The sequence below is a fragment of the Natrix helvetica genome (genome assembly GCF_964273705.1).
Source record: "Natrix helvetica genome assembly, chromosome: 1".
Taxonomy (NCBI): Eukaryota; Metazoa; Chordata; class Lepidosauria; order Squamata; family Natricidae; genus Natrix; species Natrix helvetica.
In genome coordinates this window covers 343,514,281-343,658,459 of record NC_138548.1, presented here as the reverse complement: position 1 = coordinate 343,658,459, position 144,179 = coordinate 343,514,281, and the positions used below count along the sequence as shown (strand labels likewise).

The 144,179-nt window shown below is 44.3% G+C and overlaps 4 protein-coding genes across 9 annotated transcripts; all 4 read left to right on the top strand.

Annotated features, from left to right (window-relative positions):
- Positions 1–66,066: 66,066 nt before the first annotated feature.
- Positions 66,067–75,595, top strand: LOC309383285 (uncharacterized protein). The gene is made up of 5 exons (XM_081935655.1): positions 66,067–67,380; positions 68,597–68,723; positions 69,315–69,440; positions 70,210–70,335; positions 72,107–75,595. Exons 1-5 carry the CDS (start codon positions 66,784–66,786, stop codon positions 73,159–73,161), a joined length of 2,031 nt encoding a protein of 676 aa, XP_081791781.1. The 5' UTR covers positions 66,067–66,783; the 3' UTR covers positions 73,162–75,595.
- A 5,658-nt stretch (positions 75,596–81,253) lies between these two features.
- LOC309383291 (uncharacterized protein) lies at positions 81,254–93,079 on the top strand. 3 transcript variants are annotated; one of them, XM_081935668.1, is made up of 6 exons: positions 81,254–81,388; positions 82,689–83,178; positions 84,096–84,222; positions 86,257–86,394; positions 87,600–87,725; positions 89,966–93,079. In XM_081935668.1, the coding sequence occupies exons 2-6, from the start codon at positions 82,708–82,710 to the stop codon at positions 91,030–91,032; spliced, it is 1,929 nt and encodes a 642-aa protein (XP_081791794.1). In that variant the 5' UTR covers positions 81,254–81,388; positions 82,689–82,707; the 3' UTR covers positions 91,033–93,079. The 3 variants fall into 3 exon arrangements, with proteins under 3 accessions (XP_081791794.1, XP_081791793.1, XP_081791795.1); XM_081935667.1 differs by lacking the exon at positions 81,254–81,388 and adding an exon at positions 81,414–81,635; XM_081935669.1 differs by lacking the exon at positions 81,254–81,388 and adding an exon at positions 81,857–82,127.
- A 2,936-nt stretch (positions 93,080–96,015) lies between these two features.
- Positions 96,016–107,556, top strand: LOC309388520 (uncharacterized protein). Of its 2 annotated transcripts, none has more exons than XM_081945925.1 (5): positions 96,016–96,121; positions 97,103–97,538; positions 98,209–98,335; positions 99,814–99,951; positions 101,384–107,556. In XM_081945925.1, exons 2-5 carry the CDS (start codon positions 97,122–97,124, stop codon positions 103,156–103,158), a joined length of 2,457 nt encoding a protein of 818 aa, XP_081802051.1. In that variant the 5' UTR covers positions 96,016–96,121; positions 97,103–97,121; the 3' UTR covers positions 103,159–107,556. The 2 variants fall into 2 exon arrangements, with proteins under 2 accessions (XP_081802051.1, XP_081802050.1); XM_081945924.1 differs by lacking the exon at positions 96,016–96,121 and adding an exon at positions 96,417–96,633.
- A 16,034-nt stretch (positions 107,557–123,590) lies between these two features.
- Positions 123,591–142,142, top strand: LOC309383310 (cholinesterase-like). 3 transcript variants are annotated; one of them, XM_081935734.1, is made up of 5 exons: positions 123,591–123,681; positions 132,352–133,876; positions 135,130–135,284; positions 135,964–136,012; positions 141,606–142,142. In XM_081935734.1, the coding sequence occupies exons 1-4, from the start codon at positions 123,669–123,671 to the stop codon at positions 135,996–135,998; spliced, it is 1,728 nt and encodes a 575-aa protein (XP_081791860.1). In that variant the 5' UTR covers positions 123,591–123,668; the 3' UTR covers positions 135,999–136,012; positions 141,606–142,142. The 3 variants fall into 3 exon arrangements, with proteins under 3 accessions (XP_081791860.1, XP_081791861.1, XP_081791862.1); XM_081935735.1 differs by lacking the exon at positions 141,606–142,142 and adding an exon at positions 138,158–139,584; XM_081935736.1 differs by lacking the exon at positions 123,591–123,681 and adding an exon at positions 127,594–127,680.
- Positions 142,143–144,179: the final 2,037 nt, after the last annotated feature.

Sequence of the window (144,179 nt, the reverse complement as noted above, 5' to 3'; positions counted from 1 at the left end):
GTGCCCGCCAGGTTACCGTGCATTTCATCAGCCACGGGCCCTGGGCAGGGGTGGTGGGGTAGCGGTTATCGTAAGGGAAGGCCTTGAGCCGAGAGAGTCCACTGTGCCACAGATAACCGGTTGTGAGTCCCTATACGTGAAGTGGGGCCCAGGGAGACAGTTGGGCTTGCTGATTGTATACTTGGCTCCTCGCTATCCTATTGCATCGTCTGGAGGGGCTGGGGGTGAGGGGCACCGTTTTGCGGTGGTTCTCCTCCTACCTCTCTGGCCGAGCGCAATGTGTGTTGACAGGGGGGCAGAGGTCGACCCCAAGGCCACTCACCTGCGGGGTGCCGCAGGGGTCGGTCCTCTCGCCTCTCCTGTTCAACACATACATGAAGCCGCTGGGCGAGATCATTCGTGGGTTCGGGGTAGATTACCATCTGTACGCTGATGACACCCAGCTGTACATCTCTACCCTGAACCACCCCAATGATGCCGTCGAAGTGATGTCTCGGTGTCTGGAAGCCGTACGGATCTGGATGGGAAGTAACAGACTCAAGCTCAACCCGTAATGCTCTCTACATGGGGCTCCCCTTGAGATGCACCCGAAGGCTGCAGTTGGTTCAGAATGCGGCCGCGCAGACAATTCCGGGAGTCACTAGGTACTCCCACATAACACCTCTCCTGCGCAGGCTGCACTGGCTACCTGTGGCTTTTCGGGTGCGTTTCAAGGTGTTGGTTATCATCTTTAAAGCGCTCCATGGCACAGGACCTAGGTATTTGCGGGATCGTATCCTGCCCCATACATCCCTTCGGCCGATCCGCTCTCACAGAGAGGGACTCCTCCGGGTGCCGTCCACTAGGCAGTGCCAGCGGGCGATGCCCAGGAGTAGGGCCTTCTCTGTGATGGGCCCGACCCTCTGGAATGACCTCCCCCCTGATATCAGAACCACCACCAATCTCCGCTCCTTCCGTAAGAAGCTTAAAACCCACCTGTTCAATTTAGCCGGCCTGGCCTAATCCCAGTTTAGTCCCTCAAGTCTGCATTTTTAAATTTTTAGGGGTTGGTTTTAGGTTGATTTTTAACTTTTATCATCTTGTACAGCTGTTAGGTTTAATTCGATTTTAAGGGTATTTAAGGGTATTTATTTTTGTATCTGGTTTTTAATGAGGTGCCTGTACACCGCCCCGAGTCCCTCCGGGGAGAGGGGGCAGTCTATAAATCTTGAAATAAATAAATAAATAAATAAATAAATCTTTCAAGAATTAAACAAAATAACCGCTAGGTTTATTTGGCAGGGACGAAAAGCAAGGATTAAACTAAAGTCAATGCAAGACAGCAAGGAGAGGGGAGGTTTAGCATTACCAAATTGGGATCTATACGCATCAGCAGTAACAATAACAATAACATGGATGAAGGATTGGATAGAGCTAAAGAATAAAAGAATTTTGACCTTAGAAGGCCATGATTTGCAAGCAGGCTAGCATACATTCCTATGGGATGATAAAAATAAAACACACAAATACTCTCAAAATCATTTAATTAGAAGAGCGTTATTGCAAAAAAAAAAAAAAAATCCACTATGTGAAATTGGCTATCACCGACAGAAAGGACGACCCATCCAAATTTTATAGATTTGAACAAAATGCTAAGATATAGAGACTTAATTGATAGACAGGGAAATTTAAAAACAATTGAAGAATTGGCAGAACAGAACATGAAAGTTGACTGGCTAACTTACCTTCAAATCAAAACTAAATACAATTAAGATACTAAATTATATGACATCGAAACAGAACCACACGAATTGGATAAAATTATTCAAAGCTCAGATAGAAAGATGATAGGAGAATATATAAATTTCTCCTGAAGTATAAAATGGAAGAGGAAATTGTGAAAGAACAAATGATAAAATGGGCGCAGAACTTTGGCTATAATATTGAATTAGACAAATGGGAAAAAGTTTGGGGAACAAACTTTAAAATGACATTATCAGTTGCATACAAGGAAAATGTTTTATAGATGGCACCTGGCACCAACAAGGTTAGCTAAAATCTCAATAAATACCTCCCCAAAATGTTGGAAATGCGAATCAATACACGGAACATATAACCATTTATGATGGACCTGTGAGGAGGCTAAATTTTTTTGGAAAAAGATCAAAAATTGGCTGGAGGCAATAACGGGGGTTAAAATAGAATGGAAACCTGAAATTTTTTTATTAGGAATAATGTCTGCGAAATACAAAAAAGAAATCCAGTATTTAATACTACATATAATTACAGCGGCAAGGATTGCCTTTGCCCAGAAATGGAAAAACAAACTAACTCCAAGCGAAGATGAAATAATAAGAAAGTTATGGATTGTGCTGAAATGAACATACTAACTAAAAAAATTCAGGGAAAAGAAGAATCAGAATTCTACGAGATATGGTAGAGGTATAGGTGGATGGAGAAAAGAAACAAGAATCAATGAAGGAATATAACAAAACTCAAAAATAATAGTTATGAGTAAAATAATAGAGTTAAGAATGGTGAAATCCAAATGAAATCCAATAGAAGGGGAAATAATATAAGGTGAGCGGTATCAATTAATAATTGCTATTAGAAAGAACAGGAAGCGCCTTGTTTGTATTGCAATGTGTAAATGTGTTGTACGTCTAAGTTTTGTGTGTGTGTATTTTACATGTTTGTTAATAACATTGAAAAATTGAAAAAAATAAAAATAAATAAAGGTTGGGGGGGAAATGACATTGCCATAGGTCTATACTACAGGCCACCCAACCAAGCAGAAGAAGTAGATGAACTTTTTGCTAGTCATCTAACTAAGGTATGTAGGAAGCACACCACAATAGTAGTGGGAAACTGGAGTGGATGGGACTGTAACGCATAAAGCTAGATTGGTTGCTCAGGGATTTGATCAGTCAGCTAATGACTACGACGAAGTTTTGCTCCTAGTTTGAAAGCAACCACATTGCGCGCAGCATTAGTATGGACAGCGATGCAGAAGTAAGTAGTGTACCATTTGGATGTGGAAACTGCATATCTGCATGCATTGCTGCAGCATACCATATACATGAAAAGGCCATTGGGATTGAAAGCTGAAGAAACCCCTGATTGCTGGAGATTGAAAAAAGTTTTTATGGCTTGAAGCAATCAGGATTTGAGTGGAATCAGTGTATAGTTAAAGCATTGACAAAAATAGGGTTTAAGGCTGGTATGGCTGATCCTTATTTGTTTAAAAATGATAACAATGGCATAGTTTCATTATTACTCTTATTTACTGATGATATAGCCGTAATAACAAAAACTGAGCAAGAGGCTATTAGAATAATTTTACTTTTACAGAAGCAATTTACCATTAAAAATCTTGGAGAGATTCGGCAGTATCTCAGATTGAGAATAGTAAAAACAAGGGGAGAATTTAAAATATTGCAAACAGAGAAGATTAATCAGTTACTTTAGAATTTTAGGATGCAAGTATGTAAACCATCAAAAACCCCGATGAGTCAGGATTTTGGCAATGTTGATGTAAAGAGTCCTATTTTTGATAAAGGATTGATTTGGAAGTTTGTCCTATCTCAGCAACTGGTCAAGACCTGATATATCATATAGTGTGAACCAGCTAGCCAGGTTCAACGCTGAACCAACTGAAAAACACTGGCAAGCTGTGAAAAGAATATTAAGATATTTGAAACATACAATGCATTATGCATTGTATCTAGAACCTACCGACGATTTTAGGTTGTCAGCCTATGCAAGTTTCGCCACAGATGTTAATACACGGAAGTCAACTTCTGTTATCGCTGTGTTTTTAGGTAAAGCACTAATTGGATGGAGGCCTGTTAGGCAAAAGCACCTTAGCCTGTCAACAATGGAGGCTGAATTTTCCTGTTTATCATTATTATGTACAGACATAATTTGTTATAAACAATTGTTAATAGATATGGGGATCACTGAAATAGAGCCGATCATTGTTTATGAGGACAACCAGGCAGCTATACAGCTGGCTGCAAATCTTGCAGTAAAAACCAGAACTAAACATACAGACTTGCGATATCTGAATGTGCGACAGAGTATTCAGAGTAAAATGATTGTATTGGAATATTGTATGTCTGAATTTTATTTTTTTTTATTTTTTATTACATAAAAAACCCCTGAGTCTCCGCTTTAAAAAAAAATTATGTAAATGTTTTTAACTGTTTTAGGGGGATCCAGGGTGGGGGGAAGGGTTAACCAAGCCAGGAATGGGGGCAGGGCCAGACGAACAGGTGGGGTTGGGAAGGAAGTGAGCGGAGTGGGGGAGGGGAAGGAGAACGACGTTCCTTTAGAGGGTTCCTTTATTCCAACGGTCATAGGAAGGGGTGGATGCGAGGACAGATGGAGATCCTGCAGTCGGTTGGGAGACCGTGGTCGCTGGACACGCCCGGTCATCTGTACCAACCCCCGCATTCTAGGTGGCCAGGACCTACAGAGCCAGGGCCTGAGGCTGATGCTATGCAACGCAAGGTCCGTTGTCAATAAGGCCCCCCTCATCTACGATTTGATCTCTGAGGGGGAGCCGGACCTTGCAGGGATTACGGAGACCTGGTTGGGCCACGAGGGGGGCTTACCCCTCGTGGAAATGTGCCCACCAGGATACCGTGCATTCCATCAACCTCGTGCCCGGGGTAGGGGTGGTGGGGTAGCGGTAATTATACGGGAAGGTCTGGAACCGAGAGAATTCACTGTACCACAGATATCCGGGTATGAGTCTCTTGGTGTGAGATGGGGCCCAGGGAGTCAGTTGGGCCTGCTAATTGTATACTTGGCTCCTCGCTATGCATCAGCGGCCCTGCCAGAGCTCCTCGAGATGATTGCAATGATGGCGGTTGAAACCACCAAGCTATTAGTTATGGGGGACTTCAACCTGCCATTGACGGGCGAGTCATCTGAGGCGGCTCGGGAGTTCATGGCTTCCATGACAGCCATGGACCTGACCCAAATAATTCAAGGCCCCACACACAAGGGAGGCCACACGCTGGACCTTGTTTTTATCTCTGGACAGTGGAAGAGTGATCTGGGATTAGGGGATTCAGTTATTGCACCCCTGTCATGGTCAGATCACTCGCTTCTCTGGCTCGACTTCCCTGGTGCTACCCCCCATCGCGGGGAGGCGGAACCAGAAGGTCCCAGATGGTTCCGCCCCAGGCGACTGATGGAACCCGATAGGTTCCAGACAGAGCTTGGGCCACTTCCTGTAGCCCTGACCCGCTCCCGGATGGAGGACCTGGTGGCCGCATGGAACAATGCGGCGGCCGGGGCCTTGGACCGGGTTGCGCCTTTGCGGCCTCTCTGGTGGCAGCGAACCACCCTGGCCCCTTGGTTTACCGAGGAGCTAAGGGTGATGAAACGCCACAAGAGACGCCTAGAGAGCAGATGGAGATCCTCTCGCTCCGAATCTGACCGAACACAGGTAAGAGCCTACTTACGGACCTACCTTGTGGCATTAAGGGTGGCCAAGCATCGATACTGCGCCACTCTTATTGCATCCGCAGAAAACCGCCCTGCCGCCCTGTTTCGGGTGACCCGCTCCCTCCTTTCACAGAGGCCGTGGGAAGCCCCCCTGCAGGATAGAGCAGAGAAATTTGGGGAATATCTGCAGGACAAAATCGCTCAGATCCGGAGTGAATGGGTCTCCCTTAGCGATCCAGGGGAGACATCGGAGGCGAGTCTTGAGGGACCATCCTGGGAGGAGTTTGACTCTGTTGCCGCCGAGGATTTGGACAGGTTACGTGGGCGGCTGCGAGCCACTACATGTTTATTGGACCCGTGCCCCTCCTGGCTGGTACTGGCATCCTGGGAGGTGACACGAGACTGGCTCCTGGGTCTAGTGAATGCTTCATTGGGCGAGGGGTCCTTACCGGCCGCCCTGAAAGAGGCGGTGGTGAGGCCCTTACTCAAGAAGCCTTCCCTGGACCCGACGGAACTAGCTAATTATCGTCCTGTCTCCAACCTTCCCTTTTTAGCGAAAGTTGTAGAGAATGTGGTGGCACAGCAATTCCCACGGCACCTGGAGGAAACCGATTATCTAGACCCACGCCAGTCCAGTTTCCGACCCGGTCACAGCACGGAGACGGCCTTGGTCGCGTTGGTTGATGATCTCTGGAGGGCCAGAGATAGGGGTTGTTCCTCTATCCTGGTCCTATTAGATCTATCAGCGGCTTTTGATACCATCGACCATGGTATCCTATTGCGCCGGCTGGAGGGGATGGGAGTAAGGGGCACCATTTTACGGTGGTTCGGCTCCTACCTCTCCGACCGGATGCAATGTGTGTTGGCAGGGGAGCAGAGGTCGACCTTGAGGCCACTCACGTGTGGGGTGCTGCAGGGGTCGGTCCTCTCACCTCTCCTGTTCAACACATACATGAAACCGCTGGGCGAGATCATTCGAGGGTTCGGGGTTGAGTATCATCTGTATGCCGATGATACTCAGTTATACATCTCTACCCCGAACCACCCCAACGAAGCTGTCGAGGTGATGTCCGGTGTCTGGAGGCCGTCCGGGTCTGGATGGGAGACAAGAGACTCAAGCTAAACCCTTCCAAGATGGAGTGGCTGTGGTTACCGGCGCCCCGCTTCAGCCAGTGGGTTCCATCTTTGGCCATTGGGGGCGAACAACTGCCCTCCGTGGACAGGGCACGCAACTTGGGCGTCCTCCTAGATACCAGGCTGTCGCTGGATGACCATGTGACGGCCGTGGCTAGGGGGGCGTTCCACCAGGTTCGCCTGGTGCGCCAATTGCGCCCCCTACTGGATCGGGACGCCCTTCACACAGTCACTCATGCCCTGGTAACGTCCCGCCTGGATTACTGCAATGCTCTCTACATGGGGCTCCCCTTGAGATGCACCAGAAGGCTGCAGTTAGTCCAGAATGCAGCCGCACGGGCAATTATGGGGAGTACTAGGTACTCCCATGTAACACCGCTCCTGCGCGAGTTGCACTGGCTACCTGTGGCTTTTCGGGTGCGTTTCAAGGTGTTGATTATCACCTTTAAAGCGCTCCATGGCTCAGGACCTAGTTATTTGCGGGATCGCATCCTACCCCATACATCCCTACGACCAATTCGCTCTCACAGGGAGGGACTCCTCCGGGTACCATCCGCTAAGCAATGCCGGCGGGCGGTGCCCAGGAGTAGGGCCTTCTCTGTGATGGGCCCAACCCTCTGGAACGACCTCCCCCCTGATATTAGAATTACTGCTGATCACCGCTCCTTCCGTAAGAAACTCAAGACCCACCTGTTCCAATTAGCTGGCCTGGCCCAACCATAATCATAACCATAATCTAATCCCGACCTTCCTGGCTGGTATTTTAAATTTTAAATTCTGAGGTATTTTAATTGGTTTTAATTATTAGTTAATTTATGATTACTGTACAGACTCTTTGTTGAATTTATTTGTTTGGGATTTTGTATTTCTGTTGTTTATTGTGTATTTTATTTCTGTTTGTACACCGCCCCGAGTCCCCTTGGGGAGAGGGGGCGGTTTATAAATTTAATAAACTGAAACTGAAACTGAACACAATATCGCTGACCATTTGACTAAGGCACAAGGTGCTATAAAACACAAAAACTGTTGTGATGACTATGGACTAAGAATGTGAGGTATGTGTATACATTGGCAACCCAATGTATCATAGACTGAGTATATAATTCAAGACTACTTATTGCTTGTTTTGGAGAATGTTAATCCTACTTTATTTTTGTTAACGCAAGTAAAGTTATCCTTGTTTTGACTTCGGCGGATGTGATTGATAGCGTGACTATTCAGCGGCACATTCCTTGCTACCTTCTGCTACTCAACTCTAGTCTCCAAAAGGAGATATACTTAACAGTGGCTACTGACCTGTGGATACAGGTTAGGGAGATGGTGAAGCCCATGCAATGTGAGCAAGTGGATGGATCCTTGTTGAGGGGGGGGTGTTCCAGCCACCCATGTCATGGAGTCAGTGAGGTTGGACATGGGCCAATATTGGGAGATGATACAGTTCATAGTAGTGCCTGCCATGACCGAATCTATAACCCTGGGGTTAGCCTTGGAGTGGAGTCCCACTTTATGGTGGGAAGGTGGGTACTGAAGGTTAAGAATAAAAATAGGAATAGGACACAGGACTCCGCCACACAAACAAGCCCGGGGAGGAGGAGAGGTGGTGATGGACATTGGTGGGGGGGAACCAACCCACACCCGCCCAGGCTCTGCCGTGCTCCTCTTTCCCTCAGGTCTACAATGATTTGGTGGAGGTGTTTGGCGAGAAAGAGTGCAATGTGCTGCCCCCACATTGCCCAACCGATTGTACCATCAAAATCCTCCCTGGGGCAAAACTACCCAAGCCTAAAATGTATTTAATGACACCAAAGTAGATGGAAGAACTGCAAAAGTACATAGACAAGAACCTAGCCCAGGGATTCATCCAGCCTACTTGCTCACGGATTACAGCCCCTGCATTATTTAAATAGAAGGATGGGACAATGCAATTGTGCATGGACTTTAGGTGCATCAATGGGGTATGCATAGAGAACATGTACACTCTGCCCCTTATGAAGGATATTTAGCCCATTTGGCGAAAGGGGAGGATATTCACCAAGTTGGACTTACAGGAGGCATACTACCAGGTGAGAATTAAGGAGGGGGATGAGTGGAAGACCGCCTTTAACTGCCCCTTGGGGAGTTTTAAATTCCGAATGATGCCCTTTGGTCTGCAGGGGGCTCTTGCTGTCTTTATGTAGCTAATAAATGAGGTGTAGCATGAGCACCTGTATCAAGGGGTGCTTGTCTACCTTGACGATATTCTCATTTACACCAAAAAAATGGCTCAGCACACTTAGCTGGTCTGGCAGGTCTTGTGAAAACTGTTGGCTGCCAACCTCTACGTGAAATTGTCAAAGTGCAAATTCTACTGGACCTGGTTAGATTACCTGAGATATCACGTTTCTGGTACTGGAGTAGAAATGGATCCTACAAAGGTCCAGACAGTCCTGGGTTGCCAGGCAGCAACAACATGCAGGCAGTTGCAGTGTTTCCTAGGCTTTGCAAATTTCTACCAACAATTTATACCTTTGTTTGCCAAGGTGGCCTTGCCATTGACGGACCTCCCCAAAACCAAGCACACAGCAGCTAAACCCAGGCTAGGTCAGCCGCTTCACCAGATAGTGGCTTGCCAGCGAGCATTTGAAACCCTAAAAGTCTTGTTCGCTGAGGAGCCCTGAACAGGCCTTTGTAGTCCAGGCTGATGCCAGTGAGATGGTGGTGGCCACTGTCCTTCTACAGGCAAACAAACAGGGCAGATTGCAGCCCTGTGCCTACACCTCCCGTTTTCAATGCAGGAAAGGAGGGCATTTTAAGAGGAAATGTAGGGAATCTTCTCCCTGAGACCCATAATCACCATGGCCCATCAAAACCCCATTCCCTAGAGGTTCCTGTCAGCCTCATTGTCCATGCCTTCATGACTATGCTGGATTCCTAGTATCGTCTGGCTAATCTTTGTTGCCCCTGCTGGAGCCCCTGGACCTCTGGAGCCTCATCTACCTCTTCGCTCGGGTCAGCATTGGAGCTCAGCCAAGTAGCTGAGGCAATGGCAGCTATTATAAGCAAGCCAGGAAGCATGACTCAGTGTAATCAAGGCTTACAGAGGCTGCGATTATCACTGATGTTCCCTGGGGGCGTGTTAACCTGCAGAAATTAAATTTATCTTTAATGGATGGAGGAACAGACCAGCAGAGGAGGGGGTTGCTTGGGAAGTCTTTGACTTTATGCATTCCAATAGGGCACTGGGGATAGGCTCAGAGGGAGGAACAGTGGAAATGTGGGAGGGATTGGCCATTGGATGCTGGGTGGGGCTCAAGGGATTGCTTATAAGGTGGAGGGGAGCACAGAGCAGCAGCTCTAACAATTATTCCATTTTTGGAAGAATTTGGTGGTCAGTTAGTACCAGTGTGATAAAGAAGCATTTAAACCAGGATTGTTGTTTTGTTTTGTTTTTATTGTTTCAACTGAACCTTGACAGTTCCTCCACCCTACCAATTGCCACAGAAAGCCCCTGGATGAGCCTGCTACATCCAATTTGAAGAGAATTTTGAACCCCAGTGATTAGGCTCAGTATCTAGCAACTCCAGCACAGCTTTTACCAGACTCACAATCCTTTTAAGGAACAGCCCTGAGTGCATGCCCCTTCTGATCCTCACAATAGAAATGCCTGGGGACAACTTCCTCCCTGATTACATGTCCTCCATTCAGAAGATCAATGGTACCAGGAAAAAGGGACATTATTGGGGTGGGAGGCAAGATCATATCAGTAGAAGTCACCAACAAAATGAGGGTGGACATAGGGCCACTCCTTTACCATTTGCCCTCAATCTCCACTATCTCTAATGGATAAGGATCTCCTGTGTAAACCTGGGGCCACTATAAAGTATTCCCCTGACAGACTCTGACTAGCCCTGCCCCCATCTATTCTCTGTCTCCTGAGTCCCAGTTGATTGAGAAGGAATGGGGATTTTGCAGCATCCTTCCTCCAAGCCATGCCCACCAAGTCATGCCACACCAAGACCACAGAACCAGTAGTATACTTTTTGAATCCCACTACTGCCACTCACCCTGAAAGTTCCTCATGACTTCTTTGCTATCCTCTTGAAAGCCCAAACACAAGCTTTCACACAGCAAAGGATAGCCCAGCATGAAGTGAGCTCTTCACGTCAGATCACATCACCTTTGAATGCTCCGCTACACTGAATCCTGCCACTTTGCTATCAATAGCACACTTAGATGAAGAGCTGTATGACTGCTTCCACTTGTGAATGATGCAGAAGAACCATGACCGAACCTATCAAACACCCTGACCTAGAACCCTGACCTGGAATTTCTTACCTCCATGAGGAAACACGTTTCTCGTGTGCCACTGTCATCTCCCTTCAGGAAATCGTTTGGGCTGCACCTCTGTCCTCTTCGCATGATCCTTAGGCAGCTGAACTCATAGCACTAACACAAGCATGCAAAGCCACAGAAACTCAGCCAACTAACATTTGCACTGACTCCAGATATGCTTTCGGCATATCACCACCAGAGCCCTATGGAAACACGGTTCCAAACTTCAGTGGGGCACCCCATTGCTCCTGCTACTCGGGTCTCCAAAGTTTAAAAGAAAACCCCTTATCAAAAAATTCCTGAAGAATGAGGAGAAATCCTCCATAAGAAAAAAAAAATTTCCCATCTTTTCTGAATCACTTATTGCCAACTGCCTGAACTGCTCATTGCCAGTTAAGCTAAGTTTCTTAGCCTACAAAACCTTCATTGTCTTCATTCACAAGATAGTGTTTCCATTTATAATGGAATACAGTCGGGTTCCCTCCATTGTTGCCATTGTCTCTGCTGCTATGACTCTCCTCAACAGTTGACACTCATGGCTCTTTCTTTCCCTCCTGGTTCTTCTTCCTCCTCCTCCTCCTCTATCAATGGACGCACCCACAGAAACTCTGTGAGGCCAGTGTGCTCACGGCACCATGAAAGTCATCATTGGCATCAGCGGGATCACTAATGGTGGGAAGAACTAACACAATCACTGCCCAACTGTAGTGTGGCCCATCAAGATGATTTCTTTAATCCCCAAGGTGAGATACAGGTTGAAGATGGGTTTCAACAATACAATGTTATTAGTGCTTTGAATGTGGATGCAATGATGATTACCATCAGTAGGAAAAACCCAATCACATTTCAGCAATCCCACGGCATTAATACACTCGCTATCAGAACCAGAGGAAAATTATGACACCACTCATATTCTTATTGTGGAAGGATTTTTACTTTATACTTACAGATCCCCGATTGATATTTTTGATGCCCAGTATTTTCCTTATGATGAGTGCAAGAGGAGAAGAAGTTCAAGGAATTACACCATCCCAGATCCATGAGGATTGTTTGATAGTCATATCTGGCCCATGTACATCAAACATGAGGTGATGGGGAGTCGCAACCAGGACCTTCACCAGGCAAAGCAGCAGCTGCACCTCCTGGTCAGGCATTGCCAAGAAGACGTTGGAGAGATCCGGGCACAGAATGCAGCCGGTGCAGCTGGCGAGTGTTTGCAGTAGTGCCTCCCGGTTTTATTTTATTTTATCAATTTTTAGTACTCCCATTGGAACCTTTTTTATTTAATTAACATTTTTTGGTGGAGATAACAACGTAGAACATAATACAAACAAAAACTTTTGTTGCTGCTGAGAATTAAAAAAGCATGGGAAAAAGAAAGAAATGCCATGGCACCAGCCCAGGATTTCTCTCTCTCCAGTGAAGACAGCAAAACAACCAAGAATTGAGGAGCTCTTTGTTGGTAAGAGATCTGTAAGTAAAACTAACTCCCCCCCCCCCCATCCCCAACAATCTGGAGAGATTAGAACGGTACCGGCAAAAAGATGTGGCAAAACAGCATTTATTAGACTTTCCTGATCTGGCAGGGGGGGAACAAACTGAAAGCCAGCTCCTCTCACAAACAACTAGCCCGATAACTTCCTATATGGAGGCTGAGCTAAAGGCAAAAAAGGCGACTAACAACCAGATAATTCAGAGTGTGGAGAGTTTACCTTGGGAAAATTCAACTGAGTTTTCAACCCCTCCCCCTGGAAACAGGCAATTGATCACAAGCTGGGCTCTTAGGGGCTCTCACCGTTATTCTTAATGTCCCTAGGTGCCATCTTATGGCTGCTTGAAGTAACAGCAACCAATCCCATTTACAGCAGTACTTAAGGAAACAGTACATCTCTCATGGCTTATATATTGCTGACCCAACTGTTAGCTTACATTCCTAACAGTCAGGGCCTAAAATCTGTCCTTGATTGAAACACATTTATAATGAAAACGGAGATGCAATATAATAGAAGCCAGAGCCAGCAGTATAAAGAACTAAAGTCAGCAGTGCCTCACACCCATGGGGACAACTACAAAAAACATATGCACTACACTAGAAAAAACTTACTGATGTAAGAAATAACAATTAGGACATTTCCTCGATCATAAACGCACCCATCAAACACATGCACACATTTCCTTCTCAAACCCAAGATAAAGGGCTCAAAATCCTATAAAAATCTCACTGATGTATCCATGCAGTTGCTGGCTGCCCACCAAGAACAGGCCCTCTGTTAAGGTATTGCGATTCAACAGCTGACCAACTGCAACTGTAAAGCTGATGAAATGTAAGGCTGATGTAATAAAGATGAATAAGCATTGGTATAGCCAGTTGAAGATTATGAAGGGGTGCACAAAAGTCTTTACCACTTTAGGAGGTGTTTATATAAGGCAGCCAGGAGAGGGCATATTTCTCTCTCCTTGTGCCTGGTATCCATTGTTAAGTTCTTTGTGTAGAGTTAAGAAGAAGATTGATTACCTGTCAGGTATTTGCTATCACTTATATCTTTGTATATGTTGTATATAAACCTCTTGTTGTTGGGAAATAAATGGACCAGAGGTGGGTTGCTACCTGATCGGGCAAACCAGTAGTGATATTTTGGCCTTGGTCACAGAACCAGCAGTGACCCAGGCTGGCCACACCTCCAAACTGGTTCTCTGGTCGCTGCTGCCATTGCCGACATGTTTTTTTTAGTAATTATTTCATGTTCTGCACATGTGCTGAACAATTTATAGTCAACAGCGCATGCAAAGCACATGCAAAGCAAAGCAGCAGCAACGCCAGCAGCAATCCACCCCTGAAATGAATCTTTCCTAAAGCACCTTGCTTCATGCCTTATTTGTCTGCATCTTTCCCAGCTGGGAAGAAAGGGGCCCATAGAGATTCTCTCTTCAAACTTTCTTCTAACAATTTAAAATTCTTGTCTCTAGGGACCAGAGATACTTAACAGTTGCAATTACCTTGAGGGCACACAAAGACTTTGACACACACACACACACACATACAAACAAGGGGAAAACAGAACTCTCAGGTTTATACACCCTGGCCATTCCCACTCAAACAAATAAATAATGTTACTCTTTTATAAAAGTGTTAAATGTATCAATGAGCTATAAAGTTCTTCCTGTTGCAAATTAAAAGCCAAATGTGCTCAATAAAACAGTACGTGACGACTTGCTAAAACTAACTTCCTTTGAAAACAGAAATATACGCCCGAGACAAGGCCACCATTTGGTGAGATAGGAACATTCGCCGCCTAGGGCGAAACAAGGAGACACAGATAAGATAACTGGGTTCCTGCAGGAAGGATCATGATAACCTTTGTAGTGTAAAATTAAAGGAATGACTTAATAGATGGAGGGGGCTTGTAAGGCATAGTGTGCAATGCTTAGGGACTCTAAATTGTATAGCTTGAAAACTGCTTTTTGCTCTCCTTGTACTCTGTCCATGTGGGAAGAGGCTAGGAGGTCAGCCTTGCAACCGCTTTTTCATTTTTCTTCAATAAACCTTTGAATTGTTAACTAGACTTGTTTCTGTATTGTGAGGATTAAACTAGTTGGGTCTAACATCTCACACCACCATAAGCCTCAGTCAACTCAAATTAGGGAAAGCACAAATCTTAAACAAATCACGTGGTTGCATGGAAGACAGAGAGGAAGAAAAAAAACAACCAAACAAAACCGCAACATTCCTATTTATATATCCCCCCTTTTCTTTTTAAGTACCTTTATTTAGCCAAATTGGCTTCCCAGCTTCGTCTCTGAGCAAAGCCCACTCTTTACACAACTTCCTTGCTTGTCTCTCATCCCAGGCATCAAGCAAAGTCTCCTAGAGGAGAGCCTACCATGACCCTCGAGCTAGAGCAACCCATGTTTTCCTATTCCCAATGTAGGGATTCAATGTAAAGACAAACCAAGAGACTGACCTGGATAATTTTTTTCTACTGGATTTACAAAAAAAAAAGGCTTGTTAAAAGTCTTGAAGATCTCTGTGTGATCAGATAAAGAAGAAGTGGAGTGAAATCAAATCCTATTACTATCAGGCCTGCAGCTGATTCCTTTTAGGATCTTTGGCCTGCCACATTCTCTATTATTTTACTGTGCCTTTTCATTAGTGGGGAATTGGGAGGGGGAATAGTAAGGAGTAGAATGTGTTGTCAAATAAAAAATTCCTTCCTAGAACCCAAGGTCATCCTTTGTCTATACACCTCTGAGCCTGACTGGATTGTGTTTTTATGGATTCTATAAATGATAGGATATGGAATGAAAAGATAAATGTTTGCAACCTTAGTGGGAGTGAATAGCTGCTAAATCTGTTTATATTTATTGAAGATTAAGACTAAAAGTCAATTGTCAGGCATGCCTCCTTCAATATCCAAGAAAGAAAAACCTCAACTCCATTTTAATAGAGATAAAGTACTTTTACTACGTGAAAGCAGCAAGAAGGAAAGCAAGATCTGAGCCAGAAAGGTGGGAAAATGTACATATCAAATGTTTACCCAGCACCCTCCTCCCAATTCCCCAATCCAGTGTCCAATCTGCAACTCCCTAAGGTGTCATGTGGGGTGTATCTTCAAACAGCTTCATCAAGTTGGTATGCAAGACAGTTGGCCTTGACCAAGTTCAAACATCAGCCACCAGCATGTGCAGAAGATGGTGAGAACAAGACTCCTCCAGTACAATATAATTCCCTTCCCCAATACCATGCCCCCCCTCCCCATTCCTATGGCAGCCAATAGTAATCAAGCGTAGCAGAGGCTGACATCCGGCCCTCCTCCAGAAAGGACATCAGCCCTTGAGAAAACAACAACAAAAGAAAACAACAATAATAACTAATAACATATATCAACTTTAGGGCTTATCAGGATACTTGGCATAGAATTTCTGTAGAAGTTTGGGAGCTCTAACATCTGATTTGTTCACCCACTCAGCCTGGGAAGGGGAAAAATGTTTCCAGGACACCAAATATTGAATGCGACCTCTATGTTTCCTGGAATCCAAGATTTCTTTAACTTCAAAATGTTGCTCTCCTTCAATCAGGAGGGGAACAGGGGGTGAGGGTTGGGGTGGATGCATGGCAGAAGTGTGTTCCGGTTTCAGTAAGTTTACATGAAACACAGGATAAATCCTTCTAAGGGCTTTTTGCAGTTCCAATTTCACTGATACAGGATTTATTATTTTGACAATGGGAAATGGACCCACATATTTTGGACCCAATTTCTTTAATTTCTGGGTGGTTTGCAGAAACTTAGTGGACAAAAATATCCTATTCCCAACCTGGTACTCTTTTGGCTTGGCCCTTTATTTTGTCAGCTTGTTTTTGTGTGCTTGGTGAGCCGCATCTAAGGCCCTTTGGGTCATCGGCCAGAACCGTTGAGGTTGATCACTCCACTCGGACAAGGACAAAATTTGCGGCTTCTCTTGAGGCAATTCAGGAATGGGCACAAAATATTGGCCAAACACAATTTTAAAAGGGTCATTCTGGTACTGCTATGTACTGAATTATTGTACGCCACCTCTGCATGTGGCAAAAGGTCAGCCCAATTATCCTGTTGATAATTGACATAACACCTAAGGTATTGCTCCAGAACTGAGTTAGTCTTCTCACAAGCCCCATTTGTCTGCAGATGATGGGCGGAGCTTAGTCCCCGGGGGACTAAGTTCCCCAGTACCTGGATGAAGCTGTCTACCTGGATCTGTTTCAGTCAGGTTTCAGGCCCGGGAGGGACTTCTCCTGGTGCCGTCCACTAGGCAATGCCAACGGGCGACGCCAAGGAGTAGGGCCTTCTCTGTGATGGGCCCAACCCTCTGGAATGACCTCCCCCCCAACATTAGAACCACCACCGACTTCCGCTCCTTCCGACAAAAATTGAAGACTCACCTGTTCCGATTAGCTGGCCTGGCACATTCATAACTGCTACCTCCTGGCAGATATATTTTTTAACTGGTATTTTAGGGGAACTGTTTTTAAATTTAATTTATGGGATATTTTTAGGGGGTTTTAAAATTATATTTAGATACTTTACTTAGTTGTACAGTTCTTTTTAACCTTCTTTTTAACCTCCTCCATATCTATTTATCTATTTAACAATTTTAACTGTTTAATTATTTAATTATTCATGTGATGTATTTCTTGTATGGACTGTACACCACCCCGAGTCCCTTTTGGGAGAGGGGGCGGTCTATAAGCGCAAATAAAAGTAAAGTAAAGTAAAGTAAAGGGAGGGAAGCCAGTGCCAGACGAACAGGTTAGTCCAGGAGGGAAGTGAGTGGGGTGGGGGGGGAGGGAACAAGCTATTCCAACAGAGGGTTGTTTTATTACAACGGTCGCGGGGAAGGGGGGATGTGAGGACAAGAGAAGAACACAAGGTTGGTTGGGAGACCGTGGCTGTTGGTTACGCCCAGTCGTTTGTACCAACCCCCGCAGTCTAGGTGGCCAGGAACTACAGAGCCAGGGCCTACGGCTGATGCTTTGCAATGCAAGGTCCGTGACCAACAAGGCCCCCCTCATTAGTGAGTTGATCTCTGAGGGGGAGCTGGACCTTGCAGGGATAACGGAGACCTGGTTGGGCCACGAGGGTGGTTTACCCCTCGTGGAAATGTGCCCACCGGGTTTCCGTGCATTCCATCAGCCTCGGGCCCTGGGTAAGGGTGGTGGGGTGGCGGTAGTTATACGGGAATGTTTAGAGCCGAGGCACTGTTCCTCAGATACCCGGGTGTGAGTCCCTTGGTGTGAAATGGGGCCCAGGGAGGCAGTGGGGTCTGCTGATTGTATACTTGGCTCCTCGCTATACATCAGCGGCCCTGCCCGAGCTCCTCGAGCTGATCTCAGAGACGGCAGTTGAGATCCCCAAACTTTTAGTTATGGGGGATTTCAACCTGCCGTCGACGGGAGTAGCATCTGAGGTGGCTCGGTAGTTCATGGCTTCCATGACAGCCATGGACCTGACCCAATTAATTCAGGGCCCCACACACGAAGGTGGCCACACACTGGACCTTGTTTTTGTATCTGAGCAGTGGACGAGTGATCTGGGAATAGGGGATTTAGTTATTACTCCCCTGTCATGGTCAGATCACTCATCTCTCCGGCTGGACTTCCCTGGCGCTACCCCCCACCACGAGGAGGCGGAACCAGACTGTCCAAGCTGGTACCGCCCCAGGCACCTGATGGAACCGGATAGGTTCCAGACGGAGCTTGGGCCACTACCTGTAGCCCTGACCCGCTCTCGGTCGGAGGACCTAGTGGCCGCCTGGAATAGGGCGGCGGCTGGGGCCTTGGACCGGGTTGCGCCTTTGCAGCCTCTCCTACGGCAGCGACCCACCCGGGCCCCTTGGTATACCGAGGAGCTGAGGGTGATGAAGCGCCGTAGGAGACGTCTAGAGAGCAGGTGGAGGTCCTCACGCTCCGAATCTCATCGAACACAGGTAAGAGTAGGTACTTACGGACCTACCTTGTGGCATTAAGGGTGGCCAAACGTAGATATTGTGCCGCTCTTATTGCGTCTGTTGATAACCGCCCTGCTGCCCTGTTCCGGGTAACCCGCTCCCTCTTATCGCAGAGGATGCGGGAACCCCCCTTGCAGGGCAGAGCAGAGGAGTTTGGGGAATATCTGCAGGACAAAGTCGCTCAGATCCGGAGCGGATGGGCCCCCTTCAGTGGACCAGAGGAGCCGTCAACAGTAAGTCTTGTGAGACCATTCTGGGAGGAGTTTGACTCTGTTGCCCATGAGGATTTGGACAGGTTACGTGGACGGCTGCGACCCACCACATGTTCAATGGACCTGTGTCCCTCCTGGCTGGTACTGGCATCCTGGGAGGTGACACGAGGCTGGCTACTGGGCCTGGTGAATGCCTCGTTGGGCGAGGGGTCCTTGCCAACTGCCTTGAAAGAGGCGGTGGTGAGGCCCTTACTCAAGAGGCCTTCACTTGACCCGATGGAGCTAGCTAATTGCCGTCCAGTCTCCAACCTTCCCTTTCTAGCGAAGGTTGTAGATAATGTGGTGGCACAGCAATTTCCGCGACACCTCGACGAATCCGAATATCTAGACCCACGCCAGTCCGGCTTCCGACCCGGGCACAGCACGGAGACGGCCTTGGTCGCGTTGGTTGATGATCTCTGGAGGGCCAGAGATAGAGGTTGTTCCTCTATCCTGGTCCTATTAGACCTCTCAGCGGCTTTTGATACCATCGACCATAGTATCTTATTGCGCCGGCTGGAGGGGATGGGAGTCGGAGGCACCGTTTTGCGGTGGTTCGGCTCCTACCTCTCCGACTGGACGCAATGTGTGTTGACAGGAGGGCAGAGGTCGACCCTGAGGCCACTCACTTGTGGGGTGCCACAGGGGTCGGTCCTCTCGCCCCTTCTGTTCAACGCATATGTGAAGCCACTGGGGGAGATCATCCGTGGTTTTGGGGTTGAGTATCATCTGTACGCTGATGATACCCAGATGTACATTTCAACCCCAAACCACCCCAACGAGGCTGTCGAAGTGATGTCCCGGTGTTTGGAAGCCGTCGGGGTCTGGATGGGGGACAACAGACTCAAGCTCAACCCCTCCAAGACTGAGTGGCTGTGGTTACCAGCACCTTGGTTCAGCCAGTTGATTCCATCACTGGCCATAGGGGGCGAACAATTGCCCCCTGTGGAACGGGCGCGCAATTTGGGCGTCCTCCTAGATGCCCGGCTGTCAATGGAGGACCATGTGGCAGCCGTGGCAAGGGGGGCGTTCCACCAGGTTCGCCTGGTGTGCCAATTCCACCCCCTACTGGACCGGGATGCCCTACGCACGGTCACTCACGCGCTAGTGACGTCTCGCCTTGACTACTGCAACGCTCTCTACATGGGGCTTCCCTTGGGACGCGCCCAAGACTACAGCTAGTCCAGAACGCAGCCGCGCGGGCTGTCATGGGGAGTACTAGGTACTCCCACGTAACACCTCTCCTGCGCGAGCTGCACTGGCTGCCTGTGGTTTTTCGGGTGCGTTTCAAGGTTTTGATTACCATCTTCAAAGCGCTCCATGGCACAGGACCTAGCTACCTGCGGGATCGCATCCTGCCACATACATCCCTGCGACCAATCCGCTCTCACAGGGAGGGGCTTCTCCTGGTGCCGTCCACCAGGCAATGCCAACGGGCGACGCCTAGGAGTAGGGCCTTCTCTGTGATGGGCCCAACCCTCTGGAATGACCTCCCCCCGACATTAGAACCACCACCGACTTCCGCTCCTTCCGACAAAAACTGAAGACTCACCTGTTCCGATTAGCTGGCCTGGCACATTCATGACTTTTATCTCATGGCACTGGTATTTTAGGGGAACCATTTTTAAATTTAACTTATGGGGTATTTTTTAGGGGTTTTTAAAAACTATATTTTAGATACTTTACTTAGATGTACAGTTTTTCTTTTAACCTCCTCCACAACTATTTAACTATTTAATTATCTAATTATTTATGTTCTGTATTTTCTATGTATTGACTGTACACCGCCCCGAGTCCCTTCTGGGAGAGGGGGCGGTCTATAAGTGCAAATAAAGTAAAGTAAAGTAAAGTAAGGTTCGCCTGGTATGTCAGTTGCGCCCCTTCCTGGATCGGGATGCTCTGTGCACAGTCACTCATGCCCTCGTCCTTTCTCGCCTGGACTACTGCAACGCACTCTACATGGGGCTGCCCTCAAAGAGCACCCGGAGGCTTCAGCTGGTCCAGAATTTGGCTGCACGGGTTGTGATGGGGGTACCTAGGTGCTCCCATGTTACACCTCTTTTAGGCAGCCTGCACTGGTTGCCAATTGTTTTCCGGGTGCGATTCAAGGTATTAATTATGACCTTTAAAGCGCTCCATGGCTTAGGCCCAGGGTACCTGCGAGACCACCTACTGCCACCAGTATCCTCCCACCATCCAGTACGATCCCATAGAGTTGGCCTCCTCAGGGTGCCGTCGGGCAGACAGTGTCGGCTGGTGACCCCCAGGGGGAGACCGTTCTCTGTGGGAGTGCCTTCCCTCTGGAATGAGCTGTCCCCGGAGCTTCGCATAATCCCTGACCTCCAGTCCTTCCGACATGCCCTAAAAAGTTGGCTTTTCCAGCAAGCCAGCCTGGCCTGCTAATTTTATCTCATTTTTAAATGTATTGTCTTATAAATTCGGTTTGTTTTTTTTGATTATGTATTTAATTTCTTTTTAACTTTTGGGATGTATGTTTTTTAATGTTATATGCCGCCCTGAGTCCTTTGGGAGAAGGGCGGCATATAAATCCACTAAAAACAAACAATAAAAACAAAAACAAACAAACAAACAAACACCTCTGTTCATTGAACAAAGATATGGACGAAATCTATGCGCTGTGGATGTCTTATGGAGACCGCCTCAACAACATCCAGCTACAACTAAATGAAGATGAAGAACTGCAGAAGGAAATGCTGCACATTCAGATGTTAAACAAAGAACGTAAAAAGCAGTTTCGATGCAGCAAAGACCTTATGCAAACCAGTCTGAAGAGGGAGACCGCCCCGGACAAGAAGCCTGAATCTGAAGCATCTCAGCAGTCATATGTAGCTCCCTCTCATGCTTCCAAGAAAATATCCTCATCTAGTCCCAAAGTTACACGGGAAGAGAAGGCCGCATCTGTGGTGTCTCATCATTCACACACGGCATCTCAACAGTCACACACAGCTTCCTCCCACGTCTCCAGAAAGGCCTCATCTTTCCGACCAAAAGCAACTCGATCTCGAGCAGGTAGCAGCGTCTCGCAGCAATCTTCCCATTACAGCCAAAGGTCACGGATATCTACAACTGCAGAAGCACGAATAGAAGCTGAGGTGGATCTAGAGACCAGAAGAGAAGAGCAGATTCTGAAAGAAAAGATGGCAACCATGGAAGTAAAGAAGGCAGCTGCAGAAGCCAAAACTCAGGCAGAGATGGTAGCTGTGGAAGCAGAGAGTGCCAAAGTTCAGGCTCAGCTGGAATACCTTCAACACAAGCAGGAAGCGAAAGAAAGACTAATACAGGCCAAAGTTCTACAGGCCGAAGCTGGTGGTGCCTTCCTCAACCTCGACCCTAGGAAGTTAGAAGCAGAGAACCCAGATGCACGAGTCAAAGCCTACATAAACGACAACAAGTAATACAATAGGAACAATCACCAAACCCACCAGCTAAGGAGACAACTAATATCATACAGTCTGCATCACTTGACCCCTCCCTTAGGATTGGAGAGCTCGCCCTGACAAACCCAGACACACAGGGCAATCACAACAAAGTCCCAGTGATGGAAAACAATCCTCAGCCAGCAGGGACACAAATAGCCGCAAGTAGCAACCTCAGCGTCGAGGCAAAAGAGTTCCAGTCAATACTTCAAGGCAACTTGAACAGGAACGAACAGAATTATAAACACAATCAACCTGCAGAGCAACAACGAAACAACATTTGGCTACATCGTGGCAAGATGAAGTTGCACAGAACTTTTCGGAAGAGAAACACCAGCTGTTCTAAGCCACCATGCCCACTCCTATGGACCGCACCTGTTCGAACAACGGGAGGCCACTAGTCCTGATCCACCCAAAGCTGTGGGGCACACCTTACCGACTCCCCTTTCATACAACCCTGGGGCAGATTGGCAACCTTGCCAGAGGAAAGTGAATTTGGCATCTAGAGGGATAGAGAAGTTCTCGGACAAGCCAGGCTGAGAATATTGGGTATGGAGGGAGATCTCTACATGGGGCTTCCCTTGAGATGCACTCGAAAACTACAGTTGGTCCAGAATGCAGCCGCGCGGGTGATTATGGGGAGTACTAGATACTCCCATATAACACCTCTCCTGCGCAAGCTGCATTGGCTTCCTGTGGTCTATCGGGTGCGTTTCAAGGTTTTGATTACCTTCTTCAAAGCACTCCCTGGCACAGGACCTAGCTACCTGCGGGATCGCATCCTGCCCCATACATCCCTACGACCAATCCGCTCTCACAGAGATTGGGAGGAGGAGCTTCCTGGAGAAATGGCGGTCTGCCATAGAGCTCCTTAGATCCACGGGGCTCTTTTAAGGGAGCAGGGGTGCTGCCGGCCCCCCTTTTACACCATGGGGGCCATGTGTCCAATAAATAGCCACCCTGGATCTTTATGACCCAAGAGGGTCTTCCAGGGTGGTTTGAAGACCTGAAAAAGCTCGGAGAATGGACCGGAGATCTGCCGATGAGAAACGCCGCCCTGAGACGCCGTTTTGAGACCGGAGGAGCTTGAGTTCGCCGTTCTGGGATCGGAGGAGATTAGAGGAGATCGGAGGAGATTAGAGGAGATCGGAGGAACGGCGAAAGGCGAGGAAATGGCGTCCGGAGCGTGCGGGGGCATGCTGCTGTCGATATTGGAGGCTTGTGGCTTGGAGCTGAGCTCTGGGGCGGCGGCGAATGGAATGGCGGCCCTGGGGCGGCGGTAATCCAAGCGGCGGCGGCGATGGCTGGAAAGGCCGAACGCCGAATTCCCCAGCCTGCATCAGACTGTTGGAGATGCTGGAGGTCAAACAGGAAGGATTGGAGGCCAGTAGGACTGGAGCAGGAAGGACTGGAGGCCGGTAGGAGCAGCGTTGGGGCTTGGAATGGTGGCTTTGGGTGCCAAGAACATGGACGCAGGCCAGGGCAGGACTTAAATGCAGAAGGCCTGGTAGGAGAAGGGCTGTGTTTCAGGAGGCTGCTTAGAGGCCGGGGGGGGGAGGTTTGCTGGGAACTGGCAGGAGGCTTTAACATCAGGTTTGGCAGGGGAGTTTTTACCTCCTGCCACCTGCCTCCATGACTGCACCATCTACCCCCCCCCTGCTGACTTTTGGATTAACAACTTGCCCCTGTGCGCGCCCTGGAGGATTACCTCCCTATCTTCGTCTGATTGACCATCTGCCCCTTGCCCATTACCAAGCAATAATCCAACTATCCCTCGCCATCCACCATTGACCACCCATCAGCCCCCACTTATTGACTGGCACCTGACCAGCTTACTACCATCACTACCCCCCCTCATCTAGGACTGGACAATTTTCTTCGCACCGGAACCCAGCTTTTTCTATTTTATTGGACTATGGCTTATTGGCCAGAACATCCTCAGCACATAGCCTAGGCCCTGATGAATTTTTAATAACATATGTATTCAAGGTTAGACCTAATCCTACTGCGGGAGTCCCCCCTCTCGCAGGTGTGGCCCTCCGCCCTTTCAAGGGCCCACCTTAATGATGGATTTATTAATCTCGAGAGGTGGAGGAAGCGGAGACTTAGGGGGTTTTTAGTTAAATGTTTTTTAAATACTTTTAGGGGTTTAGGGGTTGGGGGCGAGTGGGTCAGATCAGGAGCGATGCCAGAGCCAGGTCACCAGGTGGGGTCATGAGCAGAAGGAGCGGAGAGGAGGAGGGGGGGAGGATATCATTCCCATACGGGGCTCCTTGATTCCAACAGTCGTAGGGAGGGGCAGATACGAGGACAGATTAACAACTCGCAGTCGGTTGGGAGACCGTGAGTGCTGGTTACACCCGGTCGCTTGTACCAACCCCCGCGTTCTAGGTGGTCAGGATCTGCAGGCCCAGGGCCTGAGGCTGCTGTTATGCAATGCGAGGTCCGTTGTCAATAAGGCCCCCCTCATTCATGATCTAATTTTGGAGGGGGAGCCGGACCTCGCGGGAATAACGGAGACCTGGTTGGGCCACGAGGGAGGTTTACCCCTCGTGGAAATGTGCCCACCAGGTTACCAAGCATTTCACCAGCCCCGGGCCCGGGGAAGGGGCGGTGGGGTAGCTGTGATTATCCGGGAGGACTTAGAGCCGAGGGAGTCCACTGTGCCACAGACGTCCGGGTGTGAATCCCTTGTTGTGAAATGGGGCCTGGGAAGGCAGTTGGGCCTGCTGATAGTATACCTGGCTCCCCGCCATACATCAGCGACCCTGCCTGAGCTCCTCGAGCTGATCGCATCGGTGGCGGTTGAGACCCCCAAACTTTTAGTGATGGGGGATTTTAACCTGCCATCGGTGGGAGAAGCATCAGAGGGGGTTCGGGAGTTCATGGCTTCCATGATAGCCATGGACCTGACTCAATTGATTCAGGGCCCGACACACGAGGGAGGTCACACCTTGGACCTTGTTTTTGTCTCTGGCCAGTGGTTGAGTGATCTGGGAGGAGTGAACTTAACCATCACTCCTCTGTCATGGTCAGATCACTCACTCCTCCGACTTGACTTCCCTGGTGCTACCCCCCGCTGCGGGGAGGCGGAACCGGAAAGCACGAGATGGTTCCGCCCCAGGCGCCTGATGGAACCAGATAGGTTCCAAACGGAGCTTGGGCCACCTCCTGTAGTCCTGACCCGCCCTCGGGTAGAGGACCTGGTGGCCGCGTGGAACAATGCGACTATCGGGGCCTTGAACCGGGTGGCGCCTTTGCGGCCTCTCCGGCGGCAACGATCCACCCTGGCTCCTTGGTTCACCGAGGAGCTAAGGGTGATGAAGCGCCGCAAGAGATGCCTAGAGAGTCGTTGGAGATCCTCCCGATCCGAATTTGACCGAACACAGGTACGAGCCCATTTAAGGACGTACCTAGTGGCATTGAGAACGGCCAAACGCCAATATTGCGCCGCTCTCATTGCATCCGCAGAGAACCGCCCTGCCGCCCTGTTTCGGGTGTCCCGCTCCCTCCTGTTTCAGAGGCCGCGGGAGGCCCCTTTACAGGGTAGGGCAGAGGAATTTGGGAAATATCTGCAGGATAAAGTCACTCAAATCCGGAAGGAGTGGGTCCCCTTCAGCAGCCCAGTGGAGACGTCCGTGGCGAGTCTTGAGAAACCTTTCTGGGAGGAGTTTGACTTGGTTGTCATCGAGGATTTGGACAGATTGCGTGGACGACTGCGACCTACCACATGTTTACTGGACCCGTGTCCCTCCTGGCTTGTACTGGCATCCTGGGAGGTTACACGCGACTGACTCCTGGGCCTAGTGAACGCTTCGTTGGGTGAGGGGTCTCTTCCGGCCGCCTTGAAAGAGGCGGTGGTGAGACCCTTGCTCAAGAAGCCTTCCCTGGACCCTACGGAGCTGGCCAATTATCGTCCTGTCTCCAACCTTCCCTTTCTGGCGAAGGTTGTAGAGAGTGTAGTGGCTTCTCAGTTCCCACGACATGGAGGAGAATGATTATCTAGACCCGCGCCAGTCCGGCTTTTGCCCCGGGCACAGCACAGAGACGGCCTTGGTCGCGTTGGTTGATGATCTCTGGAGGGCCAGAGATAGGGGTTGTTCCTCCATCCTGGTCCTATTAGACCTCTCGGCGGCTTTTGATACCATCGACCATGGTATCCTGTTGCACCGACTGGAGGGGTTGGGGGTCCGGGGCACCGTTTTGCGGTGGTTCGGCTCCTACCTTTCTGGCCGGACGCAACGTGTGTTGGCAGGGGAGCAGAGGTCGACCCTAAGCCCCCTTACTTGTGGGGTGCCACAGGGGTCGGTCCTCTCGCCACTCCTGTTCAACACATACATGAAGCTGCTGGGCGAGATCATCCGTGGTTTCGGGGTGGGATATCATCTGTACGCTGATGGTACTCAGCTGTACATTTCCACCCCGAACCACCCCAACGAGGCCGTCGAAGTGATGTCCCGGTGTGTGGAAGCCGTACGGGTCTGGATGGATGACAACCGACTCAAGCTCAACCCTTTCAAGACGGAGTGGCTGTGGGTTCTGGCCCCCCGGTTCAACCAGTTAATCCCATCTCTGGCCATTGGGGGCTTTCAACTCGCCCCCGTGGAGCGGGCGTGCAATTTGGGCGTCCTCCTGGATGCCAGGCTGTCCATGGATGACCATGTGGCCAGGGGGGCGTTCCACCAGGTTCGCCTGGTGCGCCAATTGCGCCCCCTATTGGACCGGGACGCCTTACGCACAGTCACTCATGCGCTGGTGACGTCTCGCCTGGACTACTGCAACGCTCTCTACATGGGGCTTCCCTTGAAATGCACTCGGAGACTGCAGTTGGTCCAGAATGCGGCCGCGCGGGTGATTATGGGGAGTACTAGGTACTCCCATGTGACATCTCTCCTGCGCGAGCTGCACTGGCTTCCTGTGGTCTATCGGGTGCGTTTCAAGGTCTTGATTACGATCTTTAAAGCGCTCCATGGCTCAGGACCTAGTTACCTGCGGGATCGTATTCTGCCCCATACATCCCTACGACCCATCCGCTCGCACAGAGAGGGACTTCTCCAGGTGCCGTCCACCAGACAGTGCCGAGGGGTGGCGCCTAGGAGCAGAGCCTTCTCTGTGGCGGGCCCAGCCCTGTGGAATGACCTCCCTCCGGATATTAGGACCACCACTGACCTCCGCTCCTTCCGTGTAAAGCTGGCCTGGCACTTTCTTAGTTTTTTACCTCCCGGGGATTCATTTTATTTTAATTGGGTTTAGGGTTTTAATTGGGATGTTTTTAGGGTTAGAATATATTTATTTCTTATACAGTCTATCTCCCCCTCTAAATGTATTTTAAATGTATTTTATTGTTATGACTGTATTTTATTTGCATTGACTGTACACCGCCTCGAGTCCCTTTTTGGGAGAGGGGGCGGTCTAAAAATCTAAGAAATAAATAAATAAATAAAAATAAATAAATAAAAGCTCAAGACCCACCTATTCCAAATAGCTGGCCTGGCTCAACCATAACTTCATAACGCTCCTGACGGGTTTTTTAATTCGGTAATTTTATTCAATGGGATTTTAAATTGTGTTTTTTAATTGTTTTCACTCATTAGTCTACCTCCTCCATGCACATGTATATGTCCTTGTTTTATGTATGTATGTTTGTCATTATCTGTATTTTATTTGTTTTGATTGTACGCCGCCCCGAGTCCTTCGGGAGAGGGTTGCGGCTAACAAATAAAATTATTATTATTATTAGAGGGACTTCTCCGGTTGCCATCCACTAAACAATGCCAGAGGGCGACACCCAGGAGTAGGGCCTTCTCTGTGATGGGCCCAGCCCTTTGGAATGACCTCCCCCTCGACATTAGGATTACCTCCGATCTCCGCTCCTTCCGTTCAAAACTCAAGACCCACCTTTTTCAACTATCTGGCCTGGCTCAAGCATAGTTCCATCTTATTCCTCCTGACAGTCTTTTTAAATCAGTAATTTTAAACTGGGGTATTTTAATTTCTAATTTCATTATTATTATTTTATGTATTGTAATGGTTGTTACCTCCTCCGTGTAATGTAATATATATATGTGTGTTTTTATTTATTGTACGCCGCCCCGAGTCCCTTGTGGAGAGGGAGTGGCTAACAAATCAAATAAATTGAAATTGAATTGAAATCTTTCAACGTGCTATCTGTGCTGAGAAGATAGAGCCTGAGGACGAGATTGTACATATAAAAGCTTGGCTAGGCCCAAAGTCTAAGCAAATAGTTACAGGAATCTACCACACTTATCTGAAGGATCCAGTCAAAGCCTGTGAACAAGCATGGAAGGTACTCGATCAACAGTTTGGCTCGTCCACACCCATGGAGTCCTCACTCTTGAAACAGGTTGTTGGGTACCCCAATATTAGTCCAAATGATCCCAAGGAGTTATGGGAGTTTTCTACCCTTCTCTTGGAACTACGGGCTGCTCAAGAAGACCCCAAAACCAAGGGATTGACATGCCTTGATGAGTACAGCACACAGAACATTATCATCAGAAATCTATCAAGACGGTTCAACGATTGATGGACTGATCTGCGTGACACTTACAGGAAGAACAATCAATACAATGATCTTACCTTTACTACAAGAATTCATTGCTGATCAGGTACAGCAATGCACCAACCCTCAAAACCTAGGTCATTGGGATGACTACTCCACAATCACCAAAAGGGGTGCCCATAATGCTGCTGCAACAAGAGCCCAATGCAGACCACAAGGGAAAAAACCTTTGTGTCTGTACACAAAACACAAATCTCCAACTCCGCCAGGAACGATTCAGATGTACAACCATCAAGGACAATTCTAATTAAACCCCCAACAACAAAAAAGGACCCATTCTGTCCATTCCACAAGTCTTCCCACCCTTTGAACAAGTGTAGAGAATTTGGAAAGAAGCCTGTGGAGGAAAGGAAAGCTCTAATTAGGGAGTACAAACTCTGCTATAAATGTTGCGATTCTGCAGAACACATAGCCAAAGCATGTACAGCCAAGGTGCAATGTCATCTTTGCAAGAGTAGCAGGCACCCTGGTGCCCTACATCCAAACTCTGAGATAATGCATTGTCCAACGGCAGTCCCTTCTCCACACAAGGAGACTCCACACGATGCCGAAGCACACCCAGAAACTACCACAGATGTAAGCGTCAGATGCACCTCAGTATGTGGTGGCTGTCTGTCACCTCACACATGCCACCAAATCTGCCTAGCCAAGGTCTATCCTGCTACACACCCAGAAGAAGCTGTGAAGGTGTATGTAATCCTAGACACGCAAAGCAATAAATCACTAGCAAGGCCAGCATTCTTCGATCTCTTTGATGTCCAAAGTGAACAGACGAAATTCACTATATCAATGTACACTGGGTCCCAGCTCATGGTGGGAAGGAAAGTCGATGGACTCTGCATAGAAGCGTTAGATGGGAGTGTGCAGTTCCCACTACCATCAATCATAGAGTGGGATGATCTACCAGATGATCGCAGTCAGATTGCGACACCAGAGTTAGCAAACATCATACCCCACCTCAGACATATGGCTAATCACTTTACTGCCCTGGATCCCGAAGCCGAAATCATGCTCTTGCTGGGAGCAGACCCCTCTGCAGCTTTCGTTTCGCAGGCAGTGGTCGAGGGCCCAATGGATGCCCCATTCGCCCCGAAGACAACTCTTGGTTGGGTCATCTTCGGAACAGTGTGTGTCAATTGGCTGCAGGTCTCAACTCAGGTGAATGTCTTCACAACTTCCAATCTCAGTAATGGGAGAACATCCCACTTGAAACCATGCCAAGAACATTTCACGACCTCATCAATCAAGCCAGTTTTAGGAGCAACAGTGTTCCAGACCATCAAAGAAGACAATGACTTGGCCTTGTCGATAGAGGACAAAGAATGTCTGAGGCTCATGGACAAGGAGTTTCAACAGGACGCTACCAAGAGTTGGGTGGCTCCACTACCCTTTTTCATACCAAGGCAATGGCTTCCAAACAACCATGAGCAAGCTCTCTCTTGCCTTTTCAATTTGAGATGACTCATGAATAAGAAACCTGCAATGAAAGCTCATTTAGTAGAGTTCATAAACAAGATGGTCCAGAATGGACTCGCAGAACTTGCTCCACCTCTGAGAAATGGTGAAGAATGCTGGTACCTGCCATCCTTTGGAGTATACCACCCACGAAAGCCAGGTCAGATCCGAGTAGTCTTCGATGCCAGCGCGCAACTCCAAGGCCTCTCTCTGAACAAAGTGTTGTTCATAGGGCCTGACCTCACCAACAGTCTGCTTGGCGTGATCATCCACTTCAGGAAAGAAGCCATAGCCATCATGGCCAAGATCCAGCAGATGTTCTACTTAGTCCTTATCAGAGAAGAACATCGAAACTACTTATATTTCATGTGGTCCAGTGACAAACAGTACAACCAACAGAAGCAAGAATGGGAAATGTGGTGTGCCTCCCTGAGTTGTCTCCAAAGTGTTCCTGTGCAGCGCACGTACGTTCCCATCTCGCCTGCTGCCACAGCGAAGGTAATAGAAGCCGTAGAATACATCAGGGTCTACAGTGGGGAGAACAGCATTCACGTCGGTTTCATCATGGAAAAGGTGAAACTAGCACCACAACTACCCCTCAACCAGTCCCAAGAACCAGCTCTCTTCAAACTCTTCTCCAGACGGAAACCTCTCATGTTGGGCTTAGCAGTGATCATCCTTACCACCCTCCTGGCAGAGGTGGCAGCTATTAGCAACTCTCGACCTCTGGGACCAGTTTTTACAGATCCTAAAAACCCAATTATTCTCACCCCAGCCACCTTGCTGACCCAGAAGACAGGTGACTGGCCACCACCAGCAGGGAATTTTGTTCCCAAGGACATGTATAAACAACAATGGAGACAAGTACAACTGCTTGCCAACACATTCTGGAAGTGCTGGAAGCAGAAATACTTATGCTCCCTGCAAGATCACCACAAGTGGCAGCGCAAACAGCCCAACCTTGAAGAAGGAGACCTTGTCTTGCTGAAAGACAAGGACGCGCCTCGGAACTCGTGGCCAATAGGACTTGTGCGCCAAGTCCTACCCAGTAATGATGGACTAGTTCACCATGTGAAAGTTCAAGTTGTGAAGCCGCTGGAGTCAGGTCATGACGAGCAGACTTCCACCAAGAAGCTCTACACCAGACTAATCAGCGACCTAGTACTGCTGCTACGAAAGACTGAACTAGAAGGTTGAACCTAAAGCTTTGCATGCTTTGTGTTTACATCATAGTTTGCACTGTTTGATGCTATGCCTTTGTGTAACTCAGTTAATTAGTTAGCTAGGCTTGCATGTTGATGTTATGTTTCTGTTATTTATGTTAATTAGATAGTCGAGTTTGTATTGTTTTATGCCATGCCTTGGTTTGCCTTTAGTTAAAAGTTAGTTGATAGTGGAATTTATAATTCCAGGTGGGGAGTGTGCTGCCCCAGCAGTATATAGCTAGTGTAGGCATTAAGAACTGTCTCCTTTAAGAAACTACCTCATGGGAAATGTAGGGAAAGACTGCCTTATGGGAAATGTAGTTCCATGACATGTGATCACATCTCTGTTTATGATTGGCCACTGGGGCATCTTGCCCACATGCAAAGTTTATAGCCGGGCAGTTTTAATGCTTTTGTGAACCGGAGTTGTAGCATCTGTATCTCCGCTCAGTACAGGGATAAAATCATCATCTTTTTACACTAAGTGATGGGACAGATCATGGAAAGTCAGAAGTATCTTAACACTGACCTGTAAGTTTTGCTATTTAGAATGTCTGATAATAAACTTGATCTGAAAGAGATTCCTAAGCGTGGAGTTAACTGCATGCCCCGAGCAAGCCTACAATGCTTGAGGCAGAACAGGGGGGAATCATCATTATGCAAGGCTACCATCCAGGCAGCCACTTTGCCTTCCAAAGCCATAGTAACGCTTCTCACTTTGGCAACTTCCGATGAGAAATCCTCTCCATACTCTTGCATGTAATCCCAAACTTGCAGTAACCCCCCCCCCCCAGTTCTTTGGGATCTCCTCTGTACTCCACTCCAAGTGGAGGAATCTGAGGCATTTGATGCCTCCAGGGTTTCCCCCCCTCCTTGGGGGAGCTCGAACTGCTGCTGCTGCTGTAGCTGGGGCCCCTCCCTCTTGCCCAGCTCCGGTAGCTGTTCCCAGGGATGGTTCAGGGCTAACCAGGTCTTCTGCTCCCCCCTCTGCCTGCTCGGCTAATCCACTCTCCCTTTCAGTGAGACTTACACGGACACGCCATCAGTTCCAAGCCTCCTGAAGAAGGTATAAAGCATGCGTCAACGTGAGATCCTCTCTTTCAGCTGCCTGCCAGTCATCCTCTGGTTTTCAGCTGGTTGTGACCCTTGCCATTGTCTTCTCCTGCTTGTTGCAGGAGTTAGACATTTGGGTGCTCCCCCCATGGAAACTTTTAACTCCGGGATGGGTGCGAGGCCAGATCTTGCTTATTGTCAGGCATGCCTCCTTCAATATCCAAGAAAGAAAAACCTCAACTCCATTTGAATAGAGATAAAGTACTTTTACTAGATATGAAGTGAAAGCAGCAAAAAGGAAAGCAAGATCTGAGCCAGAAAGGCGGGAACATGTACATGTCAAATGTTTACCCAGCACCCTCCCCGCAATTCCCCAACCCAGTGTCCAATCTGCAACTCCCTAAGGTGTCATGTGGGGTGCATCTTCAAACAGCCCCATCAAGTTGGTATGTGAGACGATTGGCCTTGACCAAGTCCAAACATCAGCTACCAGCATGCACAGAAGATGGTGAGAACAAGACCCTCCAGTACAATATAATTACCTTCCCCAATACCATGTCCCCCCTCCCTGTTCCTATGGCAGCCGATAGTAAGCAAGCGTAGCAGAGGCTAACACACTTCTTTATATATTTCTTTTTCTTTTATCATACCCTTGCTTTTCTATTTCTTCTTCTTTTTCTTGCACCTTTTACTCATTTCTTATATTTTCTTTTCTTTCTTTAAGTTTAGTTTAGTATAGATTTTGTATTGCAGAGGCATAGCCAGTCAAATGCCGAGGAGCCCGGCAGAGCCGTGTCAAGCCATAATAGACATGGACAATGAGGAATGAGCCAGGCTGGGCGAAACAACAAATGAATCTGGTTGATATATCAAATATGCCTGTGAGGTAGGTGCAAAATTCAGCAGGTTCTGACAGGTTCTGGAGAACCGGTGGCGGACATTTTGAATAGTTTGGAAATACCACCTCTGGCTGGCCCCAGGAGTGGTGTGGGAATGGAGTATCCTTCCCCTGCCACGCCCACCAAGCCACGCCCACAGAACCGGTAGTAAAAAAAATTGAATTTCACCACTACTGTGAGGCAGAGGAGCAGTGATATGTGGAAGTGGGCAGGAGAGAATGCTGTTAAAGTAACATTGGACGGCTCAGTGTCATTCCCTGGGGATGAGCAGCCCAAGCAGTACGCAATAGGGGAGGAAGCAACAGGAGCTAAGCCTTCATCGATTAACATGTCTGAAGCAAAAACGCCAGAGCTAATTATAGGTGGAAGGCAGGTGGATGGGCCTATCATGCGCACAATGGCCAAATTGATCAATGATGCATAAAGGCAAATATCTCTTCAATGGCAGTTTCTACACTCTGACAATGTTAGCAGAAGCTAGCGAAAGCTAAGTGGGTAGTATATTTTAAGTTCTGGAGATCACAATGTCTGTCTCTTCTTTTATAGATTTCATAATACATTTAGTTTATATTAGATTTGACTATTATAATCAAAATTGTAATCAAAATTAAATAAATAAATGTATTAATAATTATAGAAAGAGGAGAAAGAGATAAAGTGATAAGCTATAGAGTAATTAAAGAAACTAATGGACAAGAGATAAGTAATATGGGAAGTTTTATATCAAAATATATTTCATTTCTTATACTGCCTCCATCCTCCCTTAAACATTAATAGAATCTACAATAGACTGAGAATCAACATCTCTGCTAAATAATTGATGGTCAAACCAACACTAAGTTAATCAAGGAAAAGTAGCAAACCGGGAAAAATCTTTTACTCGAACTTCCTTAAACCCCCAAATTTAAGTTACCCAGCCTTAATCCACACATCAAAGAAGATCTGTAAACACAATAGTTAATTAAAACTGTTTCCCAGCAGAACTGCATATTCACGTCATAGATATGAACATAACAGTATCGAGGCTCCAACACATAGATTACTTTGCACTCATGTCAGAAGCACCATGGTGCTTCCAGATTGAAAGAATTAGCCAGTGACATCACCTACTAAGATTGTTGGATGAGCAGGCACAAAAACAGCCAGGGAAGTGATTGAAGCCTGGGAAATGGGCCTCTCATCAATCAACAGGAGTATTGATTTACCCTCAGCTTATCAAATACTTAGGAGGCGAGGTCTTGGCAGCACAAGGAAACAACAGCCAAAGACTTAATAGCCAGTCAGCCATCAACTCCCCAATCTACATCTAAAAAGCTACACACAACAGGCACTATATAAATACACTATATTATACAGGCACTGTATAAATAAATACAGAACAGCCCAAAGTACACAGAGAGGTTCCCTTAGGGTGGGCTCCAGCACAAGCTCAAAAGATCAGAAGAAAAAACCTCTGATCCCAGTGACCAACCCAGACTGGGTCCTGCAACATTAATCTGGGACATGTATATTCACTTTCATTTAGTGATATCACCATTGCCCAGGGAATGCCAAGGGGATGCCTTTCATTTCCCCAGCTGCAGCTGGAGCAAACGTAAAGCATTCAGGTCTTGAACGCTGGCACACTAACCTCCTACCCAGTGTCCTATCTGTTGAGTACCGCGAGCAGGATTGGCTGAAGAATAGGCGAGAGTAATGCCCGCCACTGACTGGCCAGTCACATTTGACAGCCACTATTTAAAGGCGCTGTCAAACGGGAGGCGGCATTCCGTTGGTGCTTGTTATTGAGATAGTTGCCTGTTCTATTGATGTTCAATAAATAGTTAATAGTTTAACCATGCCTCGCCTCAATTGATCTCATAATATATGTTAAAACTTAACACTATCCATATGAGCAACTGTGCTCCTTGAACATCATAGATAACCTGTACCTACACACAGTGGTGGGATTCAGCCGGTTCGCACCACTTCAGGAGAATCGGTTAACTTTCTGAGCAGTTTGGGTTACTGGTCAGAAGAAATCATTCTGTCCTCCCAAGTGAAGAGTTCCATTCAAAAAGGAATAGGAAGAAAGGAGGTGCCTGCACTGTTTCAAATATAACAAGTCCTCTTAAGCAAAAGGTTTGAAAACTGATCAGCAGGTAAAGATAGAGGAGTTGCATACCTCAATCGGGAGGTCTCCTTGGTGTACACATATACTCCAAACCGATGGGTACATGCATGTCAGGTAGAGGAAAAGAAATGAGGACTTCACACATTTCCCCAACCCCTCCATTGGGAATATTGTTAAGATGCCTGGCTTCTGTGGGGAATAAAAAGGCAAAATGCACAGAATTTATGTAAAAAAATGACTAAGATAGAGGATGAGATTGGTAATTTAATTAGTCAAAGGTACTTTCGATTGCAATAATAAAAACCTTAAAAGAACCATTTTCTTGAAATGTAAGTTTGCTATATGAACCTTTCTTCAAGTTTAAATTAAAACAAGGTGAAATGTTCTATGAAGAAAATGCCTGGCCAGGAGCACTAAATTTTATCTTTCCTTGTAAGTGGGACTGTTTTACTATCATTATATGTGTACTGCAATATAAAACAGATTAACAGAGTTGGAAGGGACCTTGTAGGTCATCTAGTCCAAGCAGGAGACCCTACATCATTTCTGACTGATAGCAGTCCAATCTCTTCTTTAAAACTTCAGGCAATTAATCTTTTTTCAGATTAACAGATTAACAGAGTTGGAAGGGACTTTACAGATCATCTAGTCCAACCCCCACCCCACCCCGTTTTATGTTTTAAAGTAAGAAATGTTAATATAAAAGATGACTTTATTGTGCTGTTGGTGGTGGTGATGATGATCTATAAAAATGTTCTATTAAAACCCCTGGAAAGCAATATATTTCTTTCAGATCCTTCACTTTACACCTTTCTAACAACCAGATGTCTTGAAGGCTGAGGGGGAGGAGGAGGGGGGCTCTTTAATCACTTTCCATTCTGCAGCCCATTCTGACCTTTTGCAACTGCTAAACATTTCTTTCCTCTAAGACTCTTTAAGACAGAAAGAAATAAGCTATGGGGAATATTTTCCCCATCTTGATTTGCCTGGCCAGTGAAGCAATGTGGAGTGGCCAAAGGGGGGGGGGGCACCCCTTTTGCCCTCTTCCTTCCTTTTCTCCTACCTTCCCCCAAGAAATAGAACAAGTGTTCTGTTTTGAAAAATCTGTGTCTTAACCAAAGGTGTCCTCCTGTCTATAATTTGTCAATGTTGCAAGAAAACCAGCAAAAGAGTGGGGAAGCTAATCCTGTCGATACTTTAGTCCTAACTTTAGCTAACTTTAATTAATTCCTGGTTAATTTACTGTTTTACTTATCACCTTAAGAGGAAGACAGTGCAAACCCACAATCCAGCAGAGGCTTGTTTCCCAATCTCCAACTGCAAAGTGTATTAAAAGTAATGCTAGCCCCATTCTGCTTTGGTATTTGTAAACTGGATTATCAGAGGTAAATGGAGCGTATAGATAAGTACAATTTATTAAGAAATGGGAAGGTATTAAATACTTGGCAGCTCGAGTAATGGGCATTGCAAGTCTTGCCCTTAGGATTATTTGTATTCACATATACCCTATTCCACGTATGGGGGGCTGCTTTCTGAAATGATATCCATTGGAATTCCATGCATTGTGTTGTGGTCCATTGGCATCCTGCGGAGCTGCAGCAGGCTGAAGAATTAGAATTAGAATCAACACACCCATAGAGGCACAGGCCTTTATGGAAAAAAACAAAATACACCTAGAAAAAACAGAAGATCCTATAACAGACATACAGGACACGGGAGGGGCCGGAGCTCTGTCGGTGGGGGGAGATGGGGCAATACCAAGAAAGCTCAGATCACAAAAATGAATAAGAAAATCTTTTTGATATAAACTGATCGAAGATACCAATGGAATTAATATGCTGACTATATACCACTATGTATTAATGATTTTTACTTACATGTATACTATGAGTATGGAGGGAGGGGGCGCCTACCACACTTTGCAACTGCCAAAATTTGTATACCTTTTCCACTACCTTTTTCCTTGTAAATTTTTAAAAAACCAATAAAACTTGTATATATATATATATAAATAAAAGAGTGTTTCCAGAAGGACATGAAGCCAGGGATGAACCTGAGTTGGAAGAGCAGGTACATACAATACTAGTCAACATGCCGATATCAGATGTACGGCTGGAGAAAATAAGACAAGACACCAAACAGGATAAAGTACTAGAGAAATTGAAGTGTGTCATGTGCAATGGCTGGCCAGAAAAACGCAAAAAGCTGTGTCCTGAGTGGCAGGAATTCTGGCCTGTGAAAGATGAACTATCCATTTATGAGGATATCATACTAATGGGTGACTGTATTCTTATACCTAAGTCGCAACGGGCAGAAGTAATGGAACAAATTCATCAGGGACATTTGGGCATCACTCTGTGTAAGTGCAGAGCATGGGAGGTGGTCTACTGGCCTCATTTGGACACTGACATTGAAACACTTGTAAAGAAGTGTGACACCTGCCAGACATTTCAAAAAAACAATGCGAAAGAACCTCTTACACCGTGGAATGCTCCTTCACGTGCATGGCAGAGACTGGCTACGGACATTTTTCATTTTGGAGACATACACTATCTGATAATAGACTACTACAGCAAATACTTTGAACTAGTGCAGCTGGGAAGTTTAAAAGCGGCAACAGTCATATGGGCCTTCAAGACAATACTTTCACGACATGGAGTGTGTGAAGAACTGGTGTCTGATAATGGGCCACAATTCTCATGTGCCGAATTCCAGTGCTTCCTGCGTGAATGGGGAATTAAGCACAAACCCACAAGCCCTTATCACCCACAGGCCAATGGCCTAGCAGAGAAGTACGTTGGCATAGCCAAATCCATTATACAGAAAGCACAAGCGTCAGGGCAGGATGTGTATTTGGGCCTACTAAACTGTCGTGCAACACCCATTGAGGGATTATGCTCACCAGCTCAGCTGTTAATGGGAAGAACACTGAGAACTACAGTGCCTACTGCTCTGCATAAATTGCAGACTCGTTCCATTGCACATGAGCGGGTAATAGCTCAGAGGGACATAAACATGAGAAAGCAAAAACTGTGTTTTGACAAATCTACGAAGCCTCTTCATCCACTGTGTGCCGGGAAAGCTGTGAGACATAGAGTCACTGGGAAAACATGGGAACCTGCTCGAATTGTCAGAGAGGGCAATTCACCAAAATCATATGTATTTGAAACCAAGTGTGGACAGCAATTGAGAAGAAACAGGTGTCATCTGCGCCCAGACACGGCTGCCGACGCTGCATTGGAAGAAGAAAACAACAAGGAAAGTGAAACACAGGGGCATGATAGCACGCAACTTCTGAACACAGATATACAGCCTACCAAAAACGTTAAGAACAATGTAAGCATATCAGCATGTGACAATGCTGGGACCGACTCACAACTTGACAGTAACTTTACTGATGATCAGAGAGCGGTAACGTTCTCTCGCTATGGTCGAGCCATTAAACCAAAAATATGGAAAGATTTTGTAACATATTAGATGTTTTATACTTAAGAGGGTGTAATGATGTGTAAGTTTTATGTTATATTTTAAGTGCAATTGCTGTGCTTAGCTCTTTAAGAAGGCTAGGAAACAGTTAACCTTTTTAATGATGTCATCTAGGGCAGAAGTCAGTCTTACAGATGGCTGCCACTGAATAAAGACTAGCTCTAGTCAAGCTCCTTGCTGTCTGCCTTTATTTTATGCCAAGGTCATCACAGGAGCGAAAGGGAAGTGGTATTTGCAGGAGACAATTAGTTCATTTATTAGTGTGAAGATTTGCTTATCTGAGTTCGTGCCTCACAGAGACTCTGTGGCAGGTATTTCATTATACAGCGTTGCACTTGGAAGCTAGCAGCCTGGCAACTATCCAAGGACTGATGTTGTTGCAATTAAACCTAGAAAGGCTTATTGCCAGGACTTTGCTGGATGTGAATGCAAGGAATTCAGATTAGCCAAATAAAAAGGTTTTTTTTTAGGACAAGGAGTCTGTTTCGTTATTCAGTTAAGCCTAGGACACTTGACCTCCAATTGCCCCATCCATGGTCACTCCTGTATACAAATAACATCTTCTTGGCAAATGAACAACATGAAGACCTATAAGAGCAAACAGCAATCAAATGAACAGCTTTGGACTTTGACTGAACATCAAGAACACCAAATATATGGAGTGTGACCCCCAAATTGATGGAACCATCAACACTGATGGAGAAGATCTGAAGAAAGTAGTGCAATTCAAGTACCTCAGTTCTCTCATATGCTGTGAAAGCAATAGCTTTCTGGATGTCTACGCCAGTGTCAACCCCACCTGGATGAAGTGGCACCGGGTAATTGGAATCCTGTGTGTGATCATTGGATGCCTCTATTTACAGAATTATAATTCAGAATTATAATGCTACAGGAACAGACCTGAAAATGCCCAATGACATCAATGTGGTACGTGAATGGACACTCAATAAAAGACTTGACACCACTAGTTATAGATGTGGGGGAGCCAGTGTTCTATTAACACTCACCGTACAACAATGGCTAATGATTGTCTTTTGATTCAGTAGACTTCAATAGGAGAAACTGAAGTCACTTCAGGAAGACTTCTCCAAGCCATTGAAAACTAAACAGCATTGGACTTGGTTAGCCTCTACTGACTAAACTGTACACCTAAATTTCTACTGCACTACTTCCTGCTGGTTACCACAGACCCCTAGACCAGCCTACATTGCCAAAACTGAACAACTGATTGAATTCCTAGTAAGATTCAATTTGTGTTAGTTTAAAGGAACAGGAAGATGGTGGGAAAAGGGGTATTCATCCGTATGTTTGTAATTATTGGTATGCTTTAATATGTGCATTTATGTTTGATCTACCAGGTATCACATATGTGTGCAAACAAGACCTCAAGTGAAACTCCAAGGAAAGCCTGTGGAAGGCTGGACATGGCAGATTGTGAGAGTTGTAACGTATTGGGATAATTGGCCTTGTATGGAGCCTTTCAAATCATTTTCTTCCTAAAAACATTCCTTACTTAATAGAACAGAGGATTGCACAAGCTTGAAGCATTCTAGCCAACACTATACTAGTTGCCCTCTACAGATTGGAGTGCTGTGTAGTGACAGCAAAGCATGAGAGCAGGGGTGGGATTGTACCAACTCAGCCTGGGTTGGCCATACCGGTAGCTCCGAAGATCAGCTGAGAGCGAACTGTTTCATTCTGACCTTCAGGTGGGCCTGCCTGCCTACCCATCCGCCCGTGGTTATATTCACCTATATTTCCTTGTTTTTTAGCTCAGATGATCGGCGCGGCAGAGCCAATTGCCGCACCTCAGTTGTTTTGGCGTGCCTCAGCTGCAGTAGAAGGTAAGGTTTTTAGCTCTGTTTTCACGCACTGCACACGCACAAAGCGAACCGGTTGTTAGACTTGTTGAATCACACCACTGATGAGCAGGCCCTACACATGATGGAAATGCGAATACTTCCAGGGTGCCTTGGACTAACATGATTCCACCACACCATGAATGACGATGTATGATGTTGATTGGGAGTCGTGTCAATCATAGCAAAACTGGTAAGGAAGACGTAGGTAGTATGGACACCCTGTACATGATAAAGAAGACTTGGTGGTGATGACAGCCATGTGTCTAGAACCTGATGGTGGTGTCCCTGTGGTAGACTCAAGATAGAGTGGATGGATTGCATCAAGGAGGACATGAAATGCATGGATGTCACCCCTGGATTGAGTCAAACGGGGACAGATATGCTGACAAGTGGACCCTGCCATAGAGTTGGAATAACGCTAGGAAGAAGGAATCTATTTTGACTTTGGAATGGAACTATTTGCAGGTACTTTTCTGACAAGGAAAAAGAAATATATGGAATTATGGCCCAAAAAGCTAACACTTTAGGTACTGATAAGCTATGGTGAACATTTCCTCCACCTGAGATTTTTCTGGACCCTGTGACAACAAGGCTGAGGTCCAAACCAGTTGAATTACAGATTATGAGGCTGCAAACAGCCCAAACTATGTTATGGTACTGATCAATTTATTTGAAGTCTCTTTAACATCCACACCTCATTTGCATAGCACCAGAGACTGCTGGGAAGAGCTGCTCACTGCAAGTTCAGGAAGACTGAGATGAAGATGGACCAAGGTAGTGGTCATTGCACCTAAAGGCATGCGAATCATGTAACTGAAAATCTAAAACATTAGAACAGTAGTTCATCCTTGGTAGGTGCTTCTGTAATTGCAATTTTATTTTTGAATGTCTGGCTTATTTCAATGCAATACTTGTTTTGCAGCTGTCTTTCATAATACTCTCTTTAAATTTGGATTTGAAGGGTTACCCTTTGTCTGAAGCTACTTGGGTGAAAAGCTGGAACCTAAAAGTGGAGAAGTTAGTAAAACAATTCCATGAGAAGTTTCCCGATAAGCCAAAGGGTCCCCCTGGGAGGGGAGGGGGGAAGAGGTGGTTAATTTTGTTATGTTAACTTTTATGTTATTCTCTTTTCAGGAAACGTTTTTCTTCTGAGGAGAGGCCGCATGTCAGGCCTGCAGTCATATTCCTTTTCAGATCTTTGGCTTGCCACACACTCTATTATTTTACTATGCTGTTTCATTAGTGTAGTAATTGGGAGGGGGATAGTAAGGAGAAGAATTGTGGAATCTGTTGTTGTCATTCCTTTCTATAAATCAAGGTCATTCTTTTGTCTCTGCACCTGACCGGAACCAGTTGGGTGGAGATGCCAGCGTGGCAGAAGAAGATTGGACCATGTGATGGATTTATGGGTATGGGGATAAGATCATGAATTTTCAACTGGGTAGAATCCCAGGAAGTTTTTAGATTTGGCATTCCACAGTTTGTGCCAACATGTCTGTCTTATTAAATTGGAACTTTAAGGATAGCTCTATCTTGGACTCTGATTTTATTTTATTTTATTTTTATTTGATTCAATTTATCAGTCGCGCCCTCTCCACGAAGGGACTCGGGGCGACGTACAATCAAATATAAAGGCATGTGGCATGGAGGAGGTAAATACATCAACAATTAGCAATACAAAAAGTAAAAGCCACAAAGTTAAAATAAATAACAATAAAATTAATACAATTAAAACAATTAAAATACCCAAAAGATTTAAATATACAGTTTAAAATTGCCAGGGAGGTTAGTTCTGGGAATCCATTAATCCAGATTAATTCTGGGAATCCAATACTTTTTAATAATACACCTGAAGTCTTTGCTCCATCACACTACTACTTCATGTTGGCTGGGGTCCACCTTCCGTAAGAAACTCAAGACCCACCTGTTCCGACTAGCCGGCCTGGCCTAATTGTAATCACAAGTACAATCTATTACTGACCTTCCTGGATGGCTTTTTAATATTGTAAATTTTGGGGTTTTAAATTTGGTTTTAGATCGTTTTTAACTAGAAATGAGTTTGGGCATTATACAGACCGTATGTTTATGTTGGTTGTCTAAAGTTTTGTTGTTTTATATGTACTGTCTGTACACCGCCCCGAGTCCCTGCAGGGAGAGGGGGGCGGTATATAAATTTAATAAAACTCAAAATTCAAACTCACCAGATATGTATAATTCAGTCCCTTCCCTTCCTTTCCCTTATCCAACACACATTTCTCCTTCTATTTTCCCCATAACAAGAACCCTGTGAGGTGAGTTGGGCTGAGAGAGCGCAACTGGCCCATTTTAAAATCACCCCCAAACTTGAATTACATAATTTTGCTAAAATCTTGCTTTAGGAAAACAAAACTCTGATCCTTCCTCCAGACATTCAATTTCTTAATGAACTTAACAAGATGGAAATTGAGTTATCGGACAATACATTTTTGGCTATGAAGCCAAGGATCAACTACAATAGTACGATATTTGGTTCCCAAGTTAAATAATTCTTTATACTGATTTTTTTTTTTAAACTTGAGCCCATTTAGATAAACGTGATTTTCACATTTATTATGATATTATATTACTAGAACTGCTGGATTTTCAGACACAGTATCATTTTTTTTTTCTGATACAGGTAGTACTTAACTTACAACTGTAGTGATTGTTCGAAGTTACCATGGCACTGACAAGTGACTTATGACCATTTTTCACATTTATGACTGATACAGATTCCCCCGTCACATGATGTACATTCAGGAGCTTGACAACTGATTCACATTTATGACGGTTGTAGAGTCCTGGAGTCATGTGGTCCCCTTCTGGACCTTCTGACAAGCAAAGTGAATGGGGAAACCAGGTTCACTTAATACTCGTGTTACTAATCTAAGAACTGCAGTGATTCACTTCACAAATGTGGCGAGAAAAATGGAGCACAACTCACTTAACAAACTTCTCACTTAATAACATAAATTTTGGCTCTCTGTTGCAGCCGTAAATTGAGGACTATCTGTATTTCCAAACCCTAGAAGCATGTTTTTCCTTCTTTCCTTATCCTTTTAGATTTTTAATCATTTTGGAACGCTGCCAATAGGGATACAAAGGTGGCAGGTTAAGCTGTTTGTGATGACGATGATAATTCAACTGAACAGGAGATGGTGGTCCAAGAAGAAGTTGTTGTTTTGGATAGGGGAAGATGTGAATTAGGTATTATACATTAGTCCTTTGAGGTATCAGTCAAGGTATCTAAAAAGAGAATCCACCCCTTGATTGGTGATTCAATTGTAAGACATGTCAATATAGGAAAAGGAGGTTCTGAAAGAGGTCAGGTGTCTAACAAATTAGAGAAACCCTATTATTAACATGGGGGAAAATGAAGAACCATTACAGTAAAATATCAGTCTGGCTGTCAACCATGGAGGTATTAATATACCCCAATCAGTGGTGGGTTGCTCCCAGTTCGGCCCAGTTCGGCCGAACCAGTAGTAGTAGCAGCGGGAGGCCCCGCCCACCTGCCTGGACACTTCTGCACATGTGTGGAAGCATTGCAAGCGTGCGCAGGAACGCACCCGCACCAGTAGTAAAAATATTTGCAACCCACCACTGACCCCAATGTATTGGATTTAGATAAATTAGTAAGATACAAAGTCTTATTAGATGACCAAGGAAATTTAAAAACGAATCACGGACTAAAAAAGGAATTGATATAGATTGGTGGCCGTATTTACAAATTCAGTCAAGATACAAAAAAGATGTAGAAAAATATGGTTTTTACAGGGAACAACAAGAACTCAACAAAATACTCAGCAAAAAGAAGCTACTCTGAAAAGCTAAGGAATCAGTTCTCAGCAAATGAACCACAAGCATGGGGGAAACTCTTAAAAAATATCACTGGTTACAGCAAACCTCCTTTCCAGGCTGAAGGAAATCAACAACTGGCAATGACCTGAAGGTGTTTTACTGCAAGTTTGAAAGGAAACTACAGCCACCTAGCTCCACAACCCCCATCCCAGACACAACAACAGCAGCCATGTCTGGCCATGGATCATTGAATGAATGGAAGCCACTTTGAGATCATGACATCCTGAATTCCAACCAACAATTTGTTGACTCCTCACCTAGTCTATGCCAAGCAAGAGAGAGAGAGAAAGAGAAGGTTTATACAATTTGTGTGTGTAAAGAACATGCTTTCCTGATGATGAAAACGCTCAGGAACAGACCTGAAAATGCCCAACGATATTTATTTGTTTATTTATTTTATTCGATTTCTAGACCGCCCCCTCTCCCCGATATCAATATGGAACCTGAATGGACACTCAATAAGAGACTTGGCACCACTAGTTATAGATATAGGGTGCGTGTTAACAGAACCCTGCCCCCCCCACAACAATGGCTAATGTTCACTTAATTTCACACTTTAATATTTATCCAGATCCTACATTTGATAAACACTTGCTCTCCATTTTCCTTATCAACTGCTTCGTATGTATACCATATTCTATTATCCTCTGATTAAAATGTACAACTTTCTCATGTAACAGAAGCATAATAGTATCTGGAACAGAGGACACTGATATTATTCACTCCTTAACATTACTTAAAATAGTTTTAAAGGAATGAGAAAGGTTCTATAGAAGATGTGTGGGAGAAAGCTATGGTAAAATGCAGTGATTTTCTGACAAGAGAGAAATAGAGAAAACTATCTAGTTGTTGTGAAGTGAGTAAAAAGCCAAGTTAGTTTTAATGGGGAAGGAAAGAAATCATATTAATTATTACATTACTAGATTCTTTTACACAGCTTGAAGTGAGTAAAAAGCCAAGTTAGTTATAATGGGGAAGGAAAGAAATCATATTAATTATTACATTACTAGATTCTTTTATACAGCTTGAATTTGCAGCTGCTAGGGGTTTTTCTTCTCTAAATTTATCCAAATGCGCCCCCCCCCACTTCACATACACATACAAGACTTCCTCTTTGAATGAGTCATATTCACATCAAAGTCTATTTGAAAAGTTCACAATGGAATAAGTTTCCTGAAAAAGATTGTGGGCTTGCAGAGACATTGAAGCTTTCCAATAAACTAGAAAGCAGTTAAATCTGCAACTACAATGATCTACGCACAAAATTGGAAGAATAAAAGTATACCATCAGAGGAAAATGTGATAGAGTGCACTGAGATGGACAGACTTGCAAAAGAAATAAAAGATAAAGGAGAATCCGAATATTACTTGGTATGGAATATATGGTATAAATGGTTAGAGGAAAGATGAAAGATTAGAAAAGCATCCAGGGAAGAAAGATTAAGGAATTAGAACATAATTACAAAGCCGCATAAATAGATATGATATAAAATGTAAGTTGCATTGTATAGAAATTAGTACATTAGTAGATTAATGTGTATAAAATAGTATATGCACACATGTATGGATATAAAGGGAGAAATGGTATAACAGAGGTATTGTGATGTGGAAATGTTGCAAAAATGACAATGGTGTTATAAAGTGGAGGGGGGGAACTGTTCAATATTTTAAAAAATAGAAAGCAGTTAAGTCTTCCATGTCTACAAATTTTACACTGAAAGTTCCAAATGTCTGACAAAAGTTTGCATAGTGGCAGCTAGGATGTCTTCACCAAATCATAGACATAACCATCCTGGACCGGGAGCCCCCCATCACAAAGCAAAGGCATCCAACAGTGTTGTGGCCCAGCAGGAGCCGTTGCAGCTGCCACCAGACTCCAAGAGTGAGGGTCCCTATGAGTCAGCTCAGGAGGATGTGGAGGACCCTGGACAGGGTTCCGACTCTGAGCAGGGATCGGAGAGTCTGGTTGGTCACCAGGAGGCGTCTGAGGCATGGAGCAGCGGTGAGAGCCAGAGGAGGGGGGCTCCTGATGCCATGCCTTGGAGCAGTGGGGAGGAGTCACGAGACAGCAAATCAGAGATCAGCAGGGAATTCTTGGACACCCGTTATCACCGTGCCCATAGACGCAAGGAGCGAGGGCGCAATTATCGGCGGTAAGGGCTCTCAGCTGCTGATCAGGAGACTCCTCTTCAGGCTATAAAAGGGTTGACTGTGCATACGCCCTTTGCAGCAGTCAACAAAGAAATCCTGCAAGAAGTCTTGGTCTTGAAAATGTAGCAGGCTGGATAACTGCTTTCGTGTCTTGTGTTTGTGAGCTTTGTCGTGGTGGTTTCCTGCCACGGAACTTTCTGTCTGTCTGTAAAATAAACCCTGTTCATTCGTATTGTTCTGGAGCGTGTTCTGTGTGGGCGAAGGAGGAAGGGGGGGTCAGAACACAACAGTAAATGAGCAGAGGAAGGGAGATGAGAGAAAGGCAACATAGATTAACTATATGAATGTAATTCTGGACCACAGGTCAATGGAAAAAGGCCTTCCTTATCTAGGGAAAAGCGGTCAGTGTTGTGTCCCACCAGCTGCCTGTGGAGCTGGTGGCAGACTAAGATAAGGAAGAGGTTGGTGAGGAACTTAGGCCAGTCCTGGAGTCTGGGGCAGGCTCTGATGGATGCTCTGTGTCAGAAGCAGAGAGAGAGCCAGGGCCATCAGACGTTTCCCAGCTGCCTTCGGAGTCGGAGATAAGTGTGTAAGAAGAACAGCTGGGGCCTTTTCCAGATGCATGTATGTGCAGAGCTATCAGGAGAGGAGAACAAACGAGGAACAGGAGCCGACTCAGGAAGAAAGGCACATGTGGATGCTGAATGGGCCCTCCCTGGCCAGGGGAATAAATAGAAGCAAAAGGGGAATGGTGGTTGCAGGAGACAACCGTTCGTATTTCGTTCAGAAGATTCGTTGATCGTGGTTCCTGCCTTAGAGTCTTCTTGCCAGAAATTAATTTACAGCTTTGCAACTGGAAGCTCTCGGCCTGGCAATGATCCAAGGACTCATAAGGTCTGTTATTGCAATTAACCCTTGGAAGGATTATTGCCTGGACTTTTCTGTGTGTGAATGCCATGAATTCACAGTAGTTAAATAAAGAGGGTTTTTTCAGGACAAGGAGTCTATTTCTTGGTTCTACTAAGGCTGGGTCAGAATAGTCAAGTTCAGATGGTTACATTAACATCCCACAACCAGTCATGCATGCTGCAACCCAGTTGTTTTGTCTGTCCCTGGTTGTTTCCCTCGTGGGAGGACATACCACAGATAGGGACACTCACTGCATAATTGCAGTCCATCTCGATCACTCAAAGCAAAATTGTGGAAAGGGAATTTTATTACTTTTGTTAATAAAGACATCTACAGGGAAGGTGGTGTTCACAAATAACAGGCATAGACATCCAAGGTTACATCCATCACAAACAGGATGGCAATCACAACAGTGAGATCAACAACAGTGATCAATAATACAACTGTAATCACCAAGTCAGCACATCCAACTGGTCAAAAATAACAGCATAAAAACCAAAATCTTCATCAAATACCAGCATGACCAGCTGTTTAAAAAACATCTCTCTCTCTCTCCCTCCCTCCCTCCCTCTCTCTCCTCTCTCTCTCTCTCTCTCTTTCTCTCTTTCTTTTTTTTTCAAAACTTCTTTTCCTGTAAGGTTTCATTAATGGCAAAAGCAAGCACTACTGCCAAAATGAGACCACATAAACACAAGGGAATGACCCTGACTCAAGGCACGACCTCAACAACCATACAGAGTCCTCTGGACCATCTGCTTCCTTTGAGTCCTGGCCACAACAGCTTAATCTGCCTGACCATTTTGCCTTTGGGTCAAGATTACTAACACTACTCCTTCAAAGTTGCCTGAACAAGCTGCAGAAGGGAGCAACTATGCGGTTGAATAGTCCCCCGCAGATAAAAGAGACTGGCCCAAAACAGGTTAAAAGAATATATAATGTGTTGTTAGAAAGAGATTCAGAAAGCGAATTGGTTAAGGATTGTATGATTAAATGGGCTCAGAATTTTGGTGAAGTGGTTATGCTGGACATGTGGTAAAAAATATGGGTTCAGAATGTTAAATTTACACAGTCACAGAACTTAAGGGAGAACTTTTATAAAATGTTTTACAGATGGTATTTAGATCCTAAAAAATTATCATGCATGTACCCAAATGTTCAACCAAAATGTTGGAGATGCAGGTGCCTAGATGCTACTTTTTTCCATGTATGGTGGACTTGCAATAAGGTTAAAGCTTTTTGGATAAAAATATGGTGGGTTATGCAAAATGTATTTAAGAAAAGAATACAATTTACTCCGCAAACGTTTTTATTGGGTATAGCTAAGGATTTTACTAAAGGGGAAACAAAACTGGTTTTGTATATGGTCACAGCAGCTAGGTTGTTGATTGCGCAACAATGGAAAAAAGATTTTTTACCGACTATTGATCAATGGATTCAGAAGGTGGCGGGGTTTGCCGAAATGGCAAAAATTTCAGCTTTCCTAAAAGGTCAGAAGCAGGAGAACTATACACAGGAATGGGTAAAATGGATTGATTATATACAGAATAAATACCAGACTAGGAAGTACTATGTAGCCCTTAGGTAAGAATGTTTAGACTGATAGATGATCAGAGTAAATAATACATGGGATGCTTGGAATTGTTAGAGTGGTGTATAGCGGAAGTCAGGGGGGTGGGTTTGAGTGGGAGGTGGGGGAGGGTTAGGGTGGAGGGCGGGGTAATATATATGCATAATTAACCTAGAAAATGGGATTAATGAAATGTTACTTTAAGAGAAATTTATATCATGATTTATATATGCTTAATTACTTTAGAAGATGGGATTAATGGGCTATTGCTAATCTAAGAGAAACTTATATGATGATTGTTGGGTGGTGCGGGGGTACAATATCTGAATGAGTAATTTACCTTAAGATGGGGGGAGGGGAGGGGGTACAGTATTTGGTACAATATTTGAATGAGAAATTTTTTTAAGTTGGGGGGAGGGGAGGGGACATAGTATTTGTATGTGATTTACATTATATGGAGGGGGGGTAAAAAGGGGGAAAATTTGTTTGTATAAAACTTTTTCAATAGAAAAATAGTCCCACTTCTCTTTTTTCAAGTGCAGTTCGAGCTTTTCATTGCCTGGCACCTGAAAAGGCTCCCTGAGGAGGGATCTTCCTCTTATCTCCGATTCAAAGTGGAGGTGTGGGATACACTGAGAAGGAGCAGCTGATTACCTGTGGTCCAAGATGGAGATAATCAGGCGCTCTGTCAGGATGTGAGGCCTGGACCTCATGTCCTGATGTTGGTGGTGTTGTACATCTTGACATCAATGACCTATCTGAAAAAGATGTTGTTTCTCTGCAGAATGATTTCTGTTATTCTGTTAACAGCTCATCTGTCTCCTGTCTAGCCATGGATCATTGAAGGAATGGAAGCCACTTTGAGATCAAGACATCCTGAATTCCAACCAAGACCTAGTTATGACCTAGTTACCTGCAGGATCGCATCTCACCTCATACATCCCTGCGACCAATCCGCTCTACAGGCTCCCTGTAGTCTACCGGGTGCGTTTCAAGGTGTTGATTACCATCTTTAAAGCGCTCCATGGCACAGGACCTAGTTACCTGCGGGATCGCATCCTGCCCCATACATCCCTGCGACCAATTCGCTCTCACAGAGAGGGACTCCTCCAGGTGCTGTCCACGAAGCAGTGTCAACGGGCGGCGCCCAGGAGTAGAGCCTTCTCTGTGATGGGCCCAACCCTCTGGAATGACCTCCCCCCCGATATTAGAACTACCACCGACCTCCGCTCCTTCCGACAGAAGCTTAAGACCCACCTGTTCCAATTAGCTGGCTTAACTGACTTATAGTCCCATTCAACCTCCTCCAAACATCTTATTGGGTAGTTTTTAAGGGTTATTAGTTATTATTATTAAGAATTTGTTGACTCTCCCTCACCCAGTCTATGCCAAGCAAGAGAGAGAAGGTTTATACAACTCATGTGTAGAAAGAAGAACCTGCTTTCCTGCTGATGAAAATGCACAATGCACAATGATATCAATATGGAATCTGAATGGACACTCAGTAGGAGACTTGGCACCACTAGTTATAAATGTATGGTGAGTGTTAACCCTGGCTCCCCCACAACAATGGATAATGATCGCCTTTTGATATGGTAGACTTTAAGGTAGGAGAAACCTGCAGCTACAATCATGTTATGTGAAAGATGTGAAAACATGGGGTTTTTATAGAGAACGAACAACATTGGACAAGATATTAGAGGGGACTGATGACAAATTGATAAGGATGCTATACATTTATTTATTAAATTATAAAATGGAAGAACAACAAGTTAGAGACAATGATAGTATGGGCCAAAATTTTTGGATATAATATAGACTTGGATAAATGCCAAAAGCTTTGGGATAGAAATCAGAAACTGACAATGGCCACATCATATAAGGAAAATCTCTATAAAAGGAGGAGGAGCTTCCGGAGGGAATGGAGGACTGCCTCTGAGCTCTGCTAAATGCGGAGGGCTCTTTGACGGGCGGGATGCTGCCGACCCTCATTTCCATCTCGAGGGTCGGGGATTTCTGGCGCCGAGCATCCTGGCACCCTGCCCGGCTCCAAGCTGGCCTGTTAGGTCGGCCGGGCAGCCGGACAGGAGGAGGATAGCGCGCCAGTCGGCGCGGCATGGCGGCTGGCGTTTTTAGGCCAGCATGGCGGCTGGCGTTTTTCGAGTCGGAGCGGCAGAGCAATGGAACCCCAGCGCCAGTGGAGCAGCGAGGCGGCGATGCGGTAAAGACCTGAGCAGAGGGGGCGGAGAAGGCTGGAGGAGGTTGGAGGACGGCGGCGGAGGTCTGTTTGGCTGTTTGACTGTTTGACTGGGTGGATTTTGGCTGGAGACATTCAAAAAGATGGTGGCAACCCAGGAGAGCCGAGCGGCCCGAATTACGACCTAGGGGACGCCGAGCTCCAAATTGGCCGGCGATTGTGACTCTAGACCGGCGAGAGGGCCGTGGGAAGGAGTGTGAGGCCCGAGGGAGGCCCGAGAGACCCGAGACCCGAGGCGCCGAAGGGAAGAAGGGAAGGAGAGTGAGGCCTGAGGCGCCGGAGGAAGTAGAGAGCAGAAAGATCGGTGGAAGGGCTGCAGGGAGGCTGCAGGGAGGCCGCAGGGAGGCCGATGCAGCCCTCCCGGGCCCAATAACAACGACTAACAACAACTAACAACGACTATGGGTGGCCAAATGGACGGGGACTATTTACTACTATGGCAGGCCATGGAACGGAGGCTTTGGAACATCAGAGGCCCATGCAGAAGGTCAGACCCAGTGCTTTGCTGTGCTCACCACTACCCCCCCTACTCATTTACCACCTACTTATTATGGGCTATCCGACCTACCGCCTATTACGACCTATCGCCTATTACGAACTACTTCTTAGCTGCAGTCTTTTATCCACCAGCTGGCTATTTTATTCTATTTTATTTCCATCAGCCATCATTTCCATCCAGATGGACTATCTTCATCAGCCTATCCCCTTGCCTGGACTATCCCCTTGCCAGGACCATCCCCATAGTGGGAATTGCGGTTGCTGATGCATATTAACATCTACAGCTCCCACTTGATGAACTAGGCCCTGTCCAATATGCTATACACGAGGCTAGACCTGCTACAGCTACGAGAGTCCCCCCTCTCGCAGTTATGGCCTCCTGCCCTTTCGAGGGCCCACCTTGAGGACGGGTTCATTAACCCAGAGAGGTGGAGGAAGCGCACGTTGAGGGTTTTTTTAATTAATAGCTTTTTAAAAATTATAAGGGGTTCCAGGGATGGGGGGGGGGAACAGGTCAGGAGGGATGGGAGAGCCAGGCATCTAGGTGTGGTCGAAGGAGGAGGGAGCGGAGTGGGGGAGGAGAGGGAAGATAGCATTCCTGTGCAGGGCTCTTTGATACCAACGGTTGTGGGGAGGGGCAGGTGCGAGGACAGATTAAGAGCGCGTAGTCGGTTGGGAGACCGGGGTTTTTGGTCATACCTGGTCGTTTGTACCAACCCCTGCATACTAGGTGGTCAGGATCTACAGACCCAAGGCCTGAGACTGCTGTTATGCAACGCGAGGTCCGTTGTCAATAAGGCCCCCCTCATCCACGATCTAATTTTGGAGGGGGAGCCGGACCTCGCAGGAATAACCGAGACCTGGTTGGGCCACGAGGGAGGCTTACCCCTCGTGGAAATGTGCCCGCCAGGTTATCGAGCATTTCACCAGCCTCGGGCCCAGGGAAGGGGCGGAGGGGTAGCAGTGATTATCCGGGAAGACTTGGAGCCGAGAGAGTTCACTGTGCCACAGACATCCGGGTGTGAGTCCCTTGTCGTGAGATGGGGCCCAGGGAGGCAGTTGGGCCTGCTGATAGTATACCTGGCTCCTCGCTATACATCAGCGGCCCTGCCTGAACTCCTCGAGCTGATCTCATCGGTGGCGGTTGAAACCCCCAAACTCTTAGTGATGGGGGATTTTAATCTGCCGTCGATGGGAGAAGCGTCTGAGGGGGTTCGGGAGTTCATGGCTTCCATGACAGCCATGGACCTGACCCAATTAATTCAGGGCCCTACTCACGAGGGAGGCCACACGCTGGACCTTGTCTTTGTCTCTGGCCAGTGGACGAGTGATCTGGGAATAGGGGATCCAACTATTATTCCCCTGTCATGGTCAGATCACTCACTTCTCCGGCTTGACTTCCCCGGTGCTACCCCCTGCTGCGGGGAGGCGGAACCGGAAGGTATTAGATGGTTCCGCCCCAAGCGCCTGATGGAACCAGATAGGTTCCAGACGGAGCTTGGGCCACCTCCTGTGGACCTGACCCGCCACCGAGTGGAGGACCTGGTAGACGCATGGAATAGTGCGACTACCGGGGCCCTAGACTGGGTGGCGCCTTTGCGGCCTCTCCTGCGGTGACGAACCACCCTGGCCCCTTGGTTTACCGAGGAGCTAAGGGTGATGAAACGCCACAAGAGACGCCTAGAGAGTCGTTGGAGATCCTCCCGTTCCGAATTTGACCAAGCACAGGCACGAGCCTATTTGAGGACGTACCTTGTGGCATTAAGAGCGGCCAAACGTCAATATTGCGCCGCTCTTATTGCATCCGCAGATAACCGCCCTGCCGCCCTGTTTCGGGTGACTTGCTCTCTCTTGTTTGAGAGACCGCGGGAAGCCCCTTTACAGGGCAGAACAGAGGAGTTTGGGAAATATCTACAGGACAAAGTCGCTCAAATCCGGATGGGATGGGCCCCTTTCAGTGGTCCAGTTGAGACGCCCATGGCGAGTCTTGAGGGACCGCTTTGGGAGGAGTTTGACTCAGTTGCCATCGAGGATTTGGACAGGTTGCGTGGACGTCTGCGACCCACCACATGTTTATTGGACCCGTGTCCCTCCTGGCTTGTACTGGCATCCTGGGAGGTTACGCGCGACTGGCTCCTGGGCCTAGTGAACGCTTCGTTGGGTGAGGGGTTTCTGCCGGCCGCCTTGAAAGAGGCGGTTGTGAGGCCCCTGCTCAAGAAGCCTTCCCTGGACCCAACGGATCTAGTCAATTATCGTCCAGTCTCCAACCTTCCTTTTTTAGCGAAGGTTGTAGAGAGTGTGGTGGCACAACAGTTCCCACGTCACCTGGAGGAGAATGATTATCTAGACCCGCGCCAGTCCGGCTTCCGACCCGAGCACAGCACGGAGACGGCCTTGGTCGCGTTGGTTGATGATCTCTGGAGGGCCAGAGATAGGGGTTATTCCTCTATCCTGGTCCTATTAGATCTCTCGGCGGCATTCGATACCATCGACCATGGTATCCTGTTGCACCAGCTAGAGGGGCTGGGAGTCAGGGGCACCGTTTTACGGTGGTTTGGCTCCTACCTCTCTGGCCGGACGCAACGTGTGTTGGCAGGGGAGCAGAGATCGACCCGGAGCCCCCTCACATGTGGGGTGCCACAGGGGTCGGTGCTCTCGCCTCTCCTGTTCAACACATACATGAAACCGCTGGGCGAGATCATCCGTGGTTTTGGGGTGGGATATCATCTGTATGCTGATGATACTCAGCTATACATTTCCACCCCGAACCACCCCAACGAGGCCGTTGAAATGATGTCCCGGTGTTTGGAGGCCATACGGGTCTGGATGGATGGCAACCGACTAAAACTCAACCCTTCCAAGACGGAGTGGCTGTGGCTTCCGGCCTCCCGGTTCAACCAGTTGCTTCCATCTCTGGCCATTGGGGGCGAGCAACTGGCCCCCATGGAACGGGTGCGCAATTTGGGCGTCCTCCTGGATGCCCGGCTGTCCATGGATGACCATGTAACAGCCGTGGCAAGGGGGGGCGTTCCATCAGGTTCGCCTGATGAGCCAATTGCGCCCCTTATTGGACCGGGATGCCCTACGCACAGTCACCCATGCGCTAGTGACGTCTCGCCTGGACTACTGCAATGCTCTCTACATGGGGCTTCCCTTGAGATGCACTCGGAGACTGCAGTTGGTCCAGAACGCGGCCGCGCGGGTGATTATGGGGAGGACTAGATACTCCCCTGTAACACCTCTCCTGCGTGAGCTGCACTGGCTTCCTGTGGTCTACCGAGTGCGTTTCAAGGTTTTGATTATGATCTTTAAAGCGCTTCATGGCACAGGACCTAGTTACATGCAGGATCGCATCCTGCCCCATACATCCCTACGACCAATCCGCTCACACAGAGAGGGACTTCTTCGGGTGCCGTCCGCTAAACAGTGTCGGGGGGCGACACCCAGGAGCAGAGCCTTCTCTGTGATGGGCCCAGCCCTGTGGAATGACCTCCCCCGTGACATCAGGATTATTTCCGATCTCCGCTCCTTCCGTGTACAGCTGAAGACCCACCTCTTTCAATTATCTGGCCTGGCTCAACCGTAAATTTTTTCCTTATTCCTCCTGACAGTTGTTTTTAAATTTTAAATTTTTAAATTGTGTTATTGTAAATGGGGTATTTTAATGGTGATTTTTAATTGTCTAAATGTGATGTAATTTGTTACCTCCTCCGTGCATGTATGTCTTTGTATATGTGTACGCTTATGTGTCTGTACATGTTTTATGTCTTATATGTTCCACTGTTCGCCGCCCCGAGTCCTGTCTGGAAAGGGAGTGGCTAATAAATTTAAATTTATTATTATTATTATAATTTATAATGTTCTGTTGGTGACATCTACCCGTGGCAAGATTGACTAAAATGTTTAGTAATACGTTCCCAAACTGTTGGAAATGCAAACAAATATCTGGCACATATTACCATATAAAAGCAAGGAAATTCTGGGAACAAATCCATATGTGGTTAGAAAAGAATTGTTTTCATTAGACATTATATCAGATGGTTATGATAAAGGGACAATATATCTAATATTACACATCTTGACCGCAGCAAGAATTGCATATGCACAGCAGTGGAAGAACGAAAACACCCATTCAGAAGAGACAATAAGGAAGATACCAGTCGGTGCGAAAATGGACAGAGTAAAGCTAATAAATGAAAAAGGAGATACAGAATACTATGCCACGTGGGATAGATTCTATCAATGGTTAGAAACAAGAGGCGGAAGTTGGAATGCAGAAGAATCTGGTTAGTTGGACATGGAAAGCGATACTAAGTATGTATTAGAATGTAACATGAAGATGGGATTGGAAGGCAACTAGGCACCGAAAGAACAGAAACAATCCAGCAAGTAATCCAGTCTGGAGTGAAGCAGGGCAGCGAGCAGCCATCTCAAGCAGCAAATTTGAATGACTTCAACCAAGACGACTACTCACGCCACACCAGTTCTGTACAACCCAGCCTCTGAACACTGGGAGTCCTAAATAATGAGGTTTGACTGCTTCCTCGAAGCCAATGACCTCCTGGGCCTGTCCAAAGGCCGGAAGAAGGCAATGTTCCTAAGCTACTGCGGACCGGAGGTATTCAAAATGGTGAAGGACTTATCCGAGCCAACACCACTCCATTCGGTCGCTTGGTCAGTGCTACAGCAGACACTGCGAATGCACTATGCTCCCAGACCGTCTAAATACATGCGGAGGCACGAATTCAACCTCTGAAACCAGAAGGAAGGCGAAACAATCAACTAATATGTTGCCGCCCTTCGAAAGGCTGCCGCATACTGCGAGTTCAGAGACCTGGATGAGCTCCTCCTAGACCGCATTATATGTGGTGTTAGGGACATTAACTTACAAAGGAGGCTGCTGGCCAAAACCAACCTTACTCTCCAGATCACCCTAGACGAAGGTGTATGTTAACACCTTGAACACCTAGAGAGAACATCGCTCAACATAGAAATGGAATGTATGATATAAAACAATAAAAAAATATATTTCACAAAAGACAGCCTGAACTCCAATCAAAAATTCATTGACCCTCACCCAGTCTATGCCAAGCAAGAGAGAGAAGGTTTATACAACTCATGCATAGAAAGAAGAACCTGCTTTCATGCTGATGAAAATGCTACAGGAACAGATCTGAAAATGCACAATGACATTATGGTATGACTCCTTGCCCAGGATTTCATTGTACGGTGTTGTGCTTAGAAGCTAGCAGCCTGGCAACTATCCAAGGACTGATAAGGTCTGTTGTTGCAATTAAACCTAGAAAGGCTTATTGCCAGGACTTTGCTGGATGTGAATGCAAGGAATTCAGATTAGCCAAATAAAAAGGGTTTTGGGGGGACAAAGAGTCTGTTTCGTTATTCAGTTAAGCCTAGGTCAGAACACTGCTATTTGTCCTTTGCATGGACACTGTGACACTTGACCTCCAATTGCCCCATCCATGGTCACTCCTCTATGCAAATAACATCTTCTTGGCAAATGAACGACGTGAAGACCTTCAAGAGCAAACAGCAATCAAATGAACAGCTTGGTGAATTTGGATTTTGACTGAACATCAAGAACACCAAATATATGGAGTGTGACCCCCAAATTGATGGAACCATCAACACTGATGGAGAAGTAGTGCAATTCAAGTACCTCAGTTCTCTCATATGCTGTGAAAGCAATAGCTTTCTGGATGTCTACGCCAGTGTCAACCCCACCTGGATGAAGTGGCACCGGGTAATTGGAATCCTGTGTGTGATCATTGGATGCCTCTATTTACAGAATTATAATTCAGAATTATAATGCTACAGGAACAGGCCTGAAAATGCCCAATGACATCAATATGGTACGTGAAAGGACACTCAATAAGAGACTTGACACCACTAGTTATAGATGTGGGGGAGCCAGTGTTCTATTAACACTCACCGTACAACAATGGCTAATGATTGTCTTTTGATTCAGTAGACTTCAATAGGGGAAACTTAAGTCACTTCAGGAAGACTTCTCCAAGCCATTGAAAACTAAACAGCATTGGACTTGATTAGCCTCTACTGACTAAACTGTACACCTAAATTTCTACTGCACTACTTCCTGCTGGTTACCACAGAACCAAGACCAGCCTACATTGCCAAAACTGAACAACTGATTGAATTCCTAGTAGGATTCAAAGAAAGAGGGGCAGAGTGGACAAAAGGGCTATTCATCCCTATGTTTGTAATTATTGGTATGCTTTAATATGCGCATTTATTATTGATATTCCAGGTACACACATATGTGCAAACAAGACCTCAAGTGAAACTCCAAGAAAGCCTGTGGAAGGCTGGACATGGCAGATTGTGAGGGTTGGGTAACGTATTGGGAAAATTGGCCTTGTATGGAGCCTTTCAAATCATTTTCTTCCCAAAAGCATTTCTCACTTAATAGAACCGAGGCTTGCACAAGCTTGAAGCATTCTAGCCAACACTAGACTATCTTTTTTCCCTTCTAACAATGTTAGTAGTGTACAAATTGTTAGATAGGGTTGAATGAAGAGGCAGGACGAGTTGGAAGCAAACAACTATTTCAATAGGATAACAACAAACCGCAAACTCCCCGGCAGCTCCCTCTTTTAAGGGAGCTGTCCAACTTGTTCAACTACTGGCAATTCTCCAATTTCTCACCTGGAAATTGGACCAATGGTTGATGCCGTAACCCTTTTTACATGTTTACATATGGAACACAACTATATTATTTTCGGGAGAGGGAGGGAGGGAGGGAGAGAGAGAATGTAAAGTAAAATAAAATAAATGTCACAGATGACCTGTACCTGGACATACCCAATCCCCACACCAAGGACAAGCTCCTTATAAAGCAGATCATTTGTCTCTCATTTTCTTTGTCGCTACCCTCACACGCAAATCTCACAGCTCTCTGGATTTCATTTTGATTTGTTCTTGTGCAATCCCAGCCTGAGTTGGAACCCCAAATTATTCTTCTGACTGTTATTTGGTTGGCAACTGTGGAAACAGTTAGGCAGCTAAGAAAGGTGTCGACTCCAGGATGCGTTTATTAAATTTGCAACATTTGAATACATTTTAAACATTAAGATTTTGTTCCGTAAGTTTATAAATGCCAAATTTCTGCCTACAAATAGCTGGATCAACATGCAAGAATCATTTAATCCAGCCTCAAGATGTGTTTGTGTGTGTGTGTGTGTGTGTGTGTTGTATTTGTACTGATAAATAAATAAAAAACAACATTAAAAATAAAAATATGGTTTTCTGCCTGCATGGTCTTCTGTAATGAGCCGAAGGACAGAAAGGTTTCCCCCAGTAAATTGAATACTTGAAAACTGTAGTTGTCAAACATCTAGGAAAACAGGTCATGGTTTCTGAATGTTGTTAATTAGGAGTCTAGAATATTTCAAATAACCTAAATTTGTGGGTAGTGAAAGCTAGTTTTGCTTTGTGAGCTCAAATACATTCATTAATATGGTAATGTAGGTCTCTCCTTAGAATTGTAGCATTACTGGAAGCGTATTTCTTTCTTTGAATCTGAATTATTGTATAGACCATATGTTTAGTAGGAGCTCTCACAAATGACTGTATCTTTGTTTTGTTGAATACTTATTCGGAATATTTATTATTACCTGCAGAAATTTGTCTGAGGTTCTATATTAGTGTAGGACTCTAATTAGAAATGGATACACAACGTCCAATTAGACTTCTAATTAGTACTAGTTAAGCTTCAGTAGAAGAAATTGGCCAAGACTCAGGTCAATAAGTACAAAGTAATTGCATCAGTTGTAAGTTTCTTCTCTTTAATTCTCTGCAGGGTCTGAACTTCTCAAAGTAATTCTCCAAGGACAAAACATTGAATAAATAAAGTTAATGGTTAATTGTGTCTCCTTTAAATCAGGAGAGGGCAATCACAGTCCAGGGCTGGGAGTCCCCTGAAACGTGTGTGTGTGTGTGTGTGTGTGTGTGTGTGTGTGTGTACATATGCCCCCAGAGGTACCATTGACTACAGTTTTATGAAAATTGATGCCATAATATCCTGCCATTCTGAGGTAGAAAATCCCCAAGTCATGCTTTAAATCATTGGTTTTTAACGGCAGCAACCCCAGCATCCTGGAATGGGGAATTCTGGAATTCTGGAAGTTGAAGTCCACGTATCTTAAAGTGGCTGAGGTTGAGAGACACTAATTTAGAGGCATTCTGTTGGATTTGAAACCCATTGCAACTATTTTAGTGATCCTAAAGAAGGTCTTTTGAGATTTCCTACAAGTATTTTTTTTTTAATGCCTTCGAGTTAATCAACTCCTGGTAAGTGCCAACCTCTGTGGTCTGTGCACTCTGCTACACATATACAGAACATGGATATGAAAGACCAATTGCCTTGTTTTGTTCACATTACTTTTTTTCCCCAATGGCCTTGCAGTACAATTACTGTATATTAACAAAGAATACCTAATAATTCCAAAGGGTGGGAGGGATAAAGGTCACCCCAAGTTTAGTGGTAAAGTGGAAATGGCGTGGGAATTTTTGGATGACTAAGGAGAAGAAAGGAAGCCTTCCTGGAGCTCAGGATCACTGCTGGTAGATTTGTAGTGGAGAACAAACAGCCTGTTGTGGTCCTCTGACGGCCTGCGGAGCTGGCAGCAGAGTTGGACAGTGAGGAGGTTGGGGAGGAACATGGGCCAGTCCTGGAGTCTGGAGAAGGCTCGGATGGGGACTCTGTGTTGGAGGCAGAGAGGGGGCCAGGGACATCTGGGAGTTATATGCTGCCTGCAAAGCCTCCAGAGTTAGACATCAGCGAGGCAGAGAAACAGGAGGAGCCTGTTCCCAGCGCGAGTATGTGCAGAACTGCCAGAAAAGGCGAGAACAGTTAAGACAAAAGGGGCAACTCACATGAGCCTTTGCAGGAAACAACTTTGTTCGTTCTGATCGGTTTAAATTCTGAAGCTCCTTTTTGATTCTGTGCTTCGCTTCGTGTAGCCTTGCAAAGCTAATTGGCAATTAGGTCTTTGGCAGCATTTCAAGGGAAGTAAAGGTGGGTCCTTATCAGCCTTATTCCGAAGTACTGTGGCAGACCTCTGTAGGACTCTTTACAAACCAGTGATGTGAGGTGATGTTTATGGCTGGTGAAGCACTGACCCAGTGGTGAGTTTCAAATTTTTTTAGACTTGTGGACATCAACTTCCAGAATTCCACAGCCAGGCATGCTCAGTTCCAATTTAAAGCGACAGCATTTGTTTTACTCCATTGGGAAAGAAGTTTTCTTCTTTCCTTTTCTTTTTCTTCTCCCTTCCCCTCCTTCCTCCCTCTCTCCCTCCTCTCTCAAACACACACACTGTCTGGCCTGTAGTTATGTTCCTTTTAGGATCTTTGGCCATCACACTTTCTATTAATTCACTATGCTGTTTCATTAGTGTAGTAATTGGGAGGGGGGAATAGAAAGGAGTAGAGTTGTGGAATGTGTTGTTGTCATTCCTTTATAAAAGCCAAGGTCATCTTTTGTCTCTGCACCTCTGCACCTGACCGGAACCAGCTGAGTGGAGATGCCAGCTTGGCTGAAGAAGATTGGACCATGTGATGGATTTATGGGTGTGGGAAAAAGATCCAGAACTTGGCTTTAAACTTGGTGGAATCCCAGGAAGTTTTCAGATTTGGGATTCCACAGTACGATGCCAACATGTCTGTCTTATTAAATTGGAACCTTAAGGATAGTTCTGACTTGGACTCTGATTTAATTCTGCATGATATTTGGAACACTGACACACACACACACAAACACACACACACAGAGAGAAGTTGGATTGGACTACACACACTTTCCCCCAGCCTCATAGTAGAGGGAGCTTTTTAGAGGCTTTTTTAAACAGTTAAGCAGAGCCATCCACGGTGAGGCAGCAACTAGCTCAGCCTGACCTCAGCTCTCACCTTTTTCCTTTTACATTTTTTTTTCTTTGCATGATGACAGTGGTGAGGCTGTGCCTCCCCTGACTGCACGTCACTGTTACAAACTATTTGTGACTCATTTCGGGCTGTGAATGAACATAATTCACAGCCATTGAAATAAAGAGAGGGTTTTGGGGACTAAGCATGTGCTTTTTACTGTCTCAGGAAGCCTAGGTCAAAAATGCAATTTTCCTTCTCTTTGTTTTCCATCTTCCAGTGCCAGAGTCTGGGGGCTCAGAATCTGAGTTCTCTCAACACTGGGGGCTTCATCTGAAAGGACCTCTGCTTAGGTAATTGCCAATGGTCATACCATGCAGGTCCATAAATCATAAGGAGTTCGTTGTAGCTTAATCCCGCCTTTATGCCAGGGTAGGAAGGGGGATAAATTTAATGGTTCTACTTCCTGCAGGCTCTGAAGTTCAGTGCAACTAAGACTAATCCTTTGTTTGTGATCCCTCATACAATATATAAGAGATTCTCATGGACATTCAGCCTTGATTTGACCCATTACATATCCCTACTGGTTTTCATTCCGAGATAGATAAATCATGCCCAGGAGGACCGACGCTCAGTGAGCAATAGTTGGTGGGCAAGGCATGGCTCTACACAGCTTTCTTTTTCAGGCTGCTGGGCAAGGCTCAGAATTCTCCCACACTGGAGCCGTGCCTGGAGATTTAGAAAACTTATTGGAACGAGGAAGAGATACCTTCTCTGGGGCTCCCATCCTTCTCTGCCATTTGGGGGGTTGGTTTTTCTCTCTCCCCCAAACAGCCTCGCACAGTGAGCTTGGGTTACTAGCTGGTGTCTCTTCATGGCAAGCGGGGCTTATGAGCCCAGGAAGGGGCTGACCTTGCCCACTTTGCCTACAAGCCCCCAACATTGAGTGACAAGCAGAAGAACATCATGGCTTCAAAAATCTAAGGGGCTGCATATGCTTGCTAAATACAGACTACAAGATATTCATATTAATAATAGCCGAATGCTTAAAAAGATTCCTAAAGGAGGAGTTCATACACACTGACCAAAATGGTTCTCTACCAAAACGACACATGAATAAGAATATAAGAATAATATTAGATGTCTTAGAATATTATGAGATACATAGTGGAACACAGGTGGCATTGCTATTTTTAGATGCGCAAAAAGCTTTTGACAATGTTAATTGGGAATTTATGCTAGCGCTTCTAACCAAGAAGCTAAAGTAATAGTGAATGGAGAGATGACAAAAAAGTTTAAAATACAGAAAGGTACAAGGCAAGGGTGTCCTCTATCCCCATTGCTATTTATATTGTCTCTAACAGTGTTAACAAGGATAATATGGAAAGAAACTCAAATTAAAGGTCTGGAAATTAGGAAAGAAGTCTACAAATTGCAAGCATTTGCAGATGACTTAGTTTTTATTCTTGAAGAACCACTAAAATTGGGTCCGAGGCTGATGGAGGTACTAGAGGACTATGGGAAGGTAGCTGAGTTGAAAATTAATAAAGATAAAACCAAAATGATAGTTAAAAATATGACAGAGAAGCAGAAGGAGGAATTGGCCAAGGGAATAAATATTCAGATTGAAAAACAAATGAAATACTTAGGAATCTATATAACAGCAAGGTGTATATCAACCAAAGAGGATAACTATGTTAAGTTAACAAATTATATAAAGGAGGATTTGGAAAGGTGGAAAAATTTGACACTCCTTCATGGGAAGAATAGCAGTGATCAAAATGAATATTCTACCAAAATTATTATTTTTGTTCCAAAATATTCCTATAAAATTAGATAAAGAGTACTTTGGAAAATTGACTAAAATGACATCAGAATACATTTAGCAAGGGAAGAAACCAAGGATTAAATTTAAACTTCTGCAAGATGTAAAAGAAAGAGGAGGATTTGGTGTACCAGAGTGGGAATTATATCACCAAGCAACAACGCTTACCTGGGTAAAAGAATGGATAGATTTTAAAAATAATAGACTGCTAACACTAGAGGGCCACGATTTACATTTCAGATGCCATAGCTTCCTGTGCTACGGGAAGCAGGTAGCACATCAATATTTTCAGAGACACTTCATAAGACAGGCTTTTTAGAAACATGGAATAAATTCAAGAAGAAAATTTACAGCAAAGTTCCGATTTGGCTATCAACATTAGAAGCGGTAGTGCATCCAAATTTTATCAATCAGCGAAAACAGGTCATCTATAAAGATATAATAGACAAAGAAGGGAGATTAAGATTGAGGCAAAAGCTAAAAGAGCAAGGGATAGAATTGGAATTCAAATCCAATCACGTTACTCGAAAGATACGAAAGAGTGGGGCATTAATAGGGATCTGATGGTAATAGATAAGATCCTTTTGGGGGCAAATGATAAATTGATAAAGAAGAATTACAAATTTTTATTGGAATATAAGATGGAAGAAGAGCAGGTTAAGGAGACAATGGTAGCATGGGTGATAAACTTTGACTATAATATACATCTGGATAAATGGCAAGAGCTATGGGAAAGGAATAGGAAAATTGTCAATACCGCATAAAGAATTTTTTATAATGTAATTATTGGAAGTGACACAAAAAATGATTGAATACGCTGACGATTTAATGTAAAACCAAAACTGCCAATATCTACTCAAATGTTGATGCTTTTTCTACTTTTTTTTGTAAAAGTTACGAGATTTGGGGGGACTACCTTCCCCCACATGATATAGCTGTCAAAATTTTCTATACCCTTTCTTTACCCTTTTTCCTTTAAAAAATTTGTAAAAACCAATAAAAAATTTTCAAAAAAAAAAGAATTTTTATAGGTGGCATTTCCCTCCCGCGAGAATATCCAAAATGTTTAAAAATTTATGTTGGAAATGTGATCATGAATCAGGCACATACTACCATATGTGGTGGTCGTGCCAAAAAACAAAAGGATATTGTCAGAAAATTCAAAAGTGGCTGATAGAATTCACACCAGAACTGTTTCTTTTGGAAACCATAAACAATAAATATAACAGGGGGGTAATTTACTTAACAATACATATTATTACGGCAGCAAGAATGGACTTTGCCCAAAACTCGAAAAACAAGAAAATTCCACAAGAGGAAGTAATTAGGAAAATTCTGGCTTATGCTGAAATGGATAAATTGACATGGGAATTGAAGAATAAAGATGAATCAGAATATTATAAGATCTGGGACAAATTTTATCGATGGTTGGAACAAAAAAAGAAAGACCCAAAATAAACGACGACTAAAATGCATAGAATGGAGATTAGAATTATGTATGAAACTACGAAAGTGAAAATGTATAAAATAAAAACAAAACAACGTGGTTGGAAATCCAATATTTTTATATTTGTAAACCCTGAATAGACAAATGTAAATAAAGCATGGTGGTTATAATGTATAACTTTATATCTTAGTGTGTATGGCAAAGTCTTTGCCAGGACGGTTACACTATGTCCAATGCTTTAATTTGTGTTCAATTAATAAACTATTTTTTAAAAAAAAATCTAATGGACTGGTTTGGACAAAACTCAGCAGCACTTTTTCGTGCGGCTGTTGATAAAAATAGGATCGCCAACATGATCGTCACCCTCCGATCTCTGTTATAGCCCAAGAAGAAGAACAAGAGCAAGAACAAGAAGCAGAGAAACAATTTGGCGGATGGAGATAAAGTACCTAACGGAGCACCTTTGCTCACCAAAGTAGAGGGTGCTGTAATTGCAGAGGTGTTTGCAGGATTTTGTGCACCAGGTGCACAACTCACCAGGTGAGTTTTTTTAGAGACATGCGACTCCCAGCAAAGGGACAGAAGGAAACAGGGCGAAACTTGGGTGGGATCACTGCTCATCTTCAGCCTTCGCTTGACAGGCACACACCACTGATGCCTCTATGCCGGTATTTCTCAGTCTTAGTCAAGCTCTCCGATGTATGGACTTCAACTGGCAGCATCCTTAAAGTTGCCAAGGTTGAGAAATGCTGCTGTGCCAAGGAGAAAAAGCCTTTGCCCACCCTAGGAGTGGAAACGTTTGGCTTCTTTGCCCACGAGAGGGCTCCCTGGCTTTTCTTTGCTAGACCCGAAGTACCTGCTAGTTTTTCCCTTAACGAACAGCATAGCATGCAAGAGTCCCGTTTTGTTTTCCGGGTTATTGGGGAAGTTGCTCTGATTGCTCCGCTTAACACGGATTTCGATGCAAGGGGGTCTCAAAGCAGAGAACCCTTCCCTCTTTTTGCCTTAACCCTAAAGCAAGAATCCCCTCCCTTCTCTAGATATTCGGCTAAAAAGTCTCCTTGACACAGGGCTGAATCTCAGCAGGTAGAAAGCGTGTGTGGGGAGGGGGTGTCTCCGGGTCCTCATCCTTCCTGCACCCGCCTGCAGATCCAAGCTCTGTGGATGTGCAGTCCCCCTCCCCCCTCCCCCCCCCCGGAGTCTCTTTCTCAGCAGCGGAGAAATTGGCCGGGTTGAAGGGCAGTCAGAAAATACGAGGTGGAAAGAGGATTGCAATGGAGAGATTGACAAGCACAACGCCCCGGATCTCTCTTTTGAATCCCAGGGTTTGCTGACCAGCTTTTTCCTCCAACCTGGAAAGGAGGAACTGGATAAAAAATTATTTCTGAGTAGGGGGGGGGGGGGATTGTGTGTTGCAAAATCTGTTTCTATTGGGGAGGGGATATCTTATAGGCAGGGGAACTCCAGGCAGCATCGGACAGCAGGCAACCTGACCCTCTTATTTTACAGGGAGAATAAGGTAGCCCAGAATCAGAAGCAAATTGTGGTGACATTTCTCTTTGGAGAGGGGCAGAATAACCAAAGCAGCCACTATGTGACTGATTTCTCTCTGCTCAGCCCACTCTGTCAATTATTAAGAATTGTACATGCCTTCTATCTTTTGCATTTCATGGATGCAAGTTTTTCAATCAGTTTACTATATTTGCTTTCACTATGGCCCAATATGTAGGATATATTTTTTTCCATTGTCTCTTAGTTGCAAAATTTCCTTTGAGATGGACCCCCAGTCACTCCTTCCAGAAGAGCAAGCAGAGGAAGCAATTCCTTGGGCTCCAGTGAATCTAATGAATGGCTGGTGTAGAAGAAGATCTGCTTGGTCAACACCCATGAAGGATCCAGAAGCCCATCGCTTTGGGAAAGAGGAGCCGGTTGGCATCCCTGGGGAGGTCAAAGTGGACGTGGATGCCCTGCTCAAAGACATTGAGGAGTACAACAGGCAGAGGTTTCGTTCGGATGCTCTTCCGTTGGGGGAACGTCCCTGGCAGACTCTGTTCCACCTGGGAGAGGCCGCTCAGAGATGGCTGAAACCACAGGACCGCACTAAAGGACAGGTTGTGGACATGGTCATCTTGGAGCAGTTTCTGCATGTGCTTCCTTTGGGAATGCGGGCTTGGGTGAGAGCCAGGAAGCCAAGTACCAGCCAGGAGGCAGCTCAGCTGGCTGAAGCTTACCTGGAGCAACAGGTATCCTTGTGAATAAGAAAGGGAAACCTTGATTCATAGCCTAATGCTAGGAATGTTGTTGTTTCTCTGACCACAAGCACTGGCCAAGCAAGAAGGAGTCTCCAGTAGGCTGGATTCTGAGGCCACCTGAATTTGTCCTGCAATTTGTTATAAATGGAGTGGGCAGTAGAAAGAGGGAAGGCTAAAAAAAGTCATCTCCTTTGATAACAGGATAACAGCATCATGGTATGGCATGCCGGTTTGACAGCCACGGATAGGAAAACATTACAGAGGGTGGTGAGCAGAGCACAAAGGGCTGTCCCTTGATACCACTAGATGAGATTGCTAGGGCTCACTGCCTTAGAAGAGCGAGGAGAATCCCCAGGGACGACTTACACCCTGGATGGCACTTCTTTACCCTCCAACCATCAGGAAGGAGTTATAGAAGCATAGCCAGCCACACAAGCAGGCTGAAGTACAGTTTTTATCCGTGGGCTGTCAGACTCCTGAATGTGAAATAACATCATAACTACGTAGTACAATGGATTTGCAGAGCTGGTGCAATGTGTAACACGTTCACACTGGTGTCATGGGACTGGGTGTTTGTTAATATGATTTATTGGGTTAGGGATTTTCTATCTTCACTATGCATTGTATTGTGTTGGGAGGTGCACTGGGGGAGCTCTACCAATCTTATTGTACATATGTTATGCACTGACAAATAAATTATTATCATTATTATTAACAGTTTCCAACTTGCTAGGAAAGTCTGTTCTTACTTGGAGAGCTACAGATCTAAAATATACCCCAATATCTTGGTTCATATACCTTGCTAATTACAAATCCCGGGTTGGTATCTCAGGTTCACATAATATAGCTATATTGTAATTTATAATCCAGTGACCTGGTTAACCTGTCAGTGGCTGGTTTTCTACAGTTTAGTGAACCACAAATCACAACCACAAGTGAAATCATTGAGTTGTATCCCTGTTATAAGAGTATGGTTAAATTTCTAATCTTTGTCCTGCTAACTTTTATGGGGAGTGCCTTGCTTCAACATTATGTTTAGATATCAACTATCAGGGTAGCTTTATATAAACTTAGGTAAGGAATTATAAAATCAAGATGCAGCAGATATTATTTCTGAATATTTTTTTGCTAAATGGCATGGTTAGCAGTCATCAGAATAGTAGACCGATCAAAAGCATTAATTCATTCCATTTTCTTCCTCTTATAGTGTCCTATGCCATTCCAGGATGTGGCTATATATTTTACCCAAGAGGAATGGGACCTTCTAAATGAGGAGCAAAGAATATTGTATTACACCGTCATGCAAGAAAATTCTGAGAACATAACTTCTTTAGGTAGGGGTTCCATTCCTGTAAGATCATGGAATCCTTTCTGAAGCTGTCAACTCTATTTTGCTTATATAACAGTCCTTATGAGTTGTTTGTTTGTTTAGCAAATTACGTTATTTAGTAATCTGCTTTATCTTTAAAGCAGACCTTTGCGTTAGATTGATCTGATGCAAGATTCCCTTAGGTTTCCATAGCTTGGGGTGCACTTTAACCTGGTTCTTCCCAAATCTAGACCAGCATTTCAACTATGCTACACTAGTAGACAATTCTAAACTATTTTTGTTCTTGGTATTCTCTGACCTTGGGTTACTCTCCCACAAATAACTCAGATGACCAAGAGGTTCAGTATCATTTTGCACCACGCAGGAAATGGTACCAGAGAAACAAGAAACAATGTTCTGATCGGAGCACTAGCAAAAAAGAAATTGGCTTCCAACCTGTCATCTAGAAACCTTTATTAGGTGTACCTCTACTGGAATTCTGAGCTAGCTAATTTACCCAGCCTGTCCCTGGATAAGACACTTTATCATGTTAGATAGCTGTAAAGAAAATCAATAATCTTCCTTTCTTTTGTTGTGTTTCTTTCCCTTCCTTTAGAGCTTTTGATTTCTAAACCAGATCCAAGTCTCCAACCTGATTTGGACGAAGAGACACAGAGGGCCTTCAAAGGGAAAGACTCTATTGTTGAAGGAGTTATGAATTGGGAGGACATAACTGTGGTCGGTGAGAAAGTCTTTCTGTAACAAAAGAATCCGCCTATTTTAAGTCTTAATGGGTTACATGTGTTACTTTTTTTTCCAAAGTCAAGCACTTTGAATCAACCTGTCTCACATCCAGACACGCAGCAGTTGGAAGATACAACATTGATCAGAATTTCCTTTAGTGCATAGTTTAGCTCATACGTTGGTGACTTTTCCTGCCATTAACTTAGCTGTTGCCCCGCTGATTTCATTACTTCCCTCTGTCAGGGACCTGGGTTGGCTGTACAAAATCAGACGTGTTTCTGAGGGTTCACATTAACCACTGAACCATTCCCATGGAAGCCCTCACCAGAATCTGGGGGACGTCCATTCTGATTTAGCAGCCCTCTTTGCCCATTTTAATTGGCCCATTGCAGCTGCCGTTAAGTCCCAGTAAATCTTAATTCCACCCAATAGGGTAGTCCCTTCGTGTCCGCAAAACACAAAAAGTTGCACACACTTGGACCCCTCACCAAAACTGTGACTGAGGTGCACCTGGTAATCAGAGGGAAAGATCTTAGAGAGACCCATTGAAAGTATAGTGGCCAGCAAAACATCCCAGGAGGACTTAGGAGTTGCCCCTAAATCAACCCTAACAAGTTCCAGTATGGTAATATATTGATTTAAAGCCTGAGAAAAACTGGTTTCTACTCAAGGTAAAAATTTGATGCCTTTTTGACATCTAGTACTAATCTTTTTTCCTGCATTGTTTTTCAATATTTCCTCTGGTTTAACTTTTTTCCTTATTTTAGAATTGCCGCCCCAATATCCATATGATTGCCTGCATAATGGTGAACCTGACATGATCTTCCAGATCGGAAGAGATGGGATGATTCAGGAGTCTGAGGAAAGGAGTAATCTGAGGCATTCTTCTCCAGGTGAGCTATTAGGGTTTTGAAGCCACCTGGGGAGGTAAGGCTAGGAAGAAAGAAGATGAGAGATGACACTGTAAGACAGAGCCAGATTCCTTTTGAATGAGCAAAACATAGAGCTTGAGGAACCAAAGCATTCTAAACAATGCAGAGTGTTGTTTTCCTGCAAAGGGGGGCGGGGGCAGCCCAGCAATTTTCCAGTGTTATTCCAGTGCCACAGCAATTCATTTTTCCCACTTATTTTCCATCCTTGTTACTACTTCTGTATGTAGAATGTCAGAAGAAGTGAGGTCTTTTTGCATTCTGTTAGTGTATCAAATTGTGAGGAAGGTACTTTCATTTTTGATAGTTCCCTTCATGGCTTGGGACCAGGTTATCTGAGGGGTCTTTTGCCTGTGTAAGGCCTGGCCTCTCCTCCTTATTCAAGAAAGTAAAGACACTTGAAACTTAGCATTTCAAAAGGAACCTTTTATTGAATAGAAGTGATAGCAGGGCGAAAGCAAAGGAGGCTTCTAGGGGCCCTCAGACCATACAGTTAGAATAAAAGGAATTGGAAACCTCTCCCAACAGTCCAGTGTGGATTCAGCCAATATGCAGGAGTGAAAATGTTATTGTAACCGGACGGCTCTGAGAAAGTGATAAGGGAACTTTCTCAGGGTCATCCTCTGCCGGCTTTGAAGCAATACAACGCACATGCCTGCCTTCCTTCCTTCCCCTTACATTCCCCAAAAGGTGAGAAAATGCCAGGCTGCTTAGGCACCAGGCTAAAGATTATAAATCAACGATTACAGGATGCAGGATATATAGGAGAGATAGTAATAAAATGTAAATGTACACAAAGTACAATAAAGATGCATAATGAAACAGGATCCCCATCCTCCCCTGAAGAATGGCAGATTCACGGATGTGACAGCCGGTCACATCCACCAAACCCACTAAAGTGGAGAGGCAAGATCCTGTCCCCTAAGGAGGTACATCTGGCAGGACTCAAAAGAAGAGCCTTCCCTCCCTCTGGAACATTATCCCTCCAGAAATTAGAGTGGACCTCACCCCAATCTGACACTTCTGTAAGGCCCTGATGATTTTGCTAGCATGCCTGGGGAACCCAGACCGGGATGGAGCCCATTAAATGGCTGATATGAGTGTGTGTTGTTGGAGGGAGGAGGAGTATTTTATTATTTTTAATTCTTCCACATTGTGTTTTTATTTTCTGTAAGCCGCCTAGAGTCGCTGTGAGTGAATAGGCGGCTATTTAATTTTTCCAAAATAAATAAATGAAAAGGGATACTAAAAATAGGTGAAGAAAGAATGGTGGTTTAACTGAAATAGCCCAGCATTCCAGGCCAAATGTTTAAAAACCTGACTGTGGGCCACTGCAAGCTGTTGTAAATACGAGCCAGTTGCCATGTAGCCAAAATACAATCACATAGCTGTGGTGTGGAGGGGTATCTGTGTGTGTCCATCAGTTGTGACTATGAGGATGGGCCATTATTACCTTTCTTGAAGTCTGTCATAAATTTGAATTGTCATTACGTTGAGGGGACTACCGATAGTGAATTAAATAGCCTAGAAATCAAAATTCCATATCGTATTTTCAGCCCTGAATCCAAATAATGATATTTTTCCATAATTAAAGAATGTGAAGGAATAATTCAAAGTTTGGTATTGAAACCAAGTCCGTATTTTTGCCCTTTTCTTGCTTTGCTCACCCACCCCCTTATTTACTTATTTTGCCTCTGTCTTCAAAGCTTTTTTTATATCTTTGTTGTTCTTGCAGAAAGTCGGGCTACCAGAAAAAAAATTCATCAGGAAGAGTTTAGAGCAGACCGACCTCAGGAGCCAACGCAGTGGGATGTGTTCTTTGATCCCAACATTTCTGAACCAATGGAGGTCAAATCTAGAAGACAACAAGGGTTATTCCTGGAGCTCATGCAAGCTTCTAGAGCTGACAAGAAAATGCCCAATAGTAGCTCTCCAGTAGGTTCTACTATATCAAAAAGAAATTACCCCTGTTCTGAATGTGGGAGAAGTTTTGATCGCCGTTCCAACTTAATTAAACATCAGAGAATCCACACGGGAGAAAAACCGTATCCTTGTACAGAATGTGGGAAATGCTTTGACCAGCAGTCCAATCTAAACGTCCATCTAAGAGTCCATACTGGAGAGAAACCATATGGCTGCCCTGATTGCGGCAAAAGGTTTAGTATCAAATCACATTTACATGGACACTATAGGATACACACAGGGGAGAAGCCTTACGAATGTGAAGACTGTGGGAAGAGCTTCCGTGTGAAATCTTCCCTAAATAAGCACCAGCGAACCCATATAGGAGCGGCCAAGCTCTCCAAACCACCTGAGATCAAATCAGAGGGTCCCCGGGCAATATTGCCAGAAATGACACGGGTTTATGCAGCTCCCAAATCAGAAAAAATAATTAAAATTATGAGTAGGAAGCCCCCTATAGAAATCACGGTGTCAAACAAGAATTTTTCCTGTTCCGAGTGTGGGAAAGGATTTGATCGGCCTTCACATCTCATTACACACCAGAGGATCCACACCGGGGAAAAGCCATATCCGTGCATTCAGTGCGGGAAACGTTTTCATCAGCAGTCTAACCTGAATGTCCATTTGCGTCTCCACACTGGGGAGAAACCTTATGGCTGTCCTGAATGCGGCAAAAGATTCAATATCAAATCCCATTTACATGGACACTACAGGATCCACACAGGTGAGAAGCCATTTGAGTGTGAAGACTGCGGCAAGAGCTTCCGGGTGAAATCTTGTCTAAATAAGCACCAGCAAGTTCATACAGGAGAAAAGCAATATAAATGACTCTGAGGAAAAAACCTGAAGTTCTAACCTAATTAAACATCAGGTCATTCTGGAGAGAAAGATTACAATGCTCTGAACTTGGGGGGGAAAGCAACTTTTACAACAGACAAGACTTTTATCAAACATGAAAGAATCCACACAGGAGAAAATCCTTCTGTTTTCCTTCTGCAAGAAATAAGCACCTGTAAATCTACAATGTTTTTGTGGGTGCTTAATCTGTGGGAAAATGTTCAGGAAGGTAGTTCTAGCAATGATTGGAAAGGGGTGGATTTGAACACACAACTGAGGCACTTATCATAGCAGCACAAAAACAGGCACTTAGTACATGATCCATAGAAATGGGTCTACTATCTAGACAAATGTAGACTATGAAGACGGGTCTCAGAGACAGCCCAATACATAGTGTCTAGATACAACACATAGATGCAGGCAGAAAGAACACACTCTGAACAGCCCAACAAGAAAACTGGCATTGTGTACAGGAATATATGCGCAGTGTATGGGCCACATCGCATCCAGATGGGAGATTCAACAGAAGGTCATGAAAGAGAATAGGACTAAGATCCTGCGGGACTTCCAGATTGAGACAGATAGGCAAGTACTAGCCAATCAACCAGACATCATGGTAATAGAAAAGGATAGAAGACAGCAACGGTGATAGAGGTATTGGTACCAAATGACACCAACATGTGGGAGGAGCAGTATAAGAAATTGGAGAAGTTCCAGGGCCTGAAGAAGGAAGTAAAGGAGATGTGGAAAGTCGAAATGGTCTCAATGGTGGGAGGAGTGCATGTGGCTGTGACTGCTAAGCTAGGATAATAGCTCCAACAGACCTCAGGAGCAATACCAGAGCTCTCTGTTCAAGAGTGTGCAGGGTTAGGAACAGCTAAGATCCTACGTAGGCCTCTGATTGAGGACCAGAGATTGTATCACCATGGGGGTGAGAAGGGAAATAGCAATAACACTTAGAGCCCTCTCTAAGTAGTTTCCAGAGTCAGCCTATTGCCTCCAACAATCTGGCTGCTCATTTTACCCAACTAGGAAGGATGGAAGGCTGAGTCAACCTCGAGCCTGGAGATTTGAACTGCAAAATTGCAGTCAGCTGGCATCAGAAGTGGCCTGCAGTACTGCAGTCTAACCACTGCGCCACCTCGGTTCACCTTAAATTTTTAAATATACACGATAATTCATAGTTCAAGCTATAATCATTCGAAATGCAACAATCGAGAAACGTTTCCATGGGTTTTTTTGGAAGAGGCTATTCAATGAATTCCCTAAGGAACAAAAGCAAATGTTTCTATGGGGTTCAGAGGAAAGCCGTTTGTGTTTGGAACTTAAATATCTTACATTTACAACAATTTGAGAGCCAGTTTGATAGAGTGGCTAAGGTGCTAGTCGAGAAACCCAGAGACGGCATTCTAGACCCTCCTTCTCAACCCAACCAACCTCACAGGGCTATTAGAGAGAAAATAGGCAGAGGAAGGCAGGTTGGCATAACGCAAAGTCCGGTGGTTCAATTCACCTGGTGCAATTTAGCCAATAACCACACCAAGGTGGGTGAGAACACATTAAGAACTTTTATTTCTGCACAGAAGAGCTCACACTTGGGATTAGAGTCACAAAGCAAGCATCCTCTGCATTCCCCTCACATCAGATATTTATATACACTACAGATTGCATCCATTTTGGATTGGGTGGAGCCATTTGCCTTACGATACCACCTTAACTTTTGTGGGTGGGTTCTTCCTTTTCTGGACAGATATTCTTAACAGCCTTAGGGGGATACCTGGTATCTATGCTCATTTCCCCCCTAGAATGTTCACACAGCTTCTTCAGTGTGTTGCAATCAGCTCATGGCTTTTATTGTTTTATCAATGTATAAAATACAAAGAAAAATAAAAACAAGAAATTAAGGGAAAGAAAAAGAAGGTGAAAGAAAACATGAGGTACAAGGGAGGGAAGGAAAAACCAAATTGATGGAAATGAACTTTCACAGCCCCTAAGTCCTCTGCGGCTTAAAATGCCTTTTTATGATTGGCTTGAAGGAACTTAGTAAACAATCGTCATTCCATGTGAAGTATTGATGCCATGCTGGCTGGTTTTGATTTTCCTTGCAACAAGTGGAATTGCCTTCCAAGATAGTTTCAGGTTAGACTGAGGTGCAGAACTACCCAAGTAATAGCCTTTAGCATTTTCTAAGAAAATCTCAAATCAACAAGAAAAAATATATCTTTAGGTTAATTTATGGCTTCCCAGTAGTGCTATAACTATTTTACTGGAGCTTTTCTGAAAACAACATGGAAACCTTCAGGAAAAATATGTCCTTGATCTGGTCGCTGTAAGGCAGAAGATTTTAAGGCTTGCCTTTCAAGCCCATTGGGAGTTAAAAGGGATCGGATGAAATATGCACGTTGGAAAAATAAAATTGTCAGTTAAGGAATGTAGCTTTTATTTCATGATACTGCTTCCTTCAGAAGCATCAGTTAAAAAAAGAAAGTCCTTTTCCCTCCTCCTGTTCCCAGGGTTTTCACTTCTGTTCTTCCATGTATACATCCAGATGACAGTGGATGTTCACACAACATAAAACAGCCTGCTTCACACAGTGTATCGGAGTCATGAAGACTATGTTATGTGAACTCAAAAACTATTGATTGACCTCACCAATTAGCCCTAAGAGAACTCATCTTTCCTAGTTTTCTGGAGATACATTAACCCATGTGTGAGTGCACACATGCACAATCTAAGTTGAATTGTCTAGACAGCTGACCTGGAGGTTAAGTAATATTTCTGCCTTCAGTGGCCAGGTCTTAAGAGTCAGTTTTGCCCTACAGGGAGTCCTCATATAATAACCATTAGTTCAGTGACCAACCATGGCACAGTCAGGTACAAAAGACTGAGTCCACACATGAAGGTTAAATTAAATCAACTTATATAGGCCATACACAGAAATCTTCTCAACGAATGGTTAGCACCTGTTTGTGGAGTTAGTTAAAAGTCATCAGAATTCAAGGTGTGTGTGTGTGTGGAGTTTGAACTTAATACACTTTGGCTATGTAAAGATTTTAGGCTGATCACTTTAACTGTCCCCATCTCTTGCAATTCCTTCTCCTACAGGGATTGAACAAATGGTACTTGTGCCCAGTCCAGTGGTGCAGTGGCGTAGCGTGGGGGGTGCAGGGGGGGCCGGCCGCACCGGGCGCAACATCTGGGGGGGCGCCCTGACTCGCCCTGCGCCGGACTGTGGCCGTCTCTTTCCACGCCCGGCTTGGCCCGCGAACTAAGCTCCCCGGCCCCGGCCCGCCCAGGCCCCTCCTGCGCACCGCCTACCTCCCAGCGGACCTGCTGCGCCGCCCCCGCGGGAGCCGAAGGAGAGCGGCGCTGCGCTCCGTCTGCCCGCCGCTGCAATGCCACCGCGTCCTCCCGCTCCGCCTGGAGCGCCCAGGGAAGCCGGCGCCTTCCCGAAGCCCCCGGTGCGCCTCCCACCCCCGCGGCACCTGCTTCCCTTCAGTCGAGCCTTTTCCCGCTGCCCTTCGAGCTCCTCCTCGGGAGGAAGGCAGGAGGCCAGCATGGAGAGCCTCACTTGACTGATGCCGACCCAGGGGCAGCTGCAGTCGGACCGCCCTCGCTTTAGGGGGCGCAAATTACTTGCGTTGCCCCGGGTGCTGACAACCCACGCTACGCCACTGCAGTGGTGGGTATCAAAAAATTTTAGAACCTCTTCTGTAGGTGTGGCCTGCTTTGTGGGAGTGGCTTGCCGGCAATGTGACTGAGTGGGAGTGACTTGGCAGTCATGTGGCTGGTTGGGCATGGCCAACTTGTAAAATGTGGTGAAACTCACTTAAGCTCTTGCTTAGCAACCAAAATGAAACTCTGGCATTTGAAGCACGCAAGCTGTCAAGTTACAAGATCCTTGCACTCCTAACCCTTTAGGAAAAAAACCCAGGGGTGTTCAAACTTGACAGCTTTAAGACTTTAAGGTTTAGATAGGACTCTTGAGGCGGGCGGGGCGATTGGTGAGCCAGCCAGTGAGTGGTGGGCGGGGCAAGCATGGTTCAGACAGGCGGGAGGAGGGAGCTGGAACCAGTTCTAAACAACACCGTAAACTTGTGGAACCTCTTCTATAGAAGAGGTTAGAACTGGCAGGAACCCACCCCTGGCCCAGTCCCTGAATGTATGGCTGTTACAGTTCCCCATGGACACATGAACAAAATTTTGGTGCTTGGCAGCCTGTGCATACTTAAAACCATAGGAATAACTTCAACTCCTTTCACTTGCTTATTCCCATCATCTCTGCCCTTTGGCTGCCCTGCACAGAGGCTTTTTTTCGTGGTTTCTTCCCACTGCTGACAAGGGGTGCCCTATATAAGGTAGCTGATGCCTATGGCAGCCCTTCTTCCTGCGGCTTCATACGCTGTTCTTCAAAATGTCAAGAATGGGGCAAATGATTTGGAAAACACCACAGCCTCAGGAAAAATTGTAACAGCAATGGCAATAAATAAGTAACAGGACTTGATCTCGTTAAATCACTTTGCCTTTAATCCTTGATTATAAAATTTTTCTGGCTTTCTCTGGCAGTTGCTGAATGTTCCTGAGGCTTACAACATTCCTTTGCATTAGGATATATTCAATTAGGCTTTTTGGGCCTACTAAGCTTCCACATCAACCTTCTTTAATGATATCTAGAGCATCACGACGTTTTCTTCCGTAAAGTAACTTCAAAGGAGTTGAATATTGTGGTAGCCTGGGAATTTCCTTGAATGAAAACCTCTCAGCCACATATCTGCATATAGATAGTTTAGCAGTGCTGATTGGAAATTGGCCCCTGGATCTCATTTGGTATGCCTACAGCACTGAAGATTTTGAGACCAGCTCCTCTGCTATTTGCTTGGCGATCACATTCCTTAATGGACCAACTTCATGGTACCGAGTGGCGTAGTCACAGACAACCAGGATACACTCATCATCTGTACTAGATTGTGGCTAAGGGCCTACAATATCTACTTTAGATAAGGAAATAGGGGCTAAAATGGGATATATGAACATAGGAATGTTGTTCTGTTCCCTTTTTAGCTTTATCAACTTTATCTACAGATCTCTGGCCAACACCACCTTATCCAAAATTCTATCCCATCCCTATAACCATAAACCTGGACCATGGAGTTTCTTGAGCTAGCTCAAGCTAACATTGCTTACTGTGTAGCTATTTGTTAATTTTCTTCCTTTCTATAGGGATGAAGCCTACAACAACTTTTTTCTGAAATCTGGGTGTTGTGTCCTCATTTCCCTCCTTTTCTATTGCTAACTAACAATGTTTTAGGGTTTGTTGGCTCTTTTACAAGGGTCCCAGGTGAATTTCCCATTTAGAGATCTCTATCCCTATGGGTTCATCTCTAAAGCTTTGTTTTTCCTAGATCATCTCACTTCTCCTATTAAGTCAAGGTTGTTAGGAAGAATCCCAAATTCCTTCATGTTTCAAGCTGCATTCTCATCTTGTAGTTACTACTCCCTTGTAGTTACTTTCCTAGTTTCCTACACTATCTTAGCTTCTTTGACTCCTTTTCTCCAGGTCCAACCTTCAGTAAATGGAAAGTCTGTTCTCATGATTAGGTTATGTGGCATGTTACAGATTACTCCTACTACTGTTGTATGCTCCTTCCCCCGTGCTTGTTCTTTGGCTTTAACCAATGTGGCCATCTCAGTCTGCTAAAACACTTATAAGAGGCTCTTTCTCCATAAAGCTGCCTTTTTTAATTAAATGAGGATGCAACAAGGTTTGTCCAGTCCCAGTATCTACTAAACTTTTCACATTGGCCCCATTACTTTTTGCTAAGATCATAATTTTTCTTCCCAGAAACACTTGTACAGCTGCAATAATTTCTCTTCTTTTCCCCTCTGGCTTTTGCAGACTTTGGATAAATGGCCACTCTCTGGGTCTCTGGCCTCCCAATGCCTTCCTTTGATTTGGGCAAGAGCTAAAGGCTTCTTTCTCCTTTTACCTTTATCTCTTCCATCTCCTTAAAGTTCTTATTTTCTGGAACAAGCTTTCTTAGTCTGCACCTTCCTTTCTAATATCCTCCAGTTTCTATGTTGCCACATACTCCTCAGCTAGTTCAACATTCCTTTGATCTGATGGTTGTGTTCCTGCACCCAAGACCTCAATTTGGTAGGGAGTAAATGTGGAGACTGTTCTCAAATTACTTCCTCTACCACTTTTCCATTGCTTCTTTCATTTGGTCTCAACCACTTTCCTGCCCAGGTCTTCCCACCACCTTGACCGCAATTCACAAATCCCTTCGTGTTTGTTGTAGGTGTAGCTCCTAAACCTCTGCCTATAGGTGTAGGGAGTAACATATCTGTAGAAGATTGCTTCTTTAACGTGAGAGTAATCCTCTACTTCTCTTCCTGGAAAACTACTATAAGGTCTCAAAGCCTTTCCTATTAAACAGGGTGCTAGTCTAGCTACCCCATTCACTCTCAGGCCACTTGCAAGAGGTAGCCACTCTTTCAAACATTGTAAAATAGTTTATGTCTTCTTCCTCCCACAACTTGGGCATTGTGATGTGTTTAGGACCACTTCCACACACTATGCCTTTAGAAAGACTGAATATGTGCCTTCTGGGGACTGTATTTCTTTTAGTAGATAACCAGCCCTTAAAATTATTTCCTTTTTACTCAGTTCTTACTCCAGATCTTTCCTTCCCTTCCAAATCAACTCTTCTTCCTCTTTAATTAATTGCAGCCTTTCCTCTTTTTTTAAGAATGTTTTTTTTTTATTTTTAGACAAATACAAACAAAACATAAAACTATCTTCCAGCCTTTCCTCTTGTTGCAGTTACCATACTTTTAGGGTAGACTCCTATTTCTAACCAAGTTAGTAGCATCTCCTAAGGGAGAAGCTGTCCCTTCTTTTGCAATGGTGGTATGTTTGGTGTAATCTTTGGTACAGGGCTTGCTTTTCTCAGCCAGGATTGTTGGCTAATTTCTACAAGGTCCTTGGGCTTTGCAAGGACCAAGCTCTCTTCTTTTTACAGCCCCCTTTTAAACCAAGGCTTGGGGTTTTTTTTTTTTTTCATAGAGCATACTCAACTGCTTGAGTTTAAGCCACCTCCACTGGTGTGGCTGCCCACTTGTTTTGGATCTCCACCTTGCTTTATGGATATCCCACTTCATGGATATCCTACAGGCACCACATTGTCAAGGATTATTTTATCCAACTCAATGGGTTGCAAAAAAATGCCAGACAGCCAACACAACCCCACCTAGACATACACCCACAAGCATTTAAAGGTTACTACTCACTGTTTACTACCTTCCCCCAATTCTACTACAACTCCCATTTCTTCACTATCTTTGTTAATCCTACTTCTAGAGAAGAGTAGCTCTTCCCACAGGCAGCTTCATGCCGTTTTAGATTCCCAAACGAACACAAACCACTTTTTTCCTCCCCTCACTCCCACACCACCAATATGCTACACCCTGCTGCCTCTCTGCTCAGCTTTTATAGCCACAATTGGGGTGGGGCTAGCTAGGGAGAGGTCTTAAAGGGACAGGGCACCAGCAGCCCAGATGTTGACTATTTTGCAAGCAGATAGTCCTCTCACATTCAGCAAACGCACAAGCTGTGATTTGGTGAAATAGAATAAAGGCAGGGAAAATGAGGCAAGAATTGGGATTATACTCTGGACAGGCACAACATTTTCCAGAGCCCCAGAAATGATACTGAGAAAAATTAGCATAAGGGGTCTCTAAGGAAGTGGCCCTTGGTTATTCCAGTTTCAGCCGCTTCTGTAAATCATGGCATAACAGAGATGGCAAGCAGCTGCCAAGCGGCCCTTCCTTTATTCCACACCAAAAGGAAAGTTTGGTGAATGCACACTACCTCCCTGAAATACAGGGTGCTCTACATTCATCCGAATGACCAAAGCAGCATTGCACCCTAAGCTCTGCCCCCCCCCCCTTTTTTTTTTTTTTGATAGTGACTCCCAACAGTGGAACAGAAGGAAACGGGACGATGCTTGCATGAGATAGCTGCTGTGCATCTGCCTTCATTTGACACGCACAAACCACCATGCCAGCGTTTCACAAGCTTAGCAAAACTATCACATATATGTGGACTTCAACTCCCAGGATTCTTCAAAGTTGCCAAGATTGAGAAACGCTGCTGTGTGCCAAGCCTATAAAGACCTCTGAGGCCCGCTGAAGGACGGCGGGTGGGCAGCAATTTACTGTAGGTAAAACCGAGGCAAAACTTTTCTTTCCTCTGCCCACGAGAGGGCTCTCGGGTTTTTCGTTGCTAGTCCCGAACTACCGGCTATCTTTTTTCTCTTCGCTGCGAACGGCACGAGGGATTCCTGATTTGTTTTCCGGGTTATTGGGAAGTTGTTGTGATTGCTTCGCTCCATGGCCGTCCTATTTCGATGGAAAGAGGTCTAGCAGAGAGAAAAAACTCTTCTTTTTGTTGGCTTAATCCTATAGTAAGGATTATTTTCCTTCTCTAGATATTCGGCTAAAAAGGCTTCTTGGCACAGGGCTGAATCTGAGCAGGTAGAAAACGGGATGGGGGGGGGGGGATGTCCCCATCCTTCCGTCGGCCCATCCACCCGCCCGCCTGCAGGTCTATCTTTGTGTAGTCGTCCATAGCCTCGCCGAGTCTCTCTCAGCGGCGGAGAAATTGGCCGGATTGCAGGGCAGTCAGAAAAGGAGAGGCGGAAGAGGACTGAGCTGGAGGGATCGACAAGCACAACAGAGTTTTTACCCCCTCCCCTCCAACATGGAAAAGGGAAAAACTGGATGAAGGTTTATTTGGGAGTACATAGGGAGTGGGATTTCTGCGATACAAAATCGGTCTCTCCTCTATGCAGGGAAAATCGGAAAAGCAGATGAGCTCCAGGCAGGATTGGATGGCAGTCAACGGAGTCCTCTTATTTACAAGGAAACCATCTTAGTAGAATTAGAAGCAGATTGTGGTGATGTTTCTGTGTGGAGTGTCTGTCTGTCTGTCTGTGTTTCTCTCTGACCACCACACTTTGTCACTTACAAAGTATGGCTATTGGTTTGAGCTCCGAGCTTGGCAATTTGGTTGAAAACGTTTCGTTACCATTCGAGGAGACATCCTCAGTGCGTTTTGAAATGTCAAACCAATTCAGAAGGCACTAATGATGTCTCCTCGAATGGAATGGGGACGAAAGGTTTGTGACCAAATTGCCAAGCTTGGCACGCAAACCAACAGCCTAACTACCAACCCGAGCTGCTAATATTCAAACACATTTCAACTTTTGAACTATTAGTGGTGATATTTGTGGTGATATTTCCCTGTGGAGAGGGGCAGAATACCCCTAAAGCAGTAAGTATGTGCATGTGTTTCTCCCTACTCACCCCATTTTGTCACTTATGAAGTATTTTATATGCCTTGTGCCTTGCTTTTGCTGTTCTTGGGTGAGATTTTTTCATTCCCTTCGCTATTTTTGTTTTCAGTATAGTTCGCTGCCCAATAAATGAGATGTATTTTGCTTTTCTCCTAAAACTAGTTGCAAGGTTTCCTTTGAGATGGACCCCCATACGTTCCGCCTTTCCCAAGTCCCAGCAGAGGAAGCAATTCCTTGGGCTCCAGTGAATCTAATGAATGGCTGGTGTAGAAGAAGATCTGCTTGGTCAACATCCATGAAGGATCCAGAAGCCCATCGCTTTGGGAAAGAGGAGCCGGTTGGCATCCCTGGGGAGGTCAAAGTGGACGTGGATGCCCTGCTCAAAGACATTGAGGAGTACAACAGGCAGAGGTTTCGTTCGGATGCTCTTCCGTTGGGGGAACGTCCCTGGCAGACTCTGTTCCACCTGGGAGAGGCCGCTCAGAGATGGCTGAGACCACAGGAACGCACTAAAGGACAGATTGTGGATGTGGTCATCTTGGAGCAGTTTCTGCATGTGTTTCCTTTGGGAATGCAGGCTTGGGTGAGAGCCAGGAAGCCAAGTACCAGCCAGGAGGCAGCTCAGCTGGCTGAAGCTTACCTGGAGCAACAGGTATCCTTGTGAATAAGAAAGGGAAACCTTGATTCATAGCCTAATGCTAGGAATGTTGTTGTTTCTCTGACCACAAGCACTGGCCAAGCAAGAGGAGTCTCCAGTAGGCTGGATTCTGAGGCCACTTGAATTTGTCCTACAATTGGTTATAAATGGAGTGGGCAGTAGAAAGAGGGAAGGCTAAAAAAAGTCATCTCCTTTGATAACAACCCCTAGCTTTCTAGGAAAGCCTGTTCTTGGAGAGCTACAGATCTAAAATATAAGTCAATATCTTGGTTCACACCCTGCTGATTACAAACTCTGGGTTGGTATCCCAGAATCATTCCTTAGAATAACTGAGTTGGAAGGGACCTTGGAGGTCTTCTAGTCCAACCCCCTGCTTAGGCAGGAAACCCTACACCACTTCAGACAAATGGTTGCCAGTCTCTTCTTTAAAAACCCCAGTATTGGAGCATTTACAACTTCTGGAGGAAAGTTGTTCCTCTGGTTAATTGTTCTAACTGTCAGGAAATTTTCCCTTAGTTCTAGGTTGCTTCTCTCCTTGATTAGTTTCCACCCATTGCTTCTTGTTCTACCCTCAGGTGCTTTGGAGAATAGTTTGCCTCCCTCTTCTTTGTGGCAACCCCTGAGATAGTAGAACACTGCTAACATGTCTCCCCTAGTCCTTCTCTTCATTAAACTAGACATACCCAGTTCCAGCAACCGGTTTTTAAATGTTTTAGCCTCCAGTACCCTAATCATTTTTGTTATCTTATCTAGCCGAATCTTATAGCAGAACCATATTATGACTCATCCCATGACCTGCTCATTCAATAAGTCACTGACTGGGATGCTACAGCTAAATGGAATTGTTAGCAGCCATTGGAAAAGTAGACAGATCAAATGCATTAATCTAATCAATTGTCTTTCTCTTCTAGTGCCCTGTGGCATTTGAGGAAGTGGCTGTATACTTCACCCCAGAGGAGTGGGACCTTCTGGATGATGAACAAAGAATCTTGTATTACACGGTCATGCGAGAGAATTCTGAGAATGTGAGCTCCTTAGGTAAGCTTCCCATTCCTGTAAGACTATACAAACCTTTCTGAAGGTGTCAGTCCCAACCAAAGAATCAGCTCCTCTTTGCCTAGGTGTAACAGGCAAATTGCATGTTTTTATAAAGTCATCTCCCTTACTTTTAAGGTTTTTAGCTAAGCTCTGCTGAACCCTCTCCACATCCCCAAGGGCTGTTCCTACCTCATGCTACATAGTCTAAATGAAACTCCTCGTATTTCTAAAAATTAGGACTTGCCATTCCTAATCCAGCATTGGCCAAGGAGGCAAGCAGTCGAAATCTGTAATGCTCAGGACTACCTCTACCAACAGTGGCTTGAAATTAGCATAGGTTGAGCTAATAGGTGGATGTCAGGAACACAAATAAAATTTGCCACTATTGCACAAATAAAAGTACCTTGACTTATAAGTACTGGGATGCTTGGAATTTTGGTTGTAAATCATTGTGCTTGTAAATAAAGGCACCGCATGATTAAACTTTGGTCTTACAAGTGTTGAACTCTGTAAAGTAAGTCACTTTTGTTATTAAGCAAATAATGTAATCTTTAAGCAAATAGTGTGGTCATTAAACAAATAATGATGTTAGGCGAATCCAGCATATCCAGTGGAGAGGGTTTTTTTCCATTTACTGCTGAAAAATAGAAAGAAAATTTGCAAATTGAGGTCACATAACCACTGGATACTGCAACCTGTCTTAATTGCAAGCAGGTTGCCAAACAGCCAAAATACAATTTGTGTGTGTGTGTGTGTGTGTGTGTGTATCTGCAGCTGTTATAACTTTAAGGGTGTCATGAGTACCTTTCTTGAAGTCTATCATAACTGTTGTTAAAGAGCCAGCAGTCAGTTAAGGACTACCTGTAATGGATTACTGTAAATATCCCAGAAATGAAAATGTCTGTTGTATCACATTTCATGCTTAATTTCAAAGTGGCATTTTTTTCCATAGTGAATGATAAGGAATACTTCTAAGATTTGAGGAAAGGAAACCTGGCTTCAGTTAGATCCTTGAAGAAGAGGATCATTAACTGACATCTCCAGTTAAAAAGTATTCAGCAGCTGAGAATAGCATAGTCCTCTTTAGGAGAATCTGGGATGCCTTCTAACCAATTAAGATATTTTTTTAATTTGTGGCTTCTTAGATTTCTATCAGGGGAACAAAAGACAGGAACCTGTTTTGTCCCTGCAACAAAAATAATCCTGTGTGGTAGATTCAGCTGAGAGACAAGGACAAATGTAAGGTTTCTTGAAGTTTCCATGGCTTGGGGTGAACTCTAATCTGATTCTTCCCAAATCTAGTCCAATACTTCAAACGTACTACACCAGTAGACAATTCTAACATATTTGGTTCTTGGTGTTCTCTGAGATTGGTTCTTCTCTCACAAACATCTCAGAGACAATCAACAGGTATCATTGTTGTGCAGCATAGGAAATGGTACCAGACAGAGGTGGGTTGCACCCACCCACCCAGACACTTTTGTGCATGCGCAGAAATGTCGCCCAAGCACACGAGCGTGCACGAGCGAACCGGTAGTGCTGGGATTTGCAACCCACCTCTGGTACCAGAGAAACAATGAAGAAAGAAGTAATACCCTGATCAAGGCACAATTAAAAAAAAGAAAGTAAACTCCAACCAACTGTCTATAAACAACCAGCAAAGTTCTCGCTTTCATGATGATGTTATCTTGCCTGGTAAATGAAATGTGTGCAGAAAAACATCCAAGAAAACAGAACTCCTGCATGTTGCAAAGTGGCAGGTGTTAGTCACATGACCCCAGGAACACTGGGATGGTTGTAAATGCAAACTCTCATTGTGAAGTGTTTTTTTTCCCCAGTGCCATTGTAAGTTCCAATGGTCATTGAAGTAGGCAATTGTTAAGTGAGGTCTTTTGGCATTAGAATTCTGAGGTAAATTCTGAGGTAACTAATTACTCAGCCTTGCTTAGGATAATACCCTTCGTTGTGTTAGATAGCTATAAAGAAAATCAATAATCTTCCTCTCTTTTGTTGTGTTTCTTTTCCTTGCTCTAGAGCTTTTGCTATCCAAACCAGATCCAAGTCTCCAGACTGAGTGGGAAGAAGGGTTACAAATGGCTGATCTCGAGATATTCAAAGGAAAAGACTCTATTGTTGAAGGAGTTGTGAATTGGGAGGACATAACGGTGATTGGTGAGAAGGTCTTTCTTTCTCTGACAAAAGAACCCTTATGTTTTATTGGGTTATATAATATATTTATTTTTTAAATGGAAGAATTTTTGAATCTCCTATCTGCCACCCAGACCCCAGGCAGTTGGAATATTCAACATCCAATTAATCAAAATCTCTACAATGTTAGATTGTATTCCTTTAGTACAGTGGTGGCAAACCTTTTCAGCACCGAGTGCCCAAACTGGAATGTGTGTGCATGCATGTGCCTGCGCACCAGCCAGCTGGTCTTGGGTTTCCAGCACGCACATGCACGCTGGCTAGCTGGTCTTTGCACGTGTGAGAGCACCGGACACCCAAAGACCAGCTGGCCGGTACGCACATGCCTGTTTTTTGGCCATTTGGGCTGTTTTTCAGGCCGTTTTCTGGAACTCTGGCACCCGTGAAGATCAGCTGGCCAGGAACCAGGAGAACAGCTGGCAACAGCACGCATGCCCACAGAGAGGGCTTTGCGTGCAACCTCTGACATGCGTGCCATAGGTTCGTCATCACGGCTTTAGTGCATAGGTTTTAGCTCATGTGCAGGATGACATATTTCCTTTTCTTTCCTTAACATAGTTGTAACTGTTGCCCTGCCAATTTCATTACCTCCCACTGACAAGCAACTGGCTTGGCTGTAGGATATCAGAGATGTGTTTCTGAGGGCACATGTTAACCACTCAGCCACTCCAGTGGATGCCCTCAGCAGAACGGGGGACATTCAGGAAGAACCATTCCAATTCATCAGCCCTCCTGCCATCAAAGCCTGTTTTAATTGGCCCACTGCCACTGCAGTAGCTGTAAATTCCACTAAGTCTAAGCCACATCTAGTAGAGTTGTTTCGTTGTGTCTGCAAAGCCACAGACAGTTCCACATATTTGGATCACTCACCAAAAATGATATTGAGGTGTACCTGGTAATCAGTGGGACAATATCTTAAGTGGAGACACCCATTGAGAGTATGATGGACAGCACAACCACCAAGGAGGACATGGGTGTTGTCCCTAAATCAACCCTAGCTAGCTCTAGCATAGTTATATGTTGAATTATAGCCTGCCAAAAACCACTTGAGTGGTTATCACTTAAGGTAAAGCTTAAGATCTTGATGGCTTTGAGACAGTTTAAAAACTTTTATATTTCCTACATTAGTTTTGATGTTTTCTCTGGTTTCACTTCTTTCCTTAATTCAGAATTGCCAACCGAATATCCATACGAGACTTTCCATAATGGTAAATCTGACGTGGCCTTCCACATGAGAGGCGATAGAATAATTCAGAAGTCTGAGGAAAAGAGTAATCTGAGGCATTCTTCTCCAGGTGAGAGATTAGAGCAACACTTGTTTTTTTAAAACAAACCTGTGAAGGTGCAGGTAGGAAAACACAGTTCCAGGAAAGAAGTGGAAAGATGGTCCAGCTTCCTTCTACATTATGAATGATCAAAACATAAACCACCTGGAAACAGGCCATTTATCCGTGGTGGGGCAATGGTTAGAATGCAATACTGCAGGGCTACTTCTGCTGATTGCCGGCTGTCAGCAGTTCGGCAAATCAATTCTCACTGGCTCAAGGTTGACTCAGCCTTCCATCCTTCTGAGATCAATAAAATGAGGCTCCAGTTTGTTGGGGGCAATAGGCTGACTCTGTAAACTGCTTAGAGAGAGCTATAAAGCACTGTGAAGCAGTATATAAGTCTAAGTGCTATTGCTATTATCAAAATTCCTGAAAGGAATGTTTCTCTGTTACACAGTTGTTGGGACTTGCTTATCAGATCCTTGTCCCACTTCACTGATTAAAGCCACCTGGCAGGGGTGGATTGCTGCCACTTTTACTACTGGTTCGCAACCCAGCGCAATGCACTTACGTGCATGCGCTGTTCAATGTAAATTGTTCTTCGCACATGCGCAGAACAATTTACAGTGAACTACGCACCCGCAGACACTAAGGGGGGCGTTTCACCAGGTTTGCCTGGTGCGCCAATTGCGTCCCCTATTGGACTGGAACGCCCTTCGCACAGTCACCCATGCGCTTGTGATGTCCCGGCTAGACTACTGTAACGCTCTCTACATGGGGCTCCCCTTGAGATGCACCCGAAGACTGCAGTTGGTTCAAAATGCGGCCACGCGGGCAGTCTCGGGAGTCGCTAGATACTCCCAAGTAACACCTCTCCTGCGCGGGCTGCACTGGCTACCTGTAGCTTTTCGGGTGCGTTTCAAGGTGCTGATTATCATCTTCAAAGCGCTCCATGGCACAGGGCCTAGTTATTTGCGGGATCGTATCCTGCCCCACACATCCCTTCGGCCGATTCACTCACACAGAGAGGGACTCCTCCGGGTGCCGTCCACTAGGCTGTGCCAGCGGGCGACGCCCAGGGGAAGGGCCTTCTCTGTGATGGGCCCGACCCTCTGGAATGACCTTCCCCCTGATATTAGAACAACCACGGACCTCCGCTTCTTCCGTAAGAAGCTCAAAACCCACCTGTTTAATCTAGCCGGCTTGGCCTAATTCCAGCTCTCCCACCTCAGTCTGTATTTTCAAATTTCACGGGTTGGTCTTAGGCTAAGTTTTTAATTTTTATAAATTTGTACAGGGGTTTAAAGTTTAATCCGATTTTAACTATATTTATGATTATTTGTATGGTTTTTAATTTGGTACCTGTACACCGCCCCGAGTCCCTGCGGGGAGAGGGGGCGGTCTAGAAATCAAATAAAATAAATAAATAAATAAATAAAAACCAAAATGGCGGCCGCCCAGCGGTGGCGAGGGGACCAGTTCGGGGGCGTGGCAAGTTGGGTCGCTACTGGTCCTGCGACCGAGGCATGAATTCCATTACCGGTTCGGCCAAACCAGGCTGAACCGGCAGCAACCCACCTCTGCCACCTGGGAGCTGATATACCTTTTACATCCATGAAGTGCTTTGACTTACCTTAGGGAGGAGGTAGTACATGCCGCTCTAAAGATATCATCTCTGGACTAAACTATTGTGGATCATTTCCATCCAATCTCCAACCTCCCTTTTTTGATAAAGTTGCGGTTGCCCCTGAAGAAGCACTGATCATGCTGGTAGAAGCTAACCAGGCTTCAATGGGGAGAAACTGTTTTAAGCTCAGCCTTAGCCAAACTGAGTAGCTGTGAGTTTTTCAACCACCCATAGTTCCACTTTTGTCATTTCAAGTCCTCCCAAAAATGAATGGACACGCCCTTAAGAACTTCCTGGGGGTTACTTTGAACCATTATTGACCATCCTTTACTATTCTTGTCTCTTAGATATTTTGAAACTATAGAAAGTCAAGTTAGCAAAAGTTATTTCCTTTCATATGTTGGCAGCACCTGCAGACTTTGCTCTTATTTTAATGGTTGCCAGAAAAATTACCTGTGCCAATGTCATTTGTTGTCCTTATGTTGCTGGCAAGCATAATTTTGTATCACAAGGACCAAAATCTTCCTATTGAAACCAAGACTGTATTTTTGCCCTTTTCTTGCTTTTCTCACCTACCCCCTTATTCACTTATTTTGCCTCTGTCTTCAAAACTTAGTTCATATCTTTGTTGTTTTTGCAGGAAGCTGCCCGGCTACCAGAAAAAAATTTCATCAGGGAGAGTTTGGAGCAGACCGACCTCAGGAGCCAACGCAGTGGGATGTGTTGTTTGATCCCAAAATTTCTGAACCACTGGAAGTCAAATCTAGAAGACAACAAGGGTTATTCCTGGAGCTCATACAAACTTCTAAGGCTGACAAGAAAATGCCCAATAGTAGCTCTCCAGTAGGTTCTACTGTATCAAAAAGAAATTACCCCTGTTCTGAATGTGGGAGAAGTTTTGATCGCCGTTCCAACTTAATTAAACATCAGCGAATCCACACGGGAGAAAAACCATATCCTTGTACAGAATGTGGGAAATGCTTTGACCAGCAGTCCAATCTAAATGTCCATCTAAGAGTCCATACAGGAGAGAAACCATATGGCTGCCCTGATTGCGGCAAAAGGTTTAGTATCAAATCACATTTACATGGACACTATAGGATACACACAGGGGAGAAGCCTTACGAATGTGAAGACTGTGGGAAGAGCTTCCGTGTGAAATCTTCCTTAAATAAGCACCAGCGAACCCATATAGGAGTGGCCAAGCTCTCCAAACCACCTGAGATCAAATCAGAGGGTCCCCGGGAAATATTGCCAGAAATGACACGGGTTTATGCAGCTCCCAAATCAGAAAAAATAATTAAAATTATGAGTAGGAAGCCCCCTATAGGAATCACGGTGTCAAACAAGAATTTTTCCTGTTCCGAGTGTGGGAAAGGATTTGATCGGCCTTCACATCTCATTACACACCAGAGGATCCACACCGGGGAAAAGCCATATCCGTGCATTCAGTGCGGGAAACGTTTTCATCAGCAGTCTAACCTGAATGTCCATTTGCGTCTCCACACTGGGGAGAAACCTTATGGCTGTCCTGAATGCGGCAAAAGATTCAATATCAAATCCCATCTTCATGGACACTACAGGATCCACACAGGTGAGAAACCATTTGAGTGTGAAGACTGCGGCAAGAGCTTCCGGGTGAAATCTTGTCTAAATAAGCACCAGCAAATCCATACAGGAGAAAAGCCATATAAATGTCTCTCCTGAGAAGAAAATCTAATTAAACACAGGTCACTCACTCTGGGGAGAAAAATCGTCTATGCTCTGAACTTGGGAAAATAAATTTTGCAACAGATAAAATCTTATTAAGCATGAAAGAATTCAAACAGGAGAAAATCCTTGCCTATGTTCCTTTTGGCTGGTAAATCCATACAAAAGACAGATATTATGGGGGCGGGGTGCATCTGTGAGATAATTTCAGGAATAATTCACAGCAGAACACACACAGACACAGACACTATACATCATATATTTAGTTATGATTATTTTTCAGTGAATTCCCTAATGAACTCAATTCTTGCAAATGCTTTTATGGGATCAGAGAGAAGCAGTGTGCATTTAGAACTTAAATATTTTGCCCTGAGACCATGGAAATGACCCAACTTCTACTGTCCTGAAGTCACCTGTTATTTAAAATGCCTTCTTTCGAGGTGGCCCAAAGGAAATTAGAAAACAGTCGATATTCCATATGAAGAGGTTTATGCCGTACTGCTTGCTCCGATTTTCCTAGGAACATGGTATTACCTTCCAGCTAGGTAGTTCTGCACCTCATTGTAACCTGAAACTTAGTAAGAGTTATTAATGTTCTGTTAAGAAAGCATCAGTTTGGACTATTAGAAAACCTTTAGGTTAATTACATATTTCGTTTCCCACTCATGCATGGCTATTTCACTGAAGCTTGTCTGGAAATGACATGAGGTGCTTCAGAAAAATATGTCCTCAATCTGGTAACTGTAAGGCAGCAGCATTTAAGACTTGCCTTTCAAAGCCAGTGGGACTCAAAAGGGGTTGATGAAATGTGCACAGGTTGGAAAAATCGAGTATTAGCATATAAGGTATGGACCTTCCATTTCATGATACTGCTTTCTTCAGAAATACCATTTGAAAAAAGCAAGTACTTTTCCTCCTTCCTTTCATTTCTGTTCCAGTCCAATTATGCACCTAATGACTGTAACAGCCTGGTTTGCACAACATACCATAGTTAACTGAGTCATGAAGAGTTATGTGTTAAATGAACAGAAAAAATAAGTTGATTGACCACATTAATTAGACCTCAAGAGACTGCCGTTGTCACCCTGTTCTTTGTGCCGGCTGCGCACGTGCATCCCACTGCCTGCTGCACTGGAGGGACTTGCCCGGGCAAGTCCGAGCAGAGCGGCACAGCAGGCAATAAGATGCATATGCACAGGTGGTGCGAATAACAAGGAAGCGACAGCAACAGCTTTTTCAGCACATCCGAGACCGCCGATAGTTTTCGGCAGCCTCTAGCCAGCTGCCACTGCTGGGAACTAGCTGGCAAAGAGGTCGCGGCTGGGAGATTTCTCGCAGTCGCACCAAAAAAAGAGAACTTGCCTTCCGGAGTCCGGACTAGCCACCACAAGAGGAAGGTATGCCCAAAGAAAGAGGCGGTCATGGGGGAGGAAGCAGGGCTAGGGCCGGAGCCTCTGAAGGAGTGGAAACTGGACTGACGAAGGGAGAGCGGGCGGCAGGCAGGAGGAGGCCTTTGACAGATTAGGCCAGGCCTGGGCAGAAAATAGGTAGATAGGTAGATTTTTTTTTTTTGTCACTGGGTTCTGTGGGCGTGGCTTGATGGAGGGGGCCATGTGACTGGCCATGGGCGTAAGTGATCATGTCCACTCAGTCACATGACACTCCACCCACCCAGCCACACCCACAGAACTGGTAGGGAAAAAATTGAATACCGCCACTGGACTATTAGTGGAACTGTTAGACGGTTGGTGCAGCCCCAATCAGCAGGGTTGTATGAAAGTGGACCCCAGGTCCTACCAATCCTTGGGCAGTTGAGGCATGCTTGCAATAATCCAGTGAGGAGCCTTCAGAGTTATTTCTATTTTCTTGTTCTACAGCATTTGTCAGAGTAACTCTGCTTTCTTATTCTGATTTTTTTAATGCCAACTTTTCAAGATCATGTAAACTTGCCAGAAGCAACTTGCCCAAGAATAATCAACTGCCATTTTTAATGCATAACAAAGCCAGTTAAATCTGGGTTTCCCACTTACCCTCTGCACTACTGTGGGTCTCTGATGTGGAATAAAGACCCATTAAGTTACTTCTTGTCCTGAAAGAAGATTTATTTTCGCCATACAGATAGTTCTCATTCAACCATCTTCCATTCAGTGACCACATTCAAAGTTACATTGAACAAATGCTACTTGAACCCAGTCCCTGAAGTTACGTCTTCTGTAACAACCCCGTGGTCACACGATGAAAATGTAAGCACTCGGCAGCCCACCTGCACTTAGGACTGTAGTAGCACTTCAATTTCACCACCACCACCACCTACCTATTCCCTCCCACCATTATTTCTGTCCTTCGGATGGCTTCTTCCTACTGCTGTTGCTGAAGTGCAGCCAGCCTAGTAATATGCAAGGCAGCTGTTGTCATTCCTGGCCTTGTTCCTGAAACCCCATGCACCATTCTCCAGAAAACTAAAGAACCTGTTTTCATTTGGAAAACAGCATGTGCAGCCTCAGGAAAAAGATCTTCCGGCAGCAGGTGCCTCGTGTAGGAAGAAGGTCAGCGGCATGTGGCAGGCCTGGCATAAAGGTATGTCAGCTGAGATTCTGCATGTGGTGCAACATGGACTCCAGGTGGCACTCCTTGGGGGCAGTGGTGGCACCTGCGACACTGAGGCTGAGAAAGGTCTGGGGACAGCTGAGATTATTGAAAGTCCTAGGCCAGTGATGGCTAACCTTTTCTGGACCGAGTGCCCAAAGTGCAGGCGCATTACCCAAAAAATGCAATCCATGTGTGGCCCCCCGCACATGCCCCCTGCCCCCTCCACATGTGTGCACCTCCACATGCTCCCCACACATGGGACCTGCAACACCCACCCCCACCCCCGCATGTGAGGGCAACACCCTGCACACACACCAGCCCCCGTGCATGTGCAGCAGAGACCTGATGACTAGCAGGAGGCACGTGTGCATGCGCGGTGGAACTGAACCAGGGTGACAGCTCATGTGCCCACAGAGAGGGCGCTGCGTGCCACCTGTGGCACACGTGCCATAGGTTCGCCATCGTGGTCCTAGGCCTCTATGACAGGGAATTGCACAGCCGGTGTCCAAATGAAGTGGGAGACACTGACACGAACTTGTAGTTTTATATAAATATAGTGTATTTTACATCTATATACACCAAAGATAGTCAGGCAAACAGGAGGAGCATAAGTCACAGAGGACACGGGGGAGGGGAGGCGGGAAACACTCCACACCCAATCACAGTGCAGATTGCCTCATACCGGAGCAACCGGTATCACTCTTCGACCAATCAGTTATAACTGTGTGTTCTGTTGCACAACCTCACTGCTCCAGCTACTAAATTTAAACGTCTTAACATTCAGCCCCAGCACTGCCATCGTTCGAGAGGAGGCAGTCCCTTAACCTTAGTGAGGCTTGAGACTGGGCTTGGTCCTTTCCAGCCTCAAGCCTCACTAAGGTTAAGGACTGCCTCCTCTCGAATTATGGCAATGTTGGGGCTGAGTGTTAAGACGTTTAAATTTAGTAGCTGGAGCAGTGAGGTTGTGCATTGAGCCAGAACACACAGTGGGTGGATCCTCCCCTAATGACATTTGGTTAGTGATGGCAAAGAGGACTGCCGGGATTTCCATCACTAAACAATGTGGGTATGTGATGCTATGTTTTACAACTGCATTGCTTATCTGTGGAAATTCTCCTCCCGATTGTCATTGTTAACAAAGGACAAGCTGCATACCTGTAACAGTTGTGTTATATGGATGTCCCAATTTGTTACCACGTTTGATTTTTAGATGCCTTGCTAATTGGTTAGAATTTGTTTTTGTCTAGGAGACTGTGCTAAAAGCTAGAATGCTCATTTTTTAAAAAAAGCAAAGAACAATAAATTAAAACTTTTCCAACAGATTTAGCCCTGGGATACTAATGCAATGTTGTTAATTACACCCAAACTGTTAACCGGCAAAACAGAATAAAGGCAAACCAAAGACACAGAACAATTAACATTCATTAAAAGGCACACCAGAAACCATGCTGTGAATAATTAGCGGGAACAGTTCCCAAAAAAGGAGACTTTGGTTATTCCAGCTTCAGCCTATTCTGTAAACCATGGCATAACGATAGAGATGGAAAGCAGCTGCCACGTGATCTCTTCTTTATTCCATACCTCGAAGGAAACAATTTGGGGGATGGAGATTTCCTCCCTGAAATATAGGGTGATCTAAGCCAGGAATTTCTGCAGGATTTGATGCATTCATCCGAATGACCAAAGCAGCATCGCTCTTTTAGGTACACGTGTGGCTCCCAATAAAAGGACAGAAGGAGGCGGGGCGAAGCTTGGATGGGAATGGGATCATTGCCGTTCATCTGCCTTCGTTTGACATACACACACACTGATGCTTCCATGCCAGTCTGTAGAGATTCCCAGTCATCAAGGTCATGGTTGTCCCGAAGGTGCTTTCTCGGGAGGCAACTGGACTTTCTTGTGTTTTCTTTGAAGACGTTTTGCTTCTCATCCAAGAAGCTTCTTCATCTCTGAAAGGACAGCGGGGAACGGAAGGAACGGAGCCCACTATCCACTATCGGAGCTGAAGAAGCTTATTGGATGAGAAGCAAAACGTCTTCGAAGAAAACACAAGAAAGTCCAGTTGCCTCCCGAGAAAGCACCATTGCTTTCTCCGTGCCAGTGTTTCTCAATCTTAGCAAAACTCTCAAATGCGGGGACTTCGATTCACGGAATTTTTAAAGTTGCCAAGGTTGAGAAACGCTACTCTGGGCCAAGCCGATAAAACCTCTCCGCTCGCTGAAGAATGGCAGGTGGCAGCTTACTGTAAACTCAGCAGAGGCAGAACTAGGAAGCGTTTCTTTCCTCTGCCCACGAGAGGGCCCTGGGGTTTTTCTTTGCTAGACCCGAAATCCCAGCTAGCTTTCTTTCCTCTCCGCTGCGGACGGAGTGCTGTTTTGTTTTCCGGGTTATCGGGAAGTTGCTGTGATCGTTTCGCTACAGGGCCGTCCTATTTAAATGCACGAAGGTCTAGCAGAGAAAAAATCTCTCTCTTTCTCCTTTTTGGCTGAATCCTAAAGTAAGAATTATTTTCCTTTTCCAGCAGCCGGATATTCGGCTAAAAAGGCTTCTTGACGCAGGGCTGAACCTGGGCAGGCAGAAAACAGATGAGTCCCCATCGTTCCGTCCACCCATCCACAGATTTGTGCATCTGCCCATCCCTGCAGGTCCAATTTTGTGTAGTCGGCCACAGCAACAGAGAGTCTCTTTTGAGCCTCGGCTTTGCTGACTAGTTTTTTTCTCCAACCTGGGAAGATTTATTTCTCAGTATTTTTTTTTTTTGGGGGGGGGGGGGATCTGCGATGCAAACTCTGTCTCTTCTCTATGCAGAGAAAATCTTAAAAGCAGATGAATTCCAAACAGCATTAGATGGCAATCAATGGGCTCCTATTATTTGCAGGGAAACCATATTGGTACAATTAAAAGTACATTGGGGTGATATTTTGTCAGGTACTGAGGATTTAATAGCTGCCAGCTGATGTAAAGTTGTAGACTGCAATGGCTGATGCAAGGAGGAGGACTAATTGCATGGTAGGTGTCTCTCTATATAGGTAGTCATTAGAGGGTGTTTCGCCCTCGCATCGTATATTTCATTTCTGTCCTTGTATTTCATTTCTGTCCTTTTGTCCGAGCTGAATGGTAAGGGATTTTAGCTACCACGTATATGTTTGCATATAGTTATATATAAACCATTGTTAATAAAGGCTCTGTGTGCTGTGTTTTGCTCCTGGGCCTCATAATATCTCATAATAATAGTCAAACTGCCAAAACTCTGACATATTTCCCTGTGGAGAGGGGCAGAATACCCAAAAAGCAGTAAGTATGTGCCTGTGTTTCTCCCTACTCACCCCATTTTGTCACTTATGAAGTATTTTACATGCCTTGCGTCTTGCTTTTGCTGTTCTTGGGTGAGATTTTTTCATTCCCTTTGCTATTTTTGTTTTCAGTATGATTTGCTGCCCAATAAGTGAGATGTATTTTGCTTTTTTCGTAAAACTAGTTGCAAAATTTCCTTTGAGATGGACCTCCGTACGTTTCGCCTTTCCCGAGTCCCAGCAGGGGAACCAGTTGGTTTGGCCCCAGTGGATCAGCCCAGTGCCTTCTCTAGAAGAATATGCATATGGTCAGCCTCCATGAAAGCTTCAGTAGAAGTGACTACTCTGCTCATGGACATTGAGGAGTACAACAGACAGATGTTTCATTCCAATGCTCTTCCGTTGGGGGAACGTCCCTGGCAGATTCTGTTCCAGCTGCGAGAGGCCGCTCAGAGATGGCTGAGACCACAGGACCGCACTAAAGGACAGATTGTGGATGTGGTCATCTTGGAGCAGTTTCTGCATGTGCTTCCTTTGGGAATGCAGGCTTGGGTGAGAGCCAGGAAGCCAAGTACCAGCCAGGAGGCAGCTCAGCTGGCTGAAGCTTACCTGGAGCAACAGGTATCCTTGTGAATAAGAAAGGGAAACCTTGATAGCCTAATGCTAGGGATGTTGCTGTTCTTCTGACCACAAGCACTGGCCAAGCAAGAGGAGTCTCCAGTAGGCTGGATTCTGAGGCCACCTGAATTTGTCCTGCAATTGGTTATAAATGGAGTGGGCAGTAGAAAGAGGGAAGGCTAAAAACGTCAACTCCCTTGAGATAGTTCCCAACTTTCTAGCAAGCCTGTTATGACTTGGAGAGCTACAGGTTTAACATAAAGACATTATTCCAGTAGCTCATACAAGTTGTAATGACAAATCCTGGGTTAGACTCCCAGGAATATTATTAAGCCATTTTTTTTTACTTAACCCAATTACCTGGTTTTACCTAATAAGGCAGTGGCTGGATTTCTATAGCTTGCTGTACTACAATCACAACCAAATGTCCTAACAGTGACTTGTGTTTCAAATGTAGGAGTGCAGTTAAACCTCCTCCTGCCTTAATGTGAGTTAGGCAGGCCCTTTTCAACTCCTGGGAGCTTAAGATAAACTTTATATGAGCTTGAATCAGGAATTACAAATTCAAGATATAAAGCAGGAATTAAAACTGAATATTTTTGCTAAATGACATAGCAGTCATCAGAATAATAGATCAAATGCATTGCTTTGTTCGATTGTCTTCCTCTTCTAGTGCCCTGTGGCATTTGAGGAAGTGGCTGTATACTTCACCCCAGAGGAGTGGGACCTTCTGGATGATGAACAAAGAATCTTGTATTACACGGTCATGCGAGAGAATTCTGAGAATGTGAGCTCCTTAGGTAAGCTTCCCATTCCTATAAGACTATACAAACCTTTCTGAAGGTGTCAGTCCCAACCAAAGAATCAGCTCCTCTTTGCCTAGGTGTAACAGGCAAATTGCATGTTTTTGTAAAGTCATCTCCCTTACTTTTAAGGTTTTTAGCTAAGCTCTGCTGAACCCTCTCCACATCCCCAAGGGCTGTTCCTACCTCATGCTACATAGTCTAAATGAAACTCCTCGTATTTCTAAAAATTAGGACTTGCCATTCCTAATCCAGCATTGGCCAAGGAGGCAAGCAGTCGAAATCCATAATGCTGTGAAACATAGTTTTATATATAGTAACTGGATTGAGATTATTATATGCGCAAAGAATGAAAGATTTGACTTGCCCACTATGGATGGTAAAGATGACGACAGCTTTGGTCAGAAAACACCTATTGTCTAAGTTTAGTAATGATTGGAAACCCCTTTACTGACTTTTTGTGTGAAACAGGGAAAAATGGAAATCTTTATTTTATCAACAACCCTGTATGGTAGGTTGAGCTCAGAAAGAAGGATGGATGCTAGTTCACTGGGAGTTTCCATAGCATAGGTTGATTTTAACTCCCCAAGTCTAATCCATTACTTTTACTACACTACACTAGTAGACAATTCTAAGCTGTTCAGTTCTTGGTGATGTCTGAGCTTGGTTGTTTTTCTACAAATATCCCTGAAACAACCAACAGGCTTGGTATCATTGTGGCATACTGCAGGAAGAAGCACCAGAGAAACAATTAAGAAAGAAGAAAAAATACTCTGATGGAGGCACAATCAAGAAAGCAACTGAGCCCCAATGAAGCAGCTATAAACAACTATAATACTCCACACACCCATGCACTGATGATGATATCTTACCTGGTAAATAAAATGTGTACAGAAAAAGAACCAAATTAAGAGAAGTCCAAGAAATAAACAGTTCAGCCTTGAGCTAAACATCATCTCTACTATAATTAGTTCTTGCTTAGTGACAGTAATTGGGAAGTCTGTCACTAAGCAGCATAGTCACTAAGCATAACACATGACCAGGATGAACTTAGGATTTCAATTCTCATTCGGTCATTAAGCAAGTAACCATAAATTGTAAAGCAACATCATGTGGCCAGTTTTTCCATTGACTCTGTTTGTTGGAACCTGGTTTTGAGGTACACAAATAGTGATCCCATGACTGTGGGACACTGCGATGATTATCAAAATTGTCCACTTGCAAAGTTCCTGAATGGTTATGGGGGTGACACTGCAACGGTCATAAATATGAGGACTGATCATTAAATTATTTTTTCAGTGACATTGTCACTTTGAATAGTGGCTGAACTGGCCATTTGGTAAGGTTTTTACCTAAGCTGAAATTCTAAGCTAACTAAATAACCAGCCTGGCCCAGGATATTTTATTGTGTTAGATGGCTATAAAAGAATCAGTAATTCTCTTCTCTTTTATTGTGTTTCTTTCTCTTGCTCTAGAGCTCTTAATTTCCAAACCAGATCCACGTCTCCAGCTTGACTGGGGAGAAGTATCCCAGATGGCTGATCTCCAGACATTGAAAGGAAAAAACACTATTGATCAACAGATTGTAAATTGTGAGGACATAACAGTGGTTGGTAAGAAGCTCTTTCTTTTCTTTGATAAAAGAATCCTTTTGTTACATTTTATTGGGTTATATAATTTACTTTTTAAAATTCAAACATTTTTAATCTGTCTACTGCCCAGACCTGGGGTAGTTGGAAGATACATCTAATTGATCAGAATATCTCCAAATACATAGATTTTAGCTCATGTGCGGGATGACCTATTCCTTTTCTTCCCTTAACATAGTTGTAACTCCTAATGGACACCTTCAGCAGAATCAGGGGGACATCCAGTAACAGCCATTCCAATTCATCAGTTCCCTAGCAAAGTCTGTTTTAATTGGCCCACTGTGGTTTCAATAACTCAAGTCCCAGGAAGTCTAAACTCCACCCAATAAGGTAGTCTCTTCTGGGTGGCCATCACATAAGGTACATCTTCAGATCTTGATGCTTTTAGACTTATAGAAGAAATCTATTTTCCTGCAGGGTTTCCAATATTTCCTCTGCTTTGCTTCCTTCTTTAATTTAGAATTGTCACCCCAATATCCATATGACAGTTTCCATAACAGGGAATTTGACATGGTCTTTCAGAAGGGAGCAGAGGGAAGGATTCTGCAGTCCGAGGAAAGGAGTAATCTGAGGGATTTTTCTCCTGGTGAGGTGTTAGGTCAACTCTTTTTGACCTAAATTCAGGTGGTTCAGAATCCGTGAAGGTATGGTTGGTAAGACCCTTCCAAGAAAAAAAAAGAGGAAAAGAAATCCAGCTTCCTTCTCCATTATGAATGAACAAACCACCCTCCTTCAGGAGCCTGGGGAGGGCAAAAACAGCCCCCACCCCCAGATGCCCTCAGGAGGCCTCAGGAACTTCCCAGAAGCCTCCGGAGGGCGAAAAACGGACCTATGGGGAACCTGGAAGTTCAGGAATGGTGACTTCCAGTTTGGCTGTAGATCCAATTTTCGACCTCCGGAGCCTTCAGGGAAGCCTCCTGAAGGCCCCTGAGGGCGAAAAACAGACCTATGGACAAACTGGAAGTCACTTAAGTTAAGCAGGTCTCAGTGGGGGAGAAACAATTTTAAGCTCAACCTTAGCAAGACTGAGTGGATGGTTCTTTGGCCATCTATATTTCTATCTTTGTCACGACCTGTCCTACCAGAGGTGGTTCCTACCGGTTCAGCCGAACCGGTAGTGGTATAGCGGCCTGGGTCGCTGGAACTGGCAGCAACCCAGGCCTGCCACGCCTCTGAACCGGTTCCCTGGTTGCCGTCGCCGCCATTTTGTTTTTGAATTCTGTGCATGCACAGAACAATTTTAAAGCTGGCCAGAACCCACCCCTGCCTCCTACCAACAGCTTTTCTATTGAAACTGAGACCATATTTTTCCCCTTATTTCTTGCTTTGCTGCCTGCTACTGTGTTGCTTCTTTTGCCTCTGTCTTCAGTACAAGATATCTTTGTTGTTCTTGCAGAAAATGTCGATACAAGAAAAAATCCTCATCATCAACAGAAGCCTGGAGCAGAGCAATTTCACGAACCACTGCGGTGGGATGTTTCCTTTGATCCCAAACATTCTGAAAAAATGGGGATCAAATCCAGAAGGCGGCAGGAGTTATCACTGGAATTATCACAAGCTTCTAAGCCTAGCAAGAAAATGCCTAGAAGTAGCTCCCAATTAGCCACAACGGCAACAAGGAAAAAATATGGATGTTATGAGTGTGGGAAAAGGTTTGATCAGCCATCACAAGTTATTAACCACCAGAGGATCCACACAGGAGAGAAGCCATATCCGTGTACCGAATGTGGGAAGCGTTTTAACAAACAGTCCAATCTTAATGTCCATGTACGTCTCCATCGTGGAGAGAAACCTTACAGCTGCCCTGTTTGTGGCAAAAGATTCAATGCCAAATATCATTTACGTGGACACTACAGGATACACACAGGGGAGAAGCCTTATGTTTGTGAAGACTGCGGGAAAAGATTCCCTGTTAAATCATCTCTAAATAAGCACCAGCGAATCCATTCAGGAGATCCCAAGCTGCCCATACCATCTGAGATCAAATCAGAAGGCAATACTCAGGCAGTATTACCAGAAGTAAAACAGGTGTGCACAGTTCCTGAGACAGAAAAAATAGTTAAAATCATCAGTACCAATTCCCCAATAGGGCTAACGGTGTCAAACAGGAATTATGTCTGTTATGAATGCGGAAAACGTTTTGATCGGCCTTTAGACCTTAGTAAACATCTGAGGATTCATAAAGGAGAAAGGTCATATCCATGTATTGAATGTGGGAAACGTTTTAATAAGCAGTCTAACCTTACTGTCCATTTACGTCTCCATACTGGAGAGAGACCTTATGGCTGTCCAGATTGTGGCAAAAGATTTTGTACTAAATCTCATTTACTTGGACATTATAGGATGCACACAGGGGAGAAGCCTTATCAGTGTGAAGTCTGTGGGAAGAGATTCCCTGTTAAAGCTTCCCTAAATAAGCACTGCCGAACCCATATAGGAGATCCCAAGCTGTCCAAACCAACTGAGAGCAAATCAGAAGGCAATACTCAGGCAATATTACCAGAGGTGACATATGCAATTCCTGAACAAGGAAATTTCATCAAAATTATAACTAAGAAGCCCCCAAAAGGAATTACAGTGTCAGACAGGAATTTTGTCTGTCGTGAGTGTGGGAAAAGTTTTGATCAGTCTTCACACCTTACTACACACCAGAGGATTCACACAGAGGAAAAGCCATATCCATGTACTGAATGTGGGAAACGTTTTAATAAGCAGTCTAATCTTAATGTCCATTTACGTCTCCATACTGGAGAGAAACCTTATGGCTGTCCTGATTGTGGTGAAAAATTCAACATGAAATCCCATCTACAAGGACATTACAGGATCCACACAGGTGAGAAGCCATTTGTGTGTGAAGATTGTGGAAAGAGCTTCCGGGTGAAATCTTGTCTAACTAGGCATCAGCAAATCCATACAGGAGAAAAGCTATATCCATGTAATGAATGTGGGAAACGTTTTAATAAGCAGTCTAATCTTAATGTCCATTTACGTCTCCATACTGGAGAGAAACCTTATGGCTGTCCTGATTGTGGCCAAAAATTCAACATGAAATCCCATCTACAAGGACATTACAGGATCCACACAGGTGAGAAGCCATTTGAGTGTGAAGATTGTGGGAAGAGCTTCCGGGTAAAATCTCGTCTAACTAGGCATCAGCAAATCCATACATGAGAAAAGTCATATCAATGTCTTTCCTGAGAAAAAAAAATTCAGCTAATTAAACACCAGCTGTTTCACTCTGGGAAGAAAAATTGCATGTGCTTTGCATGTCACAATACTTTTTGCAACAGATCAGATTTTATTAAGCATGAAAAAATTCACACAGGAAAAAATCATTGCCTGTGTTGCTGTAAGCACTGAGAAATATTTCCATGTTATTTTTATGTGATTATTTTCCAGGAATTCACTAATAACTCTCTTGCAAATGCTTTTATGGAGCCAGAGGGAAGCAGTGTGCATTTGGAACTTAAATTTTGTGTCCCTCTTCTATAAGAACTGGAGGTGTCTATTGTTTTAAAATGCCTCTTTTAGGATTGGCCTGAAGGAGCTTAGTAAACAGTAGACATTCCATGTGAAAGCACTGATGCCATGCTGTCTGGCTTCGATTTTCCTAGGAACAAGTGGTGGCACTATCTTCCAGATAGATTGTTCTGTACTCCAGGATAACCTGAAACTAAGTAATAGTTATTGCTGTTCTCTAAGAAAGCTTCATTTGGGACTGTGAGAAACCCTTAGATTAATTTTGTATTTGTTTCCCACTCAAGCATGGCTATTTTATTGAAGCTTGTCTTGAAATGAATGAGACACTTCCGAAACAAATATCCCAAATCTGGTAGCGATAAGGCAGAAGCAGCATTTAAGACTTGCCTTTTGTGCTCAACAGGATTCAAAATGAGATGTATGAAATTTGCACAGGTTGGACAAAATCAAAAACTGACAGATAGAAATATAGCTTCAACTTCAAGATGCTGCTTCAGGAACATCAGTAGAAAAAGAAAGCCCCCCTCCACCTGATTTTTGATTTCTGTTCAAGTCTATTTATTCAGCCAGATGACTGCATAACAGTCAGGTTCTCCCAACATGCATAACTGAGTCATGAGAGGTAGTGAGTTGTGTGAACAGAAAAGCTGGTTTGATTGGCGCCCACCCATTAGTCCTAAGAAAGTTTATTTTTAAATCAAGCAGCTCAAGTTTTCTGGAAATCAAGTAGCATGTGCTTGAGGGTACAGAACACACAATGTTTAAACTGTATTGTCCACACAGCTGACCTGAAGGTTAACTAATACGTCTACTTTCCATAGCCTAGTGTTAGAGTCAACATGAACATTCTAGGAATTCCATCTTTGTGGTTCTTTTGGCTTTTACCACTAGAGTCACATAGAAACATTGAAAAAGAGAACATAGTAGATACGTCCAGGCCCCTAATGTTGTCCATGGTGGATTGGTAGTGATTATGCCAGTGCAAGATCTCCCCTCCAGCAAAACAGAAGCCCAGGAATCCTGGCCTTTTTGGCAGCAGCTGGGAAGACTGTTGATTTAGATGTGGTGGCCAGACAACTCGTGCGCCCCCAGCAATGAATGGAATGGAGGAAAGTAACTGGGTGAAGGACACCAATCAGCAGGGTTGCCATTTTTGCCCTCCCTAGGTTTTTGTCTGTTACCAGGTTCCACCAAGCCTCGCCCTGTTGAGGCTCGCTTACATGTGTAGAAGTCTAATGGAGAATATTCACAATTATTTCCATTTTCTTGTTCTACAGCCATTCTGATTTTTTTAAAGTGACAACTTTTCAAGATCGGGTAAAGTTGTAAGAAACGATTTTCCCAAAAATAATCAACTGTCTTTTTTTTTTATGCACCTTGAAGCCAGTTAAACCTGGTTTTTCCACTATCTCTTGCAATACTGTTTCTTGCTAAAGAATTGTTACTCTTTTATTCGGGGGGAGGGGATTTGACACACCAGCAGAATCATTAGGCGTTTTCCGAATATTTGATCCACTGAGCCCCAAAGGTTTCGCCATGCCTGACATCAATAGTAAACGGCATGCTTGGAACATGTTTTAAGAATAAAGAATAAAATATTGTAGCAGCTGCAGCCGTTCTCTGTATGCAGCCTTTCCTGAATGTGCTTCTTACTGGTAGGTTCTTTGGCTGACTTCAGACCGCTGGAAAACATCTTGCTAAATGTGTGAGTTCAGGGCTTCTACTCCAGTGATTTGCCTCAAGAGACCCTGCACCGTGAAGTGGGCATAGTTAAAAAAAGAGAGATTCAGATATAGATAGCTATAAACACTGGCTAGAGTTTGCTCTCTGGTGTGGCTACTCCAGTGGTGGGTTGCAAATATTTTTACTGCCGGTTCGGGTGAGCTCCCATGCGCATGAGCAGAAGCATCTGGGCAAGTGGGTGGGGCCTCCTGCCGCCGCTACTACTGGTTTGACCGAACTGGGAGCAACCCGCCACTGGCCTAGTTCCTACAATTTTGGTCTGAAACACCCAGTTTTTTACTTTCAGAAAACCTTTAAAAACCTGGAATTTTTTTCTAGCCTTGAAGGACTGGATATTGGCAGAAGCCAGCTTCCATTCTTGCCCTGGGCTGATGTGGGTTTTTTTCTTTGTCTGCCATCCTGTGTTGTTGTTGTTTTCAATTATTTTCATATATATGTTTCAGATGTTTTGTTGGTTAGTCACACAGAGCTATTTGATAAGATAAATCTATATAATAAACTAAGAAACAAGCTAACTCTTGGAGGTGATTTTCAATAGACTCTGGACTTTGACTAAATCATAACTTTTGAGATATAAAAAGTCTTTGACGCACTTTGCATCAGATTATAGACACGGAGCAACAGTCCTGCCTTTTAGGATGCCTAATCTACCATTGCTGGATATCATAGGTACACAATAGGTACTATGGAGCAGAATGTGGGAAAGACTTTGGGAGACAAGGAGAGGCTGCCTAAAGTATGGCCAAATAAGAGGGATCTTAGATTACAGCTGGATAGTGAGCAGAGCAAGAGACTGAGAAGGGACCCTCCCTAGTTTCTCAGGCTATAAAGGAAATGGTGGGAGGACTGTACTTTCATATTTGCAAACTTCTGTTAATGCAGCTTTTCTGCTTGTGCTCCCTGTGTGGTCTGCCTGTTAATGATGACATCATGCTCCACCCATTCTCCAGCTGCAGCAGAGGTGGTATTCAGCAGGTTCTGACCAATTCTGAAGAACCGGTAGCGGAAATTTTGAGTAGTTCGGAGAACCGGTAAATACCACCTCTGACTGGCCCCGCCCCCATCTATTCTCTGCCTCCTGAGTCCCAGCTGATTGGGAGGAAATGGGGATTTTGCAGTATCCTTCCCTTGGAGTGGGGAGGAAATGGAGATTTTGCAGTATCTTCCCCTTGCCACACCCACCAAGCCATGCCCACAGAACCTGTAATTAAAAAAATTGAATTCCATCACTGACTGCAGGCTATGCTCTCTCTTAACTGACTATTCCCTAGGCTGCCTTTCTTTGCCCCATCTTCCAAGGTCTTTTTCCTGTATACCATTGCATACCAGCAGCATGTCCCATGAAATTATAAGTCCAAAGCAGAGAAGGACTTGTACATTGATACAGCAGTCCCGAACATTTCTGCCTCCATGGACCAGCAGCAGTAGTGGTGGCAGGGGAGGAGATGGTTTTACAGGCACAGCCTAGTTGTCGCTCATGTGCAAATAAAGCTTTGCGCACTCGCCCACCACTTGTGCAGCCGGTTCCCCATGGGCTGTAGCCCAGTATTTGCATTAATGCACCTGAATGCCTCACCTTCTACGGTTTCAAAACCGAGGTATAAGAAGTTCCTGAATATGAAATTCCTTTGTTGCACTGGGCGTTTTGAGCTGGCTGAATATGTCCTTGTCTGGTGTCTTCTACATGAAGGCACATGTTAATTACTTCCCCAAAATGGAACATCATTCCCCCCGAAATGAGATTGGCTTGGGGAATAGAGTCCATTTTTTGAATCGATAATGTTTGGCTGCTATGTGTCTTATTTGTATTTTGGATATTGTGTATTTTATGAATTTTACTTATTTTATTGTAAACCCCCTAGGGTCATATAAAAGTGAGATGATTGGCTACATACATTGAATGAATGAATGAATGAATGAATGAATGAATGAATGAATGAACCAACCAATGGGCAAGGCTTCCAGGGCATGCTGATCAGGCACATTTACAAATTGAACTGATTGATTATATTTCTTCGATAACATCCAAAATGCTTCTTTCTGTGTATGTGTGTTTTGTGCTTGTGTTTATAAAACCCATCCGGAATTGATTAGGAAAGAGATTTAGCAACTTTGGTAAATTTTCAGGTGCTATTATATAAACTTTTATTTATTGCAATCTACACTAAACTGATAATCCCTTATTTTAGATGTGTAGTTTATTTCTACAAAAACTATTTTATAACCTTGTACCATAGCATTTGTATTTTCTCACATACAGTTTGCGCGAGTATTATTAATTCATAGGAATTGGAGCTGTAAAATTTGACAACATTAAGCTTTATTAAACTTCAGTTATTGTTCAAATGGCTGTAATTTTTATATCCTCATGGTTTTATGTTATGCTGGCCTGTGACCAAAATAAAAACTTTTGTTATTGTTGACTAATTAAAAATCGTTCTAGTACAGCCTTCCTGATGATCTATTTTGGTCTAGACCCATGATGGCGAACCTATGGCACGCATGCATGCACAGGCCAGCTGATTTTCGGCCTTCTGAAGGGCCAGGGGAGGCCGTTTTCGTCCTCCCCAGGCTTCAAGAAAGCCTCAGAAGCCTGGGGAGGGCAAAAAACAGGCCCAATGGGCCAACCGGAAGTTCAGAAACAATCCGTTTCCAGCTTCCGGGGCAGGCCATTTTTGCCCTCCCTAGGCTTTAGGAAAGCCTCCGGAGTCTGGGGGAGGTGGGGGCAAAAAACAGGCCCAACGGGCTAACCAGAAGTTCGAGAGCAATCCATTTCCAGCTTCCAGGGGGGCGGGGGAGGCCATTTTCACCCTCCCCAGCCTTAAGGAAAGCCTCCGGAGCTTGGGGAGAGCAAAAACTCTCACACACGGGAGGGTGGGGGGTGGCATGCGTGCATGTGTGGGGTGGGGGTTACGCACACATGCGCAGGTGGGCAGGGTGTATTGAATTCTAAGTATGGCCATGCACATGCGATAGTGCACACACAATTTTAAAGGAACAAAGTTGCCAATTCTGTTCATAGCAAAAGAATAGTCGATAGCCATTAATGGCATTTCTTGGTTCAAAAATTTCTAAATTAAATTTCCCCATGTCTCCAGATGTATACACAATTTTCTTCCTCTTTCTGGGAAGAAATTGTTGAGCAACAAAGAGGGCAAATATGTGAGATGGTTGCTAATCCTCAGCATTTATCATTTCCCATAGAACTAAATGGCTCTCATTTTGCGTGCCTGCTTTTATCTGCACAAAATATTATATATATTATTTCTTGTTTATGACAGGAAAAGAAATAAGAGTTACGAACATCTATATGTATTTGTTTACTACTACCACATTAATTCATGTTATATTTAAGTAATAACCTCAGCTACAAGAAATACCCTCTAATTTCTTTTTTTCAAAATTCTTTTAATCTGTCTGTTCTATCCTTTCCTATTGGTCAATGGACACATGTGATGTCACAGCCCTCTTTATTCTCCTGTGGGGGAGAGCATAATACTTATTATGAAGTGTTGGGCTTTTCGGGTACTACTGTTAACTCTCAAGGTAAAGCATTGTTCTAGCTGACCAATCAAAGGGCGAAGGGCTGGGCTCTCATTTGAATACAAGTCAGTATATGACAGAAAAGGGAAAGACATTACTGTGGCACTTATCACTACAAACCTCAGGTGAGCATAAGTACAGAAGATTGAAACAATGGCTATTGTCCAAGCCCAGAAAAAGTTAAAACCTCAGAAGAAATTGCGACAGAAACAGAAGAGGAAACAAGGAAGAAATTGGCAACGAAGGAACTTGGTAATCAGTCAAATGAGGAAATGTGATAGTTTTGAGGCAAAGATTTTGCCACCTCTTTTCCTTTCCCAACAAAAGATTCCTCTGTCAATGAAGGGGAACAAAAAGGCAGTCTTTGCACAACAATATCTCCTGGCCAAACAAGACAGGGAGCAGCAGTGCTACCTCAGCAATTACGCATCCTCGCAAGCCACCATGGGGATCGGTGTGGCGTATCCAGCAATTGTGTGGCAATGCAAGCCCCCTGTGGTGAAATGGCCAGTGACGGTGAGACATCAGCAACAAAGTGCCCTCACCACCCACTTGTGCCAAGATGACCCACAACGATATGTCTTCAGCAGTGCCGTACCCTCACCAGTTATCTGTGGCAAGATGGGGACTAAAGTCTGCACTCTCACCACTAAAGATCTTCAGTGCGAAGTGAATGAGATGATATCCAGGCAGTTGATACCATGCTTCTTTGCAAGTGACCCTAGCATCTCTCCTTATTAGCAGAGTCATCACGTCCTTCCTCCCTGGCTGGCCTAAACTAGTCTCTGAAGGGGAGAAGGAAGAGTAGAAGTGGCCAGCCTGAGAAAAATCCCAACTTCCACCCAATGGAAGATCATCTAAAGTACCTCTCAAACCCAATTGTCTTAAGACAACAACCTTGCTCCCTACAATAGTCAGAGAATATAGCAGATATTCACACAGAATGGCCTTGAGAAGGAAAATCAGTCAAGCAGAGGACCAAGTTGTCATTAGAAAAAGATCTTACTCCTCAAGATGGTTGTACTTCCAAAAATTCATATTGTGAGTGAAGAATTTCCCTTCAGAAACAGCAAAAGCAACTAGTTATTGACATACAAATAAAATGGGATTTAGAATGAGCAATACCTGTTTAACAGTGTTATGTATCTTGATCATGTTTATTGCATACATTGTTTATGGTTCTAGCACCTTTTCCCAAATTCACATCTTCTCAGGCATTCTAGATGACTGATACATGTGAGTTTTGCCCCTTAAATTTACAAACATACATATGTGTACAGCATACAGTACTTTACTCTAAATTTCTACCATGAATTAATTTCTTGCTAATGGTCACTTGTTCCTATTACACTTAATAAAAGTGAGAAAGGGTGATATCCTGTCTTTTTGATACAAGGTGTAACAAGCCAAGGGGGAAATCCATTATTCCAAGATGATAGATACGCATACTGAAGAAGAGAGCGAAAGTGTGTTTTACTACATATAAAAATGCCATGCTTTTTATTTAGCAAGTTCTGGGTTATAATAAATTATGCGATGGCAATTCACTTTTGGTACCAATATATAAATAGTTAACTCCCAATTACCTCAGAATTAGCCGTAATTTCCACTCCCAATGACAGGATTTTGACTCTATTTCCCTATGCATTTTTAATCCCCAGTTATACAACAATTTCCTGGTGAACCAGTTTTGTGCCTGCATTCAGGCAAATTATAACAAATGATGCAATTATTTCCAAGTGAACTTTTAATCCCAATGAAACGCCCACTGGCTGATTTTTGCATGAAAATGTCTTGTGGGAAATTATTTCAAATGCATTCCATACCTCTATCTACATTAACATGGCATACAAGATATAGATTGTAGTTTAGAGGCACCACCACAGAAAAAGTAACATGAGTATAAAAATTACAGTTAAGAAGATACATAAGAATGATAATGGCCTTGAGCCCAGAAGTCAATGAGAAACTTCTGAAACCCAGAATGCCATGGAAAACACAGAAGTACAGAAGAGAAGAACCTTCGACTTAGAATAACTTTGTCACTTTGAATGTACACTAATAGGCATACATTAAAATGAAATTTCATTGCATACAGCTCTCAAAGGGTCTCCACCTCTAATATACGCTACATAAACATGACTAAATAAACAAACAAACTGATAAATACACAATTATGCATATACCCACATATATGACATGGAAAAACAACACATTCTAGCTTGGATGTATACATGTACATTGCAAGAGAAACTAATCTTGTGAGTTTACTAGACAGATAGCATAGGGAACAAAGCTGTTACAGAATCTGATAGTCCTGCTAGAAATACTTTGAAACCTCCTCCCAGAGGGGAGCAAGAGAAACAGACTGTGAAATGGGTGTGTGGGGTCTCTAATAATGCTTTGGGCTCTAAGCACATAGCGCTTATAAACAGTATCCTGAATAACGGGAAGCGAGCTTCCTATAATCTTCTCAGCTGTCCTTACCACTCTCTGTATGGACTTTCTATCTGAGGCACTGCTGCAACTAAACCAAACAGATGCAGTTTGCTAAAGCGCTCTCAATCGTGCCTCTGTAAAAAGAGGCCAGTATAGAAGGAGAAAGATGTGCTCTTCAGAGGTTCTCCTGAGGTTCAGAACCATGTTGATTGCAACAAACATTGGGTTCCTGTTGGATTTATAAGAAAGAGGGATCCTGAACAAAGGGAAAGCAAAGATTTTTTTACAGTTGAGCGCTATAAGGCATGAAATCTCAGGGATCAGATTTGCTAACCAGTTTAAGGAAGCTAGACAGGCCCTTGTTAGTATCTGTTAATTCTATTATTAGGCAAAATGGTCCTTTCAGGAGGGCAGCGTTGTGAAGGAGAAGGAATGTTGAGGCAATCAAGCTGATTGAAGATGAAAGACTGGGATCCCTCTAGAGCAGGGGTCTCCAACCTTGGCAACTTTAAGACTTGTGGACTACAACTCCCAGAATTCCTCAGCCAGCTGGCTGAGGAATTCTGGGAATTGTAGTCCACAAGTCTTAAAGTTGCCAAGGTTGGAGACCCCTGCTCTAGGTTGCAACTCTCTTGTAAAAGCTGCCCTTGGGCTATTCTCTGAACAGGTAAGGAGACTTCTTTTGATGCGATTGCAGGAGGGCTTTATCTGGAAGCAAAGAAGACCAATTTGGATCTGACAGGACTAGACAAAAATAGAAACTCGGTTTGAGCCTGCTCATATCCAAAAGGCAAGGAGGAAAAAGGGTGAAACCTCCATGTTATTTGGTACATTTATTTTCTCCAGCACACAGTGTGATCGCACACTGAATTCAGAGAGGAACAAAGGAAACTTTCAAGTACAAGATAAGGTTGCCACTTTACGCATATAAGGTCTGCTTTAACATATGCATCACTCATGGTTTTACTGAGGCCTGGCAAGCAGCAATACAATAGGAGAAATTTAGAGGGCATGCGAGAACAATCTTCATTTGGAAAGGTCATTGCTGGGTCCTCTTACTTTTACTCCCTGTTGCTACCAGAATTGCTGCAAGCAAGGGCTTACAGAAGGGCCTAGGCCTAGGGAAAACACCCTGCCCCACTTTACTTCAAACTGGAGAGGTGGAGCTCTCCCCTCACAAGATTGTGAGTTCGATCCTAGGTAGAGGCAGATGTAGTGTCTCCTGCTTGGGCAGGGGGGTTGGACTAGATGACTTGCAAGGTCCCTTCCAACTCTGTTAATCTGTTAGTTTTCCCAATCAGACAGGCCTGCCACAATCTTCCTAGTGCAGCGGGCCTTTGGGTTTATTATAGAAGGGGTCTGTTAATTACAATCAGCATTTTTTGAACCTTTGGGGCTAAAGAAATAATAGGAAGATGAGAAACTGAGTGGAAGAGAGTCACTTAATCTGTGTATCCAAGGACACAGTGGGGGAAAACGGCAATCTAATTGAATATTATACAGTAGTAACGATGGATGGATGGATGGATGGATGGATGGATGGATGGATGGATAATGTGCCATCAGGTCAGTGTTGACTCTTAGCGTACACTTAGATTTTCTCCATAACAATTTATATCTAACTTGGTCTGTCAGGTCTTCTAATGTTGCACCTATCAGTTCTGTAATTGAGTTGACCCATCTTGCTGCTGGTCATCCTCTTTTCTTTCCAGCTTTCCCAGAATTACAGCCTTCTCCAGGAAGCCAGGTCTTTGAATCATGTGTCAAAGGAAGATAATTGGAGCCTGGCCATTTCTGCCTCAAGTGAGAACTGGTTTTATTTGTTCGATGAAGCATTTGTTTGTTTTCTTGAAAGTTTGAACTTTTGCTTCAATAGAGTGCTACAGGAAATGCCATGATTTGCACAATTCTGATCTATACAGCATAGTGACATAGGTTTTTTTTAAAAAAAAAAATCCTTGGCAATCAGCCTGCTCATCAGTTTACACCAGTTTTGCAATAAAAATCAGTGCAAGAGACGAGGAAATAATAAGAGCCTTTATTGCTAACATTTTTTTTAAAAAATCTGTCCAACATAAAAAGATTCCTATGCCCCTACTTTAGGTGAGATGTGTCTCTTAAACTTGAATGTGCATCATTTTCTTTACCAGTCTAGCAGAGGATTTCAGCACTGTTCCATCCAGAATCAATTCACTGTAAATTGCTTGCAGCTTACTTTTCACCTGTCCCAAATCAGCAGTTAGAGAAGACCTGGAGCTCAGTCACAAGAAGCCATTATCTGCCTGTCTACTCTCTTTTTCCTAGTCAAAGGTTCTTTAAGCCTCTCCCCCCCCCCCTGTTTTTGGCCTAGAAGGCCTCCCTGAAGTCTCCTGGGACCAAAAATGGTCTCCTGCATGCATGGCAGGGACCTGAAAATCAGATGACTGGCAGGAGGCGCACACACATGCGCATTGGAACTGAGCTGGGGTGATGGATCGCATGCCCGCGGAGAGGGCGCCACCTGTGGCACACGTGCCATAGGTTCGCCATCAGAGTTCTAGTGAGTTTGGTTTGTTGTGGTTGTGATCTGCCCTGAGCTGTGTTTTTAATGGGTGATCATGCAAATCTTTTAAACCAGTGGTTGTCAACATGGTCCCTACCGCCCACTAGTGGGTGTTCCAGCTTTCATGGTGGGCGGTAGGGGTTTTGTCCGATACTGAAGCACTTTCCCTTTTTTTAATGTAATTGACTTAAAAAAAATTCATAGCATTATTTAAAACCATTTTCATTAGGTTTTCATAAAATCACCATTACTGTGGAACCGGTGGGCGGTTAGAAAATCTTACTACTAACAGAGATACAAAAGTGGGCAGTAGGTATAAAAAGGTTGACTACCCCTGTTTTAAACAATCTGCTCCCAAGAGAAGAGATACACTTAGATAAGAAGACAATAATTGGAAATAAAATCATTGTGCCTTTTGTTTGGCAAGGATGCCCAGAAAGTTTGCCAAAAAGGGTACTGTACAGGCATGATGCTAAACTCTGGAGCACATGGCTCTCATTTTGCCACTGGGGTATGCGCCACGATGGCACAATGGTTAGAGTGCAGTACTGCAGGCTAATTCTGCTGACTGCCGTCTGACTGCAATTTGGCAGTTCAAATCTCACCAGGCTCAAGGTTGACTCAGCCTTCCATCCTTCTGAGGTGGGTAAAATGAGGACCCAAATTGTTGGGGGCAATAGGCTGACTCTGTAAACCACTTAGAGAGGGCAGTGATGCACTGTAAAGCAGTATATAAGTCTAAGTGCTATTGTTATTGCTATTTCCCCAAACATTTGATTAGGACTTTGTAGGTTACACATACTAAGATTATAGGACCCTACATCATGCTTCTCTCTTACAGTCACTAATTACAAGTCTGCTATATTCATGCCAGCATTTGAATATGTCGTGTAAGATTTGGCAATGTGCTTAAGTCAACGATAAGCCAAAAGAAGAGCTTAAGAATAAATCTCATACAGATGCTATGCCCCCCCCCCCAAAAAAAGAAGAGCTTAAGAAGAGGCTTGAAAAAGAAACAGCTTTTTAGTTTTGATCAAAGCAAAAGGCTGGGTAGACCATTCCATGAACATGCAGACAAGGTGCATGTAAGGAAGGCCAAAACTTGGGGAAAATATGGCGTCCTTTTATACCTTCAGAGACCTCAGCTTAATACCCAATTCTGGCCCCTGGCCCATGCCTTCCTTGTAGCCCTGCATTGGCGTGCAGCAAGGAACTGGAGGGCTGAGTGCTTAGCAACACAGGTATTTGTCTGATGTAACCCTGCCAGGCCATGACATACCCCGCAAAGGAGCAAAGCAATTCTTACAGGCCATCGCTGGCCATAGGGGGCGAACAATTGTCCCCTGTGGAGCGGGCGCGCAATTTGGGCGTCCTCCTTGATGCCCGGCTGTCAATGGAGGACCATGTGGCAGCCGTGGCAAGGGGGGCGTTCCACCAGGTTCGCCTGGTGCGCCAATTGCGCCCCCTACTGGACCGGAGTGCCCTGCGCACGGTCACTCATGCGCTGGTGACGTCTCGCCTGGACTACTGCAATGCCCTCTACATGGGGCTTCCCTTGGGACGCATCCGGAGACTGCAGCTAGTTCAGAACGCAGCCGCGCGGGTTATTATGGGAAGTACACGTTACTCCCACGTAACACCTCTCCTGCGCGAGCTGCACTGGCTACCTGTGGCCTTTCGGGTGCGTTTCAAGGTATTGATCACCATCTTTAAAGCGCTCCATGGCAGAGGACCTAGTTACCTGCAGGATCGCATCCTACCACACACGTCCCTGCGACCTATCCGCTCACACAGAGAGGGGCTCCTCCTGGTGCCGTCTGCTAGTCAATGCCAGCGGGCGACACCTAGGAGTAGATCCTTCTCTGTGATGGGCCCAACCCTCTGGAATGACCTCCCCCCAGACATTCGAACTACCACCGACCTCCGTTCCTTCCGGCAAAAGTTAAAGACTCACCTGTTTCAATCAGCTGGCCTGGCACTTTCTTAGTTTTACCTCCCAGGGATTTATTTTATTTTAGGGTTTGGGGTTTTAATTGTGATGTTTTAAGATTAGAATTATTTATTTCTTAGTACAGCCTATTTCCCCCTCCAAATGTATCTTAAATGTAGTTTAAATGTATTTAATTATTATGAATGATTTTATTATATTGACTGTACACCGCCCCGAGTCCCTTTTTGGGAGAGGGGCGGTCTAAAAATCTAAGAAATAAATAAATAAATAAAAATACAGAAGGAAAATAGCAAATTATTATTACGTCTCAATAATTCTACCTATTCTGCTATTATTATGTCCCTTCAGTTGCTTCCAAGCACTCCAGAATTTCCCCTTCCAATGAAGGGGATTAAGTTGCTAAGTGAAGCTCACTTAACCCGAAAATGACCCTATCAAGATTGCTAACTGAGCATTTTTATCATAGTGCTTTCTCGAAAATTCCCTCAATGCTACACCAAGGAACTTGAGTAATAATTGTTTGTGGAAAGCAAGGAAGGTGATCTTGATGGAACCACTACCTGGGCAAAAGGAACATATTTCAAATCAAAAGCAACAGGATAACATTTGGCAATGGCTCAGGCAGACATATCCTTAATTCACTGAAATATAATCAGGTTCAGCACAATCAGACTTACAAAATTCTATTATAGCCCATCTCCATTAAAAATGTACCATATTTTTCGGAATATAACACACACCTTTTTCCCTCCTAAAACAGGGTGAAAATTTGGGTGTGACTTATACACCGAATGCAGCACCGCCCACCCACCGCCCCCCACCCTTTGGCCTCTACCCCCCAGCAATTTGCCTCCTTGCAGCAAATAGAGAAAATGGGGTGGCAATAGGCAATGGCAATCCCTGAAAGTGAAACTAGGGAAATTGTTGGGAGGCAGAGGCAGATTTCTTCTTCTAATCATGTTGAAATGAAACAGGCTGTTTGCTGCAAGGAGGTAAGTCAATAACTATAAATGCCTATAGAATGTTCAGATTATTAGACTTTTTTTAAAAGACTGCTTTATTATTGTTCTAAATAACTTAACAAAATGAAGAAGCTTTTAAAAATAAATACTTGATCTGAAGAGGCCCAGTGCTATTGTATCTTCTTTTAAATAGCAGAGAATCCCCCCCTTGTTTTCCTCCCCAAAAGCTAGGTGAGTCTTATACTTTGGAGAGTCTTATACTCCAAAAAATACGGTAGTTGATTTCTTGGTCTGGTCTACCTAATGGGGATGACAGTGCTTCTTCAAGCTGTCACTGTTCTGCAAATAAGTAATTCATCACATTTTATGATCTGGATAAAAAGTGTTTATTCAATGAACAAAGACGCATCCACTCCATTTTCTCAAACCCTGTAGAAATTACCATATTTTTCAGAGTATAAGACACACCAAGATTTTGAAGAGGCAAATTTTAAAAAAGGTTTTTGCACTCTACAGACCTCCCCAAAACAGCCCATTTTTCGTGAAAATGGGCCTGCTTTTTTTTTCAAAAAAAAAAGGGCATGAATAGTCTTTAGGATGCTTGTAGAGTGCTCCTGGGGGCTGGGGGGGACAAAATTGAGCAAAAAACAGCCCGTTTTTCACTCATTTCTGCCCCCCTCAGCCCCCAAGAGCACTCTGAAAGCCTCCTAAAGGCTATGCATGGCCATTTTGGTGAAGGGGGCAGGGTTTCTGGAGGCAAAAAATGCTGTATTCAGTGTAAAAGACACACCCAGATTTTCAGCCTCTTTTTTGAGGGAAAAGGTGCATCTTATACTCCGAAAAATACGGTAGATTTAACGCAGGGGAGCCGACTTCCACTGGGATCCATTATGCCATGCAAAGACCAGGATCTGCTTTCTTCCAATGAATGCAAGACAAGGGAGGAGGGGAAACCACCCACTTTTTAATGCAGAAAGACTATGGTTTGACAGCAGTTACATTCTGAAATGACATTCTATCAAATTTATTCTTCCAGTTAATCCAAATTTTATGTTATCACATCACCCACTTTCGCAGGTAGGAAAGAGAATTGGCTCACAGAGGCATATTATGAGGAGATGCTATCTGCTCAGGTACTATGGTTACATTTCAAAACAGAGTATTGTTCTAGCCAACCAATCAGAAGGCCAAGAGCTAATCCCTCATTTGAATGCAAGCCGGTATTTCATAACAAATGTAAAGGGGATACAGAGGCATTCATCACCAAGACACAGGAGCGAACATAGACAATTGAAACCATGGCTGCTACTTACAACCAGAAGAAGAAGCAGACTCAACAAAGGAAGAAACGGCAGCCAAGGAAGCCGCAAAAAAAGCAACGTCAGAGCAACTTGAACACAAAGCAAGTGAAACATCCTTCCAAAGCCTTTGTGCCAAAGATGCTGCAAAACCTGTGCCAAGGAAAAGCATCCCAGCTGGCTAAGGCCAATGAGAATGCCATCTTTACCCAACGTTGTATCCTCACAACCCAAGACGGGCAGAAGCAATGTTTCCTCAGCAACTATATGTCCTCACAAGCCACTGTGGGGCCCAGTGCTGGGACCCCGGCAGTGATATGGCCTGGCAAGGCATCCATGACAAGTTGGCCAGCAACAATGTGTACTCCGCAACACAGTTCCCTCAACAACCAGTTGTGGCAAGCTGGGCAGCAATGCATCCTCAGCAACACAGTGCCTTCTCCAGCTCTCTGTGGCAAGATGGGTAGCAATATCTGCACACTCAGCTCCAAGGATCTCCAGTACGAAGGAAACGAGATGGTGCCCCGTCAGTTGATACCATGTGTGTTTGCCAATGATCCCAATGCCTCTCCTTTTTAACCGCATGTGGCTCCCTGGCTGGTCTAAATAAGAGAAGGATTGGCCAGCCTGATCTTCCCATCATCCATCCTGCACCTAGGGAACCAAGAAGTCTACCATCTTGGGGGGAAAATGACTTTGCCCACTTCTTAAAAGAGTTAAACAGCATAGCCAGCCTTAAGATTTTACAAACTGCTCAATCACCAGAGGAATCCTAGTTTTCACTAGAAGAAAAATCCTATTGTTTCCAAGGATGTTGGATTTTCCATCTGACCCAGCATGTAAGAAAGCTTCCTTCAAGAGAAGATAAAACAATTAAGCAATTAAACTAAACAAAAACTAATAAAGTGGGATTTAGAACCAATACCTTCAATATCTTAGCAGTTTCTTCTGAATTTATCATTTGGTATGCAATGCAAAAGCATTGAATGAGTTAGAATTTTGATACTTTATTTCCTACCTGCCTACGTATGAAACATATAAGATAGCTAACAATTATAAAGAGCCAAAGTTTATAAATACAATTAACATTGCTATTATAGTCTCTAAAATTTGAAAATGCTTCCCCCCCCCCCACCCCCCAATCCTCTGTCTCAGCTAAGGCACTTTCTGCTAAATACATCTAAACGTTGGCTCTAAAGTTCTAAGAACCGGATGATTCTTACTGATAGGATAATATATTTTAGCAAGTAGTAGTCCTGTTCTCCTTGTAAAAGGTAAAGGTAAAGGTTCCCCTCACACGTATATGTTAGTCGTTCCCAAATCTGGGGGCAGTGCTCATCTCCGTTTCAAAGCCGAAGAGCCAGCGCGGTCTGAAGACATCTCCGTGGTCATGTGGCCGGCATGTCTAAATACCAAGGTGCATGGAACACTGTTACCTTCCCACCAAAGGTGGTTCCTATTTTTCTATTTGCATTTTTTACATGCTTTCAAACTGCTAGGTTGGCCGAAGCTGGGACAAGTGTCTTAGGCACTGAGCCACCACATCCCTCAATGTTCTCCTTGTAGATGTTGATAAATAAAGGGTTTATAATCCATTCCTTAAACTATTGTTCTTGGGTAATTGTTCCGCATTTTATCCATGTGCAACAATAATTACGAAAAAAGATAATTGTGTAACTATGTCACATGTTTTTATATATTTGTCACAGCTGAGATCCTTGCATAAGCTTCCTTGCAATGAAAAAGCTACTTCCTTCTGCAGAATGCATTTAATCCAGTTAAGGCAGCCAAGAGTTGAAAAGGAGGAGTTCTATAACCACCATAATACCCCTTCTAACACCTAATGCCCTGCCCAGACCTCTTCCCCAAATATTCTAGAGAACCAGGGCAGCAACAATGATGGTGCTGAAGTTTTCAGTGGAAAGAATAAACATTTAAACCCTCTTTTCTCTCCACCCAATCAATGCAGTTGTGAAATTAATTGCATTATGGGTAAGCGTGCCCAACAGTTTAGTCATTTTGAAAGGGACTATCACAGCAGGTGCTAAACATGACTGATTCCTCAAAGCTAAGCAGGCAATAATTTAATTACAAGTAGTCCACAACTTTAGCCATCATTGAGCCCACAATTTCAAACATAAATCAAGGCTCATAAAGTGGGACACCATATTATGAACCTTCTTGCAGTGTTCTTTAAGTAAACACCATAGTTGTTAAGTGAGCAGATTCATTCATTATGGAGCAGATTTTGCCAGAAACTGATAGTAAACACCGGTTTCTGGCAAAACCATCATAAATCGTGAACAGGTGACTACAGGGCACTGCAAATGGCTGTAAACGCAGGCCGGTTGTTGAACACCCAAAATGTGGTGATATGTCTGCAGGCCAGACTGGTATGTGAAGGTTGGAACTTTAAATCCAAGATGCAACAAGCTTTTGGGGGATTAAGCTAAGCAACCAATGAGGACTACCTGTAGCACTTGGATGGAAGATTGTCAGAAAAAGCTAAAAGTAAAAGGACAGTGACAAAGTCTGTGTTTCAGCCAGGTAAATAACACAGGAATGTCCAATTGAGAGGGACACCCTCAAGCCATCCACAGCTGTACTAATGCTGGCATAACCTTTTCCTCTTATTTCACATCTCAAGAAAGATGGAAAACAGTGCTAAGTTTCCTCACCCATTTCTTTGGAAAACAGAGTTTGCCATCACTTTTTTAAAAAAGGACTCTATCAGGAAAAAGACTGGCAAAGAGGACAGTGGGTACATATGAGCCTCTTCACCCATTCAAGGGTGTGCAGCTATAATATCAACTCCGGCAAAGAATGACATCACAAAATATTTATGTAGAGCTGCGTTTATTTATTTATTTTTCAGAAACCCCACTTTTAAAAAAGATGGAGGACCCCAAAGGAACCTTCGTGTGCGTGTGTTATATTTATCAATATTTACTGCATTAAAAATTAAAATAGACGCATTTAGAGAAATTGCATTGTGTAAAAACAATAATATTAAACCATTAGTTATTAACTTAAATAAAACCAATCATTAGTTATTAACTTAAATAAAACCATGCACCTCACGTTTTTAAACAATACTAATCATAAAAAGAGTGGCTTTGTTTTACATTTTTGCAAGTATCTTCAATATCTGATAAATAATTTTGATTTTGCAATTATATATCATTGAGTAAGATGAAAGAGCGGTTAGCTCTTCGTTTGTGCAACATAGACGCTGCAATTTTTCCCGTAATACCCAAAAGGCGACGCCTTGTAAAAAGGAAGGGGAGCGCCTCCAAATTACAGGAGATACGGAGTACGTACACAAATGAATTAGCATAGGTACAATTAGGTAACTACTTTCAGAAATCTACTTTCCCAGATGTCAGGATGGCCGAGTGGTCTAAGGCGCCAGACTCAAGGTTCTCTCCTTCCCAGTGTTGTTGGGTGTTCTGGTCTCCGAATGGAGGCGTGGGTTCAAATCCCACTTCTGACAATGATACTTTTGGGGAGGAGGGGACCAATCTCCCTTTCAGGCTTCGCTATAAACTTCGGCAGCAAACGCCAGTAACCATCTGACCCATTTCTCCTCTTCCCAGCGGAAATTTTTAACATTAAAATCTCAAATGTCTCGCCCTAGACTCAGCTTCCTCCCAAACGCCATTGCGCACCCTCCGTTTCCAAAGAAAGCTACGGTATTTCTACTTCACGATCTGTTGCTCTCTTTTATTTAGCAAAAAGGCTCGGAAGGGAGAAACGTCTCTCGACTTAGGAAAGACGGAGCCAAAGAAAGCCAGCAGCCCTGCAGATATCGCAGCTGAACCTCTCGTTCCGGCGAGGGTTCATTTAACAAGCTGTAAATTCGCTCTTGGCTCAAGTATCCAAGGCGGGGGAGGGGGGGGCAGGTGATCCGAAGGCATTCAATTCTATCGGCCATTTGGTCCCCTAACATGGATGGTTGACTGAATTTCATTATTTTCTTTTCCAAAGAGAGCGAAAAGGTGGATTTAGGATATTTTTGAAACAAAATAAGATAACAAACCAGTTATCCACTGCATGGCAACCAAATGCTCTCTAGCCTCCCCTGGAACGCACCAAGCCCACCCTGAATTCATTCCACATGGGAAATGATTTCACTGTTAGCACGTTGGGTTTTTTTCCCCCTTCTTAATTTGCCTCCTTTCCTAAAGAAAAGATCAACCCTCTCAGTCCTTTGGAAGCACAAACACTGAAGCTGAAGCTCAAATGCAAAACGAAAGCAAAAAGAGAAGGGGACAGCAGAGGATGAGGTGGTTAGATAGTGTCATTGAGGCAATGAGTATGAATTTAAGATGGCTTTGGGGGACAGTGGAGGATGGGAGGGTTGTGCGATGGTCCATGGGGTCGCAAAGAGTTGTGACTGAATGTAGTGACGAACAACAAAATTTGCTTCCCTACATTTTAAATTCATTATTACGTTGAAGGGAAATTGTAATAAGACTATAATATACTGGAATACTAGAATTAGTAGAAAGTTGTTCTATAAACATTTGTTTCCTGTAAAACACACACACACATATATTATGCCTTTGTATTTGTACCGTATATATGATATAATATGCCTTTATATTTGTATTTCCTTTAACTAACTTCCTGTAAGCACATGCTTATATTAGGCCTCTGCAAAGTATATGCTAATTGTCAAACAAGGTAATTTACTCACCAATTAAGATGTCTCATGAAACTTAGCAGTAGGCCAGATGACTTTTTGATGGGAAATTTCCAGGCAATCCTATGAGTTAGCATCTTTAGCAATGCTCTCGTGATGAGTAAATACCCACGGGGGAATAGTAGAATGATTCTGATCTGATACATTGGCATTCTTTAATTGTCATTCTTTACTTTATAATACTGAGTCAAAGGTTACTGGAGAAGTCCCAAAGATGCTTTTTCAAGAGACAACTGGACACTCTTGTTTTTTACAGTACAATAGCAGAGTTGGAAGGGACCTTGGAGGTCTTCTAGTCCAACCCCCTGCCTAGGCAGGAAACCCTATACTGTTTCAGACAAATGGCTATCCAACATCTTCTTAAAGACTTCCAGTTTTGGGGCATTCACAACTTCTGGAGGCAATATCTTCTAGCCTGTTGCTACGCTCTTGTAAAACATGTATTATCTAGGTTACAAGTTAACTGTATTGCAATGTTTTTATATTTTTGTGATCTTTATGTAGGGGTTCCTTAAGACTTGAAATTTATTATAAGGGTTCCTCCAGGATAAAAAGGTTGAGAAAGGTTCCTATAGATCAGTGTTTTTCAACTTTGGCAACTTTAAAATGTGTGGACTTTTCACTCCCAGAATTGCTCGCCAGCTTGCTCAATCAAGTTTTTAAAACTATTTAGATTATTGCAAGAGGAATTTGGATGTGAAATGACAGGAAAATCAACTGAAACTTATTTTTATTTTACAAGTAGGTCCAGATGTATAACTAGAATCTAAAATTTCTGAACTGATATGTTCCTTTCATTTGGGTTCCTCGTGGGTGTAAATCCAAAAGAGTTTATTTCCTTGTTCCTTGTTTATGTATAATTACAATGGGAGGAGAGGATAAAAGTGTAGGCGGGGTCAGGTTATAAAAGCATTCTCCAATGCATCCTCTTGACCTGTGAATCAAAGTGTTTTGAGCACCTTACGTAGCATCAGTAAATCTTCCAAGCAATGCCATTGACAGTCTACAAGCCAACAAGATGAATGTCTTCTGTAAGTACCTTTTTGCTTCACTAACTGAATTATGGCTTCAATGACATGTATTATTTAATATATAGGCAAATGTTTAGGCTGGATTAGACATTTTTTATTACTGATTCAACAGTTAGCCAGATGTTCAGACTGAATTTGGCATTTGTGTCCATTTATCAAGTCCTTCCTAAGGACCTGGGATAGGCAGATACTGATGTTTTGTGAAAGTATTCTATATTATTCTTTGTTCACCACAGGGTGAAATCACATGTATTACTACCGTGTTTCCCCGAAAATACGACCTGTCCTGAAACTAAAGCCTTGCCACATTTTTTGTGTGGGCAAAAATATAAGCCCACCCCTGAAAATAAACCCCCTGGACAACCCCCCCCCTGGCCAGGCAGAGCACCGCTCACCGACATAGCGGTATCCTGAAGGCATCAAGCCGCAGGAGCCGGGTGGCGGAAGAAAGGCGCTCACATTGCTTGGCACCTTCTGGATACCGCTAGGTTGGGGAGTGGAATTCTGCCTGGCTGGAGGGGGGAGTTGCCAGGTGGCTGCTCCCTTGTGAACTGGCTCCCGAAGAGCTGGGCACAGCCACAGGGGCGAAGCAGCTATGAGATGACCATGCTCATGAGCAACTGCCCAGCAAACCCCCTCTCCAGCCGGGCAGAGCGCCATTCACTGACCTAGGGGGTATCCCTAAGGCACCAAGCCACATGGCACTCTGCCCGCTCACCAGCTCCCGCGGCTTGGCACATTAGGGATATCCCCTAGGTCAGTGCATGGAGCTCTGTCCGGCTGGAGAAGGGGGTTGCACAAGCACCTGTTCCACCCGCAGCAGGCATGCCTCCTAGCCTCAACATGTCCGGGCCCAGCTCTCTCTGCAGCAGCAGCAGCCACGCTCCGAGCATAACATCTTCTCCGGTTCCAAACTCCAAAACTCGGCTGCCGAGTCTTCCAGCAGCAGCCACTCTAGGAGTGTGCTCTATGGTTGTGGGCTGTCTGCTAGAACTCTCTGTGGACAGAGAGTCCACAGAGACTCGGTTGCTTGTGAGCTTGGTCACCTCATGGCTGCTTCATCCCTGAGGCTGTGCCCGGCTCTTCGGGAGCCAGTTCGCAAGGGAGCAGCCGCCCGGCAACCCCAAAACAATAAGCCCTCCCCTATAATAAGCCCAAGGCCATATTTTGTAAGAAAAAGAAAATAAGACCCTGTCGTATTTTCGGGGAAACATGGTACTATTATTCCATGATTAGATTTCAAGATTTCATAGTCTTTTATCATTTAAAATCAGTTGCCATTTATTCAAGTGGTCAAATTCAAATTATTGAGATGGGTTATGGTCAATTTGCCTTGATACATTTCTAATATTTGTAACAATAAGAAAAGAGCATACTAAAAACTCGTAAGTTAGATTTGTCACAAAGTCTTTGATGGTACATATGACCTCTCCCTTAACCACCACTTACTCTGTAACCATTTGAAATTATAAAGGTGATGGTCAAAGAGAGTTATGATTCATGCTACCTAGAATCATTTAGAACTAAGGAAGAGATTTCCTAACAGCCAAAATAATTAATCAGTGGAATGACTTGCTCCAGAGGTTGTGAGTGCTCCAGCAATGGAGGTTTTTAAGACGAGATTGGACAACCATTCGTTTGAAATGTTATAGTGTAAGGTCCCAAAATGTACTTGAGTCACCAGAATGCCAGAGAGAGAGACCCAAGAAGAGGCTTGGAAAAAATATCAGCTTTTATTTTTGATCAAAGCAAAGAGCTGGGTAGACCATTCCACAACATACAGATAAAGAGCATGCAGTGAAAGGACACTCCTTGGGCTTCCTTTAAAGGTATGGCTTCCTTTAATACCTTCAGAGACATCAGCTTAGTACTCCCTGGCCAATGCCTTCCTGGTAGCTCTGCATTGGCTGTGCAGCAAGGAACAGGGGGGCTGAGTGCTTAGCAACACAGGTATTTGCCCAATGTAATCCTGTCAGACCATGACATACCCTGCATCAGGCACTGAGTTGTACACAAAAACAAGATAACAAGAGTTAGATCACTAGATTACAAAGGTGCTTTTTCAGGAGGCAACTGGATTTTCTGTTTTTTTTTTTCTTGGAAGACGTTTCACTTCTCATCCAATAAACTTCTTCAGCTTGGTGTGGATGGTGGGGAATGGAAGATAGCTGAAGAAGCTTGTTGGATGAGAAGAAAATGTCTTCGAAGAAAAAATGAGAAAGTCCAGTTGCCTCCTGAAAAGGCATCTTTGGGGCAACCATGACCTGGATGACTGGGAATCTTCATAGCCTTTTAGGAATGCGGTTGTTGAGCAAAGCAGTCAATGGCCGCAACAACTCAAACCTGTAATTCTCATCTCAGTTGTGGTTGTAAATTGACGTCTACCAGTAAACAATTAAAAAGCCATTCTTTGATAAGCATCAACTGACCAAAAGGTAAAGGTAAAGATTTCCCTCGCACATATGTGCTAGTCGTTCCCAACTCTAGGGGGTGGTGTTCATCTCCATTTCAAAGGTGAAGAGCCAGCGTTGTCCGAAGACATCTCCGTGGTCTTGTGGCCGGCATGACTAAACACCGAAGGTGCACGGAACGCTGTTACCTTCCCATCAAAGATGGTTTCTGTGTTTCTACTTGCATTTTCGTGCCCACCCAGCCACATGACCACCCAGTCACATGACCACCTAGCCACGCCCATCAAGCCACGCCCACAGAACCGGTAGTAGAAAAAATTGAATCCCATCACTGGAAGCAACCTAGAACTAAGGAGAAATTTCCTGACAGAAAAATAATTGGTGGAACAATTTGCCTCCAGAAGTCGTGAATGCTCTAACACTGGAAGTTTTTAAGAAGAGATTGGACAACCATTTGTCAGGTTTCCTGCCTGAGCAGAGTGTCAGGGTTTCAAGTAACAACCCCATTGCAATCAAAACTCTGAGGCCTGTAAGTTCCTCAAAGTAAGAATTTATTTAAAATGTCATATTGGCCCATCTGGAGAAAACTCAACTCTGACAGATCCGAGGTTTTTCCCACCCAAATCAAAACCCAAAGTTCTTGCCCCCAGGTCATACGTCCATCACATGGTCCAATCAGACCACAGTCTCCACTCCAGCTGGCTTCACGCCTTCCCAACACCTGGTGAAGACCTCCTTGGCTCTCACAGGAAAGAATGTTATTTTGGCTACATAGCTACATATTCCCCTGGCTACCTCTATCTTCCCCCTCACGTTCCCACAACTCCGACCAGCCTCATTGTGGCAGCCCTGAAGATGCTCCCAAAATTGCATCAGGGCTGACACAGGGGGTTGGATTAAAATATCTCCAAAATCCCTTCCAATTCTGTTTATTCTACTCTACTCTACTCTATTCAAAAAGCTTCCACCTTTTACTTCTTCTCTTACCCTCTGGTGCCCTAGAGAATGAGTCAATCCCCTTTTCTTTGTGACAGCACCTCAAGTATTAGAAGACAGCTATCATGTCCCCTCTAATCCTTCTTTTTAATAGGCTAGCCACTAGATTTACCTAGCTCCCACAATTATTCATGATACTTGCTGAGTGCAGCTGGCCAGTCAATTGCAAATCTATCTGGTGGTGATGCTGTCTGCCCTACATTTTTAGAGTCATGTAATTTAGGGTCACATCGGGTATCTGTTATTTGCTTTCAGGTTCTTTAGTTGCTTTGAAATCTGGACAGATGTTGTAATGGCTCTTTTCAAGGCTGCAGGTTGCACACCAGAGATAGTCACTGCTCTGGAGTTCTCTCACCCCATTTGAAGGAACTTCTCTGTTTTTCCCATGTCTTCGATATTGGAGCCTTTTGCCAATACTTTCAGCTTCCTTCCTCTTTATGGACAGAATCTGGTTGGTCAATGCACCTTCCTGCAATATATAAAGTTCCTCTTTTCATGATCTTTTTGTGTGTGTGTGAGCAGGATACAGCCTGGTCATCTCTCAAGCTGCTTTCTTCTTTCGAATAACAAGCAGTCCCGTTAAATCTGACAAGTGAGTAAATCTGCAGAATTTTTGAAAAACAGTGCGTTTTCCCCAGAGAATTAGAAGATGATTTTTAGGAAAGAAACTAGAATTTCTTTTTTTTTCTGGCTGGTTAATTCTATTCAGGCTAATTAATTTTATTCCAGGCTAAACATACATAAAAAGACAACAATTTATTCAGCCATAATAGGAAATGCCTGCTAGAGTTTGAGACACAGAGAACAAGAGTTGAAAAGAAAAGCAGTGAAGATAAAACCCATAGTGGGCTGTCATTTCTTCTAGGTTCAGATATGTGCTTGCAAATTCCTACCATCTTTATCTAGCAATAAGACCCATTAAAAATAAATGGGATATTCTTCTAGCTAAATGCTGATAGAATTGCATTTCCTAAAGCACCTGTGCAATTGTACTGGATACATCATGGGAGGTATTATTTCTACTTTGCTTTGCTGTAATATTGCTGGCTTGTTCAGTTTTGGAATCTGTCTTGCTCATCGAGGACAAATAATTGTTAGGTCTTCTTCAGAAAGCCTACAGAAATGCTTGTTAGGCAGCCTAGAGTGCCTGCTGAGAAAAACATATGTGGATGAGAAAATATTAAGGTTAGGGCAGAGTTCCTCAACTTTTTCAGTTGTGGATTGCGAGGTGTGTGTGTGTGTGTGTGTGTGTGTGTGTGTGTGTGTGTGTGTAGAGGGGAACAATCTGTGTGTGCTGTGTAGGCATGGGCCACAGCCCAGGGGTTGGGCACCTCTGAGTTAGGGGAATGTAGCTGTTCTAAAAAATGTTTCTGAGGCTAGCCTTTATGTGAAAGAAAACAGGAAATCCCATGGTGATTAGAGTTACTGGATTCAGAGAATTTGAAAATGTGCTCTTTATCTTTTTAGTTGTACCTGACTTTTTGTAACATTATTTCTCAACCTTGGCGACTTCAAGATTGGTGGATTTTAACTCCCAAAATTATGGGACTTGAAGTCCACACATCTTAAAGTTGCTAAGATTGAGAAACATTGATTTATAGCCTTTTATAGATTAGCTCTTTCCATTTTTTCTGATGCTTTACAATTTTGCTTTTTGCCATTCTTACCATAACTGGTTTTTCTAAGGAATTTTATTGCACAACGTACCCAGAAGAGGGCATGCTTATCTTCATAATCCTAGGTTTCAGTGACTCTTCTGGCTTGGCATGGTTGGTGGATTTAAAACAAGATCAGAGCAGTAAAAATGTTTTTTTATATATTTTTTATTTTTAAACAAACATAAAATAGACGTAGATACACACAATACATAAAAATCATCCTCCAGTTACATACAATATGGCGATTGGTTACAAAGCTTTGTGCTTCCTCACAAAGTCCCCGCTTGCAATTTACACAAATTCTCATGTCATCAATCCAATATATATATAAACAATTATTATGATTATTAAACATTCCTTTGACTATAACTGTTATTACATCCTTTTATATAAAATATTCTAAATTTAAAGTAAATTATATTATGGCATTTCATTCCATCCTCCTAAAATTATCCAATGATATTACATCTTTATAACATATTCTATATAAAAATTGCTTATATTTAATAACAAGGCTTTTAGACATCCTCTCCATAGTCCTCCCTTACAATTTGTATAAAGTTTCATATTATCAATATGGTGTATATATGTATGCATTATTATCATAGTTCTTCATTTATTTGACTATAACTATTATCACTTCATTTTATACGTAATACTCTAAATTTAACTAAACTTAATTTTTATTATGACCTTTCATTACATCATCCTGTGTCCCTCCAGTAGTAGTGCAATCTTATATCTCTTGCCATTTGAAGTATTAGTGTTCTGATTGCTTTCTTGGTAAGTCTTATATGGACTTAGCAAGTTGTTGCTTGCAACTTGTTGCTCATTACATATCTTGTAAAAACTTGAAACTCTCCATCTGTTCCTTCCATCAGCTTGCCTTTGGTTATCACCGATGCTTCTGCCAAAATTTCTCTCATTATTTCTATCAAATTTTCTCCTTTTTCTTCTTCTATATTTTGAGGTCTGAGATAGAGTTCCAATCGATCAATCTCCCCTTTCCATATTCCACTCTTGCCATTTCCAACCACACTCAATTTACTGTCAATATCAACAATTTTCTTATCTCTTTCTTCATCTTTTTCTTCAATTTTTAGAACTCTGTCCTCAACTTTCATCATTGTTTGATAAGTATCCTCAATTTTTCCATCTATTTTTCCATTCTGTGTTCTATATTCTGCATTCTCTTCTCAATATTTTCTGTTGTTACTAGCATTTTTTGAATTTCTAGCATAATCATTTGCAATATTAATGTTTCTTTTTCATGTTGTGCCATTCTTCCAACTTATAAACACTGCCACTATAACATCCATGAAAGTCAAGTCTTTCTCTTCACTCCAGTCCAGCTACTGATAGTACTCCAGAAGAGCACCTGCATAAACAACCCGTGCTCTTCCCACTATCACTTTCAATAAACAAACTCAGAAGTCTTGAGATATAAGTCAAATGTTCAAAGAGAAAAGAAAAAAAAACAATGTTTCCAAACCTCCAGCCTCTAAGTGGCAGTGTTACTTCTTTTTCCTCTGCTTTTACATCCCTCTTTGTATTAATAATAATAAATAATAAAATTTATTTCTTAGCCGCACCCTCTCCCGAAGGACTCGGGGCGGCGTACAAGAAAACACATAAAATATAAAATAGACAATACACACACACTAAACAGATACATGTACATGGAGGAGGGAGGAGATGAATAAAACAATTAAAAAACACAGTAAAATCTAAAAACCCCAAAATTAAAATTAAAAAACCCGTCAGGAGCAGAGTGAACAAACTATGGTTGAGCCAGGCCAGCTATTTGGAATAGGTGAGTCTTGAGCTTTATCCAAAAGGCGCGGAGGTCAGAGGTAGTCCTAATATCCGGGGGAAGGTCATTCCACAGGGCTGGGCCCGCTACAGAGAAGGCTCTGCTCCTAGACACCGCCCCCCGACATTGTCTGGTGGACGGCACCTGGAGGAGTCCCTCTCTGTGCGAGCGGATTGGTCGCAGGGATGTATGAGGCAGGATACGATCCCGCAGGTATCTAGGTCCTGAGCCATGGAGCGCTTTAAAGATCATTATCAAGACCTTGAAACGCACCGGGTAGACCACAGGAAGCCAGTGCAGCTCGCGCAGGAAAGGTGTTACATGGGAGTACCTTGTACTCCCCATAATTACCCGCGCGGCCGCGTTCTGGACCAACTGTAGTCTCCGAGTGCATTTCAAGGGAAGCCCCATGTAGAGAGCGTTACAGTAGTCCAGGCGAGACGTCACCAGCGCATGAGTGACTGTGCGCAAGGCATCCCGGTCCAATAGGGGGCGCAATTGGCGCACCAGGCGGACCTGGTGGAACGCCCCCCTTGCCACGGCTGTCACATGGTCATCCATGGACAGCCGGGCATCCAGGAGGATGCCCAAATTGCGCGCCCGGTCCACCGGGGCAAGTTGTACGCCCCCGATGGCCAGAGATGGAGTTACCTGGTTGAACCGGGGGGGCGGAAGCCACAGCCACTCCATCTTGGAGGGGTTGAGCTTGAGTCGGTTGTCATCCATCCAGACCCGTACGGCTTCCACACACCGGGACATCACATTCCAAACTTAAGGAGAAAAGTTCTTAAAAGAAAAACAATCCGATCAAGCATTGTAAAAAAAAAAGAAATCCTTAATCCATAAGTATGAAAAAAGAATGAAAAATAGAAGAAGAAAAATTAACCAATCCAATTTAAAAACTAGGAAACATTTGTAGAGATTCCATCTGTAAAAAGAAAAAAATTTAAAAAAGATAACACATTAAGTTTAATTCTGGCTTAATCTCACCGCTTACTCTCTTCTGTCTTCGATTTTAATTTAATTTTTGGTTTTTTTGGGGTAATCTCTTCTCTAATAATAAAATTTATCTCACCAATTCGACACACTTTCTTTCCTGCTTTCCTTTGGTTCTGGAGCTGTACCAACTTCAGCAGCTTCAATGGCTGCTTCTCTGTCACTGGAAAAAAGAGCTTCTCCTGGATCAATCAGGGACTTTGCGATGTCCCTGAGATCAGCAGGATGTGCCCTTCTCTATCACCATCACTACGGGATGGTTTAAGTCCCAAAGGACCGTCCAGTGACAGAGATATTGATGGCGATCTTGGAGCGCCATGATCACACATCGTATCATTGTGACATCAGCTTTGTCCTCTAGAGCAGTAAAAATGTTGAATTGGGGTAATTTTACATTGCTATTTATTTCAGTTATATCTTAAAGTTAGCCCACAAGATAGGGCTTAGTACACCAAGTTCCAGAATAGGATTCTTGAATAAGTTAGAAAGTTAGTAAACAGATAATATATAGCAACACTGTATTGGGAACCCTAGAGAAAATCTACTAGCAATTCTGTGTAAAACTGTCCATTTGCTGAGCAAGGGGATCAGTAATCAAGAGTTCTAAGCGGTTCTTCTAGAATGTTTGAGATACATCATGGAGAAGGGCAAGGTTGACTAAGTCATTCCCTGCTCACCGTTTGTGTCCTCAGCAAAAAAAGGGAGCCCCACCATCACAATAAAGTAATCATGAATTGGCAAAAGGTGTGTTTATACAGTATTGGAATAATCTCATATTGGTTGTAAATTTTTCCAGGTCCACCGACTCGTCCTACTGTGGCAATGTCTAATCTTCTATGCCCAACAGTCTTCTGCTGCCTCCTCCTCCTCCTTCCCTTTCCATTTGCCTCCAGTTGTGCATCTAAGGGACACACAGTGGTCATAACCAGCAGTGGTCCTATTAAGGGAAAGCAGTTCCAGGCTAGCCCTAGATCTGTGACAGCCTATCTAGGCATTCCTTATGCTGAGCCTCCCCTGGGGAAGTTGCGTCTCCAGAAACCTCTTCCACATCAGCCGTGGAGTCAAACATTGGAAGCCACCAGTTTTGGCAATTCCTGTCCTCAATTTATTTTCCGGGATGTCCCTGAAGCAGATATATGGGCTCCTAAAATGCCACTGTCAGAAGATTGCCTTTCCCTCAACATCTGGGTGCCACATCCACAACCTTCTTCACCAGTCCCTGTTCTGGTCTGGATACACGGAGGGAGTTATTTAATGGGTACATCCTCTGTTGATGTGTACAATGGGGCATCCTTGGCTGCCACTGAGAATGTCATTGTGGTCACCATCAATTATCGCTTGGGAGCCCTGGGCTTTCTTTACTTACCACCAGCTGCTCCAGGGAACCTAGGCTTATGGGACCAACAGCTGGCCCTGAAGTGGATAAAAGAGAATGCAGCTGCCTTTGGGGGAGATCCTTCTCGGGTGACCATTTTTGGCCAGAGTGCTGGAGCAGTTTCTGTGAATTTCCATCTTCTCGCGCCGAAAAGCCAGGACCTTTTTGCCCAAGCGGTGATCCAGAGTGGAACAGCCAATGGCTTCTATGCGTGGAGGTCTCCTGAAGAATCCAAACAAAAATCTCTGGAATTTGTCCATCTGCTAGGTTGCTCTGAGGACAATAATACCAGCATAATGCATTGTCTGCAAACAAAAAATGTTTCTGAATTTACTCAACATGAAATAGCTCTGTTCTTAAAAGGTGGCATCCTTCTGAATATTCCCTTCAGGCCAACCACAGATGGGGATTTTTTGCTTGGTGATCCAGAAAAGCTCATGAAGGAGGGGCACTTTTGGGTGAAACCTCTCCTCATAGGTGAGACCTCTGATGAAATGGCCCCATTTGTCCACTTTGTTTTCCCTAACATCACCCACAGTCTCATCAATCAGGAGCAGCTTCTGAAAGGGATACAGCTGTTGGTGCCAAATGCAACTGAAGATGTTGTCCAGGCTATTGCACTGAGGTACAGTGAAGGACAACACGGCCCAGCACAGTTCCGATCCGCTCTGTCCCACTTCTATACAGATCGGATCATTGCATGCCCATTGAGGGAAGCTGCAGGAAATATCAGGAAAACGGGGAGTCCTGTATATGCCTATTTATTTGCACATCGCCCTTCATGGTCAGTTTGGCCTGAATGGATTGGGGCATCACACAGTGCTGAGATTCCTTACGTTTTCGGAACTCTTGAATCAGTGCTGTCTGCCAATCAAACCTGCACAGAGGCTGAAGCCAGACTGAGCCGTAAGATGATGCATTACTGGGCAGAATTTGCCAGAACTGGGTAATTGGTTCACTTTATTTTTGTAAATTTGTATTTTAAATCCAAAGGAAGCCTTTCCATTCAACAAATGCACTTTATATCTAAAGTAATGCAGCCATAAAGTAATGCACGCTTTTCCTTTCCATATGTTTACAGGTTGTGTTATTACAAGCAGTTCATGATTTACAACCACAGTTGGGACTAGAATTTTTGTTGCTAAGCAAGACAGTTGTTAAGTGAATCATGCCCAATTTAAAAACCTTTCTTACTGCAGTTATTAAGCAAATCACTGAATTGTTAAGTACAATACATGATTATGTGAATCCAGCTTCCTCCACTAACTTTGCTTGTTGAAAATCAGCTGAAAAGGTTGCAAATGGTAATCATGTGACCCTGGGACATTGCAGCCATTGTGTATACATGCCAGTTGTCAAGCAGCCAAATTTTGATCATGTGACTGTGATGATGCTGGAATCATTGTGAATGCAAGGACCAGTTGTAAGTCACTTTTTTCAGTGCCATTGTAACCTTGAAGGAACGTTAAATGAATAGTTGTAAGTCAAGGACTGCCTGTACTGGAAACAGCCCTTAATTTTTTAAGGATTCTTAATAATGTCTTTTATAGATAATTGTTCTTTTATGAGTTCAGTGGTATCACACATATTCCAGGATACATTATTTCTCCAAGCGGAATAAAGAAGGCAAAAGGGAGATAAGAAACAGAGTGTTACTCTAGCATTAAGAGAACGAGCAAAGGCTTGCAAGGGAGTAAGTAGTGAAGGGGAAACTCACAAGATGGAGGGTGCCCAGGGTGTCAGGATTGGGACTGGCAGATCCAAGAGTCTACGAGGAGCTGACCTGGGTTTGGATCAGCAAGGAGGAGACACAAGAGATTTCACCAAGCCAAACTCCACCCCTCCCTCAAAGTCCCCTTTGGAAATTCCCCTTGGATGTGGTTTCTCAAGTCAAAACCAGTCTCTTTGGAAAAGAGCTACATCAGAATAACAGAGTTAGAAAGGACCTTGGAGCTCTTCTAGCCCAATCTCCTGCTCAAGCAGTTGCCACGCAGGCAACTAGAACGAGCCCATTTCCATTCTGGACAAGTGGCTGTCCAATCTCTTCTTCAAAACCTCCAGTGATGAAGCACTCATAGCTTCTGAAGGCAACTTCTGTTCCACTGATCAACTGTTCTCATTGTCAGGAAATTTCTCCTTATTTCTAGTTTGGTTCTCCCTTTGATTCGTTTCCATCAATGTCCTTTTCTTCCTCCTTAGGAATCCCACTGGGTTAGCGGCCAGCAAGGATAAGTGGCCACTCTATAATCCCACAAAGCAGAATTTCTTCCTTCTTAATACTGAGCCATTCCAGAAAAGGGTGAAACACCGCTGTGATTTTTTAAAGAGCCTTTTTCCAAAGGCTGAAGAGACACGTAAGTTCAACTATTCGTTCTGCCTTTGGAAGGGAGTAATGGTTGATGGAAAATATGTTTTTAAAAATCATTTATATATCAGATATAGAGATCACCCATCTCACTCATAGAGCAATTTCTAAAAATTGATTTTATTGCCACTCTTTGCTGAAACATACTCATTTGATTTTACACTGGGCAATTTTGTAATGCTAGTGATACATTTTGTAGAGCAAGCATATTCATGACATCCCAAGAGTTAGGTCTTTAGTAAGCCTTATTTGCTCACATAAAGATAACAACAACAACAACAACAACAACAACAACAACAAATCCCAAAACATCTGGATCATCACTTGACCATCATCGTCATTGACAAAATCCCTGTCAGTCAATTGAAAAAGGCAACTTTATTTGGAATAGCTTACACCCTGCAATGGTAACTTTAATACCAGCAAAAAAAAATCTGCCCATCCCAGCTTTTGGGGAAGGACAAAGTACGTGGACAAAAAATGTCAAATCCAGTCTAAACATCTGGCTGACCATGTAACGAACAATAATGTTTTGATATATATATTTAATAAACATAGTATATTATGCCATAAATCATGGAATCCTCAGAATCCTACTTCTAGATTCAGATTCTCTAGTGATAAGATGTGCACCTTATCTTGATATTTCATTTTTCTTTGTTCTGCAGACAAGTCCAAAGGTGATTCTGTTTCATCGGACTAGGAAGAAGACAGGAGGTAGGAACCTTGGTTGTAGTAATGGCCCGCAATTGGGATAAAGTTGGATGATTTCAGAAGGGAGCTAAACTTCTTTCTAAATAGTAATTTCACATCGGCATTCCAAACCATTTTAAAGTACAGTGGAAATTCGGGTCACGTGACTGGAAGCAAAACTGACTGAGCATGCGAGCGCCCAAAAAATGGTGTGGCAGGAGAAATCACTGTGGCAGGGAAAATTGCTGCAGCTGTGATTGATCACAACCCGAGGATGTATTCGTGAACATGTAGCAGATTTTTTGGTTGGCACCTGATTTAGCCGTGGTCAGAAGCATTCGTGACCCGAGTTTCCCCTCTAGCACTTTTGTGGCTTAGCTTTGCTGTGTGAAATGGAAGCTCTCCAAGCTGATGCCAATGGCCTTTGTAGAAGAAGAACATGGAGAAACCTCTACATCTCAGCGTAAACAAATACAGATCTTGGGCATAGGGGAAGGAAGGAATGAGCCACGGAGCGTAACTTGCAGAGAAGATTACACAGTGCTGAAAAAGAGAAAGCATGAGAATGAAATTCAGCCTGTGGGGGGAAATCAGTTTTCAGATGAATGGGACTATTTAATAGACAAATGGAGACATTAGGAGTGTGTCCTTGTAGCCCACTGATAAATGCTATCAGAACATTCCCATAGGCACCCCTGAATCTCAAGAGGCAAATATTTCTTCTAACGAAGACCATTGTCCTCTCTAGATGACAGAAGGGCAGAAAGTCACTTGAGATCAGTTAGGTTATTAATTACCAATGTGTATCCATGCATACAAATCCCTCTCCGTTTTGAAATGTATAAATATGAGTGAATCTGACGGTTCTGCCATCATAATGGCTCCAGCCTACTTCGCTGGCATTCCGCCATAAAATGCGGGGAGTGGGGAAACGGGGACGTAGGGACGGGGGATGACAGGATGACAGAAACCACAGATGTCAATCTGGCTAATCCAACAACATAAGCGGAATGCGAAATTCCACCAGAGGCACCAAACCTTAAAGCTGTTACCAAAACTCCTAATATTATTGGAGTCTTAAAACTGGTCAAGATGGGAGGGCCCTGGAGAAAAGGAAAAGGCAGGCTTTGTGCGGGAATACTCAGACCCTGTTTTTATTGCGTTGTAACCACTTGACTTTAGTAAAAGTTTTGCTACAAATGGATTCAAGGGTCTTTCTTTCCTAAACATCCAAGCTGAGACAAGCCTGACAGCATCCTTTTCTCTGCAGGAGTTCCTCCCACTATTTCCTCGAGGGAATTTCTCCAGTGAACCTTGTTAACAGTAAATGCTACATCGAGCCTTGATTACGTGCTTTGAGTCCTACATTTTGATTCCACAAACTCCTCCGTGTTTAGTATAAGGGGATTACAGAGCACTTCAGATATACTTTTAAGGTTAAGTTTAAGGCACCAGGCTAGACATCAAGAGACTATATATTCTAATCCTACCTTAGCCATGAAAGGCAAAAAGGTAGGATTACAATTCACAGTCTGATAACTTTTAGCCTGGTGACTTAATCTCAAAAATCCATCTAAAGTGCTCTGTGTTCCTCTTATAATAAATAGGCTGATTTTAGACTAGTCACACTTTCTCTCAGCCCAACCCACCTCAAAGGGTTGTTGTTGTGGGGAAAATAGGAGGAGGAGGAGGAAGGAGTGCGAGGTATGTTCTCCACCTTGGGTTATTTGTAAAAATAATAAAGGCGAGATACATATAATAAACAAAAATAAATAAAATTCTCTTATTCTATCTTACTACAGAGAAGATCATCCTGGAATCTTTGCTTTGCCTATGTCTTGAACTGCCTATTATGAAGGGCTGCCACTTAGGTTGACATATGGATGTCATATGGAAAATGGCATCCATATGTCAAAGGCACCATGTGAAAACCTAGCTATAGTTTTGTTAGCTTCAGAAGACTGGTTGTGTGTTTATTTCTCTCAGGAACCAATCAAGACTTCTCTTTAAAGCCTGTGTCAGCTCACTTGCTTGCTATCGGCTGCCATAGTAACAGAGAAGAGGGGTTTTTGGTATTTGGGAGGGGAATCGTGCTGGAGGAGATGTCTCGGGGTGAAGAGGGAGTTTTGTTCTCACCATCTTCTGTGCGTGCTGAATGAACTTCTTTAGGTCTGGTCAAGGTCAACCATCTCTGCATACCAGATAGATGAGGCCACCTGTAGATACACCCCACGTGACACCCTTGGGGGCTGGAGATTGGACATTCAGCTTGGGGTTGTTGGGGGGAGGAATTTGGGTAAACTTTTGATATGTACAATTTCCTGCTTTTTAGTCTCAGATCTTGCTTTACTTTCATTGCTATCAGTTCATATTCAGTAAAAGTACATTTTCTCTAAAACAATGGGGGTTTCCTTTCTTGGATTTTGAAAGAGGCACGTCTGACATTAAGCAAGATCTCTTTATCAGCCATCCCGGAGTTAACACTACCGAGGGGGCTGTAACAATAATGTCTAACGAAGGCAATTACCAGGAGGACCTGGCCACTGCTGGATCCACTCCTCCCATGGCTCGCTCTGGCTGGGAAGAAACGGAGTGAATGGCTGAACTGAAACTCGAGGAGAAGCCGGTCCAACCCTGATGATCACTGGGAGTGGGATAGATGGATGTTCCAGAGGAGACTTTCCCTGGGAGTTACAGCCACCTGGCACTGGTGCAGAGGGGCTGTTTGGCAGGAAGCCGACAAAGAGGACCTTCTGTTGACCCAAGCTTTACACCTCCTGCACGAAGCCTTTGAGAGTCAGAGAGAGCGTGAAAAGTATACCTTACTGGCATGTGGAGGAGCTGAGCAGGCAGAGGGGGGAGCCGAAGCCCCGGCTAACCCAGAAACAGCCCTGGGAGCTCAACCAGGACCCGTGCAGGCGGCCAGAGCTCCAGCTGCGGTGGCGGTCCAGGCACCCCCAGGGTAGCCCCGCAAAGGGACCGATTTCCAAAGATTCCTCCATTAGGAATGTTATAGAGGGGATCCCAAAGCACTGGGATTTTTCTTATCTCAAGTCTGGAACTACATGCAAGAGTATGGGGAGGATTTTGCATCAGAAGCTGCAAAAGTGAGGTGTGTTACCATGGCGTTGGAGGGTGCAGCAGCTGAGTGGATGGTGACCCTTCACAACAATGATTCTCCACAAGGGAGAAATTACGATGGCTTTATGACAGCCCTAAGGGCATACTTTGAAGACCCCCTAGCTGAGCAAAAGGCAAGGTCCAGAATGAAATCCTTAACCCAGGGGCGAAAATCGGTGGCAGAATACACACAGGAATTTCACGAGTTGGCTGGCCACATGTGGAGATGGTCTCAGGAAGCTTTAGTGGAGAGCTACAAAGATGGCGTTGGTCTACCAGCTCTATGTTACCCAAGTGTCTCCCGCCCCCCACGACCTTCAGCACTGGTATGTGATGGCTGCAGATGTGGAAATTGATCTGGCCAGAAACTGACACCATGGGGGAAGCAGCTGGAGCAAATCCCTCTTCTCAGCTTCGAAAGAGGCCCCAAAAGCTATAAAAGGGGGGGGCAGCAACCAAGCCCATGTCGACCACATGTTTCAGATGCAGGAAGGAGGGGCACTGGGCTGCTAATTGTTTTTCTAAGCCTTTTCTTAAAAAAAATTCTAAAACTTTTTTCTAAAACCGACCTCGGCTGAAGAAAAGAAGTCTGAGAAACAGCCAGCAAAACATCATGAAACAGTCCTGAAAGGTGTGGAAGTCATTGAGTTCGCTCGTCCAGGTCTGGAAAAGTTGGGAATTCCAGCCAGCCCAGGGGAAAGTGAAACCGACTCTGACACTGATGCCCTGATAAGTCCACATGTGGGCCCATGACCATCCTAGTAGAATTAAGAGTGCCCTCAACTGGCACCCAAGGGAAGATGCTGGCCCTTTTAGTCTCTGGTTGGACCAGCCCAGTGGTGGTGGAGAAAATGGGGCTAAGACTGAGAACAATGAAAGTGCCCATTACTTTTTGCCAGCTGGATGGATCAGTAGCTGGGGTGGGGGCCAGCCCATTTTGTAATTGAACCAGTGGAGATGTGGATGAGTGACCACCATGAGTTTCATCGTCGCCCCTGGGATGGAACGGCCCCTCATACTTGGATTATCCTGGCTACGGAAGTGGAACCCTCAACTGAATTGGAGGAAGGGACTGCTACGGCAGTCAGGAAGGGTTGTAGGGAAAACCTCCTGCATAGCCAAAGCCATGAATGAACTATCAATGGCCGTACACAAGAGCATTGAGGGGGAGGAGAAAATTCCTAAGGAATATTGCGACCTCAGGGAGCTATTCGGCGAAAGGGCTTCCGATGAGCTTCCACTCCATCGCCCTACAGATTGCAGCATAGAAATCCTCCCTGGGGTGAAACTCCCCAAGCCACAGATTTACTTGATGACCACACACGAACTGGAAGAGTTATGAATCTTCACTGATAAAAAGTTTAAAAGGGGGTTAATTCAACCAGCTAGGCGATGGGTAGCCACCCAGTGTTATTTGGAGGGGGGGGGAGATGGCTCTCTTCGCTTATGTATCAATTATAAAAACCTGAATGCCATTTGCATGGAAAATGTATACCCCTTACCACTCATGAAGGACATGTTAGCTCATCTGGCCAAGGGGAAAATCTTCACTAAACTGGACTTAAGGGAAGCTTACTACAAAGTTCAAATAAAAGCAGGAGATGAGTGGAAGACCGCCTTCAATTGCCCTCTGTTTGCTTCCAGTTTAGAGTGCTCCCATTCTGACTGCAGGGGGCGCCGGCAATTTTTATGCAGTTGATAAATGAGATGCTGCATGAACATCTGTATATGGGGTGTTAGTTTATCTCAATGGCATCCTCATCTACACAGAAACCTTAGAGGAACATGTGAGACTTATGTGCTCAGTCCTGAAGAAACTCAGGGCTGCTGAATTTTCTGCCAAATATTCTAAGTGTGAATTTCACCAGGAAAACCACAAAACCCGGCCCTATCCAAGGGGATCAAACAACTACAGGCCATCTGGCCCGTGACTCGAAAAGCATTAGATGAAGCTCACCAAGCACATTTTTAAAAAGTTGATAAGAAGAGAGTTAAGCCTAAAGGATACCAGGTTGGAGACTCGGTTTTCTTGTCCACTAAGTATCTTCAGACTACCTAAAAGTCGAAGAACACTTGGACCAAAATATGTGGGGCCTTTCCCATTGTGAGGATTGTGAACCCTGTTACGGTGCAGTTGGAATTACCCAAAACCCTTAGGAGAATCCATCCTGTATTTCATGTTAGTTTACTGAAACTGGAACATACCTCTTTGCTTCAACTGTCCCACACCCCTCCTCCTGTCCTCCTCCTTATTGAGGGAGAACAGCATTTCAAAGTCAAAGAGATCCTTGGTTCGCGAAAACATAGGGGGAAAATACAGTATTTAGTTGCTTGGAAACATTTCCCTCCCTCCCACTCTGAGTGAGTTAACAAGCAAGATGTCAGGGCCCCAAAACGTTTGCAGTTGTTGGATTCTAAATACCCTGATAAACCTTGATATATTGTACTAATGTTCTTGCTGTTTCTGTGTTTCTATGTTTTTTTTGTTTCCCTCCAGGACTAACACCTTTTCTGCAAGAGGGCTGAATGTCAGCCTCTATATTGCTTGCTTGCTATCGGCTGCCATTGTAACAGGGGGAGGGGATTTCGGTATTTGGGAGGGGAATAGTGCTGGAGGAGATGTCTCGGGGTGAAGAGGGAGTTTTGTTCTCATTGTCTTCTGTGCATGCTGAATGGACTTGTTTAGGTCTGATCAAAGTCAACCGTCTCTGCACACCAGATGGATGAAGCCACCTGTAGATGCCCCCAACATGACACCTTTGGGGTTTGGAGATTGGACATTCAGCTTGGGGTTGTTGGGGGGAGGGATTTGGGTAAACTTTTGATATGTACAATTTCCCGCTTTTTAGTCTCAGATCTTGCTTTACTTTCAGATCTTGCTTTACTATCAGTTCATATCCAGTAAAAGTACCTTTTCTCTAAAACAATGGAGTTGAGTGTTTCATTTCTTGGATTTTGAAAGAGGCATGTCTGACAGCCTGGGGAAATGATGACAAGCTGCACCAGAGAACCTTCCAGAAACATCCATTGTCCTTTCAGGGACTGACTGGTGGGAACGCGGAAGACAAATAAGGAAACAACTAACACCCACATTACTTTTGCTGTTAAAATAATAAATTGCTAGGAGTAATTTGTTATCTCTTGATTTGAGACAGGCTTTTAATTAATCCCGCTTCTTCAAAAAGAACCTCTTAATAAATACTGTCTGAATTCTTAGGCTAAAGATCCTTTTATTTTCACAACAACATAAGAACTTGATGCAATATGGAAAATCAAATAAAGGAAACAGGAATTGTGCCAAATGTTGCTATAACCTAATGACTCACATTATCAGGGTTCCAAGTAACAGCCCCAACAAAAGAAAACACCGAGGCTTGGATTTCCTCAAAGTTACTCTTTATGAGAGATGTCATATTGGCACATTTGGGGAAACCCGAATCTGAGAGTTTCCGCATTAACCCCGTCCAAAAGAAAGTTCAAGTCCCTGCCCAGCACCCACATGTCCATCACATGGTCCAATCAGGCACCATCCCAACTGGAGATGTCTCCCAGTCACCTCATGGTAGCTGCAGTGCAAAGTGGCCTTCACTCTCTGGAAAGAATGTTATTTTGACTACATATCAGCCACACTCCATACAATTCCCCCCCTCCCATTTTCCCACAGTAGACTTTGTGGCAGGCCTGAAGGCTAAAAGGTAAAGATGGCTTCCAGGTCTGACACACATATCTTTTTTCATAGGGCTGAGCTCCTTAAATCTAATAAATTGGCAGGTTTGATATTTTAATTATTGCAATCAAAATTATTTTAATATACAATAATAATACAATAGTAGAGTTGGAAGGGACCTTGGAGGTCTTCTAGTCCAACCCCCTGCCTAGGCAGGAAACCCTATACCATTTCAGACAAATAGCTATCCAACATTTTCTTAAAGACTTCCAGTGTTGGGGCATTCACAACTTCTGGAGGCAAGCTGTTCCACTGATTAATTGTTCTAACTGTCAGGAAATTTCTCCTCAGTTCTAAGTTGCTTCTCTCCTTGATTAGTTTCCACCCATTGCTTCTTGTTCTAACCTCAGGTGCCTTGGAGAATAGTTTGACTCCCTCTTCTTTGTGGCAACCCCTGAGATATTGGAACAATGCTATCATGTCTCCCCTAGTCCTTCTTTCTCTTAAGCTAAACATACCCAGTTCCTGCAACCGTTCTTCATATGTTTTAGTCTCCAGTCCCCTAATCATCTTTGTTGCTCTTCTCTGCACTCTTTCTAGAGTCTCCACATCTTTTTTACATCGTGGCGACCAGAACTGAATGCAGTATTCCAAGTGTGGCCTTACCAAGGCATTATAAAGTGGTATTAACACTTCACGTGATCTTGATTCTATCCCTTTGTTGATGCAGCATAGGACTGTGTTGGCTTTTTTGGCAGCTGCTGCACACTGCTGGCTCATATTTAAATGGTTGTCCACTAGGACTCCAAGATCCCTTTCACAGTTACTACTACTGAGCAAGGTACCACTTATACTGTACCTGTGCATTCCATTTTTGTTGCCTAAATGTAGAACCTTACTCTTTTCACCATTGAATTTCATTTTATTAGATAGTGCCCAATGTTCAAGTTTGTCAAGATCCTTCTGTATCTTAAGCCTATATTCTGAAGTGTTGGCTATTCCTGCCAGCTTAGTGTCATCTGCAAATTTGATGAGTTCCCCATTTATTCCCTCATCCAAATCATTGATGAAGATGTTGAAGAGTACTGGGCCTAAAACAGAGCCTTGGGGTACTCCACTGCATACTTCCCTCCATGTAGATGCAGTTCCATTGAGGACATTTAAACTGAAGAGCGGGGACAGAGAATTAATAGATACAAAACATTTCTGTCCCCAGCAAACTAAAATCCATAGGGTTATAAGTGCATGTAACATAGATGTGTGTGTTGGTAAGATTATCACTCCTGCTGTCAAGCAAAACCAAGCATTTAATAGTGATTGCCATACCATGTGCATGAATCACACAAGTGGCAAGAAAATAGGGGCAGTCAGGCATAACACAGGTTATGTAGACAGTAAACACAA

Bases quoted from the DNA above. Each gene is read 5' to 3' on its own strand.
- LOC309383310 (XM_081935734.1), top strand. The intron at 133,877-135,129 runs GTAATTGGTTCA...CTTCCTCCTTAG, and splicing joins GCAGAATTTGCCAGAACTGG to GAATCCCACTGGGTTAGCGG. The intron at 135,285-135,963 runs GTAAGTTCAACT...TTTGTTCTGCAG, and splicing joins TCCAAAGGCTGAAGAGACAC to ACAAGTCCAAAGGTGATTCT.
- LOC309388520 (XM_081945924.1), top strand. From the start codon at position 96,608: ATGCAAGGAGGAGGACTAATTGCATG. The intron at 97,539-98,208 runs GTATCCTTGTGA...TTCCTCTTCTAG, and splicing joins AAGCTTACCTGGAGCAACAG to TGCCCTGTGGCATTTGAGGA. The intron at 98,336-99,813 runs GTAAGCTTCCCA...CTCTTGCTCTAG, and splicing joins TGAGAATGTGAGCTCCTTAG to AGCTCTTAATTTCCAAACCA.
- LOC309383285 (XM_081935655.1), top strand. From the start codon at position 66,784: ATGCCTTCTATCTTTTGCATTTCATGGATGCAAGTTTTTCAATCAGTT. The intron at 69,441-70,209 runs GTGAGAAAGTCT...TCCTTATTTTAG, and splicing joins GGAGGACATAACTGTGGTCG to AATTGCCGCCCCAATATCCA. The intron at 70,336-72,106 runs GTGAGCTATTAG...TTGTTCTTGCAG, and splicing joins TCTGAGGCATTCTTCTCCAG to AAAGTCGGGCTACCAGAAAA.
- LOC309383291 (XM_081935668.1), top strand. From the start codon at position 82,708: ATGGACCCCCATACGTTCCGCCTTTCCCAAGTCCCAGCAGAGGAAGCA. The intron at 84,223-86,256 runs GTAAGCTTCCCA...TCCTTGCTCTAG, and splicing joins TGAGAATGTGAGCTCCTTAG to AGCTTTTGCTATCCAAACCA. The intron at 86,395-87,599 runs GTGAGAAGGTCT...TCCTTAATTCAG, and splicing joins GGAGGACATAACGGTGATTG to AATTGCCAACCGAATATCCA.